The sequence below is a fragment of the Calidris pugnax genome, unplaced genomic scaffold (assembly GCF_001431845.1).
Source record: "Calidris pugnax isolate Ruff unplaced genomic scaffold, ASM143184v1 scaffold69, whole genome shotgun sequence".
Lineage (NCBI taxonomy): Eukaryota > Metazoa > Chordata > Aves > Charadriiformes > Scolopacidae > Calidris > Calidris pugnax.
This window is the reverse complement of record NW_015090859.1, coordinates 9,899,764-10,031,706: the sequence shown is the minus strand read 5'-3', so window position 1 is coordinate 10,031,706 and position 131,943 is coordinate 9,899,764. Positions and strand designations below refer to the sequence as shown.

Sequence of the window (131,943 nt, the reverse complement as noted above, 5' to 3'; positions counted from 1 at the left end):
GCGGGGAGCGGCGGCAGCGGTCCTAAGTTTTCCTTTTACTTCTGGAAGGGAGAGGAAAAGGGGCTTGCGTGGGGGGGTGGGAGGAGGGGGTACCGTGGCCGCCCCCGTGGCTTCTTCCCGAACCGCTTCCCATCCCCACCTCCCCTCCGTCCTCCCCGCTTCAGCGCCGCGGCCGGGAGATCGCTGTGGCCCGCGGGGAATAGCGCTGGGCAAGTTTTTTTTGGGAGGGGGAAAGGGAGGGGGGTGGTGTTGGTGGAAATTGCCACCCGCAAGGTGAGTGTGACAGGCGGGAAAAACTGTCAGAAATCGAATGGTTGTTTTTTTTTCTGCCTTCTGTGCAGCTTTGTGCCGAAACTCTCCGTTGTCCTTGTATGCACACATCACATATTTATCTATGTATGCACGTACACGCATTTTATTTTTATTTTTTTGATCTGTGAGAACATCGCCTATAGGCTTCTGCTTCCAGATGTTTTGTTTTCTGTCCCTCCTGGGCGTATTTGCATTTGGGCTGGGAGGGGAAGCAGCCCAGCAGTTCTGTTTGCTGGTTCTGTATTTGAACAGTAGCAGGGGAACAACTTGTGTGCCTTTAATTCAGCTGCAGAGGATATCCATGTGGGATTAATATACTTAAGCGATCATGTCACACTGACGTGTCTTGTTCAGACTTGCAGATTTTTTAAAGCAGTGTGGACTTGTAGGTAGTAGCGGAAGTGTAATTAATTTTAAACATGTGACTTGGCCTAGCGCTTATGATTTTTTAGCGTGGTATTCGTACCTTGGTAAATATGCATAGATTTAGCCATCTGTCCTCCCTTTTCCCTTCGTGTGTGCACATACCACGCTGCACCAGCAAAAAAAGGTAACTATGGTAGGCTTTGGGGCCAACTATGTATTTACGCTCTTCTGGGAAATGCTCTAAAGTTACTGTCAAGGACTGGTGGAAAGCTGTTTGCTTACAGTTTCTGAGCATGTTTTAAGAAAATTAAAAAAATGTTGCTTCAGCATCAGTGATGCCAATTTGTAACTTGTATTTGGCGTTGCTGCTGTTTGCATACATCCAGTACAGCTGATATTGCTGCTGGGAGGCATGTAGTTCTTCCTGCTATGGACAAGGCCCTTTTGTGTAGCCTGAACCTCGTATGCTTTTAAAGGGTGTATGTACCCCGGGTAGAGCCCTGCGGTTTCTCTCTCCTGTGATAAGGCGGTCCAGGGGGGTGCCAGTTGGTATTGCTCATTGTAGATTTTGGCAACAAAACTTCTGACACAGGCCGGAGCTCCGAGTTGGGGCACGTCGGTCTTTGGCGCTTGCCATAGTTGCTGACATATGCGACGGCTCATCTACATACATGCAAGTGAAATTTGGGTCAGCAGTTGGCCCACAGCAGTGGTTTGTGCTAGTGTAAGGGTCTGTCTGTCCACCTAAGGTAACTTGCAGGACGGTGGTGAGGCAGTAATGTTTTCCTATGGCCGAAGAGAAGGGCTGTTTTGTTGTGGTATCCCTTCTGGCATCACAGGAGTGGTACTTTTGCATTGTGCAGAGAGGTGGGTGGATGACATGATGTGTCACCTCAACATACTTTCCCTCTGAAACTTAGCTCCTTCATCGTTGAGGGCCCGCCCTCTGGAGAAGTGGCCTGGTTTTAGACATGAGCAGACCTGCCAAAATCTCAAATCTGGCATTGGTGGTAGGCTTGGGATTGTGATGCTGAAATCTTCATTTGAGCATCATTTTCTTAAGTTTGGCTTTTACAGAATAACAGTTGTCATAAAAAGATTAAAAATAAAGTCTACTTGCTGCTAACACTTGGTGGGTGAAATTTCCATCTCTTCTACTACAGCTGCTCTGTAGTTTGGTGGCACAGTCTTTAACATTGTAGTGTGCAGTACTAAATAGGCTACTGTTTCTACTAACCTAGGGATTCTTAAACTGCAGTATACCTACCATAGCAAAAGTGATATGTGAATCCTGCCACCAGTGGCTTGTGACTGCTGTTTTGGGAACCAGCTTCGTCTTGCTTTTTCTTGGGTTAAAAGCCCGGTTACAAGACACTGGAAAAAGTTCTATTAACAATTTATGGCAGGAAGAAGAAAAAGCGTATGAAATTGGTATTCCCATTGCTGCCTTAACGGTGTTAGATGTTTTTGCATCCTCTGGGTAGCTCTTGGAATCTCAGCAACACTGTAAGATTATTTTTCTCCTGAACACTGCCGAGTAAAATTATACAGCCTAATTTATTTAGCTTTGGCATGTTCTCACTGAAACTCGTGCCATGCTAGGTGAATGAACAGTCTGCTTGTTTATGTTACCTTTCCCCCCTCCTACACTTTTAATAGGCCCTCATAGGTCTTATTGAGGTTCTACTGGAAGGTTTCAGAATTTGGTCTAGCCTGCCAATAAAAACAGAAATAAAGAACTATGAACCATATTAAACCTGTTATCAAAGAAGGTATTTTCGTACTATCAGTTATCAGGGTAGAAATCTCACTTCAGATGGCTCCAGCCAGTCCTACAATCGCATTTACTGCTCCTCTATAAATTTTTTTCTGGCAGTTTATTGTTAGCTGTCTGGGGCTGAAGTACTCAGGACAGATGTGAACATGCTACCTTCATCTTTGCAGAATTACAAAGTAACCTAATTGGCCTCCAGATCTTACTGTATCTTTCTTCATGTCCTTCTATCATAATTCAGTCTCTTTCTGTCCACTTTACTGCTCTTTTCTAGATACCTCTTAACAGTCAAATCACTGCTGGATCACTTTCCCTGAGATGAGTTATTATTCATTTTCTCACAGGCATCCAAGAAATAAAATGCCTGATGGAATTTTCTCCCCCCTCCCCGCCCTTACCTTTCTTCACTATTCTCCCACGTTCATTTGCAACTTTACGTAAGTAGAGCTGGTTAGAAAGTGCTCATTAAAATGTCATTGAAGTGAAAGTCAGGAAGAGTGTTGATCAAAAATGCTTTTCAGTTTCAAGTCACTCATTTCTGGTGAATAAACCTTTAAAAAAAAAACAATCTCTTTCTTTTTTACTGCTGATATTTCCCCTGTGCTTTTTGCCGTCTTGATCATGGTGGTTGGGTTATTTGTGATAGCTGGGTTTGACACAACCAATTGGCTTATGGCTTCAGAGAAATGTAATACTGCAACACTCAGCTAACTTTGGAATAAAAATGTAGTCGGTATGGCTTAATCAACTGCTGGTGTGAAGACAGAGTAGACATCTTCAAAGAGTTTGAAGTGTTGAATAACTCAACAGCTTATCCTGATTCACAGCTGCACACCGACATTTTTGGCTCACGTTGGGTGACCGATGACAATTATGACTGTCAGGGACTACTCCTCTGTGGACCCCAAGGTAGCCCTTTTGCTGCCCAGGGCCGGGGCCTCAGAGAGCTGTAAGATTACGGGTAGGTGTTTGAGCACTGTGGGGCTGCAGCCTGGAAGATGGGAGGATGATGGTATGCAGCTGTATTTCTGGGGAAAGACATGGCATGTTCTGGAGTCATCAGATTTCCTGGACTGGAAGGCTTCATGACCTGCCTGCAGCGTACTGGAGAGACAGGTCACTCTTTGCCTAGATAGAGCTGAGACAGCAACACTGGCATTGAGTAATGTTTCAGTATGAAAGTATAATGTCAGTGTAAAGTCCAGAAATACTTCTGACCTATGACCAGTTGGGATCATGTATCTTAAAGCAACAAAACCAGGGTCTGTCCCTGGCTGCAAACTCTTGACGCTGTTTCCCTCTGCTTGCCACTGAATTCCAGGTTTAGGTTTGATTTTAGCTACTCCTCAATAGCAGATCATTTTCATGGTGCTGCAGCTCTTTGTGCTGAAGGATAACTAGGTCTGTTGTGTTCTCCACATTGAGAGACTTTGAGACTGTTTCACCTGGTGGTTTGACACTGATGTTAGAAAGTAGCGTAGAGGGAATTGAGCTTTGTAGTCTCTACAAGGGAAGGATTGAGTGAAGGGGGAGCAGCTTCCCATTGCTACTTGATTGCACTTGTGCTTGTTTGCTCCTAGTTTATCCAGGAAGACTGTTCATCATATTTTTGTGGACCCTTAGGAAGGTCCCTCGTTCCCTGGTGGGAGACAGATATTTCATGCCTGTTGGTATCAAAAAGGAGGTCTGGAAAGTTGAATTTTCAGTTCTCAGAGGGGACAAAAGAAAACACAACAAGGAACAGGGATGTCTAAATGTACTCGACTTGGATTGTATAAGTTGGCTGTTGGTGCATTCTTCTTAACTGAGAGCGCTTTCCAAGTGCACAAGGTTTTCATGACGTAGGTAATTTCCTTGCAATGATCTATGTCTATATGGACATTGCAAGCTCTGAGCATTTAAGACCTTAGCATAGGCTTTGATGCATTGATTATTTTGGCCTTTGTTTGCCATTGTCAAATCTGGAATTTCTGTTCTATGTGTGTATATGGTGAGATGTGAAAACATCAAGGTGCATTACTGAAGCAGTGGTTGTTAGGAGTTGACTGTATTTTTGATCATTGCTGGTGGTACCAGTCAGTAGTTCCCTGGGCCCTTGCCCTCTTGGCTGTCTGGTTTTGGAGTTTCTTGATCTTCTCTCTGCTGAGGCATTCCCTCATTCATGGGAAACTGGACATTGTTTCACTTGCTTGAATGAGGTGATGTTCTTCACAAAACAGCAGTCCTGTTGTGATATCCTTGATTTTCAGCTTCTTTGTCAAGGGTCAGGTCCAAAATATGACCAACTCAACAGATTGGAGCAGAGTTGACCTGTGAAGGTGCTGAAGGAATTACGAGGAAACTGTCTTTTCATTCAGAACATGGACAGATGAGTTTTGGGGACTTCAGCGTGTTTTGCCTTGTCAGTATATTTGTTGAAATTCTCAAAATGTGTCATTCTAGGACATTTTCCTTCCTCCCGTTAAAAGGCATTAACGTTAGCCTTGCTAAAGCCATTTGTTTATTGTAGTCTTTAAGTGAGTAAATGTTAGCTTTAGCTTTTCAGATTAGTGAAATCTAATAAAGATGCCTTACTGGGACACCTTAGATTTCATGTTTGCAGAAAAGGTGAACAAAATGCTTCCTGCCATCTGCTGGTGCCTGAGTCTTCGACTCAGTATCGGGGGGGTGGGGGGAAGGACGTAGGATTTAGATCTCATCTAGACGGCTTTGGGTGATGCAATGCATATCAGGAATTTCACTCTTGGGACTGTGTGTTGCCCGTTGGCAGTTCGAGGTAGGTCTTATGTTTCTCAATTCATTCACTTAATTTCATAATGCTTTATGCTCTTTGCTTCCTGTTTGTGGTGGAGTGTATTTCGCCGGCTACTTGCAGCTTTATAGAAGGTATCTGATTTCTCTGGTTCTTTTTCTTATTCATCCAACAACCCCTACTGGTTTGTACCATGGCAGATGAAGTGGGCTGTGCCATTCAGGTTGCTGGGTGCCACAGGAGAGGCAGGGACACCTTGTGATTCTTTCTGGAGATGCAAGCTGTTGAATCTTGGGAATGGTTAGAGCTGGATATACATGCTGTGGGGAGCAGTGGTGAGTGTGGACAGGAAGGGTGAGGGCGTAGTAGCCATAATGGTAAGATTAGGGCACATTCCAGCAGAAGGAGGTGTTGGTGGCTTCAGTCAGTCATTTTCTTGAAATAACCTGTCCTCATTGTTGTGAATTGGAGGAAGGGGGAAGAAAAATCAATACGCTTTCCGAGCTATAAAGAGGCCTCTTGACTAATAGTGTGGCAATAACTGGAGGCCAGAGCTGGGTGGAGCTCAGTACTCCTCCCTCATGAAGCAGCAGAGGATTTTGGTCATCTGAACTGTGGCGATGGCCCTAGAGCTGACAGGAGGATTATTACAGCATTGTTCTCGCTTTCTAGAAAGCTTACCTCATTGTTCTGTACAAATTTCAAAGATGATTGAAGCATTTTTCTTATGTGGTACCGGCAGTGTCAAACCTGCTAGAGCTGTCCCTGCTGCTGCCGAGTCCCTGGTGGCGTCTGCTGCTGGAAGCAAACTGGGAAAGGGAGATGTCAGTTTGTGTAGAACTGCACAGAAGGCTTTTTAGGATTGAGACGATGAGTTTTCTAAACGGGAGAAATGATTGAAACTGTTGTAGTTCCGCTTTGCTGACTTCAGCAGGGTTTTGTCAGTGGGTTCACAGTTATCTGTTGCTTTCTGGATAATAGAATGAAAAAAGGAGCAGAATGAATGGGATATCCTTAAAGGTTTTGGGTTTTTTTTTTTTTTTGAACTGCTAATACACTTCAAGTTACATTGTCTCAAAAAGAAATCTTTGAATATGGCCATAATTGGAAGCATCTGCATCAAATTTTGGGTTTTGAAGGACCTTTAAAGAACTCTTCTAGAAAGTAAGGACTGGTAACTTAGTTTTTGTTATTAGGTGGCTTAGTTGTAGATACCTTTGTAGAATGGAAGTGCATTCAATATGCAAAATATCTGAGAGGACCAAAATAGTAAGGTCTCAAATTCTGTAGACCTTTCTGTTCAGGATACAGAGCTTTTAACCTACCCCTTCTGTCAGCAGTTTAAAGAAGAGTGAAAAGAAGCGAATGCAAAGCATCTGAGTGATATTCCCCTATATATGCTGCCAATGGTAAAGGGAAGAGATAGAAGTCTTTTCAGTTCATCCATTGGCAACGGAACACATGGTCACTGCTTTTGTCAAAGGCAAAGTACTTCTAGCTCAGATGAAGTCCTGTTGCTGTGATTAGATCCAGTGAACAGCTACTCTTATGAGCAGGGGTCTAGGCTGAGGGAGCTGGGCTTCTTTAGTTGGAGGAAAAGGAGGCTAAGGGTCAATCTAGTAGCTGTTTACAGCTGCTGGAGGATGGTTATGAAGATACACTCTGCTTCATAGTGCCAAGTGGCAGCAAGGGGCAATGACAACAAGTTGTTGCTTTGGAGATTCAGGTTGGACGTTGGGAAAATGTTGTTACTAGGAGGGTGGTGTAGCACTGCAGCAGGTCATCCAGAGAAGCTCGTACCTGTCCTCAGAGCTATCCAGGACTCATCAAGGCAAAACCACAGCTGACCTGATTGGCTGTTGATGATAGTCTTGTTTTGAGTCAGAGGCTGGACTAAGTAACCTCCAGAGGTTTCTTCCAACCAAAGTTTCTCAGATTCTGGGCTCAGCTTCCCCCAAAATGAAGGATTTTCTAGACAGCTTTCAACTGAGATAACCAACTGCTGTGGGATACTTGGTGGTAAAGTTAATTTCATGTCTTCAATACAGCTTTTGTAGTTCATACAATACTGCTTCAGTGAGCAATACTGAGATCTGTATTGTTGGCCTAAGTATTTATAACTTGAGGACCTGCAGGTTATTTTTTCCAACAGGTTTCTTTTGGCCTTACCCAGCCCAGAGGGAAGGGGCAGAACTCTTTAATGGCAACCTTCTCCTGGCGGGCTCACTGAAGATGGCTTCAGGGGATGAGGTGGCATTGTGATCACCAAGAGGGCAGGTAGACTGCAGTGAAATTAGCCTTGCAATCATAGGTTTGTAAGACTATCCACCCCACAGCAAAAGATCTGTGTAATCTTTGTCTTGCCCTTTGGCTCTGCAGTCCCTCTTGCCTAGTAGGCAAAGGTAGCAGACAGGATGTCTTCTAATCTTGTTTTGGCTCTACTAATATGTATTAGTGCTAATATTTTGTTATTAGAGTTGGTAAGAGGGGGAATAGCCAAATGAATGGTTTTGTCAATTTCATAACACTTTTTTTTTTTTTTTTTTTTTTTGGGGGGGGGGGGGGGGGGGGGAAGGCTCTACTAATATGTATTAGTGCTAATATTTTGTTATTAGAGTTGGTAAGAGGGGGAATAGCCAAATGAATGGTTTTGTCAATTTCATAACACTTTTTTTTTTTTTTTTTTTTTGAGAGAGAGAGGGAGGGAGAGGAAAGTCAGAGAAAAATACAGAAGAGGTGAGGCACGCTGTGTTAGAAAGCTGGACGCTATCCGCTTACAGATTTCTCCCTACAAATAAACTCTCCCTTCTATCTTTGGACTTGTGATGAATGAAGTCCTGTGTGCATTTTGATTTTTGGGGCGCTCTTTCTGTAATCTACTTCATTTCTGAGGTGGCAGGATTAAATCTTGATGTGCGCTGCTTGAAACGTGCTGTTGTCAGAGATCAGGCTTTTGGATGCCATTTTGTCCCACACTTAATCCTTCAACCAGAGGACCTTGTTTCTTGTCCTTCATTCCTCTTACTTGTTTGCTTGTTTTTCCTGGGTGAGAACAATTTTTGTTTCTTCTCATGTATACAGCTACTTATTTCTTAGTTTCTGTTACATGACACTGGGGAAAAATGAAGGTTCGTGATATAGCATTATGTGGGAGAGTAATTGGGCAAAGATCCACATGTAGTGTTTAAAAACATTATACAAACAACCGCTTTTGAGGTGAAAATGGAAATTTGGTGGAAAAATCATGACTGAATGCATGTAACTCTACTGTGTGAACACAAACTCATAGACTTCACAAAACAGAGCTGTCTGCTAACCAAAAGACTAGTTGCTTGCCAGCAGTTCGCTTGGCATAGCTTTCTCCTACCTGTCATCCATACTTCACAGAAAGAAATAAAACCCTGTACTTACATACTCCAGGCCTTCCTTCCTTGCCAAAGTAATGCTTTGTTAATTATATGGAGTCCTCTGCTCTTACATGTACAGGTTATTAATTGCTGTAGAAGGCTAAGGGATTTCAATCTTACCGATTTTAAAAAACAAAAATTATCCAATTGGCTCTCATTTTCTGTGAAGTCTCCTGGAGCCGATTTTCTCTGCTTACAGTGGAGATTGCTTGCTGATTTTGCTGCATGCCCCTGAGCATCTACCCTACAGGCTCAGGATGTTAAATGGCAGCTTGTAGGGAAACGGGAGCTACCGTCACCTGTCAAATAGCAATGGGATGTTTTGCACCTGAACTGCAGTAGTGTGCAAAACCAATAGGATCATTTTAATGAATGTGAGCTGAGTTATTTTTATGCTAATTGAAGATGGAAAAATTCAAAATGTAGCTTAGTTTCAGTGGCATCTTTTTGCCTTTGTGTTTATCATGGAGTAATAAAATAGACCTTCTGGATTTAAAGGATAATTAGAGGCCTCATTACATCACTGGTCAGAAGAATTATTATTTGCAGCTTGAATTATGTGCAGGATCTGCGATACATTAGAGGCTGATAACTGAAGCTTCATAGAAAATTTAAAAAATAATCAGTTTACCTCATGTCATTATATGAAGTATTATTTTTGGTAATTTAGGAGTCTCACTCCTGCGTCTTCGCAGTCAGTTGGCTACTGTGGGAAGCCAGCAAATTCTTAGAATAAGAGGCAGAAGTTTTCTATATGCATTCTCCACCTATGCTCCCTGAAACACAAGAGGGACATATGACTTTGTGGATGAGGTTAGTAGGTTCTCTGACACAGTGATTTATCACATGGTTTCCTCCTGTTGTGGGTTTGAATAGGAGTTACTCCAAATTTGAGGCCAGAACAATAGCTGTGGAGGAAATTAGTCATGGAAGGATCTGAGGAGGAAGGAGCATGTTTTTATCAGCAGTGGAAGAACTTCCCAATACACAGGGGTCTTGCTAAAGATAATTTAGGCATTAGTGAGTAGTGGCGGTTTACACCTTTGCATTGTTTCCAACTGGGTATTAAAGGCTAAAGGGTACAATGCTTGCATTCTTCTTAATTTGACACATTTGGAAAGTATTCTTCATAACCACGTGGATTCAAAATACATTTTTTATGAAGACTTACGTATTTGGTGTTTATTTCAGCTGGAGTGAGAGACTTGGGAGACTTCCATCAGATAATTCCCTGGTTGTGGTGGATGCTATACAAAATAGGGGGGAATGAAGTCCGGTAGTAAAGAGAAGGATTTATCTTGAATTTTGATGTGTGGCTGGCTTAAATAGTGCTTGTGCTTTTACCCCATGATTCCTTGTGATGCATAAAACATCTGTGCTGAGTAGGGTTCAGCAGTTGAAGATAAAGGATTTCTGTTTTCTATGTAACGTTTTACATTCTGCTAGAAGAGTTGGGAAGATCTGTTCTGATATGTATTGAGGAAATGGTTTACATTTTTTGACGGGTACACGTACCTAAATATATGGCATCTAAAATGACACTAGGCCATTTTATATCTGGGATATCTGCACACGGCTGGCAGATATAAGCCAGGACATACCAGTAACCCAGTCTTCCCAGCAGTGTTCCCTGGAGGCCAACAGGAATTCCCTAGGGTGTCTAAGAAGGTAGTAGATGTCTGGGTTTGGAGGACTAAAATTTAAATGTTAATGTTTTAATATTCATGTGACTTGGTATTTCAGATCAGCAAATTGCAAATAGCTTTTTTTTTTTCAGCTGTCATGAAGAAAAATAGAATCACTTTGCTGGAAAAACTTTTGCATAAGTCTGCATTGTAAGAGCAAGGCAATATAGGTGGTTTGCCAATGTATTTTATCTAGCTTATGATCTTGTCAGTTTATATTACCTAGCTTACGTAGTAAGCAAGATATTGGCTGTTTTACCAACTGTCCCTTGCCCCAAAAATCCCCCCCTCCGAAACCAAAAGGAAAATCAAGAGGAGGGTCCCAGTCTAACTCCTCTTAGGTTAATTTGGTGTCAATCAGTTGTTCAGAGGAAGAAAGCATGAGTGAGTGCAAGGATTGATGTTCAGTCAGGGGAAAAAAAACCCTGGAACATGTTCAGCATAGCTTGGAGAACAAGCTTATGTAGCTTATATAGCAACATAGCTGGAACATGCTTATGGCAAGCTGAGGATTTACACCAAAGCTGTAACTGTACATTGTCAAAATACAGGTGTTCTTTAGCTATATGTTAGTGTCTTTAGTTATTCTATATGGATTTGAAAATGAAAAGTGCCATCCAGTGCATGTAACCTAAGTGTCTAAATATTTATGTTCCTAATAAAGCTTCCTCTGTAGTACAATTTCACCTCTTACATGTCTAACGTAGGACATGATAGAAGGAGCCTAAGGGTGACTGTCTCAGGTAGCCAATAGAGAAACACAGATGCTTTTAGGATATGAGAGAATCTCTTAGAATAGCTACTTTGGGATAGGATGAATCACAGCCCACAAATGCGTATTTCTCTTCAGTGACTATAAAGAGAGAGGGGGAGTAGAGTGACTCAGTGAGATGTGGTTGTTTATATTTGGTCAAATATATTTCAAGCTAAGTGCATCAGGCTACAATCCAGAGGCAGCTCAGCTCTCCATGGCACCTGGGGTACGTGTCTCAAAAGTTGAGCGACAAAGCCTGGTTGGAGCGTGCTGCAGCTCTCCTGTGGCTGGTGCCTTCCTCACCCTTCCCAACTGCAGCCACCCTGGGAAGGAACGGTGCACGTGTACTCAGTTTTCATCCTGATGGGGAGGTGGTGTCATCCCAAAATAAAGTCAGGATACAGACTGGGTGCGTGCCTGAACCCATGTGCTTGGATCTCACAATTTAGACATGGCTTAAATTCCATGTGCAACCAGGGGAAGGAGAGAAGGAGTTTGGAAGGCCTCCAGAAGCCACCTTAATTTTGGTAAGATTGAATCCTAACATGTAACTTGAATTTATGCTTGCTTCTGTGGTGTGTTTTCATTTCATATTTCTCTCAGCATATATGGTGATAATAGAATAGTATGTTTTCATGTCTGTGCACAATCAATCTCCAGTTTTCCTAGGTTAGGAAGGTGTTGGGGTGTCTGAGTGCTAGGAAGTTAGAACAATTTAAATCCTGTACTTAAAGTTCTTCCGATAAGCATATTTTTAAAACCAAAATTTGACCCAGCAGTGTCCTTTCAGAACAGCATAACTGCTTCCAGTTAGTGACTTGAATTTTGGCATTAATCATTATTTTTGTAGCTTATTAATTGTTTCTACCGTCACTTCAACCCCAACAGAGAGAGTGAGGTATTTTGCAAAGGTTGGCACCAGTGGTATTATGCATGAATAGGTCTAGGTGCCTAGTTTTAAAATCTTGGCACCTGCCTTGACTTTTCTTTATGCTGTCATTCATACCATAGCTACCAAGGCTGAATTTTGCTGGTAGTAGCAGTTATGGGATGTTACCAAGGGAAGAGTCTATTACTGACACAAGAAATAGTTTTGAAATTCTTCTTGCCATTGCTGAACTTGTCAAAATGTCACTGTTGCCCATAGGTCATCTATGCAAGGTGCAAAGTCATCTTTCTGCTGTACTGATTGTCACATGAGTTGCTTGGTGTCTTCAATGTTAGTGTTATATATACTCTATTCTTCTTGTAAAGCTCCCTTTAAATTGAGAAGTTTTGTTACTTCTGGGATTAGACCTAATTGCTATGATTTGAGAGTAAAGAAGGAAAAAAAACTGCATGGATTCTGTGTGTTCCAGTTCTCCTCTTTATGAGTTCCAAAATAATCCGCTTTTCTCCAAAAAAATATATCTGCACCCATCAGAAAATTTTATGTGATAGTCACCTTTAACAGCATTTTTCCCTTGATTCATTAATTATAGGAGCATGTCAAGCAGAGCAGATGGCATTTTCTGAGTTGGGAATTTACCTTTATTTGTTATTCTTTGTTGTGTTTGACATCCGAATTTCTCAGCTTCTCTAAGATGATGTCATTTTCCAATTAAATATATAATATGATTGTGTAAATTGGCCTGAAAATTGAAATCCTGGCCTTTTTCTTTGTAACTGGTGTGAAAAATGAATGGACACATGGGAACATCTCAATCTGAGATTAGTCACTTTGGAACTCCGCGCTCCTCAATGTACAGAGCAGATATATTTGTATTTTTTAAAATCTCTTTTTTCTTCAGTCCATGAATTCGTGCCATGTTTGCTGCACGCTACTCAAGCACCGTTTTTGAGAAAGGTCATACATTTTTCTTATGAGCTTTTTGAAGGGGCCTAGCAGAAAGGTTCACAAATATGACATGATTAATTTTCTCCACGCCCTATTGAGTTGAGGGGTTTCTGATATTTTGGCAAGGCAGGAACTAAAATGTAGTAACCATACTGTGATTCTTTGTAACCCGCACGAGGAGCTGGGTGGGTGCACGGTTGCTAGTTTTACGTTCGTGATTTGAGAGTCCTAGGGGTGATACCTTGGAGCACCTCTCAACCCTGTTTGACTGGGGTTGAAGCTCTGCAGTGGTTGAAGACTGGCCTATGAGCTGTGAAGTGATGGTGCTGAAATTGCCCCTGTACTCAGCACTGGTGAGGCCAGACCTCGAGTATTGTGTCCAGTTTTGGGCACCTCAATACAAGAGAGATCTCGAGGTGCTGGAGCGAGTGCAGAGGAGGGCAACGAAGCTGGTGAAGGGCCTGGAAGACAAATCATATGAAGAGCAGCTGAAGGAGCTGGGACTGTTTAGTATGAGGAAGAGGAGGCTGAGGGGAGACCTCATCACTCTCTACAACTACGTGAAAGGACACTGTAGAGAGGTTGGTGCTGGTCTCTTCTCACAGGTAATTAGTGACAGAACGAGAGGGAATGGCTTCAAGCTCCAACAGGGTAGGTTTAGATTGAACATTAGGAAAGAATTTTTCACCGAAAGAGTGATAGGGCATTGGAACAGGCTGCCCAGGGAGGGGGTGGAGTCACCATCCCTGGCTGTGTTTAAGGGCCGTTTAGATGCAGTGCTAAGGGACATGGTGTAGGGGAGGACTTTGTAGAGTAGGGTAGATGGTTGGACTCCATGATCCCAAGGGTCTCTTCCAACCTGAACGATTCTATGATTCTATGAAATAGGGTGCAGGCACTGCTGAATTCCTTACCTTTTGGGGAAGGGGGGGTATGTTAGTGACTTGCTTTGGGCTTGTGGGGGTTTTTTTTTGAGGTAACTCGCAAGTTTCCTCCCTCTTGAGAAGCAAACTAATGAACCACAAAAGCTCTTGGCCTGTGTTGCCTTATGAATGTGCATATGGTCCATGGGGAGGGTGGTGGGCTCCCGTTGGCTGGTGGTGCCTCTGCCTCTTACTCTCCCCAGCTCTTTGTCTGGCTTGGGCACCATCATCTTTCTTGTTGCAACCTTCTACTCAGTCAGAGTTTCTAGACTCTGGCTCTTGTGTCTCACCCTCCGTTTCCCTCTTCTGCCTGGTTTTGTGTCGCGTTTTGGTCCACCCAATGTTTCTCACACCCCCTCTGCAGTGCAGTCTCCTGCGCGTCCGTGGGGAACCAGCTGAAGGGTCACGAAAGCAACAGGCGAGGTTGTCTTCCTGCTGTCAGCTCCAATGTCTGGTCTCTGGCAGATGGGAGCAGCAGTTACAGGGGAAATCCTGCTAATCTCCTGTAACTTGAGCCCATTACATGCTCAGTCGCGCTGTGGGGCTGGTACCTTTCCAGCCACATATGGATGGACGGACGGACGGACGGCTGGAGGAGGCGGTGGACACTTACTGCAGAACGTTTTCTGAGGTTTGCACTCTAAGGATCTGGAGGGGGGGGAAACAAACCAAAAAAACATGGTGTCTGTCAGCTGAATTCTAGCAGGTTTCAAAGCTTTGTTAAATAAGAAAATATTTTTGTAAGTGTAGAAAGAAAAAAAACAGCGCCTCGATTTAACAAAAAAACAACCAACACAAAAAGCAAGGGACCAGCACCCTGCCAAATTTCAAGACTGCCCCAACGTGGGCAGGGGAGCCAGAGTTCCCCAGTTGGGTGAGTTACAAGGGTGGCAAAGCAACATGTTTTTGTCTAGGCTATCTCAGAAATGGGCAAACTGCGTTTTGGCAGAGAAGTAAATCCTGCAGCAGATGTCCAGCATGGAAAATTTTTAACACGGGCAGCTTGAGTTTGGCAAAGTCAAAAGAATGTGGAAAATACCGACGAGAAGCACCAGGCCACCTTAATAACAGATGGAGTTACCACCTCTGTCCCTGGAGTCTCCTGAGACCCACCAGAATTTGGGGGCTTTGGGGGGTTTGTTGTTTGTTTGTTTGTTGGTTTGCTTTGTTTTTTTAAATAGGGCAGAATAGAGCAGAGTGGAGGGGGGTGATTGAGCAGAGAGTGAGGGCTGGCTGGCAGAAGCCTCCTCGACAGGAGTGCATTTCAGCCATGCCAAGGAGGGCAGGGTTTTTGCAAATTGGGTGGGAGAAGCCAGAAGGAGGTTTTTAGCTTGTGGGATAGAGGAATAATGGATTTTTGGGAAGCTGCGTTTATAATATGCAAAACAGTCCATAGGAAACAATGGAGCCTTAGGACAGAGCTGCCAGTGAATGAGAGCTTTGTTTCCTCTGGTCTATTCATATTTCTAAACTTTTTGTGGCATTTTAAATAGATTTTACACATTTTTATGTCATGGCTTGAATCGCATGAACTGTTGTCTAAAGTAGTATTGCACTGCAATCTTTATCCCTTTCTGGATAAAGATTGACTTTCAGCTTAAGCTCCTTTTTGTGTTTTTCTTAATTGCAAGTCTTGTTCAATAATCCTTGGCTGCTTTGTTCTCTTGTTTTAAAACTTCAGCAAAAATTTGTGGGCAAACTGATTGACGGCAGCCTTGTGTACCCGGTGTAGCGAGCTGCCCACAGTTTGACTTGAAAATGGCAACTGGTATCAGAGCCCTTATGCCAGAACCTTGGTACAAATGAACATCAGTTGGGAGCTAATCCCAGGAACCACAGCTTGGATGCTGCTGATGTTATTTGTCTGCCAAGGATATTAAAACACCATCTATCGTATAGATCATCGAGAAGCATCCTGTACCTGCAGCCCCCTAAGAACTGGTCTCAAACATTCATAAAGACATGATGTGTGCATTGCTGTTAGATGCAAATGCCGCACAGTAAGATTATGCAGTATTAAAATGGGAATATTATTGCCCGAGTCGGGGTGTGTTTCAGCTGCGTGTTAAAATAAGGGGTGGATTGATTGGTTTATGGTGCACAGCTCACCTTTACAGCCAAAACAGCGTCGTTGCGGTTCTGCAATTCGGGAAAGGTCGTTTGTGCGAGGCTTTATGATTAGCAAAAGCTGTGAAAATTCTTGTTGCTGGGAACGGTGTAGCTGCCGTTGCGGTGGAGGGGAAAGAGGGGGGTGGTTTGTTTTTGCTGCATATGCTATTTCATGGAGGTATCCCTTTCCCTCGCCAGCAAAAACTCCTTCCCTGCGCGAGGGAAATTCCTGGTTGATAAGTATGGATGCATTGTTTTTACACATTAGAAGTGCTGTGTTGCCGTGTCAATCATCCCGTTAGGATCAGTTTAAGAGCAGTAGGGCTGACGAAGCCGGGCGTGATTGGCTGCCATATGCTGGGAGGGCTCTGGGAGAAGGAAGGGCTGCAGTCTTTCAGCAACAGAGTTTAGGCTGTGTCTTTGCTTCATCATCTGAGGAAAAATCCCCCAGACAAGGCACAGGGCTTTCCGAGTGCCAAAAAAAAAAAAAAAATTAAAAAAAAAATATATATACACACAGGCTGCTCATCCTCCTATGTGAAAATTACTTACCATGATGCGATGGGAAAGATATGGCTGTTTGTTTATATCGGATGTTCCTTTTCACGTTGGGAATGTGCTGAATAGACAGGGCTAAACAAGGTAGGAGGATCGTTGTCTTTTATTGAATGTTTAAAGAGTTTGCTGCAGTGTGCTGCATACTGTATGTGTTGCTTGGGGGGAGCCGGGGTGGAGGGAGGGGGGAAACAACGTTTCTCTGGTGAATTAATTCTGTTTGGGTGCAGTAGGTGGCTTTTATGGGAACTTGTTTTCAAAGGGAATTAATTTCCAACGTAAACAGCTCTCTTCGGAAATAGAACGGGGGTATACGCATATTAAAATATCGCAAGTAAAAAAAGAAATAGGTCAGTGTGTTTCAGAACTGCTGCTACCCTAATTGGATTTTTAGCTGGGTTGTTGTCTGGCAGTGCTGCCTGGCTTTAGGAAAGGAGGAGTCAACCTGGAAATCTGTGAAGTTTATAGCAGGTATGTTTGAAGATTTAGGTGAATTAGACTGCCTGATCTAAATAATTCCCTACAGGAGGCTTTAACTAAAGCCAAGACTCCCTCTTTTAGACAAGTAGGAGCCATACAACGAGATGACAGTATTTTACCCCGTTATAAAAGTATGGGTGTTTTTGGCTGCACCATGATTCCTTGTGCTCTTCGAGGCAAGCTGGGAGAGTTTTTCGTATTGTAGTTTAGCTGAGTGTTTCCCCTGCCCTTTCCAGGTCTTTGTCTCGGCAGCAAAACAGAACCTGTACACGAAAACAGGGAAAACAAGGTTAATAATACGTGCTGCAATTATCTGATCTTTATACATTTTTAATGAGAGAACACACAGCTAGCAGAATAATTTAATGAGCAGGCTGGCTTTTAGAGCAATGATTTCACTGTGCTGAGGCACATCAACTTTCTTGCTGAGGAGGAGCCTCAGGAAGGAATGGAGAAGATTTATGTTAAATGCTCTGGAGAGAAGGAAACAGGTTATTTAGGCAGAAGTCTGTAAAATCCTGGAATAACAGAAGAGTTATTATTATTTATTAGATTGTAAGCAAACTTTGCTGCCATAATGCGGGAGGGATCTGAGGACATGGCCTCATCCTGTGGCGTGCTGAAGCCCCTTCAGCTCTCTTAAACTGCCATATGTGTTGATGGGGCTTAGTACCTTTCAGGATCCCACCCAGTTAGCAACCCAAATTGGCATAATGTCTTCAGTGGCATTATAGCAGCATCGTATATAGGTGCAGTGTATAATATAGGGGTTTTTTAACCTTTTTTTCCCCCCAGGACTAATGATGAGACAGCATAAAAATGTTATCTTATTTTTCCTGTAATAGTTTATAAGTTGTTTATAAATGTTTGTATTCTATATAAATATTTGTATTCGAATAGGATGTGGGCAGAAAAACTAAGTGTATCAGCTGAGGAGGACTAAAGATACAATGTCTTAAAGAGGAAATTAGGTAAAAGAACCTTTCACTACCTAGAAAACCTTTCGATGGTGTAATTTTGGGGAAAGTTTTAAGATTATTCCACCACCCCGTATCCCCAGGAGCAAGTTATGCTAGTTTTAAAAGTATTGCATTAAATAGGCCCTTCTAGACAACTGTCCCTCCCTTTTTCCAAGGAGAAGTACAGGGCACGGGCTCAAAACTCCCGATGTCACCCCCCGGCTCTTCGCATCTGACTCTACCCAGAGGAGATTGATTCAAATTCCTTGTTCCCTGGCTAAATACTTGCTCAAGAGCTGCAGCTTGGTAGCTGGCACATCTTCAGTTTATGGACCGGTTATTTTTAAACGCTGCGCTCTTCTAAGTAAAATCAACCTCGTGTCTTCTGAGAATTTCAGACTCTGCTCACAAGTGAAACACATGTCAGGATATAGAGCATTATTATTAAAAATCCATGGGGTATGGATATGTATGTTTAAATATCTATCACTGTCAATGTTGAACTGTGGTGTTAAAAGTCAAAATAATCTTTTCCAAGCTATGAAATGTGAGCTAAATTTTTAGGTTTTTTGCAGATAAAATCATTTTCATGCAGAGCTCATGGAGAAAACTTTCCAGTCTCATGTTTTGAGACTGTCTCTTCCTTTCAGATAATTTAAGTGGATGTTTTTCATACTTTTGAGATTGGCAGTTAGGCATAAGGAGGATAATGCTATATATTACAAATTGAGAATTTGCATTCATCACTCAATCAAATAGTCTGTATCAAACTATTGACAGACAATCAAGCGACAAGGGGATTAAAAAAATTCTGTCCTGCTCAAGAAATACTTTATATAGACAGGTAGGTGTGCTTTGGCTTGGAGGGTAGAGGGGGCAGTAAACTCTGTATTTGCAGTTGTTATGTAAATAGTTGGTAATAAAAGCAGTTTGGACCAGATTCTGGTACCTCTTTTCATTTAGTAGTATCTTTTCCTCTTAATTGCTCTGTGGATTTCATCAGATCTATTAGTACAGTACTGTCTTACTGTGTGCAGCATGTCTGTTTTCAAGGAATAATTACTCTGTTTAGAATTAGTTTCTTCATTTTCCTAAGGTAGGGTTTACTAATTAGTTACTAGTCCTGAAATACAGTGTTGTGATTGCAGGATGCTTATAAAGAAAAATCAAGTTCTTCATTTGTAAGCATATATTTTGTAGAAATCTAAAATAATCACATGCTACAATGTAGGGTTTTTTGGTGGGTTTTTTTTGGGGGGGGAAAGAAAAGTAGCTCTTAATGGTATGTGGGATTTCAGGCACTCATGTCTGGTAACACATTTCTGCTGTGAATGAATGTTGTTCTCTGTTGCTCACAAGTATGTCAAGAATAATCTGTACTGTGCTTATTTGTAAAAAGCTCTGTAAAATGTTCATTTTTTATAGTACTGAGAGATGAGAAAAAGACTTAGTGTTCAAATGAAATTCTTCATTAATGATTTCACATATGGATTTAATTTCCTAAATCATTAGTTAGACACATTGCTAAGATTTAAATTTCACTCAATAGCCATTAGTGGTACCTGGTTTTCTAATGTTACAAGAAAATTCTGATTATGAGGACTTTTTTTTTTCCCTTTCATGAAAAAACCACATTTTTTTTTAAAGCCCTGTGATTCCCCACCCCCTTTCTTTGTGAATAAAAACACATGGCTGTTACAAAGTTGTGGCAAAAGAGCATAAAATCACTTGCTTTAGAATTTGTTGGTGTATATTTTCTTTTTAAAACCATTTTCCAACCCTTGATTGTAAAGCTAATTTGATATGTTTAATACGATGGACTATGGTTAACTAGTGTGAACCGGTGCTATGTAACTGGTCTGTAAACAGGCAGAAATTATAGCCTGAGGAAAATAAAACTCATTTCAAGAGGGTGTCAGTGCTGAAAACTAGTTCAAATAATAGTAGTATTAACTGCTTGACTAATTAAGCTAATCTTCTTATATGTTATTAGCAAATGCAGTGACAGTTGTTGGTTATTGATATATGGAGTCCAAAGTCTCCTTTTAAAAAACAAACTTTTTGGCTGTATTTGGGATGGAGGGTGCGTGAGGAGAAAGAAATCATGGGGCCCTTTTCTAGAAACTGCCAACTTCTTAATCTCCCCATTTTTTTTTAGTATTCTTTTTTAATAAGGCCATTAAAACACAGGGCTCTCCCTCTAACAGCACTGACGACGTGAAGTTCCTAGTATTTTGGGCACACTAAAGAATGAATATTTTGGGGCTGTGAAAATTGAAGCACATACCCAACAGGAGATTAAATGCAAAATCCTTATAACTCACAAGAAAAAATACCAGTTATGTAGGGGACTGCTTGTGCTGGTGATGATTATTAAAGCTGTTGAGAGCTGCCAGTGTGCAGCTTGCCACTTCTGCAGAAGACCTGTAGGATTCCTGGACCCTTAAGTCTGGCAAAGGACCAGGTGGGCTTGTGATACCTTCAACTTTGCAAGTTAGAAGTGCTCAGCTGGTAAATAAAAGAGATAAATGCACAGGTTTGTGCTCTTCCCTCCCCCCTTCCTTTTTATACCTAGGTGTATGCCCCCAAATGCATACACATATATGGAATATGCACACATCCATAAAATTATGGTTTTCTGTTTTTGTGATTTTTGCGATACAAACCCAATAGCTAATAAAGACAGTAGGAGGGATTTAGTGGTACAGTTGTTGCATAAAGAAGTGGATCAAGCAATTATAGCAGATGGTTCATATCAGAGTCTATTTTTTTTTTTGACAATTTTAGATCAATTTCTGAGTGGGTGATAAGCAGCGATTCAGGAGGGTCTGGGTGTCGCACATCGCTGAGCTCATAAACAGAGACAAGGTCGGTCTGGAGGTTTGTGTGCTGTAAAATCTTCTCTCCTGCAGAGAGTACAGCGCCTCTGACAATAGGCAGAATTAGAGAATACAGGTAAGGAAAAATAAAGAAATGTGTTCCTCTGTAGTTCTATGGAAGAAAGCTAGGATTTAGTTAGAAATACCTTTTTTTTTTTTTTTTTTTTTTCTGTTTGAATTTTGAAGGCAGCTTTTCAGTATGATTTTTGTGTGTGATTGCTTTTAAGAGACAGGCCTAGCAAATAATTTTTTAATTTTTTTTTTTTTAACCCTCTATCCTTCTCTCCAGGCTGAATACTTTTTTCCTCTGGGTTTCTGAGGATTTTTATAGTGATGTCTTTTTTTTTTTTTTTTCTCCCCAAATTCTCTGTTAGATATATATATTCCAGTTGTACCAAATAGCTCAGCACCCTGCCCTTCAGAACCTGTCATGATTTTGGTACTTCATAGTTATTAATGGGAGTGTTCCGAACTTATTCTAAAACTAACCTTAAATTGCAAAGTGGCAAGGTGAGGCTCGATGAGGCCCGGGGCAACCTGGTCTAGTTGGGGGTGTCCCTGCTGACTGTGGGGGTGTCGGACTAGATGACCTTTGGAGGTCCCTTCTGGCCTGGACCATTCTATGATTCGAAGACTTCTGTTTATTTTGGAGTGCTCAGAGGGCTGATTTTCAATGCTGGGTTTCAGCGTGTTGGGCTTACACCTTAACGCTCTCCTCCAGCAGCTTCTCTGTGGGAGACTCCCGACACTGAGGCGAGGGAAGCGGCTGCCTTGTAGGATATCAAAGCCTAGTTTTACTCCGTTTTTATGTTTTTTCGGGTACGTACTCCTTCCCACTTTTGGGATGGTCCCTTCTGGCCTGGACCATTCTATGATTCGAAGACTTCTGTTTATTTTGGAGTGCTCAGAGGGCTGATTTTCAATGCTGGGTTTCAGCGTGTTGGGCTTACACCTTAACGCTCTCCTCCAGCAGCTTCTCTGTGGGAGACTCCCGACACTGAGGCGAGGGAAGCGGCTGCCTTGTAGGATATCAAAGCCTAGTTTTACTCCGTTTTTATGTTTTTTCGGGTACGTACTCCTTCCCACTTTTGGGATGGTCAGATGGTCTGCAGTGCTGTTGCCAGCAGCTAGATGCATTATTTCAAGCCTACAGCTGCACTGGTTTGTCAGCAGACACCTCTGGTGGGACGGGCAGGACCATGGCTGGCAGGAGCCTACCTCTGCGCCCACTTAATGATTTGGGACTTCATCACTGCCTTGTGTTTCATTTATTTAAAAGGCTGTGATAACACCTACGGGATTTCCCCGACGGCTGTGTTCCTCTGTGGCGCAGCATCCCCAGCCACAGCCCCCGACTGCTTCGAGGAGACCCTCTCCCACCTCCATCTCCTCACCCTGCAGCCCAAAGGTGGTGGGGCCTGGGGCACCTCCTCGGGCTGGCGGGAGGCTGCTTCTGTGGAGGAGGAGGAGGAAGAGGAGGAGGAGGCTGGCGTGTGGGCTGCTGCTTCTGCCAGGGATTGCAGTGCTGCAGTCCTTATTGGCATGCTGAACGTGCGCCGGCAGCGCGCTGCTGTCCTGCAGCTCTAGCCCTTGCGCTTGAAAACTTTTCTCTTCACGTGTTTATTGCTTGTTGGATGTTTTTTTGTTGGTGGTGGTTGGTTTGTTGGTTGTTTTTTTGTATTTTTTGTTCTTTTTACAGCTCCTTTATGTATTTTATCCCCCCTTTGCTAATCATGGGACGTGTTTTAGGGCTGGATTGCTTAATCGCCATAATTTTAAGAGGGTGGGGAGAAGCCAAAAACACCCTAAGATTTTCTTTGCCACAGTGGGGAAGGCATGAAAGGCTTTGAAATTGGCTGCACTGCTGTGTTTATAAAGCCCGTGCTGCCCCCCCCCACCTTTTTTTTTTTTTTTTTTGGCGTTATATATGTCTATATTTCACCCCCTATGGAATAGCAGGTGCAAACAGGTTGGACAATCAGCATTAAACAGCCCCTCAAATATTTATGGCTTAGTTTCACCTCTGGTCCAATAGCATCAGATTGTTCAGTTGCTTGAGTATTTGTGCAGTAAGGCATCAATAGAAATGGGATATCTGTTCTCTTAACTTGTATCTTAAGAAGAGACAGTATCTGTAGACCACACACTTTCTTTCGTAACTTGGATAGCAAGAAGTCTGACTTTCACAGTACTCCTATAAATGCCAAAAGCGAACACATGTAATTAGCAGTTAAATTTTTTTTAGCAGTCTTTTGAATTTCCTTTGCAAAATGTTCTGAAATGCAAATGAATTGCACTTCATTATCATAGTGGAAGATTAAAGTAGATTTAACTTACTACATCTGTCATAACATTATTGGCCCCCCCCCCCCTTTTTTTTTTTTTTTTTCTTCTCTTAAAGACCTCATTTAATACTCACACTTTGTGCGATGAGGCCACTTTCAAAGGCTTTGGTATCCACAGTAGCAGCTCTTTGAAGTGGAAACGCCAGTGGGGGACCGGCCTGAGGCTTAATCTGTGGTGTAAAAGGTCCTAAGTGGTAAGAAGCCACAACAGGCACCTCCTGCTCTCTTCAAGGGGAGCAGCTGGAGAGCAGTACTTGGAACTCAACCCCTCTCCTGGACCTAGACTCACCAGTGGAGCTGGAAGTGGTTGGACACTTCCATAGGTCTTGAGGGATCCGGTCACCTTCCTCTTCCTCTCTCTGGTTTCCTGCTCTCTTTTCGTCCCAGTGTCTCTCCCCGGTCTCTTGAGGAGCAAGACACAACCACTGATGGCAAAGGAGTGAGACCTAAGAACAAACACATGTTTCTACAGGGTTTTTTTTTTGCTTTCCCAAGTTGGTACATCTCTCTTTTCGTCCCAGTGTCTCTCCCCGGTCTCTTGAGGAGCAAGACACAACCACTGATGGCAAAGGAGTGAGACCTAAGAACAAACACATGTTTCTACAGGGTTTTTTTTTTGCTTTCCCAAGTTGGTACATCATCCTTCTGGAGCACAGAGCATCCTTCTGGAGCACAGAGCATCCTTCTGGAGCACAGGCACAGTCACTCGTGTAATTTGCTGGCCCCTGTGGGCATGTGTCTGTCTGGTTAGGTCTGTAGCATTGTGGTGGCCCCAGGAGATAAAGTTGTACCTTCACGTCATTTGGTGGCCCCCGTCTCCCCTTTGGCATGAGGATGATGAGGGAGATTGTGCTTTTTGGTCGCCAGTGACTCATTTAAGTGCCTGAAGATAGGTAGAACAAGTCCGCCATATCTGAAATCCATGTGTTTGAAATAGGAGATGAAAGTGTTGAGTTTCTCATGGGAGGGCTTGAGGGTCAGCGTGTCCCTATGGATCAGTAGCCAGCCCTGGCTGCCGGACAAGGCTCTTGGTCAGGAGCTGCCATCCTGAGGCAGGGAAGGCAGAAGGCTAATCTGAGGACAGCAGTACGTGCCTTGACTGACGCATGACTAGCTGTTTGTCGCCCAGGAGTGAGAGGCTGTCTGAGGAGGACTCTCTTTCTCAACCATTGGATTTAGTAGCCATCGGTGATTCTGACACCTCTTTAAATAGTCTGATTTCTTAAGTTGAAAAGTTATTTTAAACTTGTTCCTTTTTTCGACCTTCAGTACATCACCTGCAATTCAACTTCACATTCTAGCTGTTTGCCGTATGCAAAGGTGACTGTTTTATGGCTACCCAACTGGTAATGCACCGAATGTCCCCTAGTCAGAATTTAGCGGCCCTCATCGTCAGTCTGTATGAATGTCATACTCTTTCTGTTGTCAAAAGCCTCACCGTTGCCTCTTCATATAGGTAAGCCTTCCCATAGTTCTGGTGCTGCTGTTGCTGTTCTCCCCCTCTTCTCTAGCTCTGCAGTTAATCTCTTTGAGGTGTGGGGAATCTGAACTTAATTTATCGCTCAGGAGTTACATTCCCCATCACTATGTGTAGTAGCGTAATTCTTTCCTGTTTTCCTTCGATATCGCCAGATGTTCTGCTTGCTTTATAGTCCATCAACTGCTGAGTATTTTGCTGAAGTTTTCACCAAATTGCCTGTAATGTCCACAAGATCTTTCCTCTGTAATAGCGTCTTGTTTGAACCTACCCTTGTGTGTGTACTGTTTATTACTTTTTGGTTTTTCCCCTCATCTGCATTATTTTGTCTATGTTAAATTCTTATGTCATTTTATCACCCAGTGTACTCATTATCCTGAGATCCTTTTGTAATTCTTCACAGTTGGCTTCAGGTATGACTTTGCAAAAATTTTATGTTAACTGCAAACTGTCTTTTATTGTTTATGGCTATGTTGCAAAGCAGAGGAGGACAACTCTGTTGGTAAACTTCATTATGAGCATTACAGTAGACTATTAGAAGTAAAATCATACTATTTAACCATGTAAGTTGGTTGGGTTTGGGGGCTTTTGTAGAATTTGTTGACCCTGAACTTCTGCTCTGACTTCAGTCTTCATGCCATCTGCAAATGCTTAGCGTTTTAGCTAGCCATTATAATTAAATTTCTTTTAACATCCGTAAGACTCATCACAATAACTAGGTTCCACAAAAATCATGAGCTTACAAAGGTGAGATGATTCATTTGGTTTTATTTTGCTTAATTTTGAGCTTTTAGGATTTGTATTTTCTCTCTACGGTTGTTCTTCTCTACGGTTGTCAGAATTGTACACTTTAATAAAATCTGACAGTTCCTTGTAAACATACCTGTGGCTCATAAGGCTTTATGAAATGCACTTGATGTTTTCAGACTTTGAGTGAAATTGGTGAGAGGCAGCTGTGCTGCAGTAGGATTGTGTAGTGGATCTTTAAACTTGAGGATTTTTGTGATAGGAATCAATATGGAGTGGTGTTGGGTTTGTTTTGGTTTTGTTTTTTTTTTTCCCCAAAGAGAAATGAAATTAAGACAGACTTAGTAATAATGGTCTGCTTTGTAAAGATGAACACCTGTATCTCAACCCTCTTGTCTTCCAGACACCAAAATGCTAGCAAACATTTTACTTAGGGGAAAGGTAAATATGATGGTTTTCATCTTTGGAGTGCTTCGTTGCAAGGTAAAAGTGTTTGCCTTGAAATAGGACTTTAGAAGCAGTGGGTGAGTGTCTGCTTTTCTGATTTAAAAATACGAAACTTTTTAAATTTTTGGGCCTGTATTGACTCTAGTGCTGCAGTTATGAAAATTAAATTGTGTTGTGCCTTGTGCATCAGCAGTATTATTCTTTAAATTTTTCCTGGTGGACCTTGCTTGTCTGGTGACTATTTGGTAATAATGAAGACACTAAAAAACTGGGACATTAAATTGTGGATTTCCATCTGACTTTGCAGAACCATAAGAAGTTTTTTAAAAAAATAAACCAACCAAAACAAATGAAGAAAACCCCAACCCTCTTAATATGTAAATTAAGTGAACTTTGTTTATAAGAAATCCTAAAAAGATAAAACTAGAATACCGCTGCATCTTTGTCTCTCCCTTTTCTGTCTTTCCAGAGTGTAATAGTGCTTTTTTTGGTAGTGGACAGGCAGTTCTGTTCAGTTGCTGTAAAGTGGTACCATGGTTACTACCATTTCAGATGATGGGCAGAAGGATGAACGTGGAGAAGGGCCTTTCAAGTAGATTTTCAAGATTTCTAGATTCCATGCATTGTAATAAAGTGGGTACCTCTGTGAAAGCCAAATATTACCAATGTGTACTTGCAGACCATGAAGTTGCAAAGGATTACTGGAGGGCATAATTTTGACTGAGAAAAAGTTGGTTAATTTGTCTGGTGGGTTTTTTTTATGCTCGGATTTGGTTTTCTCACCTGCTTTGTCCTGGAAATGTTGTATGGAATGGAAAGAAGTCCTATCAAGTGTCAGGGGCCAGTGTGTGTTCATAGGCTAGAGGTTAGAGGATATAAAATCTCTTATTTACAAGGTAAGCAAATATTACATTTGAATGAGGCACATTCAACAGAGAAGTCTGATGATGAATTTTTTTGCAGAGTTGTTTTTTGGAATAGAAATGTGTGTAACCATAACAGCAGTTCAATTTTTGTTTATAAACGGACAATTTTTTATCTCTGAATATTGTTGTTGATGTTGTTTGACCAAATCCAATATATTTTTGTGCTACTTTTTGACTTTGTAACACAGGAAATTTGATATTATCGTTCAAAAATAGTGCCATTTATTAAGGTGAGGTTTATGCAGGGTTAAAGGAAGTTTTTGAATTACAGTTTAATACGGAAGTTGTGCAAGGCAATAAGAACCATACGGTGCAAAACAAAATGTAGCTTTAAATACCCGTTGGGGACTAAGCTTCAAGTACAACAAATAAATTAAAGCTTTTAAAAGGACAAAACTGTCGAGACTTATTTTAACCAGTCCAAATTTTTCCACTGCAATGTGAGCAGAAAACTCTCTCTTGCCAACAGCCAGTTGCTTGTATTCAGTGTCAGGAGCGTATCCATTGCTTTGGAAGCGCTGGGGAGCACCAGGCTGTGCTTTGCAGTACTGCTGTCCCCAGCAGGAGGGAGAAAGGTAAGCAGAGATAGTAGAAGAAGATCTGGGAAAGTGCTCTGTCAAAACGTATCTGGGAAATGTATTCACTTTTTGCTGCAAAAATATTGCAATTCATTGTGTCAAAGGATGAAAGAACTCTTTCCGCTTTCCTATTGAAACACAATTTACAATGTATTCCTGAATAACTGTGTGCTTATTTAGGTTACGATAAAATGATTCAACCATATGAAAATAAAGTGTCAAGGTGGAATTGTTTCAGTATGGCTAAAATATTTTTACTTTTCCCCCTGGTATTTTCACCTATCAGTCTGAGGAGGCACTGAGATACAGAAGTTTCCTTCAGGAGACTTTTCAAGAAGACCTGATGAGAGTAGGAAAGACTTTTTCCTATTGCTCTCTTCCCATATTAAGCGGCCAAGTTAAAATAGAGAGGGATTGTCATTTAAATATTGAGAAAATTTTTTATTTCAGGCAGGGACATGCCTGGATCTGGGACATGGGAGTACTGGGCTAATGCTGCCTGACCAGTCAGTCTTGCTGTCCAAATCCATTCCCTTTTCAACTTTTAAGGTAACAGAAATGAAAAAGGAAGGCTCTGTACATTAAAGTTGCTTTTACAAACCCAAAACAGGTTTGAATTTTTTCCTTCCAGAAATCTGAATGTAGTTTATGTTCCCTTTTACTGTTGCAGACAACTGAACTATGCACATGGCAGGAAAATGAGTATGAACTTACCCGATGTCCTTACTGTAGGCTAATAAACTTTCTGAGTTTGTTCCTGTGCATTCTCTCTGTGCATTAAGTCCTCTGTTACTTATAAAAATAATGAGGAAAAAAAAAAGTTTATTTTCTAAAATGCAGCTGAGTTAAACAGTAACTTTCTTCAAGTGGCAACGGGTGGTGAGCTTTTTTGGACGGAGGGAGACGTGTTACACAAATTAAAACAACAGATCAATATGACCCATTTTTATTGGGTCAGTGCTTCTTAATCAGTGCTCAAGCAAAAAGGAAGGTCAGTCGCAGTACACCAAACCCCAAATTCGTCATCCTAGAGATCAGAAAAAAAAAAGTGTTTGCTCTGGTAGGCAATTTCTGCAGAAGACAGTTACTTTGCATTCCTTGCAGTTGTAACTCCGTTATTTGCCTCAGGATTAAATTGAAGTTTTCGATGTTTCCAGGAAAACAGAAATTTACCAGAACTTGCAAGTACTCTGAGAAAAGCTCTTCTTTGTTTCTCTGCCACCAGTTACAAAAACAATTTTAGAGGAAAAGCATTCTCTTTCTGAACTCATGATACCTATTTGACAATGGAATAGTGGTTCACTAAATGCAAATTTATTTCATTCCAGGGAGAATAAATTTCCATTATGCATTGTCAAAGACAATGCAGGTAGCCTCTGAAGTTTTAAATGTTGGGGGTGGGAGGGCGTGGAAAAATAAACGGTGTGAATTTTGAAAAGAAAGTCTTTTACTGTCATCTTCACAATGAGCTTGATAAGATATTTTCTTTATTTGCCTCGGAGCACTAAAGATAATCAGACGGAAAGCAGTCCCTCTGTTCAAAACACAAAAAGGCAACCTGCCTTCAGAAGAGACCAATAACCTGTTGAATACTACTGCTTTTTTTAATTCAGGGCTGTGCCAAAAAAACCCATTACTGGTCTTTGAAAAATGGCTTTTAGTGGAGGATTTCACCTTCTGTTATAGAAAACATTTGCTGGCTGGATGTTAGCATAAAAACATTATTAAAAAAAAAATAAAATGAAATTGCCTTTGAAGGTACTTGATAACAATCTGCTATTCCATAGGTGACTTTGAAGTTAGGTTCCTGTTCCCTCTCTTTAACTGCTGTAAAATACAAAGTATTCTGACATAGACGCTTAATCTGGCTTTGCAGTGTGTCCCCTGAGATACGTAAGAAGTAAAGCACTTGCATATGTTCCACTTCATGAGGATTTCTTTAGTTTTGGAAGTAAATAAAACTGTTGTTGTGTGTAACATGCATGCCTCTAATAAGAGAGAAAGGGGAATTGAATCCTTGCAATAAAGTGGACACTGATGAAGGCTTGCTTGGGCAATCTTCTGAGAAGTAAAGACACTATTGAGGTTTTTCCTTTTCCCTGGTGGAAGCGCTTTCCCATTGTGATGAGCTGCTGCTTCCAGAATGTGTTTAAGATGGTTGTGAAATGCTCCGGGTCTGGCAGAAAACAATCAGAATGCCTTTCCTGAACTCTTTTGGGCACACTCTCAGGTGTTCCTCCTTCTCCATTGGATCACTAAGAAAGCATTGCTTCTGGGAACAATCCTAAATGATGCAGCTCAGGGTGGAGAAGAAAGGGTCTTGGTGTTTCTTCCTCTTCTGGTAGGTTTGAAAAGTGCTTTTCTCAAACTTTACTTTCACTTGGAAGGGAAAGGTACATTCCCTCTTCTAGTTAACCCATTCAGGGGTAATAAAAAGCCAGTAACAACACAGGTTTACTTAAGGGGTTTTGAAATCAGTCTTCTTACTCCTCAGCTCCATTTGGTGTTTTCAGATTTTTGTAAATCTCCAAAGTCCTGAAGTGTCTCCTTCCATATCCATGCTCCTCTCCTGAGAGTCCAAGCTTTTGTCAACAGTTGTGAAAACCAGTCAGGCTCCCTTTCCGTATTCCGCTTTCTATGCACATGGTGATGTAAGACGCTTCTGACAGAGCAGCGTTCAAAAAGGGAGTAGGCAAACCCACAGGAGGAAAATCCAGTGAGACTTTTTCAATGAAAAGACATCTGTTACGGGTTGCTGGGAGAAGATTCATGGAAATTATCGCACTCTACTTGCCCTGGTTTTACACTCTTTTGTTGACACCTGGTATTGGCTGTGGTTGGAGACTGGATATTTGGCGAGATGGACTTTTCAGCTGACCTGCTAAAGTCATCCTTGGGTACTTCAGTATCCTGTTCTCAGGTGAAATGCAAATAGAGAGAACACAGAAATGCAGTAATTTTATCTCAGGATAGTGATGCTGCTTGGATTTTGTGCAGGGAATCTGTTCAGCAGAATGGGTTTAGAGCTTAAGAGGTGGTCGGAGTTAATAGCATTAGGTAGTGCTCTTGCTGCCCTTGCCTTGGGAGCTTTGCATGTGCCATGCAACTTCCCTGAGCTGGGTAATTTGTCAGAGTGTATTATTAATAACGCTATTGGCAGTCTTACACATGTTTTCAGCTTGCAAGTTCAACATACCTTAATTTACAGAGAGTCCTTGGTTTATTCAGACCTATCCTTGTTTTTCAGTGGAAAGGGATGCTGTTTGTCACATAAACAAATACCTCGGTAAGAGTTCTTCCTTCTGGGCTTAGTGTGAAACCGGAGTAGAGAAAATAGAAAATTGACAACAGCCTGAGCTCTTTTAAATGGTGCTCCTGTGTAACAGCATGTTATCGGTCCTTTGGCAGGTGAGAACAGTCATTTGCTCACGCGTTCCCTCCATGCCAGTCTATAAAAATTTCACAGTACATAAGCACACTTTTCTATAAATATTTTTACAGTCCTAAAAAAATAAATGCAATGTATGTCTGCAGCTGGGTGAGAGTAGAAGCTCCTATTGCGCTGGGGTACCCTTCCCTGGGGAACTGGGTTTGATTAATAGCTATTATGTGGTGCACTCTGCCAAAAGCAAAACATTTGTGACCACAAGAGGCCAAGTGATAACGTCATTGCTGCCGGGGATGATTAACACTGCTTGTGGAGGCACAGAGACCGAAATTGCTTTTGCCCTCTTGTCAAGGTGGGAGCAGAATTTTGTGTATGAAATTCATACACATAGAGGATGAAATCAGGTTTTCTTCGGACTCAGAAACAAGAAATGTTTAAGTTACAGACTGTGAGAGAAGGTACAGACCAAGAGAGGAGGAGAAGATTAAGTAAAGTGGGATGAATATCATTGTAAAAAAAAAAAAAATTGCTAGAAGAAGAAAAACTGTTTTCTGCAATTGCATTTTTGCTGAAGCATAATAAGCATTAGTTTTATCAGCATGACTTCGAAGCACTTTGATGTTAGAAAATGCTCTCGTGGGCTCCAGTCGTCTACAGACGTAAAGTTCAGCAGAAATATTTCATGGTCCATTAGCAAAGTAGTACAGTGGATGTCTGAAAAGGTCCCAGGCTGTGTCTGTTGTTTCGCAGTCAGGGGTACACTGTCCTCCTCACCTGCTTCCTCGGGGACAAAGGACATTGGCGTTATTATATTGTAAAGCCAGCTTCAAAGTGAACCGGCAGGTTTTAATAAGAAGCTCATTGCCCTACTGTAAATAGCGTGGGACATAACGAAAACGCCTGAGCCTGGCACATTAGTGATCTTGACAAAGGGAATATGGCTCATTTAGCAAAACGGATATTTGGAGGTCATGCTCGGTTTAAATAAAACAGACCAGTATTTTCTAACCTGTCCCTGGACTTCTCTTGTCTTAACTAAAATAATTAGGATTGACTCTGGGTAAGGCGTTCATCTGAGTTAAGAGTTGACAAGCGTTCATCTCTGGTTGTATAACAGGCAAAGAGAGATGTTGCAATAGTTATCTCCAAGTTAAGCAAATAAAATAAATAATGGTTCTTTTGTAAGTCAGGACACTTTTGACTTCAGCAGAGTTCAGGTCGAATTCATACAAGAAGCAAGATTAGAATTTTAGTATTTTTGGCTCCCAGCCACCTGGTCAAACTAGTGGGCTGCTTCTCTGATAGGGCAGTTCTGGCTTCTTCCTCATTTGAGCAATACTGGTTTGCTTGATGCCAAATGGAAGCTGCTTAACTTCTTAACAAAGTGGAAAAAACCCTCAAAATGATTAAAGAAATCTTTGCAAGTTTCACTTGAGATTTGTGGAAGAAAATGCATTCAGCACTTTCTAATGTAATTGAATGTTTTTTCTTAAGAATGTTACGGTGGCAGAAAGGTTTTCCATTCTGTTGTGCCATCAAAGAATGGATGATGTTTCATGGAAGTCTCTTATTTTCTCTTGTTTCTTGAATATACAGAATAGTATTTTTGTGACTTCACAACAATTCAGAAAAGAGCCAGAAGCCTGATTCTGGTTTTAATGCTGTAATTTTACTGAACTATGCAAAAGGCATTACTAAACTGTACCATACGTTGTCCAGTCTTACTAAATATCTAGTATTAGGTTACATATGAAAAATATGAATGTTACAAATTGGTTCAAGAGAAAAATATGAATCTGGCATAGTACTGGCCGATGAATGGTAGCTCCATGCTGTTGCATTGCTTTCTGGTCCTGTTTCCTCATCTGGTGGGCTGATGGGGTGAGAAAAGCCTATCCACCACAAAAAATCTCTTGCATGTTCTCTCTTTAAGAATGTAATTCGTTCAAATGTGATTAAAATCAAATCATGCCAACTGTCACGTCATGTGTCTGTAAAATTACCTTTTTTCTTTTTTTTAAAAAATACGTGTTAGCATCTTTTGACATAAGATCCTCTCCATGTTGGTTAGTGGGGGATTTTGCACAGTGAGGCTTAAATTAGTGTGTGATGACTGGATGACTGAGAGCCAGCCTTGCTTTCCAGGGACAGGGAGCACATCCTGTGGGATACAGCATCGTAGTTATAGGAGCTTGCAATGAGGAGTCAGGCCTGCTGCAGGTGGGATGCAGGGGAGAGAGCAGGACCCAGGCCACCATGTCCCACCACCACGTCCCACCACCACGCCTGCTCTGCTCTCCACTCCCTCAGGTGTGGGCATGGGCAGGTGGGCACATCTCAGTTGAGTTGGCCAACACGCGTGATGCAGGGGGCTTTGTGCTGCTGTGTTGGCTTTATTCTGCACCTGGGGAGGCAGATCATAAACGGATCCAGCTTTAGCCTGGGAGTAAGCTGCAGCCTTGCTTTCCTCAGCTGGGAGTCTGAGGGAGGGCAAGAGAAAACAGTGCGGGGGAGTGGAGGAAATGGCAGGGAGCTGGAATGGAAAGCGACGCTGGCGTGTGCTCGTGGGGTCATGGCCATCCTTTGGCGAGCAGCTTCTCTTCGGTTTGGAGGCCTTGAATGCTGTTTAAAGCACAAACAATGGGGGAATAAATACATTTGAAAGAATGTAACAGTGAGGTTTAGTTGAAAAACTGAAGCGAAGTTCCACCATCTTTTGGACTACAGCATATGTGCTAGTGTCTCCTTAACCGCTGTGTCCCGAGTGCTTTGGAAGTGGAGTCCACTCTGCAGCTGTAAAGAAGAGCTATGACTTAGCAATTTTTGGATACCTTTTCCTGGCCTTCAGGGTGAGGGTTCAGTAGTTGTCAGTTGTTGAATATCTGTAGTTCCATTGTGAGTGTTCAAGATACTTAACTTGATCTGGTGATGGAAGGCTGCCCAGGGAGGTGGTTGAGACACCATCCCTGGAGGTGTTCAAAGACGGGTTGATTTTGTGCTGGGAGATATGGTTTAGTGATGGTGTTGCTTTTTGTCTGTTGTGTGGGTGTTTATTTTTGTCAAAATTAGGTTGACAGTTGGACAAGATGATCTTTAAGGTCCCTTCCAACCTAGAAGGTTCTGTGATTCTGTATTAAACTTATATAGGGAATCTTTCCACTGGGTTTTGGCTATAAACATAGTGAACTGCAAAACAAATTTCCCTTGTAAACTCGGTCAGCCGCTGAAGGAGCTATAGCTTTTTGAAGGAACACAGTGCCTGTCAGTGATCTGAAGATGAATCTAGAGAGTGGAGCACGTTGATTAAACCTTGTGCTTGGATGTCATAGCATGTCCTGGGACAGCTGGGAATGGTTGCATTTTGTCCCACATTGCCTGTCCCAGGTAAAATCACTGACTTGAAACCACTAAGAACAGGATGAAGGGAGTGGCTAAACTGGGGGTATTATTTCTTATATATTAGTTTATCTGCTGGACAAATAGGAATGTCATGGGAATGTGAGTTAAGGAGATAAGTGGTTAAGAAGTTGCTGGTTCATGAACTAGTATTGTGGAGTGTGAAGCCGGTGATACTTACAGTTAACCGTGTCTAAGGGTAAAAGAAGCTGTTTTCTGCCGCTTACAAGTTTCAGCCAGAGCTTAAAATCTCAACCTGAAATTGCTTGTGCCTGGCGCCTACTGCAGGGTCACTGCTTTGCTTCTTTGCTAAAAGACTCCTGAAGCTAATTTAAGACTATGGATGTGATTTTCTGGAAATGAGCAACATGAGTTTGTGTACTTTGGGTCAAGGGCTTAAAATTGGGCAGTACCATTTCCCTGGGGTTAGAGATGTGACTTTGGTCCTCTTGAAAGTGTTCCCATGTTTGGCTAAGCTAACAGTCTCTCTCTGAAGAGTTGCAGTATATGCATGCTGGGTTTGAAAACTAAGTTCTCAAGATGTTCTTTTGGCATTCTTTTGTCCACCAGGTCAATTTTGGTAACTGTAGGTAAGTCCTGAAGGTGAGCTTTATCCCACCTGAATTTGGGCAGGAGATATCTGTCCTGATAGTTCGCCGATTTCTGTCCTGCTAGTGACCTAAAGGAGGTACACCCTGCTTCTGCAACATAGTGAGTCTTTAGAATTTATTTTTTTAAATTCCTTATTTTTAGAACATGCATTTGTAAATGATCAAACTTGTAAGGCTATGTATAGTTAGCAATTCTCTTCTGGCTTGCTGGGAAAGAAGAGTTTGTATACTTTAAACTGCAATCCCTCTTGGGTACACCTGAGGGTTTTCTAGCTTTCTCATTCTTGAGTTTCTGGTGTAGAGATATATAGATCATGTTGATAAACTTTGACAGTAGAAACAACACAGTGAGCCCCACTCTTGATATCTCTTATTGAAGATTTTAATGTAATGAATAATACAGAATGCTTAATTCTCTGAGTACAGTGAAAAACTGTTTTAGCACCTTTTGAGTTAACTTAGTGGTTCCACTGGAGCTCTGTGTTGGGATCATGTGGAGGACTCTGCTCCTTTACTGGAGTCATCATCTGCAGAGTTGACTTCTTGAAGATGAGGTCTTTGCTCGTTACTACATGTTATCTACTGAAGTATGAATGCAACATGTCCAGGAAGCCTCAGCTTCTTCATTAGACAGATACTAGGTAATCCATTGCCCCATAATCTGTCTCATAAGTAAAACTACTGTACCAAAGCAGCACGTATTTTGTATGTAGCAAGAGCTCCTGTTTTCCAGCTGAGAGATCCACCTGATTTGTAATCGGGCAGGACTTTGCGCTCACTTGCAACTCCTAAAGATGCTGGTTGCCTAGTGTTCCTCAGAATGAGAAACTTTTCTAGGGGCTCCTAGGGCCTGTGTGCTTTGCCTTGTTTAATAACTAAAAGGATATTTTTGTATCGGGAATTTTTTTTTATTTTGCTTACTTGGAAAAGGAGAAATGATTTTGTGGTTTAGAACAGAAAGATCTGCAGCCTAATGCAGGCTCTTTCGTGCAATTGGCAAAAGCCTCCTACTCCTCCATGCCTTGTTAGGATTTTGCAAAAGGGCAGTGATGCTTATCTGGAAAGAGGAGTCTAAAGCTAAATAGTTTTTACAAATACATGTCCATGAATTTCTTTCACTTAGCATATGAAAAACTGCATTTGTAAATGTGGATTCTGGATCAATTCCATTGATCCAAGTATGTGAGAGACTGAAAATAAACAACAGTAGTTGTAAAAAAAAAAAAACAAAAACAAACAAAATCAGTTCTTTTATACTTATTATGTTGAGTGTTTTCTTCAGCTTGAATAAGAACATTTTATATCTCGGTTGTTAATGTGGAAGTTTTGGTAGCTTGTTTAGCTGCAGTGGGGAGTGATGGCTTAAGCTGGAATCATTAAAAACAACAACAAAATATCTAAACAACACCCCCAAGCAAACTGAAAAGCAAACCTTTTGCCCGGGTAAGGGACCCCATTGGTGCTGAGGGCTCTAAGCTGGTGAGATCCCATTGGTTTTGGCAGGACAGCTAACTTTGCCTGATACGTTGGGACACAAATAGAAGTTAAGAAGCAGAGGAAAGAAGAGCAGAGTTCACACTTTCTGGAGCTCTCCATGTGGGTGGGTTTTGCAATATATAAGGTCAGGGTGAGCTGTGATGTTAGTAATAGCCTGTGCTTTCTGAGGAATTTTACTGAGACTTTTATAATACTATTATTTTATTTGTGTATTGTGTATTTATTTGCTGTTCCACAACCAGCCATTTCACTTTCCTACTTTCCATTCCCATTTTTTCATTCTCTTGAGCTCTTTCCTCACATCTTGAACTCTACTTTCCTTGGTTCCTCCCGTATGTTTTTTTTTCCCCCAGATTGTCTTTCCTCTCCCTTCTTGTATTGCTTCCCTCTTGCGTTCAGGCTTTCCTGGTGGCATCTCATCCATCACCCTCCTGGTGGAGGTGATGAGCAGAGGAGGTATGGCAGCTGCCTAGGATGCAAGTTGTGAACACACAAGCCCATGTAAGAGGTACAGGGATGAAGTGCTCCAAATTCTTCTATCCCCACCATGTTTGCTCCTGCCTTCTACTGAAGGCGTGACCTCCTTCAGAAAGGTCTCGGCTCTGCCTCTCCTAAGCCAGTGTCGACAGAAACTGCTGAAGCACTCAACACCTCTTGAGAAATCAGTGTTGTTATTTTTGACAAGGTGTGGATTTTTCAGATGAACTTTTCGTGCTTCCCTTTCTTTAGAAAATGGTTATATAGTAAGAAGATAGGAGGAATTAGGATGACGCTGTATTTCATTCCTCTTTTACCCTCTCCCCCCCAAATGGCTTTTTTGGCATTAATTCTTTCTGCAGTCTCATGAATCTCATATGTGATTCTGTTCTGCACATTTTTTTTTTAAAGTCATGGCTACTACCATCGCTGTGCGCTGTTTGCTTTCCCGCCATGTGCCAATGTCTGGTTTTCTTCAGTCTTAACACCTACTACTTGAGAAATGACTTTGTCATTTTTAGTAGTATGCAGCCCAGCAGAGTATTACTACTTGTGACTTTCAGCAGTGTGCAGTATAACATTTACCCTTTTCCCAAAATTTCCGTCTGTCTCCTACGTCTATTACTGAAAACCGTTACTGACATTTCTGAATTGGAATGGGTGGCTCTAGGGAGAATATTTCCTCTTTTACATTTAGCCTGCTAAATCGTCAACGAGCTATCAGCTCAACAAGCTCTTTTGGAGAGGCTCTCCTTCTCTTTCCCCCTCTCTTTCCTTTTCATCATTTATGAGTATTTTCTCACCTCTTTGTACGTTTTCGGTTTAACCTCGCTCCTCATTTGTGCTGTGGGACAACATTGATGAAATACTTAATTTGAGGAATATTTAGTTTATGTGCTGTACTATACTACAATTGTGTTGAATAATTTAAAAATTTACTAATTCTCTCACAACTCGTTATTCTTGATGACCAGGTAAAGCTAGCTAAGCACCATCCAGACCCATCTTACTGCAGGTTGGACTCGAAACTGAATTTTTGAGCAATTAACATTGCACTGCCTTTATTCAGGCTAGCAGTAGCAAATTTTGGTGTAGGTATTGGTCACGTAGTCAAACCCTTTCTGGTAGCGTTACTAAGTAATAGAAAAGTCTTTTGATGTGAGGACCTGGAAGTCAGAGCTGGGATCTGTTCCTGAAACTGCGTGTGAGTAATTCTTACTCACATTACTGACTTCAATTAAATCGGATGAATTCAAGCACAGAATGGTAATTATTCTGGCATGGGAAAGCTGACAGTGTTTTTAGAGCTATTTTTACTGATGCATTTTAAAACCTCACTTATTGCAGTCCTTCTCTCTTTCTTTATTCTTGCACAAAAATAATCCGTCAACTGTTTCTGGCTGGTATCTGCAAAGTGAAAGTTGTGTTCCTTTGAAGCTGAACAGACCGTGGTTTCGCCATCTGCATATAAAATATAGTCATTTATTAAAAAATATTTATAATAGCTAATCCTTTGATTTTCAGATCTGTTGATCTGTAAAATATCCCAGGTATTTTATAGTCTCCAAATAGCTTAAGTTCCATATTTAAGTCTTAAATTTTGATGCTGAACCATGTATTTTTAAAAGTACATGAAAGCCAAGTTAATCCAGGGAAAATTTAGATAAAGACTCCTTCATATTAAAATGAACTCATTAGAGGATGATGACTTAGTGGCGAGACCCTTCATGAAGCCGTTTTGATACAGCCTTGAGCTTAACAGGGAAACTAACTCTATTTCTAGATATGGAAGGGGTTTTTTTTCCCTGTAGTTTCAGAATGATGATTTTTTGTCTTGTTGGTTTGTTGTTTTTTTTCCCTTGAGAAACAGAGGGAGAGACAAAAAATCTGAACAGAATACTACCGGCCTCATTTCTGAGGAAGAACAAATAACAAGTAACAGCTTATAATGTAGTAACACAATCTAAAGGGCCAAACGATAAATTAATGGAAACGGGTTCTCGTATATTGTTTTGGAGACTAAGCACATTAGATTGAATTGTTTCACAACCAGCATGCCTAATTATTGTGTCTGCCACATTCATCTATTTAAATCATTCCCAACTTTTGGATTACTGCCTAGAATATGACTGCAATACATGTTTCAACTGGTTATTCCCTTGTCACGCGTAACTTCACGAAGGAGGCCGATTTTGTTGGGGAAGAAAGAAATCCGAGTGAGCATTGGCAGTATGTTTATAATACCTGATAAAAAAGGGATGGTAGGTTTCGTAATGTTGATTTGAATGAGTTGCATGTGAACTGATACTGTATTTGTTTTGTCAGGTCAGTGACTTAAAAAGTGCCTTTGCCAAGTCACTTTTATGAGCGAGGACTGCTGCGCCCGTGTTCTCAAAACCCCGTCTTTGCCAGCCAGACATTGCCTTCAGCTTACACCTGGCAGAAGATACCTCAGCTGTCTCCATTTGCCAATTAGTTGATGGGAAACTGAAAGCAAGAAAAAGAGGAAGAATAATTATTATTATTATTCCTGGGACATGAACAAATGACTGCATTGCTTTTCTTGTGTAATCAATACCAGCAAGCATCCATCAGAAAATTAACCTTCTATCAAGGAGTGCCATTACATTGAAGGACCTTGGCTTAAAACTGGTGCATCCGTGATACAATCAGCTGGCCCACAAGTTTTACAGACAGAAATGCGACTGAGTATGGTTTTTCCCAGCCAAAAATCTACAAGCGGGACTTAATGATTGATGAGTGACTGCTTGCTGATAAACTTTCACTGTTTATTCTGCTTTGTGTGCGTTGGACATCGTTAATCATCCCCCACTTATTTTTTTTTTTTTTAACTTTCTTTTCAACTGGAATTGAAATTATTTTTTTCTGGTTTTTTTTTGTTGTGTTTTTTTTCTTTCTTTTTTTTTTTTTTTTCCCCTCTCCCTTCCCTTTGTTATTAGTTTTGGACATTTCTTTGGCATAATTCATTTGACAGCAATTTACAAGTTCAAAATCATCTTTTCATCATGGCTTTGAATGTTGCTCCTGTAAGAGATACAAAATGGCTAACATTAGAAGTGTGCAGGCAATTTCAGAGGGGAACTTGTTCACGCTCTGATGAAGAATGCAAATTTGCACACCCCCCTAAAAGTTGCCAGGTTGAAAATGGAAGAGTAATTGCCTGCTTTGATTCCTTAAAGGTAAGAAAAAAATAAATTGCATGTGTAGTGAAAATGCGAAAACATTGTACTGAAAGTAAAATGTGAAATTATGAGTTATAACCAAACCAGGTTAATCAGAAAGTGACTTGTTCTTGGTAAGATGTATATTAATGCAAATGTTATTTCTCATAATTTTTATTTATTGAAGCTCTGAAAGGATTTCTTTCTAAGAATTTTCTTTTTCAGTGTCAATATGTTGTTTACAAAAATTGCATATGACTGTGGGATACAGGATTGCTTACAGCTGGTAGGACAATTGTATTCTGCTGAGTACATTTTATGAATTATTATTGTTTCACAGCAAATGCAAATACATGGTGGCACAGTACTAGGCCATTACCAAAGTCCTAATGAAACAAATCATATGGAAATGGTGCAGATTCTTTAATTTTTTTTAATCAACAGAAGTAAGAAAAGTCTATCCATAACTTCAATTTTGACACTGTAATGGGTTGTTTACCCTTGGTATTGGAGACTCTCAGATACATTTAATAGTATTGATAATTACATGTATGGATGTTTAGAACAGAGTGAAAAGATTCTCTCCTTTCCTTTGGAGGATATTTAGCAATTATGTTGTCAGGCCATCAACTTCTGACTTGCTAATGACATCAGGCACGCTTTAGAAAACTATTTTAAAAGTTCTGTGAAAATACTTTGTGTACTCCATAAAAGAAGTTTAATGACCCCGTGGGATTTGGGGAGTACACAGTGTTTTCTGTGATGATACATTTGTGTTCCCATGTCAACAGAAGGAAAAAGCTTATTTCATATAAATAATTAAAGGGGAAAATTGAGCATTTCAGATTTTATTTTGAAAGTTTTAGTTGTGGCTTGGTCTTTTGAGCATGGGAGAACGTCTTGGCTTGCTTTTTAAATTTAGCTCTGTGGATCAAAATTGTCGTTACTCACTAACTGCTCTCGTACTGTGAAAACATCAGTGTGAATAAGAAGAAAAATCAGGTGTTTAAAAATGTTCATTTATTTTCATTATACTTTTTTTTTAGTACAATGTAGGATACTGGGCTAGGCATCTTTCGTCTGGCTTTTCTTGTTTCTTCTCGTCCTTTGAAGATTTAGAAGAAAGTGACTCAGGGAAAATGTTTGTGAGGGAGTTACGTTCTATATATTCTGCAAGCCAGAGCAGGACCTTTGGAATCATCACAGTATGTCATCGAGTGCTATTAATGACCTTAATCCATGGATTACTGCACGATAAACTGTAACAGCTTCCTTGTAGAGGTTCTCATATATTGGTTGCTTGCCAATGGGATTTATTTTTATTTTTTTTTAAATCAGCAGGCTAGCATCTGCAGCAAATGGGCAGTAAGTAGCTTTTGGAAAAAATAAACAAGTCAGTAGAAGGTTTTTTTTAAATACAAGGTGTAACCATTATAAAGACTCGGGGCTGTGGCTGCGTCATGGTTTGGGCTGGGAGGCTGGAGGCAGGCAGAAGGGCTCAGTCACCCCCGGGGTGGTGGGTTTGTAGTGTGAGAGGTGCTGCCACCTCATCACCCCAGCCGAAGCGGTGGTGCTGCCCGAGGACATCTCCCTGGCAGTGCAGGGAGCTCGCAGCAGAGGTGCCAGCTATTCAAGCTGGAGACTTTTGTGCAGGGATGGTTATCGCCGGCAAATTGAAACTGGAATCGCAGCCTAAGCTAATAATACTGTGAAGAGAAATCCTGAGGGAATTGCTGTGGATAACTTCCTGACAACCAGCATCATTGCTCAGTGGAGAGGAGTCTAAAACCATGTTAAAAATGTAGTCGAAGCAAGCAGGCATGTTTTGCCCTAGTGCGGCAGGGCATCTGCTCCGAGGAGCCAGCTTGCTCCAGTCAAGATCTGGTGGCTGAAGAGGTGATGCTCTGTCCCACCACCCGACATCACCTGCTTCCCAGCCAGCAGAAGAGAGCCTGCTCCTGGGCCTCCCGTCTTGCATTTTCTAGTTGGATTAAATTGCCGGTAAAGATGGAATTATACCAAGAAAGCAAATTGTGGCCTGAAGCAGCACAGGTGGAGGTACGGGTTTCTTCCTGCCCACCCTGCTGCGGGCAGAGGGAGATTCAAGAAGAGGTTATTCAGCCTGGAGAAGAGGAGGCTGAGGGGAGACCTTATTGCTCTCTACAACTACCTGAAAGGAGGGTGTAGAGATATAGGGGTTGGTCTCTTTTCTCAAGTCACAGGCGACAGGACTAGAGGAAATGGCCTCAAGTTGCACCAGGGTAGGTTCAGGCTGGATATTAGGAAAAATTTTTTCACTGAAAGGGTTATCAGACATTGGAATGGGCTGCCCAGGGAGGTGGTTGAGGCACCATCCCTGGAGGTGTTCAAAAGACAGGTTGATGAAGTGCTGGGAAGTGCTCCTTGTTTGTTGTGTGGGTGTCTATTTTTGTCAGTTAGGTTGACAGTTGGACAAGATGATCTTTAAGGTCCCTTCCAACCTAGAAGATTCTGTGATTCTGTGATTCTGTGAAGGGGATGATAACGTCTTCAATCGCCGTGGCTCCTTGTGGCTGACCGTGGGTCGGAGCTGCACATTTCATCGTGCTGCCTGTCCCCTCCCTGCACAAAAAAATTTCAGGGATCGTCGCGAGGGCATGGCCCTTGGCTGTAGCAACTGCTATCCTCGCAGCCATTATCTCCCTTATTCAGAAGAATGTTTGTAGATCGCCTCATGTACGGCAAGAATGTGCCTGGTTGGTTCAGTTTGCTTATACTGCCAGCTGAGGGTCTTACGTCGTTAGTCACATAAATCTATTTGACGCGTAGCTTTCGGAAATAGGGGTATTAATCATACAGTTTCAGAATAAGGGTTTGGCACTCAACAAGCAGAATAGCGTTTCATGTAAATAAACAAACAGAAGAGTCTAGAATTATAGATAAAATCATAATTTAATTAAAAAAAACAAGAGCTGTTTTCCTTGCTGAACACTGAGCCACGCTTTAATGCAGGCAATTATTTAGAGTTTATTTACATAATATCTAGAGCTTTGGAGACTTAGCGATTTAACTATCTTGGTTTGGTGTGCCTGCTGTAAAAATAAATTATAGCGAGTACGTTGAGTCTCTTTGAATAAACATCTTCCTACCCAGAGAAGACAGAGGATTTTTTTTAGTCTCAGATTGAGGTATGTGTTACATTTAGGTGGTGCCTGGTAGTTACAGCTGCTCTCTAAGAAGTCAGTCAAACACAAGATACAGCACTGAAAACAGGCTCTGCTTTACCCAGTGATTCATCAGAAGAGCCCCTGTTTGGGGAAGGGGCATGTGCTCTCCTGTGTGCCATCTTCTTTCCAGATTTCCAGGGCAGAGGAGGGAGCGTGGTGTCAGTATCTGCCAGGTGGGTCAGACTGCCAAAGCACCACTATGGAACTACTGGAGAGAGGCCAGCAAAGGACCACAAAGATCACGAAGGGACCGGAGCATCTCTCTGATGAGGAGAGGCTGAGAGCTGGGGCTGTTCAGCCCAGAGAAGAGAAGGCTTAGGGGGATCTCATCAGTGTATATAAATACCTGAAGGGAGGGTGCAAAGAGGACAGAGCCAGGCTCTGCTCAGTGGTGCCCATGGACAGGACCAGAGGCAGTGGGCACACACTGAAACACAAGAGGTTCTCTCTGAACATCAGGAAACACTTCTTCACAGTGAGGGTGACCAAGCATTGGCACAGGCTGCCCAGGGAGGTTGTGGATTCTCAATCTGTGGAATATTCAAAAGCTGTTTGGGCATGGTCCTTGGGCAGTTGACTCTAGGTGGCCCTGCTTGAGCAGGGGATTGGACCAGATGACCTCCAGAGGTCCCTTCAAACCTCAACCATCCTGCGATTGTTTTACCAGAAGCATCATCACGCTGACTTGCCTGTAGCCTCAGGGTTGCTCTAAGCTAGCAAAAGCTGCTGCTGGGACTGAAAGGAAATAATCCCAGCCAGAGACACCTGCCTCCATGCTCTGCCACATCCTCCTTTGTGCTCCCACTGCTGTCTTTGTGGTTGTGTGGTGCACCAGGTTCGGAAATTAATTGTGGTTAAATGTAAGTTGCTGTGGTTGCTGCTGACACGAGGGAGGGGGGCTGTGTGGCACCAGCAGAGTGCTGGGTCACTTCTGCCGGTGATAGTGCTGTGGGCTTAGGCCTGGCTTCTTCACTAACACGATTGCATCAAAACCCAAATCTTTCTGTATAAAAGAAGTATATTTGTAGGTCTGTTGGTTCCAAGTAAATGTAAACAGAATTTAACAGACCCTGTTTGCTTTTAATTCCAAAGGGATATTTGGCTCTGAATCCCCTGTCCTTGCAATACTTGACTTTAAACCCAGCAAAAGTTGCAACAGCAACCCGTTGGACTGATTACAGTTTAGAGGATCCAGAATGCTCCCTGTTGAAGACTGTCTGGGCTCTGAATATCCTTCATCTGTGAGATGCTCCAGGCTAGACAGAAATAGCTGAAGACTAATGAGCCTGGTTCAGATTCAGGCCAGAAACTTGCTGATTTCAAGCCAGGTTCTGCTGCATGGGCTTCTGACATGCGGCTCGGCATTTGGTTCTCGCTCTTTGATGAAGGACAGAGCCTGGTCTGTTCTGACCAGGGCGTTTTGGGGGAGTTAGGAGGGTGGAGATGGATCATTCCTGTGCACCTGATAGATAGTGGATGCAGCAGTCAGCCACCTCCAGCCATGGGTCATCTTCCAGCAAAAGCCCCCCGTGACTTGGCTAACTGGTGTGTACCAGGCCAGTGACCTCGGTGAGCTTAATGTGAGAATGAAAGCATCTCCGAGCTGATCTGGTTGACTGCCTGAGGTGAACGAAGAGGTACTTCCCTGGCAAGGCCCAGAGCCACACCAGTGGGCAGGAAGATGGAGGGTGCTGAGGAAGCACTGCCAGAGTCGGAGCCTCGTCTGCTGCCTTAAACCCTCCTGAAGCTTTTTTGGAGCCTTTACAGGGTCCTCTTTGGATGATGCAGTGTTTTTGCAGTGGGAAGGGTCTGGTAAGAGGCCTGCCTAAAGTGGAAAGTTTGAATTTCAGGAGGTGCTCTGTTTATATTTTTATACTTCTCACTGGGTTCAAGTAACTTAATTTATATGTCCAGGTTCTTCACTTATAATACTTAATATATCACATTTAGATCCCTCCAAGTTGGACACTATAAGCAAACCTGTTTTCAAGGCTTTCTTGACCTGCTAGTAGTAAAGAACAAATCCTTTCAAAGGAGTACTAATATATCATGTAATGTCTGGGTATAAGAACATGCAACACTTTGCTGTATTTGAGCTGAATTTATAAGAAAAGAAAAAAACCACCAACATTATAATGAATGGTGATGTCTAAGAGGGGGGGAAGGCAAAAGCTGGGCAGATAGGAAAATATGGTCATGTGTGTTTTAGTGGGAATTGACTCTCTTGTTCACAGGCAAGTCTGGGTTTAAATTCTGGTCTTATTTTTCTTAACTCAGATTTATACCCTCTCTGCAGGTCAGCTACTGGAAGGATATGTTATCTAAGCTAATACAGATAACAGAGGAAATATCTTGAAGATACTGTCATTGCAAGTTTTATGGTAGTAACAGGAAAATGAAAGCTTCTTTAGGGCTACAGATGGCTTTTTCTGTATTTTTTATCTATTTACTAGTGTCTAAACACTTCTAACTGTTCTGTGTATTGAGCCAGCAGACTAGCGTGAACTGTTCATTTGCATTTTCCTGAAAGCCTTTTAAGAATATGCCTATCTGGTCTCATTTGGCACCACAGAATAAAAGGTAATTGAAAGCTGCACACAGAGACCTGTTTACCAAGTTAAAAGGGGTCCAGGAAAAAAAGAAATTTTAGGAACATCCACTTTGTTGAAATATCTGGAACTGAAAAGAATATGTTTAAGATGGACTCAGCTTTATTTAGAAAAAGGAAAAAAAAAACTCTTTGTAAAAGTAAGTAGACTATTTGTAAGAGAGTGAGCTCAGAGTTGGGATGCAGTAGGTAGTCATTTGCCTTCCTGCGATTCTTTGGTGGGTCTTTAATTTTTTTACAAATGTCAAGGTCTCATGATTCTCTCACATTTTGAAGTAGGTGATACCTGCTCTCACTTGGCAAGGGAGGCAGCCTGGACAGGCTGTAGATGAGCCCTATACACAGACGGGGTTAACTAGTTTTGTCTATACTAGAAAGCATTTAAATGGGTGTTTATAATGTCCTAGCCAGCTGAATTTCTGCCCGTCACCCAGTTATGTGGTGTGACACTGTTCAAAGACAAGGTGAGTTCAAGGGCTGTTCCTGCAGCTGGTGGGGAAGAATGACTGAAACAGGCAAACTCATTTCTCCTGGGTGACAGAATGGCATATTCCTTCTGGGCCCATGAATTTTGCCTGCTGTGCTGCACAGTGACCTAATTTCAGCGGGATGGGGGAGTTGGCTGCCCCTTTTGGTAGTTGTGGGCTCTGGAGACGTGGAAGTTGCAGGCTGAAACTTTCCAGGTGGGCGATGCAGAATCCAGAGCTCCCTCTTCCTGTGGTGGAGCAAGTTCGGTCATTATCTCTTCTTTTTCCACCTACCTCTGTTTTTCCTTTTAAAAATTCCAATAAATTACAGGTAGTCTGAGAACAGAGTTGCTGCAAAGTGTCCAGAGGAGGGCCAGAAAGATGATCAGAGGGCTGGAGCACCTCTCCTATGAGGACAGTGTGAGAGACTTGGTGTTGTTCAGCCTGGAGAAGTGAAGGCTCCAGGGAGACCTTAGAGCAGCTTTTCAGGACCTAAAGGGGACCTATGGGAGAGATGGGGAGGGACTCTTCATCAGGGAGTGTGGTGATGGGACGAGGGGTAGAAGTTTTAAACTGAAAGAGGGGAGACATAGACTAGATCCTAGGAAGAAATTTTTCACTCTGAGGGTGGAGTGGTGAGACTCTGGAACAGGTTGCCCAGAGAAGGTGTGAATGCCCCATCCCTGGAGGTGTTCAAGGCCAGGCTGGATGGGGCTTTGAGCAACCTGGTCTAGTGGGAGGTGTCCCTGCCCATGGCAGGGGGGTTGGAACTAGATGATTTTCGACCCAAACCATTCTATGAGAGTGTGGGCATGAAGAGAAAGTGTCAGTCAAGGGCAGTTTTAGATGACTGCGAATTAACTCTGCAGGCAGAATAGTAGTGGCCACCCTGGGTCAGACCAAAGCTCCATTTAGCCCAGTGACCCAGTAATGGCCAGTAGTAGATATTTAGAAAGTGGTGTGCAAACATGCAATGGCTTCCTGGAGTACTCTCCTAGCTCCTGGCGATGTACTACTCAGGGACAGTGAGAGCCAGGCATGATACAGGTTTACTTAATAGATACCAGTGAGTATCTGATTCCCTGGATTTGTCCCACTGCTTTTTGAACCCTGTACATCTTCAGCAGTCCCAGTGTGCCTCAGCAAGGACTTCCACAACTTCATTACGCACGCTGTGGAAAACAACTTCTGTTGTTCATTTCAACTCCTCATCTTGTGGATACCCCCAGTTTTTGTATTGGAAAAGCAGAAGAGAATTTTTCCTTTGAATTCTCCTAAATCTAGTGGTTTTCCCTGGACTTCTCTGTGGAAGAGACATTTTTCTCCTCAGTGAGTTCAAAGTAAATCTCATGAGAGGACTCATTGTATTAAATCTGCTCCCATGAAAATATTGTCCCAGGACCCGTATGCCTCCTGAAGTCCCTGATTTTCCAGGCTATGGGAATTTTGTGGGTCAGAATAAAGTGCTAGGGGTCAGATGTTGCATGAAATTATGCCACCCTGTTTAGCATCTCGGGAATTTCACCCTATACCGAACCTCTGCAGCTGTGAGCTGCTGCTAAAAAGAGATGGTTGCATCCAGTCCTGTGTCCTATCACACCTCGTTCCCCGTTTTTTATTTCTGTTCAAGTGATCATGCAGTCATGCAACTTGTTTGAGCTGATCCAAAGGAAAGGGAAGAACTGCATTAAATGTAAGATGAAATTATGAATTTACGCAGCAAAAGCTCCCCCCCCCCCCCCCCCCCGCCTTATTGCTGAATTTAAGGACTCTTAGTATTCTCTGCGTTGTCAATCACCCATTTTTTTTTTTTTTTTTTCTGGAAGCCTCATTTTTTATTTTCCAGTTGTCTCCTGGAGCCCTCCCAGGATGCACAAGTTCCTTTAATGCTTCTTTTTCCTCTTTGCCTCCTTCCAGCCTGCTCACTTTGCTGTCTCCATGCCAGCTCTTCTGCCTTAGCTAAAGATGGGGTTAAAAACCAACGGGCTGAACTGCTGGGCAGACGCCCTTAAAAAAAAATATTCCCTGAGCTTGGCTTAAATTGGTCAAGCCAAACTGAAATGAAGCCCTTAACTGTTGTGTTAAACAGTGTTTGGCTTTTTAAAAAAATAAATTTAAAAACAAAAAAAAAAAAAAAAAAAGCCGGGGCGGGTTCTTCATTGTGTGGCCCTTGCTCTCTTGGAAAGTCTCTGTGGGCACAAGTCAAAAATAGATTTCTTTTTTTGACCCGCAAATTAAAAAAAATTTAAAAAAAAAAAAAAAAAAAAAAAGAAAAGCCGTGGCGCGTGGGCTGGGCTGTACGCCGGGATTTGTCCTTCTTCCAAGAGGGCCATTTCTCCTCTGTCTGGGAGCGAAGTCCGGAGGCGCAGCTCAGCCCCGCCACCCGTGGCATCTAACCCGTGGGTGGGTGCCAGGCGGGCTGCCAGGGCCGGGCCGAGGGCTGGCCCCCGCAGCAGAGGGCCACTAGCCATCAGGTCAACTCGGCGGAGCAGGCCCTGGCCTGCCACCGCTGTCTCTGCCCGCAGACTTGAAACTCTGAAAAGCAGAGAAGTTGAACCGGGTGAAGTTCCTCGTGTAGGCTGTCAGGAAAAGCCGGGTGTCTCCTCCAGGCCCTGTTTTGTTTCCTTGTTTGTCTCTCTCAGCGGCAGCACCAAGAGCACAAAGCTGTGGCTGGTGTTCCCTGTCACCAGCTGACTTGTCAGATTTTAAACCTGCACACCTTGTTATTTAACTTGGTAAGAGAGCCTGGTTGAACACCTGATCACTGAGCTACCCAGACCCTCCTTCCTTCTGAAGACATGGGAAGCCCCTCTTCCCCCTCATTCCTCTCAGCCTGGAGAAAAGGAGGCTGAGGGGAGACCTAATTGCTGTCTACATCTCCCTGAAAGGAGGCTGTAGAGAGGCGGGGGTCCGTCACTTCTCCCAAGTCACAGGTGGCAGGACTAGAGGAAATGGCCTCAAGTTGCGCCAGGGGAGGTTCAGGTTGGATATTAGGAAAAAATTTTACACTGAAAGGGTTATCCAGCATTGGAATGGGCTGCCCAGGGAAGAGGTTGAGGCACCACCCTTGGAGGTGTTCAAAAGACGGGTTGACATGGTGCTGGGAAACATGGTTCAGTGATGGTTTTTTTGTCAGAGTTGGGTTGATGGTTGGACTAGATGATCTTGAAGGTCCCTTCCAACCTGTACGATTCTATGATTCCCAGTCGCGCGGTTCCGTGGCAAAGCCTTGTGGTGATCTCTTTTCTCTCTAACAAGTGGGAGACCTGTTGCAGCAGCTTGTGCCTCCCTTGGCCCGTTACCACTGCCTGATGTGAGCGAGTGGGTGTTTACCGGCAGCTTTCACTCTCATTTTCGGTGTGGTAGAACTTGCTGAGCAGGTCGCCCGGCCCCTGGCCTGGGGAGGAGGATGAGCACTAGGAGCAGAAACGGTTGAAAGAAAAAAGCATTTAAAGAACAGTAGCTGAAGGACTTGATAAAATACATCTTTTTGTTCACTGAATTGTGCTGTCCTAAGGGGCTCCCATTAATCTTTCAGTAATTCCCAGGCAGTGGTCTCGCTGGGTTGAGTTAACTCCTGGAGTTTGCTGCTTGCAGAGGCTTGGGAAGGGCGTTCCCACGTAGTCTTGCCGTACCCCTTCATCTCAGATGCAGTTGCCGCTTGGTTATCAGTCTAAGTCTGATTACACGAAGAAGAGCAGCTAGGCAGACTGGTTAGAGCTGCAGGAAACCTTGTGTGGAAGGGTACGGTGTTTGGCAGATGCTCTCCAGATTTTCGGACACTCGGGGGTCCTTCATATACCTAGCGATTCACAGGGTAGTTTTTGTTGCTGCACCAACCCTGCTACACCAACCGTGCTCCCCCTAAGCTTTATAATAACCAGTCTGTGGGTGTAGTGAAGGCAAAATTCAATCAGAGTCTCTGACTCATCCCATCACTAGGATTTTGAACACAAGAGCAATTGCTTGCTGCCCACTCCTCCCCCACGCTCCCCATTAACTCAGGTCACTGTTCCCACAGGCTTGCTCTCTCCAGGTCCCCCCACCTACTCCTTTATTTTTCTGGCAGGTGGTTCCTCTTTCATTCCAGGCTCTTTTTTCCCCTTGGCCCTGTGTGTGTAGCTTTCTCTCAGCTCAGGCGTCAGCTGTTCTTCCCAAGCTGTTATACTTTGACTGCATCATCAATACAAGACAGGATTGTGTTCAGATGCAGGAGCTTCCTGATGTAAAAGCCTAGCGGAGACAAGGCCCATGTTGCTACTAGTCCAGGTCATCCCCAGCACTGGAAAGATATTGTAAATCTAAAAAACCAAACACAACAAGAATTGGGGAGTTTATTTGCAAGCCTGTTTGACAACTATACTCCTCTCCAAAGTCATATGTCCTCCTATGAAGACTGTCACCTTGTTTTTGAGGAGGTGGATTGTATTGGAAATCCATTGAAAAAAAAAGGGAAGCTGCTGTGGTTTTATAGATGTTGGAACATATCACTGAAAGCCTGCTGTGAGGTACCTGTCTCACAATTGAAACTCAAGATGAAATTGTAAGTGTCTCTTTTCTTCCACATTGATGTGTTTCTAGTGGCTGTGGGCATGCTGTGCCACCCAGAATTAGATTCCTGCAAGGTCTCAACCACAACAAATAAGAAATTAATAATGAGGAACAGAAATTGGCTTCTCCTCTGCTTAGTCCATGAGCTGTATGGTAAGGTGTTGTAGACAACTCCCCAAAAGTCAGATAGCCCCAATGCCTGCAGAGACAAATCATTGAGCGGTAAAAAGAAAGAAGTAGACAATCAGTGGAAAACTGCATGAAAACGTATGAGGGCACATATGCCATAGCAGCTGTGGTGCAACACCCTCATGTGCACTTGATAGCCCAAGTGGCCAATGGGGCCATCCGGCTCCCTACGGGCACCTGTAGCCCTGCAGGCTCATGTGCGACATGGCACTGTGTGGTGCCATGCTCCTGACTGAAAGACAACTTGGTGCAGTCACCACAGTGTAGACATAGCCTTTTTTTCATGAGGTGTTGCAAGTTCTCAGCCCTTGTTTCCTCCTGGGTTTGTTTGGCTCAATCGAGAGGGGATCCACGGGGCAACTGCATGGATGGCCTGGGCTAGCAGCCCATCAGATGTGCTGCTGCCACCTCACCTGCGTGTGCCACAGGCAAGACATCTTTTAAACTTCATAAAAACCTGATTTATTTACTTTTGTTTGAAATTCAGTTGGGGCCATGAGCACTCCATAGTGAAGCTATACCTCTGGCTGAAGGGGTTCATGTTCCATCTTACACGTTGTCAGGAGAGGAGCTTACCGAGTGTCAGTCTGGTGGCACCTGTGAAGATAACGCAGTGGCTGCAAGAAAAGCTCAGTTGTAATTGGGAAGCTAACAGAGCTGCTTTGACCTTCTCTGTTGGTTCACAGAGAGCCAAAAAATAAAACCCCATTTGTTCGATGCTAGACTAAGCCCCAGTGGCTGTTGTCAAGCGGTCCCCCAGTCCCCACACCTAGCCACATGAAAAAAACTCCACACAAGCCAACTTTTCCAGCTAGATGTAGCATATGAAAGTCAAGAAATATATAATGCCTTTTTATCTAAGATCACTTTCTAGATTAGGCCATCACTTTAACATGTATTCATTTGATGTGGGTAGGATCTGAGCCTTTGGGCTTGATTCAGCTGCCCAGAGGCATCTGATACTATTTGAGGTGCCCTAGAGTGCTCTTGATGGCTTTCCAGTGACATGTCAGAGATGCGTGTCGTATCTGCTGGCACCATGCAGAGGTCCAGGATTTCCCAGGATGCTCCAAATGGTCCTGCTGACTTCTCTATGGCAACAGAGTGAAGCCCTTCTCAGGAGGCAGCGTTAGCTGGAGACTCTGACGTCAACTGCTCCGGGTAAAAAGGTGGGTGATGCGTTTGCCCCATTGATGACCTGGCTGAGAGGAGAGCTGGGGCATAGGCCAAACCCAGAAGAAACTCTCTCGGTAGCAGAAAAATGCCCTCGTGGAGACCAAAAAGGGGATGAACGTTTTCAGCGTGTACTTTATAGTTCACCCTGACTAATTCTAACAGCCAAAGTGAACTTACTGATTTGAAATAGGTGTGACCCATGTCACTGGGCTCATCTTTTGCTATCTGTGACAAGAAAGAAAGTCTTTCTAGGCACAAGGGTGTTATGACAGTGAACTCGGTCTATTTAAAAATAAAAAGATAGGCAATCTTTTGTAAATTTAAATTGAAGATCAACCATAACTATCTCTTCATGAATATTTTAAAGCTAGAAATTCATGAGAATATGGCCTATGCATTTGAAAAACCATAAAAGTTAAAACAAAGAAACCCAGTTCCCCTGAAATAAAATTCTCTGTTACTTCACTCATAAATGTGAACATACATTAAGTGCTATCAAATATGCATGTAGTTGGTTTCTGATACAAAATGGGGAAAAGTATTTGCTTTTCAAAGAGTATCTTAATGGCAAAATTTTCCTAAGTTAGTGGATAGTAATGAATGTCATGGAAACCCAGGCTGTTCCCCAAACAGGTGTTGCCTTACCCATATGCTTCATAGCACTGGTCATACAATAAATGTCAGCGTTAATAGAACTGGAGGCATGGGGTTTGTGTGTGCAGAGGTGGAGGTGTGTGGATACAGCTGCAGAGGTACCTGCACCTGTGAGCATCTGTAAATTACGGTGTTGGTATGAAGGCGATTTTCTGCTTCATGCTGAACACATTGATGCCATTGAGATTCCAGTCTGTGCCAGTCCTTAGTATAAATCAATACAAATATTAATTTGCTGTGAAGCTCATTACTTCAGTAAGAGTTGTGTTAGCTGATTAGTATGCATGAACCGGTTTGCGTTCGAAGTGCAGGAAAAGTCTATGGTTCTCTTTCTCTAATTGAACCTTCTGGCTATAATTGTTTTTAGCCTGGATTCTTGCAGAAATGAGGGTTATGCAGGCAGGCTGCCGTTCTTTCCCTCCGCCCCCATTAACTTGTGAACCCACTGGCCATTTTCAGCCGAATTTGACAAAGAGATCATAGTCTCAAGGATAATTAAGTTCCTACAAGTTTTGTAAAAACAGGCAGCCAAATCGTCGGGTAGAGGAAGAGAGAGAGACCCATAAGCCCTCTCAAACGAAAGAAGAGGTTCTCAGAGAGCAAGAGGAGATCTTTAAAACTCAGTTAACCACAAGGAAGCCAGCTTTGGGGATTTGGAATCAAATATTTAAAACCCCCACCTTCACTTGTGCCAGTGCTTGCGGCACTACCCGTTCAATGATGCTCCTGGTCTTTGTGCTGAGGAGCAGCTGTTGCAGAGGAGCGCTTGCAGTCATTCCCTCTTACCTTTAGCCTCTGCTTGCTTGTTAAGAGCAATTTTCATGATATTTCCCCTTTTTGACCTTTTCAAATAGCAGATTTATCTTACTGAGTCGTTGGTGCTTACCTTTGCTTCTTTTTCTTCAAGGAGAAGGAAATTTCCATTAGGAATGCAGGTTTAGGTCCTATTTTAGACGAGCATGCAAGGCAGTGAAAGGATCCCAGATGATAGGTGGGGAAGGTCAGCAGTGACACCCCTCACTGAAGCCAGTTACCATATAGAAAGCACCACAGAAATTGTAAAAGGCAGTAAGAGAGGGAAAGAGGTGGTGTAACTCTAGAATATGTGGTTGGAGCGCATCTGGAAGGAGGGAGTTTGCAGCTACCGGCTCTGCCGCTAGGCTTCTTGAGCCTTTTTTTCTTTAGATAGCCACTTCATGAAAAAGAAAAAAGAAAAAATGTCCTGGAAGCAGAGGTGACTATGTTTTATGTAAGAACCATATGCCGTTTTGTCCTGAGCTCATAGCATCTCATTTCCTTTCCAGGGCAGCAGCCCACAAGGTTCTACCTGTATCCCAGTGCAGGAGTGAAGCTGGTCTTTGGCATTACTCAAGGCTGGCCTAAGAGATGTTTGCTCTGTCTTTCTTCCCCCAGACATGACATTTTTGCAGCATAATTAAGTCCTCCACTGTTCCATGCGTACATGATCTTTTAAACAAGTACTACTATTAAAAAAAAAACCACAACCAAACTAGATTTAGCCAGCTTTCCCTAAAGCACGGATGATACTACAAGCAGGTTTTCCTTTATCAGATATTTCAGCATGCCAGCTGTTACAATGTATGTAATGTGTTTAATGAGCAAGGGTGTTTATTATTAGGTAATTGAATAAGGCTGTTCTTTCTAATTAGTTATTTGCCTTTCAGTCCTGAACGTTGCAAAATGATCCGCTGTGATCTGTGTCAATTGTATCTTGGTGTGCTTTGATTTGCTATAAATCAGCTGTGCTTTGCAGCAATGCACATGAGAACCAGGGCTCTGAAAGTAGCCGGCGAGTTTTTTATGTGAAATGAGAAAAAGCTATCATCGGCTAATTAAGTAGCAAGTGAAGGTCAAACAATTCCTAACGTATCCGTTTACATTGGCCAAATTCTCCTAAGTGGGTCTGCTTATTGATAGAGGTGTAGAAACATCAAATGGAGAAAGTAGTGCCATAAGTTAATAAATGTATAGCTTCCTTAGACGCCATAGAGAAATGATGGCAAATTGATTTTTTTTGGTTCAGTTCAACAGAAGTTAATTAACTGATATACCCAACAGGTTTTGTTGATCGCTTGTGATCTGAGAGGGCTTTATTGCTTGAAAAAAGGTGTGAGTGGAGCAGCCCAAAGGAGGAAGGTGGCACTGCTTGTGGTCGCTGCAGGTGCCAGGAGGAGACCACAGAGAGGACAACCTAGTTTGGGAAACACTGTGCTGGTTTTTTCAGTGAGACTCGTAAGAATAAGGCAAGTGCCTAGAAAGGGGAAAGCTGCTGGCAGACCTGTGTGCCGCTGTTGCATGTAACGTGAAGGAACCTTCTCCCAAAAACTCATTTTATTCTGGTAACTGGGATAAAAAATAGCAGGTATAGAGAGTACAGGAGTGACAACGTTGCTACGAGGGTGTTCAGATGGTATCGCATGGTCCTGGGCTTGGCTCTTTAATTCAGGCTGCCTTGCAGAACGGCGTTGTCATGCAGAATAAAAACTTGCTGTGCAACTCTAGACAAAGAAAAATGAAAAAAAGACCTTATTTGATCTGAAAGGGGGGGCTGAAACTTTCTGATATGGCATCTGCAGGTTCATTATTAACACTTATTAGTTTTATTATTTATTTATTTTTTTACTTTGCATTTCTCATGTCCATATTGTGTGCAGTTAAGACTCCAGTTTAAATAGATAACCATAATTTATCAGTATAAATACAGTAACTTTAACATGCTTTCTTTTCCCCAAAGCATGTGGAGGGGACATGCTTAAATTTTACTAATTACAGTTTCCTAAATGTGGTATTTTTTTCTGTTTTCTTTATAAGGCTGCATTTGTCTGGCAATACAGTACAGACCTCTGTTAAAAATCTGTGCAAAATTTACAGTACTTGTAAATTTTTCCTTAGTCATATGTCTGCCATGGGTGTGGCTTTCTCTTATACCAATCTTAAAATTAGTGAGTGGTAAATCAGAAGATATTAATCTTTATATGTATATTTAGGAATGCTTCTGCTTGAAAAATACTTGTATCTGTCTGTTTTGAGCTGAAATATTGTCTTCAGTCTACAAGTCGTAGTAACCACTCATGTCATATAGTGTATCTCTGTTGGATGACAGATAGATAACCTTGAATATTGGAAGATGTTTATTTAAATGGTGGCTTTTGACATGATGTGCTGTGTTATTTGAAGCAAGTTGTTTAACATCTTTGTGTCTTTCTTTTCCCTTGTGAAAGGGATGTAACTCTGGTTGGTTTTTTTTTTTAACTTGTACTGTGTTTTTCTTTCAGAAGTAGGAGAAGTTAATAAGCTGTTCAAGGTTAGTAGGGAGAGATAATACTTTCTATTAGACCTGCTGGGAAAAAACCTGACAAACTTTTATGGTCACAAGCCCTTCTTTGGGTCATATTTCTAGGTAATTATAGTGTCTTGAAAACACAGAGCGTTCCTGTCAATATTCACTCATCCAAAAAAATACCCTTTTAAAATATATGGGAGAGGTTGCATCTGTAAAGCAACTTATTATTCACCTAGGAGTCCTTGAATGCATAGATCACCTATATGTGATCACATAGATCCCATAGATAGATAGGGAATATTTAGCATGTGCTATGCACTAGAGTTGGTGGATCCAAAGCGCATTGGACATAGAGTCACTTTTGAAGTGCAATGGCAATTTGCCCATGGGTTCCTGATGCCCCAAAACCTGGTAGATTAGGGTGAAGCAGTAGAATTAAGTGCACTATAGACTGCTTCTGCAGCTCAGAGATTTCTACCCAAAATTATGGAGGGGCCTTTGTTTACCTCTAACAGCTTGGTTGTTGAAGTCTAAGTTGGAATCCAATGCCCAGGGGAAAACCAGGTCATTAATTTGGATGTATCTAATGTCATGTTTCTCCCTTTTGAGCTGTTGGCCCAGGTGTTTAAATTTGGGCTCCCCAAAGTGGAGGCAGGTTACAGGAGAAGCCCCTTAAGCGAGGGACATCTAGTTGCACCCAAAGCCTGGCACTACACTGGAGGCTTTGCAGAGAGTTGGTTAAAAATGCTAACATCTGCTGCTGCAGTGAGTGAGACTTCATTTCCAGGTCTTTTAAAAATAAGCTATCCCAGAAATTCTCAAAAAAATCAAGCACACAGTATTTTTTTTTCATGCTAAAGTGTCTGCTGAACCTTGATGTAATCTTCTCTGTTAACTTCTGAGTGGGAAAGTGTGCTCTTTTGTTGAGGTTTTCTCTAGTCAACAAAACTGACCCTTGAAAGTTATATGGTAACATCTAAATGTACTCTCCTTGCCTTTTTAAATTTTCACCTGTAATACTTGTCTTCGGTGTGAAATTGGAGGCTCAAAAATCCAGTGAGGTTGATTGTCTCTTTATTTTTTAATACATATCGTGTATATATGATAAATATTTTATATATACGTGATATCAATTTTTTATTTATATATATATACTTCACCTCGCCTGCTGCTCAGCAAAGGTTTTCCCTCAAGCATCTCGCTGCAGTGTTCTACGTTCGGTGCCTCGCTGAGGCAGGGGGGAACCTGAGCCCACTCGGGTACTTTGCTTATTAGTGCTCTATTGAGCAAGGACTTCTTGAATTCCTGATCCCATTCCCTGTACATTAGCAGAGACCGATTTTATAAATGACGGGTTAGAAGGACAGCTTTGAGGGAGTTGTGGAAGTCAGAGATTTCTGTACTGTTTTTTATCATGGGCCTCCTTGCCTCCTTTTATCATCACCTTCTTGCTAAATTTATTTACTAATCTTCATGCTAAACACAGGTCGATTTTTTTTGAGGTTTTTTTTTTCTGCTTCCCTCAGAAGATTTTGCTATATCTTCACTTCTCATGTGCATTCTTCTCGTTTCCAGCGTGGATTTATTCACTGCCAGTTTACCTCCATTCAGCTGAATGCCGCTGTTATTCTGCAGCTGAAGCAATGGCATTCCCTCTGCCGCCCCGACTTCTCCTGGGACATTCACTGGAAAGAGGCATACCCCCTCCTCAGCCTTGAGTTTTATTCAGCCAAAAAACCCCACCCTGCTCTATTTCTCTGCTTGTAAGACAGGCTTTCCTTTCCTTGAGTCACCTTGGCAGCCCTCACCCGTGCCTGCTCCAGGCCGAATCCATCTTATTTGGATGTGCTGGAAGCACATCCAGCATTGTAAGTAGAGATTCAACACAAGAGAAGCAGCCTTGCCACAGAAGCTTTCTGCCTTTCCTAGACAGTCCTTGTTTGATACATCCTAGGGGCTGTGATTGCCTTTTCCACGGTTTGTCACACTGGTGTCTCCACCGTAAGTCGGTGGTTGATCATAGCATCCATGATGTTCTCCCCTGGTGTGGCCAGCTCCATCCCCAGATTGCAGCCAAATACCTTCGTGTCTGTGTCTGAACTGATGTGCGGGGTTCACATCGCTGGCTAGAAATACTTTGTTCTTTCATATTGTTCTCATTCTCTGGATTTCAAGGTCATCATCTTCTGTCATATCCCAATTCTTCTCTCTTCCCATTGCCAACTGAGCCTGAGTCATCGACACGTTTCATTAGCTTATCTGGAGCTTCTGAAAAACACAGATCTGGTGTCCCGGAGATACAAAGCTTAAATTTTAATCAAAGCAGTTGGATTCTGCATCTGTGACTTTATAGCCCCTCCAGCTGATGTCCCCATGGATGACTTCTCCTGGGACTGATCCCATGTCAAACTAAGCCAGTTATAAACCTCCATTTGTTTTCATGGGGCACTTCACTGTCCCCAAATTTTCTGTACCTTTCTAAGTGCAGCCTTTTTCCAGAATGGTCCTTTAATGGTTGTTCCCTTACCTGGGCAACTAAGTGGAACGGGCTTTCCCTCTGTCTGAGGTACATGCTTTTTGAAGCTATATTTATAAATCCATTAATTAAAATACTTTGGGAGCTTTCAACTGTGATATCAGGACATGAAGACCTACCTGTAGGTTTTCGTGAGGACTCTTTTGCAAGAGAAAAGCCATTGAAACTCAATAGTCAAGGGTTCTTAAAAATTATTTAGCCAGTGATGTGCATCAATATGTGCTTATACTGTTTCTGCTAATAGTAAGTGAGATTCTGTTTTTTTCTTGCTCCTGTGAGCTGCTTTTTTTTTTTTTTTTTTTTAAAGAAAAGGAAATCTGTAAGATTTATCTTCCCCTCAGTTCTCTTTTTATTTTGAAAGGAATGTTTCATGCTCTTGCAGAGGGTGTGTGTGTTGGACTCTTTGTTTTCTTTTGCTTTTTTTCCTCCTTCTGTCAAAATTCCATCTCTGTTTTCCATCAAGGATATGTGAAAAATATTTTCAATATATATCATTAAATGGTTTCCTTGTTCTTATACTACTCCCTAGGCATCTGCTGCTGACTGCTTTTGGAAACAGGATACTGGGCTGGATGGACCTTGGCCTAACACAGTACAGCTGCTTTTATTTTCTTAAATGCTGAATCATTTGTCAGAAAAAAAGTGATTTTTATTTATTTACTTGTATGCAGCTGCAGTGGCTCTTGAGAAGCAGAGGCTGCGGTTTGCTCTTGAGAGTACGAAGACAAATTCAGAGGTGTACAACAGCTCATCTAAGTAATTACAGAAGTGTTCCTAATTGTAACCTTCTGCCGAGCACAGAGGCAGTGTGTGTTGTAATAGAATGTGCAACTTGCAGAAAGTCTGAATATTTGAGGAGGAGAAGAGCAGAGACCCCCAACAGCAGGGAAAGAGGGGAGCTACCCTACCCCGGCTTGCACTCTGGAGGGGAGAAAAGGGATGTCAGAGGGGAACAGAGGATAGATTTCTACCCAAGACATGGTAGCTGTGGCTGCTGCTTGGGAAGGGGAATAGGAGAGAACTGGGGACTTTTCCAAATTCCATAATAATTTATCATGACTCCATTAAATAGTCAGTTTAGCAAAACTTTAAGAGCCCATAACTACAACCTTTCACATATTCTTTTTGAAACTTCTATGTTTTAACATTAATTTTAATCCTTAAATGTTTTTTATATTTTTTTCCTTTTAATATGTGGAATAATAAAAAGTTACTGTGTTTGTTTTTTGGGTGGTTTTTTTTTTGAGAAGCAGGCACGAAAATAGGAGCTCTATTGCCTTACAGTATTAATTTATTTTGTATTCTGAATTCATGTACCATGGAAGACAGTAACAAGTTTGTGATACGCTGCAGGGAGCACAGACTTGGCTGCGAATCATAGAAATACTGTTATTAATGACACTGGGCTAATAAAGATAGTCTTCCAATGGCAGCCTTGGAGTGATGTCTTTCAAGATTCCCGGGCATTAATCTTGCCTGTTTACGTGGTCATATGTACACTTTCCTGGTTTTGTGGGATTAGAATTTGTATTCACAGAATTTTTAACCAAATTCTACATTTAATCACCAAATTTAGACTTTTACTTTACTGTACTTTTACCGATTTAGTCATCAGAATTATTTTAGAATTATGTGCACTGTCATCTGATTTAATTATTTTCCCCAAGGTTAGTGCTTTTCACGTACTGTTTTCTTTTCTAATTTTATCATCTGATGCATTCACCTTCTACCTGTACGTTCTTTTTTATATTTTTAAAAGGAGCTAGAAATTTTGAAAACGCTGGCCCTTATTTTTATGTTATAAATTGTCCAAGCATTTGCAGATACTGGGCTTTGTTGACTTGTTGCTCAGGAGTTAGTTAAAGTTGGCTGAATATCTGTCCTAAATACCTCCTGGCTGCAGTACTTAGAACAGCCGTTTTCACTTCTCTGGTGATGGTGAACTAGCCAACAGGCAATATATTTTTATCTGACTCCACTGTCCTTGAAGCACTTTCATTTTAAGGAATGCCAATGTGTATTTTTATTTTAGGTTAAAAAAAAAAAATAATTTAAACTTCTGGAATGTGAATTTATTTTTTCTAACTAAAGAGACGTAGAAATATTAGTGTTAGCCCCTAATCTACTCATGAACATGAGCAAAAGAAAAGACCGGATGCAGTTTGTTTTGTATATAAGTTACCTTTCCAAACGGAAGATGATGCTTATCTGAAGACTGTTAAATATGTGCTTATGTATAGCTAATTATTTGAACACACAAGCTCAGGCTGGCCCACCTCATGCTTTGTGGGATCTGCCGGTGCTAAGGTGGTGGAGGGGGTTGGGTTGGATAGGGTTCTTTGCTGTCTTTTCTGCTGGGCCCTCAGAGATGGTCATTGGCTTGTAGACAGCACCAGCAACCACACACCTCCCAGAGCAACTACCATTCCAAAAATCCCTCTGTCCGTGTCGGAAGAGGCAATGAGAACTGGGGGCACTGAATGTTCCTGTGGAGTATGGTGGTGTGTCTGACAGCTGAGGGACTCCACCAATCTCCGTAGACAGCTCGCCGCTTATATCCATGATCCATGGTGTCTGTTTGGGCCATGGACAGCCACAGATAATGTCACAAAATGTCTTTCTTTCTCATTCCCAGACCAGTGATTGCTCAATTAGGCATAGTCCCCTAAAGCATTAGGGAGTTTGTGGGGGGTTTTTTAGGGTGTTGGAGAGCAGCGGTAGCCATCGCGTTTCCACCATAGCAGGATTGTCATCATCCTCCTAGCTGCTGTCAGAGCTGAAAAATAGTTCGTTGGGCATCTAGGGTCTAGTGTGTGTGTGTGTGTGAGTTTGTTTTTAGTAGCAAGCATAAAAGGTAGATATAAAGCATTAGAATCATGTTTTGGAGGTCTTCGTAGGTTATCAGCTCTTTGTGTGTCTGCAAGAAGTACATGATAAATTGGCAGACAGCTGTTTGATGATACATCCTTTGTTGTCTGGTACTCAGCTTAACTTTTTCCAACTGGGATTGGATGTATCTGAAATTGTTTAGCTTTACTCTGAGAGACCGTCAGTTCCTCATTAATTCTAGTACTCCGTGAGTGGTTAACAACTCTATGTAAGGCTTTGTTTTTCCAAAGAGACATATTTAATTACCTAGTGATTGGCCTTTATGTTGGCCTTTATGTTGGGATTTTGGTTAAATGCTGAGAAAAGTCCTTTGTATCAGACTTGCTGGTGTTTTTGCATTGTTTCTCTGTAGTCTCCAAACTGGTAATTCCACTTGTTAAACTGGGCTGGCTTTTGCAATCTCCTTTGTTGTGGGATTCTCCTTTGCTTCCCCCAGTACATTCCAGAAATTGTTTGCTTGCAGGCAACTCTATTTATAAGCTTGTTTCATTTCTGTTTGATGTTTGAAAAGGTTTTTCGTAGCTCTTACCTTTTCTTTGGTTTTGCTATGCTAATCAAATGTTCCTTAACTAGTTAAAACTGAACACTTTATTTGTTAAATACTACCAGCCAGGGGGATCCTTCAGGCATGCATCCCCATTCTTTGTTGTCTCTCTATTTCATTGTTCTCAGGATTATAGCATGGGAAAACTAATAAAGAGTGGTCTACAGTATGGTGGGTGGCTGCACATATGATGAACCTTCTATTGAAGCCTCGATACCTTTAAAATTCACTGTGCTGCTTCTTCTCAAAGCAGAGTTGACATTTAAAGCTAATTTGGCATTCTCTATTTGCTGAAACTTTGAGACTGGGACTACCATTGCTGAGAAGTACTCAGATAAATACTTGCTGATGAAACACTGGGCTTTCAGTGTGGGATGGTGAAATCTACTGCAGGAGACAATTTTCTTTAAAAATGTTAACTGCACTGCTGTAGTCTTAATGTCGATGTAAAATTCATTAAAAGATGTTTTCCCCATTGGCAGTTTCTTCATTTCTTCTGAAGTTACTTGCCAAGGAAGATTGAGATTATTTACTATATTCCACATGATCTGCCGTAGGAAGGGAAGATGCTTCTAATCACTCTGCTTTTAAGGTATCTAAAAATCTACGAAACCAAATGAAACTGAATAATTGTAAAGTTAATAACAACGTGCTTGGAGTGCTTTCATGTTTGACCATGCAATCTCCAAAGCAATCTCTCCATCAGAGGCCATATCTTGAGAGGGATAGAGATGCCCTTATAAAAACCTCACTTTCTGCATGTAGTTGGTCTGCCTATGTATAGTCTGCATATCCTATAATGCATGGCTTGTCTACAGGTGAGGGGAGATGAGTGCAGTCCGTCCAGCCTCCTGCATCTTTTATCTTTGTGCTTGAGATCTCTTTGACAGTGCCCAGGGTCAGAGCTTTGTCCTCATATGAAGATGCTGCATCTGGCTCACAGGTCTTCCCAAAGGATCCCTGATGAGTTTTAGGTTTCCAAACTGGGTTTGTGGATACCCTGATACTTGCCCCTACAGAGCAGCTTATGTGGCCCCACGACTGGCCTGAAGATGTGAAAACATCTTTGAAAGTAGATGTTCCTTTTTTTGCTTTCGTTGTTTTATTTATTTACTAAGTAGTGAAACATAGGAATTTAATAGCCTGAAGAGCGGTGTTTTGTAGGTTGCCTTGTGAATGAGTGGTAGGAGATAAATGACAACTTGCATCAGGAGCTGTGTCTTTTGGGCATGATTTTACATTACATTTGACAAAGAAAGCCTGACTCTAGTCTTTGTCTTGCTAACATGGCAAAATAACTCTTAGTGCTACATACGCCAACCTTCATGTGGTCACTGTTGGTTGAGAGAGTCCTCGCTCTGCTCGGCTGGAAACCCGTGATGAATATTGCTAGGTACTACAGGCTGGTTAAAATGTTTTAAAAATAGGTTAGTGTTAAATTCGTAGAATTGTCTAAATTTCTCCCCGCCCTCTCTCTGTCCAGACACAGACATTGAATCCCCAATGATTAAACAAGGGAGTTGGTTAAATCCTGTCTGGATGCTGGTTAGTGATCTCATATTTTGACTATTTCTCCTGATGAATGATACTCATCCATCACAATTTTTCTTCACTAAAAAGCAGCAGGATGGGAGAAAACACTGATTTAGCCATTTAAATACTTCTTTTCCAGACTGTCTGCAATTACGAAGGCTTTTTTGAAAAATCTGAATCAAGACTGTTTCAATTATGATGAACATCTCATACCATACTACATTTTAACCTGAATGTCCTCCAGATTGAGTGTGATGTGCCACAGCAATTGTAATCACTTTATGATGTGCATATCAGACAAATAAAAATAGAAAATAGAAACAAATACTTCATGGTTCCTGGCTGTGAAAGAGCCAGTCTTGTGAAAAGCATGAGATCATTATGCATTTTTTTTCTTCCATGAAACTTTGTTTTGGTTTGTGGAGTTTTAGTTTAATATGTTCTTTAGCCTTGTGACTTTTATACAGAACATTTAAACCAAAGTCCCGCATCCTACAAAGTTCTGGGATGAATGATTCTCCTGGGAATGATGAAGACACGGCTCAGCTGTGCTGCCAGGCCAGTTGGTGAGCCAGATACCTTCTCAAAATCTGTGTTCGGTTTCGAGAACTTGGTGGTTGTGGTCTTCTCCTCCTTCCTGCTCCAGAGAGGAAAGTTCTCAGTGCTTCTGCTCTCTCCGTTCCTGCTTGGGAACAGAGAGGGAGAAGGTCTGCCCACCGCAGGTGGTGTAATCTTCACCTAGAGTTTCTCGCTTGGTTGTTGTTGCCACTATGGCATAAAAACCAGGGATGGAAGCCTTGGCTGTGTCCTTGGCTTCTGACTGCATCCTGCCTCTTCCTCCTTGGCTCCCAAACAAAGGGAAGCGTTTGACAAAAAGATGTTTGATGGGAATGTCCGTCTTGTGACTGCTGTTCAGATAAGGCGCAGGCAGTGAAAACACTTTAACCACAAAGAAAAGTCATAAATTATGTGGTCCTTTGGTTCCTGTTTGGAGAACAGTATTTCAGAGCCTGTGTTAGTTTCTCCTGAGAAACAGATGAGAGTGGTGCCAAACCTGTGAAGGCTTCCAGGACACAGACACTGAAAGCAGTCAGTTTGACAGCGTTTCCGGGGAACCTGCCTGTCTCCTCTAGAAAATTTAAGAGGAAGGCAGAACAAGTCACAAAGGTGGTTCCTTTATCCAAGTGGGTTTGCACATTTAATAGTAGACCTCGTAATAGCCTCCCAATACGTGATGAACTTTTTTGTGTCATGTTCAAAATGCTGAAGAAAACAAATCAGAGAGTAAGTTCTTGTTCAAGTCAAATGGTCATGACTTTTCTTCTTTCTGCATAGATCGTTAGGGCTTTGCTGTGACACTGGAAAGACTTGCTACATTAGTACACAATCCTTTTCAATGCAATATAAAATATAAAAAAGAGTTTACCTTGAAATTATGTTTATGTGCTTACAGGCATTATATTCTCCAGAACGCCATTTGGTAGCTCTTTATTCTGTCTGTGGAGTGCATCAGCTGCGATGTGTAGCTCTTTATTCTGTCTGTGGAGTCCATCAGCTGTGACGTGGAATGACTACTTGCATTAAAATATTTCTGGACAAATAATCCAGCAGACTTCGTTTCTGACACGCTAATGAATGTTTTTTTTACTGTCATTGTGTTTAAATACTTTTGTTTCTCCATAAGTGCTTGGAGTTTCTGTGTTCATTAGCTTCTGGTTGGGCGTGTTGATGAGGCACACATGAGTGTTTTATTACCAAGAGTGTGCCATCATCATCACCTGGATTTAATCTTGCCCACCACTTTCCAAATAATATTCTCCTTTTCTGTGGTTTGTAAGTCTCTCCAAATGCAATTATCTGGGCTGAAACATATGAGTGACTGACTCACAGTGTTTATTTAAAGTTTCGGTGAAACAATTCAACCGTTTTTGAGAAACAGCTGAGACGTAAATACCTTGTTTTGCCTTCTTAAGTGTTTCTTAAAACCGGTTCAATAATAAACTTGATTTCTCATTGTTTACAGCTGAACCTCAAGATCTAGCAGCAGAAGGTTTACTCTGATATCAGTAATTTGCCTTATGCTATTTTTGTGAAATTTCGCCCAAATTTGGTCATTTTGTAAGTGTGAAAACTCGCCATCTATGCACGCCTAGCAGAGCCCGTGGGTGGGCTGGTGTGCAGATCAGACAGGCTCTGTACGGCACCCTGCATTTGCTCCATCTGGTGTCAGGTGCTGGGTTCCTGGGAGCAAGGAAGGGGCGATGCCAAAGCTGAGGAAAGGCAGAGGAAGAGGAGAGCTGGGACGAGGTGGGAGTTTGCCCGGGTGAACTGGGTGAGAGTCAGGAATTGAGGAAGATGTATTGGAGGTGCTGTGTTAGTGTGTAGTCTCTTCTATCCTTGTATTTTCCTCTGCCTTGGTGGGTGAACATCACAGAGGGCTTTCTGGAGAGGGGATGGCACATGGAGTGGGTCCGGTCTCCATCCAAAGGGTGCTGGTGCAGCAGTGGCAGAGATGAGAGGAGATGGCTTTCTGGTCAGATGTTCAGTGCTCCTCCTGGAGACCAACGAGTGAGTCCCCAAAACTGGCATCTTCACCGCTAGCCCTTGGGTGGTTGGACTCCTAAAACTCAAGAGTAGTAGGAGGCCACTGGAGCACCTGCGTGTGCCACGTGGGATGCAACGGGAAAGTGGAAGGAGGGCAGAGATCTGCAGCCAAAAACGTAACCATATTTTGTCTCAATTTATTCTGTGTAGAGTGGGAGTAACGCTGTTTAGCATTAGAGAACACCAAGAAATCCATTAATGATTTTAACGGAGCCGTTCCTAATGTGATCCTATAGAGCCAGCCCTATGGATAGGCCCAAGAGGAGGTGAATATCTTGCATTCAGGCCAGGAGAGAGATGAATGTGTGTTAGAGTATTACTGCCCACTGAATATCAGGGTTAAAAGAAACACCCTTCGACTGCCTATTCGCTGTCTGGGAAAGGTGGCTGTGTAAAATAGTAGATTCAGTTGTGTAATTGGGGTTGGGATCACCACATCAACTCATGGCACTGATGAAGACAAGTACCAAGACCATCAGAATATACTGACAATGTCATTGTAGTGTAATAAATGATAGGGAGTCCAGCGTGTGCGTTCCCCTGAAAGTCACGGATATATGCCTTGGAAAACCCAGAGGCAGTATTTTAATTTGAGATTAACCTAGAATTTTATTTAGTTGGAGCTGAAGCTGTCTTAAGGAAGAGAATAATTATCTGCTGCTGCACCAGAGTATTGAGAAGGTATAAGCACTCTCAAGACCACAATCGCATATTCTAGTACTTAGATGAATATAGCATTCAAGGAAGGTAATAAGACATCCTAATGTGTCTTATCTTTTCTCATAACCGTGATATAGCTGCCTAATTCTGTAAGCTACCATTTGAGATAAATGTAACTGCTTTGTACTTCTTGCTATTTTTGCTGGATCTTCTGGAAGCTTCCTAATACTGGGTGGAGGGGGACAGAGAGCTCTTCGGCAAAAACAAAAAGGATTTTTTGGTTACTGGGCTGGGAGGGCTTCAGTCTTCCCTCTTGCTTGAATTTCTGGACCCTTCTCCCCCCTATTTTTTTTTTTTCCAAGCTGATCTAGTTTGATTCTCTGGGTATTTCTCACTGATAAATCTCATGTCCTGCTGCTTTGGGGCAGGGGTCTCACTGCCCCTTCTGCTACTGGTGCTGGTTTTCCTGTTCCCCGAAGAGGGAAATCCGAGGTCTGTCGGACTGCAAGAGAAGATGGAAACTTAAACATACCACTGATGTTAGGAAACCAATTCCCAGAAGAGGAGGAGCATGGACTGGGTAGAGAAAAGGCTAGGAAAGGTGCCTGCTTACCTTTTGCTTTTCAGGTTCGGCACACTTGGTTGCTCTTTGTGGGTGGTCCCATAGTGATATGGTGTCTTCATTTGTTTGCCACTTCTTATGTGGTTATAGATAGTACGGGGGATTTTACGTGTGATTCTTCTTTGGAAATGCAGATGTATTTTCATTTTTAGGATTTTTTTTTTTCTTTCATTTGTGCTTTTTAATGCAGTTCCAAAACACCGAGAAGTTTCCTTCTGTTTTCAGCAGCTTTCCAGTGAGTTGGGAGCTGGTGTCAGACTCCAGCCCCTGCGGACCCGTCCCGGGAGCGAAGACGATGATTTATTAATAACGCAGCTGTAGTTCCAGCGCTGCCGCTGAAACTGGGGAGACATTCCTCCTCTGCAGAAGGACAAGACGTGTACTTTTCACCTCTGCCATTACATAAGGTGTCCTTGGCAATTTGTGTATTTGACCTGGCCCTTGCTTTTTTCTTTTGTTTGTAAAGCAATTGGTCAAGAAAGTGTGAAATCCCCAGCAGGGAAGAGGCCCAGCAAGCACCAGCTGGACTGGGAGCCCCAGCACATTGTTCGGTGAACACACAGGTGCAGGGTGGCCCAGATGGGATGAAGGTGTCCCCACGAGCAGCAGCAGAGGGACTTGCCAATGGCAGATCTGGTCGCCCCCATATCAGTTCCTGGCTGGTGGGCATGCAGCTCAAGAGCTGGTGTCTGTGACATGCTGGTGGCCAAGGTGGTCATTTGCTCCCGGTATATTAGGTCTGCTTTCTCTGTAGTACACCAGTGGGGTCCCTTCACATGTAAGGGACTTGCTACATCATGCTGATGATCTTTTCCATATGGTGGGACTCTTCCAAATAATGGGCCTTTTCCAAATCGCTTTTGATTCACTGCAACTCTCAAATGAAGCATCTTCTCAAGGCTCCCTTGGGCAGGTGACTTGTAGGAGGCTGCCGTGGTTGGTTTCACAGTGGTATCCTCCCATTTCCTTCTGATCAAGTCAGCCAGGCTCTTCACTGCCAAGGCAAGTCTCCTGTTCCTTTTTAATGCCATATAACTGACTTTATGGCTTTTCTGAGGCATGTTAAGGTTCCTGCTGTGTTGTTGAGGGAACCATTGTCAGCTAACAGCCTATTGCCTGGTCCTTGCTGGGCTGCTCACCATCCGGGCTCATGGGCATCCCAGCAGCAAGAACCTGTCCTCGCTATTTGCTCTTTCTTTTCTAACCTGGTTACGGTGGAGGACATGCAGTATGGAAGTTGGAGGGTGTAGTCCATGTGCTGAGATGTGGTAGCTTTCCTTCATAGGCCACCATGAGAGAAATAAGGTGTCTCAGGGCTTGACTGTCAGTTCTGGAGTTATCTTTGCCTACCTTTTCACTGCAAAGGGGTGTTTCCAAGCCAAGGGAGTTTAATCTCAGTCCTGTTTGTATGAGCAAGCTTATGTTTTAGTCAGCATACGTTTGCTTAAGGGCTTTTATGGGAATTGTAAAGGTGGTGAGGATAGAGGTATGACAGCAAGTGGTGCCGTGCCATGCCCATCTTCTTGCTTGGTCTTCTGCTGTTCTTCTGCTGCATCATTGTTTTTTCTTGCCAGCTGACCTGCAGTCAAACAACTTACCTTCCTCTACTGTCATTACTTCTGGAATGACTATTTTTGTCTGCTCTTGAGATATTGAGAAAAGTTAAAGAAAATTGCCTCTTTCCGAGCTCTTACCTTCTTTTTCAGTTAAGTCAAGTTAAACTTAATGGTGGAGTATGTTGTTTACCAGCAAAAAAAATCTGTGTCACCTTGAGTTACCCTGTGGTCCCACCTGCAATTTACACAGCTCTCTTCTCTCTTCCACGAAAACCGTCAATCCTTGTGATGAGCGGGTGCGTTGAAGTTGCCCAGCCCTCAGTTAACTGTGTGTAATGCTGTATCGGGAGACTCCATAAAAGTTTTAGACCTCTTTTCCCAAATGCAGGAATCTGTGAACACGCTGACTTCTCCGAACGGGCAGAGTTGGAGGGCTTAAATCACTGCTCTGCTACTGCAACCCATCTTGAGGCTGCATCTCGTCCTTCTGTGGGAGGAGCTCTATGTTTGTTAGAGCCCTGCACAAGGCGACTTAGCATCCTGTGAAGAGTCTTACTGCCCATGTAATAGACATCAGACATTTGAGGAATTCTAAGTAAACAAGGTCACGCTTCCCTCTTTATGTTCGTTCCATAGAGGTCTTCTCCTATACTACGCTTTGGCTGCCTCTCGTTCCGTGACAGTTGCTGGTGTGCATTAGAGTGAAGATTTGTTTCAAGGGTTGTCCACAGTTGCTTGTGATGCTCTGATTGATGCTGATAGCCAAACTTGAAGCTAACATAAAAATAACTGGTTTAGATTTTGAGTGCCAGTGAGGGGGAAAAATGGGAAAAGAAGAGGAGCTACATAATTGGGGAAGGAATAATCTTTATTTCCCTATTATTCTCAAATTATTTTCAAGGCAGTAAACAAAGAAATAAAATAAATTGGTATTAGTGTAAACTGTTGTTTCTTTGTCTGAATTTTCTTTGTCTTATTTGTTAGAGTAATTCTTGAGGATGTTTGTCAAATTACTTACAATTTCATAAATGTCTTTTTTTTTTTTTTTTTTTAGGGCTTGCAATACCTGCTTGAGTTCTTTCTCTTTTGAACAATTTAATATCGAGTACACTTCCCTTGATGTTGCAAGGCAAATTATTAAACCATTCTCTATAGCCATCCTTCTCAACATTTGTTTGAAAGAGCATCTTGAGAGACTCGGAGCTCTTTGTGCATTGCAAATGTGCTCTTCAGTAGAACATTTTGTCTTTTTCCATCTAAATAAATATCTCCTATTAAGTCTTTAGTGTTAAGACTCTGACATCATTTAGACATTCCATTATTTTGTAAGACTTCCATTTTTCTTCAGTATTTTTCTGTTTTTTCTGTCAGTTACAGGCAGTTCTTGTTCTCTAACTTCATGAATAAAGAGATCATTTTTATTTTACTGGCTTTCAGTTTCTTACAAATAATTGAAATCATTAGAAGAGCAGCTAATGGGTCTTCTTAGCTTGTTGGAAACTGAATCAAGCTGAAGTCACCTGAGAATTTTTTCCCTTCTTTTCCTTTTCTACTTTAAAGTAAGAAAGTGAATTAGTCTTCTATTTTTTCTTGAAACGGAAGTGTGTAGGTGCGTATAAATCTGTATGCACACTCACTAACTTGGTGGGCGAACTTGCAAGGTGGCTTTAGAAATACAGAATTAACTTATCAGTGAAGTTGCTAAGTTGTTGTTGTTTGTGGGTTTTGTTTGTTGTTTTTTGTTGGTTTTTGGGGTTTTTTTTTTCCTAGGAAAACAGATCCACCGGGTGAAATATTTCAAGTGTAATGTAAGAATTGCTTGTGGTTTTTTGAAATACATTTTTTCTTTTAGGTCTTTGTGCTGGTAAGATGCATGGCAACAAGTGAAGTTTGAGGCATTTGAAATCTCCATAAAAAGCTTAATATTTCTGTTATTAGTACAGTGTGGTCCTTTTTGAAACTATTTTTCTTTTTTTCAGATAGTTCAAGTCTGTTTCATTTTCAGGATAAAGGGATCTTACTCTGATCTCCGTTTCGTTCTATAAAATTAGATACAATTCTGCTTAGGATTATGCTTTTCATAAGCATGCATATTTGCAAGTCAACATACTCGAGATATGAAATTATGCAAAATTCAAAAAAGGTTTGAAGCTTTTTTGTATACCTAAAGGAAAAAAAAAAGCTAAGTTACATTTTTTTTTTTTAAATCTATGACTAGTCATTCTTAAGGCTTAACTAAATCCCTTAAGTCCTTGCACATATGCTTAACTGTATGGGTATGTGTAGTCTCACAGATTGTGTCAGATGGGCCATATTCACAGCAAGCGAAAAGGGGGTACTTTTAATGGAGGTGTGGTATCTTTTTTTTTCCCTTTTTTTTACTTTCTGAGAGGAGTTAGGAAGCAGATAGATCTGCATAGGAAAACTGAAATCACGCATTGTGATGCTAGACAGAAAATACTTTTTAACTTGAGCCAAACTGAAGTCTAGTGGTTTTCCTTCAGTGTTGAAAGCGCTGTTGGTGGTTGAGTTCTCATGTACTAAAATACATAGGAAAATGCATATATGCAAGTCCTGTAGAACTAGAGAAATCATCCCTCTCTGCATAGGAATACATAGTCAGTGTTTCCTTTAGATATTTTTTTTTCCTTTTTGGTATTTCTGCATTTGAAAAATAACGCTTGAACTGGATGTTTTGGGTGGTAGAGTTAGCATGGCTGTCTAGGGACAGGAGCAGAAGCTTAAGCATCTCAAAATATCCTGCCCTCCTATTGAGTGGGTCTATTTTTAGCCCCAGGGAGCTGGGGATTGTCGGAATTAAGAAGTTCCTGATTCATGCAATGGTGAAATTGTTAAATTCATTGGGTGAATTGCCACACACGTTCCCAACCAGAATTTGCTGAGGGGCTGCCGAGGAGGAATCCCAAAGGAGAAGAAACAGTTTCTGCTCTTGTCAGAAACTCTTCCAGAGGCATATTTACGGCTTAGGTACCTCCACGGCTGCTGACACTGCGGTCTCTGTGGCTATTCTTGCTGTGTGCTGCCACTGCCCCGGACAGTGGCCTGTGCTAGCCCTTGCTCTGCCAAGGTTTGAACAGTATGTAATACCTTCAGGTATCTAATATCAATATCAAGCAGGGGATGTCTAGGTAACCAGCATACCCATGCCTGCAATTTTATTAAAATGTGATCTCATCTTTGAAAGCATTTGCAAGTTTGCTGAAGCTGCAGGATTCAGAAAATTGTGTATTTTTTTTTCCAGTAGGAGAGGTGGCTGTGGCATCAGGTGATTATTAATTATTTTTTTTTTTTTTTTTTTTTTGTGTGTGTCTTTTCTAACTCCAGCAATTATTTGGATCTCAGAGTGTCTAGCTGGAAACGAGACGATCTTTTTGCCCTTGTAGAACCAGTTGCTCAGTTGCCTTTTAAATCCATTCATGTCTTGGAAATCGTATACTTTTTCTTTTTTTTTTTTCCCATAAGACTGCATATTTAATCCTGGGAGATCATACAATTTCATCTGCATTTGTTAGGCTTTAGCTTGTTTTCTTAAGGAGGCAGGGTTTTGCATAATTGCACCATCCATATTTTTGCCAGCATCATCCTCGCACCCTAATAACTTTTGATCACCCCGGCCAATTTCAAGCGAAGTTGCTAGAAGCAGACATCTCCGAGACGTATCGCCAAGTCGTTACTGGTTATGCAAAAAATCAGTGTCTGGGTAGAAGAGAGAGGTCCAAAAAGCCTACCCCGTTAAGGAAAAGGCTAGAGCACGCACTGAGCCGCTCCCCAGCCACGTGCACATTTTGGCTGGCCCTTCAGGACATGCACGGCTGGAGCAAGTTATATTTATCCCATGAGTTGTTTCCTGGTCTATAGTTAGGAGAGGTGGGAGGGTGTTCTGGAGGAGGAGGAAGGTGGGGTACGGGAAGAAGCTGGGAGTTTGGAGAGAAGAGAGGTGGGTAGGGGGAGCTGGAAATACCCTGGGAAGAGAGGTGAAGAACCAAGGGACAGAAGGCTGCAAGGAAGCAGACCTCCCTGTTTCTGCTCTTCATCAGATAACCTGTCTTTTAAAGATGATGGGGTGTCCCAGGCTAGATGCTAGACTATGCTGGGAGGTGGAGGAGGCAGGCTCTGTTATTTCCCACTAATGGTGTGAATAAATTGCCTCAATTAACTCTGGATTTGTATGCTCAGCTTCAAGCTGGACTTTCCCCATTTCAGCTACTTAAGAAAAATATAAATTACTTGATTGGTTTGATGATGGATAACGCTGCCTCTTTGATAGGATGACAGGTAGCCGTGACTGCTGCCTTCCCAAAATATGAGGTAAAGCATAGAGGGCATCTTAATTTAAAAAAACCTAACGTATCCTTCAGGTTTCAAACCTGAGACAGGCACACTAACAGAAGACAACACGACAGTATTGCATGGTGATGCTCCTCCTGTAAGAGCAGACTTCAAAGATGAGGAGGTTGTCCAAAGGTGTAGCCTAGTGCCTTACAGCTGTGCATGGTGGGAGGACATGAGGTGGCTGGCGTAAGCCAAAACTAGACGGGTTCAGACTGAATATAAGGAAAATCATCTTCATCGTGAGGACAGCCAAGCAATAGACCAGATTGCTCAGAAATATGCATGCTTCATCCGTGGAGGTTTCCAAGACCTGACTGCAAAGGTGTAGCCTAGTGCCTTACAGCTGTGCATGGTGGGAGGACATGAGGTGGCTGGCGTAAGCCAAAACTAGATGGGTTCAGACTGAATATAAGGAAAATCATCTTCATCGTGAGGACAGCCAAGCAATAGACCAGATTGCTCAGAAATGTGCATGCTTCATCCGTGGAGGTTTCTAAAACCTGACTGGAGTAACCTGGTCTGACCCCAGAGCTGACCCTGCTCTAAGCAGTTTGGACTGGGGACCTGTCAAGGTCCCTTCCAACCTTAATTAGCCTCTTCTTTTGCCAAAAAAACCCCCACCACATTGTGTTGCAAAAAAAGAGAAATATTACAGTGTTTTGGGATTGACTGTATAAATTGGAGCTGTTACATTTACTAGTGGAGCTTTTATGAAAAACATGCTAAGAATATGCATTGACCCCTGTCTTAAAACCAGAATTCAGCACCTGAGTGAAATGGTTGTGGATGTATTAGCTGATTCTCAGCTTAAGAGATAAAAAAAACCCCATTGTTTTGCCTTTTTTTTTTTTTTTAAATTCAAACATCTTATTTTTATGAAAGATAAAGATAATTTTAGGAAGTAAAAACTAACTCATTATTATGCATAGTTGATTCTCGGCTTAAGAGAGAAAAAAAACCACATTGTTTTGCCTTTTTTTTTTTAATTCAAACATCTTATTTTTATGAAAGATAAAGGTAATTTTAGTAAGTAAAAACTAACTCATTATTATGCATAAGCAATTCCCAGCGTGAGCCTGGATGAATTATTATTATTATTGTTACTATTAGAGCAATAATGAAATACTGAAGAAAGCTGGGAATTTATAAGATGCTCAAGACGGAGATGTGGCCGTACAACTCGTAGACAGGAAATGAGTTCTTAGTATTTTAATATGCAAAGTGACAGGGTGTTACTTTTGCACTCGCCTCATTCTGCTTATTTTAAAATTATAATTCTTAGTACATACCTGGATTCTTAATATATTCCAGTCCGTGGGCTGTCTTGTGCTGCTGATTTTAGGCAAACTACCTGTTGTTCTTAATAGGGAAATCTATTGGTTAAAAAAAAAAAAAAAACAACCCAAAAACAAACAAACAAAAAAACCCTAACTCAGTGGTGTGACATGGCTTGTTAAGGAATGTGGGTTTGATATTAAGCCAGTTGGGTAGCAGTTCCCAAGAGCATTGCCCCCATCTATTGGTAAAAAAAAAAAAAAAACCCAACCCAAAAAAAACCAAGCAAAAAAACCCCAACTCAGTAGTGGGACATGGCTTGTTAAGGAATGTGGTTTTGATATTAAGCCAGTTGGGTAGCAGTTCCCAAGAGCATTGCCCCTACAGAAGCAGAACATCTTGTTGCTGTTGCTGGGTGATGGGCACTGGAGTCCTTTGAGTTCCCAGCTCCTTGGTCCACCCTTTCCCTCTCTCACTTCTTTACTGGAACGAAACCTGTGGCACACCCCTAACGCGAGCCACAGCATGTTCCCAGTCTGGATAATTAGCGGTAGAAAAGTAGTTTTTCTGCTAAAACTTTCCATTACCCACCTGAAATAGTGGCCCTGCGCGTTAGGCTTGGCTAGTTGTAGAGGACAAAGGCAGAGAAATGAAAGGTCAGAGGTAGGTATCATCCCCCATGCAGGCTGAGGGGAGTAACAGAGTGCTGGGAATCTAATATGATGTCTGTTCATCATTGCTATCCATTGCAGATAAAGAGACAGCTCATGGAAAGTGATTATTTTTTTTTAGGTGAACTTCCGTGGGAAGTGCACAACAGCTTATGATGTGCTTGTTGATAACCTTCGCTTCACGGGTGACAGGAGTTTCTAGGGACCAAGTTTCAAACCAGTCTGTCTGCGCCCTCAGTTTCAGGACTCTGACTCATGTGTGGGAGCAGGTTAAAAGTTGTATGAAGCAATTATTTTCCCTGCTGCCTGCCTCATCCTGCTGACAAGAGTTTGTGCCTCCATGTGCCAGGAGGACTGAATGTCTGTGGAGCAGCTCCTGAACTGCTGTGATTTTAAAATGAACCAAGCCTTGCTCCAGAGGCTTGATACTGATGCATCCTAAAGTTAAAACACTCTATTTTGTCTCGGTGTTTGTTCTGAGGTGGCCTGCTAGCACAGCAGTTTTTTGCAAGAATCCAAAGCAAACTCTTACTGTAGATGTTGACCCAACCAACACATTGAACACCCTTGCATGTTGCATACATGTGCCTGTTCTGCTGTTTGGTTGACATGTGCAGTCATCTCAGTTGGACTTCATATCTGACTTTTTAATAAAGACAAAAAATCCTGGGTCCCATTTGACTGAGATGACACGACAAGGTTGAATTTTTGTTCTTGCAATGATCCCCACTGGGAAGCAGCCGAAACTTATCAAGAGTTCACAGGAACACGGAGCATTTGTTAAAAGAGGAATAACAAGTTGCTTATAGGCCTTTTTCCCTCCAACCATTGTAGGTCCAGAAATTGAAGGCTGGCTTTAGAATTTCGTTAATTTTGGTAGCTAGGACTGGATTAATCTGCTCACTATTTTCAGTGCTCATTCCACCATGGTTTATTTTGGGTCATTTAATTTCAACAAGGCTTGATCTGTTTACGGCGCTTTCTATAGTAGCATGACGGGGCCACACAGCTCTTTTATAGTACGTTCATTACTAACCAGGAGCTCAAAAAAACTAGTAAATGAGGCACGCAGACATGAATAAGTTTAGAGAGGACAGTACATTTTTGTACGGTTGGATTATTTTGGAAAGTTTTCTGGAATAACCAATCTTTTGTGCGCTGTGGGTTGCTTTGCAGAGCTTGAATTGATGGTATACAGTAGCCGTGTGCTTTCAGGGGTAAGAGTGGAGGGCTGGCTGAAGGCACTCTTCAGGCTTCAGGTATTTCAAAAGCCACTGTGGTTGAGAGTTGCTCTCAGTCCTTGTTTGAGGAGCACTTTTGTTTCCAGAGGTGGATATTTCCCACAGGTAGAGTAGTTTGATTTGATTTCGCTGTTTTGATTTTCAGATTTGCTGTATGAACCGTTCATGCTCAAAATAGATTAAAGTTAAGTAGATCTCAGTTAAAAATGTCTTAATCATTTGGCCTCCTCCGCCAACACAAAAGCGCAAGCTCATTGCCTGCGCTGAGCAAGCTCCAATTTAATGTTATGAAGGTGATGACCTTGTTCCCCCCCTGCATGGAAGAGCCAGCCTTCTTCCGTGTCCGTCAAATGGTGGCTATTTCTGGTTCTGCTCATGCCAGCTGACAACAGCTGGAACAGCTGTTCCTTTTGTGTACTTCATTAAGCCAGACAGCGTTAGTAACTGGCACAATAGAAGTCAGAAGGAAGGCATGATGCCCTGAAAATGGCTGCATCTGTACTAGCAGGTTAAAACAGCACCAAAAAGTGATCCTGAGTGCTGAGACCAGTTTTGGTTTTTGTTTTGTTTTTTTTTTTCTTAAGTTTTTAGCTTTGCTCAGCTGCTTTGGCCTCTGCCGTTTGGCATACTCCCAGACAGTGGCCAGGCACAGTTCGGGAAAGGGCTGATCTCAATAATTTAATAGCGTGGAAATAGCTGTTTGTGTTCCCGTCAGCCTCGGTGCAGGAGAACCTTCCTGGAGGTGTTTAACTCACTCCTGTGTAGGTAGTTATTACATCCTGCTGGCAGGTTGGAGGCAGAATCAGTAGCATTCTGGCATCTGAGTAGCAAGTATAACATTAACACTGTTGTCCTGGGATATTGGAAGTTTGTTTTTTTTTTTCTTAAGTTTTTAGCTTTGCTCAGCTGCTTTGGCCTCTGCCGTTTGGCATACTCCCAGACAGTGGCCAGGCACAGGTCGGGAAAGGGCTGATCTCAATAATTTAATAGCGTGGAAATAGCTGTTTGTGTTCCCGTCAGCCTCGGTGCAGGAGAACCTTCCTGGAGGTGTTTAACTCACTCCTGTGTAGGTAGTTATTACATCCTGCTAGCAGATTGGAGGCAGAATCAGTAGTGTTTCGGCGTCTGAGTAGCAAGTGTAACATTAACACTGTTGTCCTGGGATATTAGAAGCGTACTGAAGGGTTTGTAGCAGTGTGTGTGCGCGTAGGAATACACAGAGTCAGGGTACGTGTGTACTGTGGGATGTTCTCACGTAGAGATCTTAAGGTTTTCTTGGCTATAAGAGGATATTCCTGCTTGGCTACGTATTGCAAAGACCTTACACCAGCGAATGGGAAGTTTAAAAGCACTTTTTAAGAATGTCTCGATTTGGAAATTTAGCTTCTACGAGTTGAGTGTGTCAGAATAAGTCTTATGAGGAGAGGCTGAGGGAGCTGGGGTTATTCAGCCTGGAGAAGAGGAGGCTGAGGGGAGACCTTATTGCTCTCTACAACTACCTGAACAGAGGGTGTAGAGAGATGGGGGTCGGTCTCTTCTCTCAAGTCACAGGCGACAGGACAAGAGGAAACAGCCTCAAGTTGCGCCAGGGGAGGTTCAGGCTGGATATTAGGAAAAATTTTTTCTCTGAAAGGGTTATCAGACATTGGAATGGGCTGCCCAGGGAGGTGGTTGAGGCACCATCCCTGGAGGTGTTCAAAAGACGGGTTGATGTAGTGCTGGGAGGTATGGTTTAGTGATGATGCTCCTTGTTTGTTGTGTGGGTGTCTATTTTTTGTCAGTTAGGTTGACGGTTGGACAAGATGATCTTTAAGGTCCCTTCCAACCTAGAAGATTCTGTGATTCTGTGACTCTGTGACTAATGCTCTAGATCCTTGTAACAGCTCTTAAAATTTTGTGACTGTGAGCCATGTCATCGAGGAGCTGCTGATCCCAGCAGGTCCCGCACTACCACTGCATAACCTGCTGGTGCACCCAAGATTTCCCCTTCTGGGTGAAAATCACCCAGATTTTCAGCGCTTCTTACGCTGCTCTGCCTACCTTTTGGTCAGCATGCCCTGCTTGTAGAGGAGTGCGCCATGTCCATCTCCTCCAACACAAGCCACCTCAGAGGAGACTGCCCACCCATATTTTTATTGTCTCTTACTGTCTCATAACTGTCTAAAAATTCCTGCTTTCAGGTTGATGGGGAGTTCTCCTTTTGCTGTGTACCTTCAAATTTAGCTCCATCCACTGCTTCTAAATTTAGGCTGTGAAAGCACCAGCTTGACTTCTGTTCCTTTATACTTGAATGGAAATAGTTCAAAGTTGTGCTGATGTAATAAAAGCAGGAGGGCAGAAGGCAGTGAACTGGAATAAGGGTGAACATATGAGAGAATGCAAGCAGAGAGTGGCCACTTTAGATCCTTATCGCCAGGAACATGCAATTATTTTTTAATATAACGTGCTTAAAAGCTGCATTTCTCTTAAAGGAGATTTAAATTTGTTACTAATAATGTAATGTCATTTATAAAATCATTTATTTTATGGTAACACCAGATACTCTAGCCAAGTTACTGTGAGAGGCAGTTCAGGCGGTCTAGATAATACTCAGAGTGATAATTGTATAGCAGTGATCTGTACTTAACAATAAAAATGTTGTTTCAAAGTATTTCTCTCTCTTCTTTTTTTTTTTTTTTTTATGGCTAATAGCCTTAATGATCAATCAGAGGTTGTAGGCTGAGGCAGAGTTCAAGGCCATCAGCTCCTCCTAGCCTGCTACATAGTTCCCAGGAAACACCCTGTATTTCACTAGTTCTTGCTTAGTTTATGGTGTGATATTTTGCTTGAAGGCATTAAACTATCATCAAAAACAGCAGACCAATTAGCGTGACTTCTTTTTCCAGGGTCGTTGTACAAGGGAGAACTGCAAATACCTTCATCCACCAACACATTTAAAGACTCAACTGGAAATCAATGGCAGGAACAACTTAATCCAACAAAAAACTGCAGCAGCAATGCTCGCCCAGCAAATGCAGTTCATGTTTCCAGGGACACCGCTACAGCCAGTGGTAAGTATATTTCTCTGATGGTGTTATTGGTAAGTAAAGTTGAAGGAGAAAACTATGTTGACCTGCAAAAGTTCTCTAAACTAGTAGCAATAAAAATAGCCCCCATCTGTGGACTTAAGGAATTACTGAGGTGCTAGAGATATGCTCATTTATATTTGCATTTGAACATATAATGGAGTGTTGCTGTAGATTTGAAATATTTTATAATCCCAGAATAATTTGCCTTTTTTTTTTCCTTTCTTTTGTTTTGTCCTGGTCCCACCCTGTCCTGGCCCCACCCCATCCCCCTGCTTCATTCAGTTCATGCCAGGTTTTGTCTAGTTTGCAAGATTTTTACCTATAATCATTCTGGAGGTGAAAATTTGTATAATAATAGTAATTTGCTAGTAAGCTATTTAAGTTGGAATGCAAAGTTCCCCTCTCAAGAGTCTATGGCTTTGAGTGCTTTAAATAGTATTTAATCCCAGTACCAGGAAAAAAGGTTAATGTCATTCTGGGTAGCTTTTTCTTATTCTCTTGAAATCTGAAGTGTCCCAGAGGAACACAGAGAATTGCTGGTGCATGTACTTTACAAACTCAGCATTTTATCTTAAGATAACGTGTATGGTGCCTGGGACACTTCAAATCCAGAAGGTGACATAAAACTAGAGTCTTGCACGCATGAGCAGCATCTTTGGATATACATTAAAATGATCAGTTGCTCTGGGCTGCCTTTGCAGTTGAGCTCCTCGTTGTACCAGACTTCCAAAGCATGGTTAGGCAAGTAATCAGAATTAAACTTTTCACACATGGCTGCTAATGATGTTTTCTCAAGCTGAATGCCTTGTAGAAGACATCCTACTGGAGTGGGATTTCTTTCTCTAACTTGAGGCATCTGGAGTGTTGGCATCAGTTTCTGTGCTGGGCTTCCTGGGTCCATTTATACTTTATCAAAAGAAATAGGCACTTCTAATTACCATTTTCTTGGCTTGTTTCAGATGTCTGCATTCAGATTAGATTGTTTTTTTAAGTGCCTTTGTCTTTCCAAGGGCTATCCCAGGAGCCAAGTGTAAGCATCTCAGGAAGCTATCTGTATTTGGTCACAGGATGCTCACCCCAGATGCCTTTTTCAAATGTGCTTTTACACTTGAAGCATCTACTATAAGGTGGGAAGGCATGAAAAAAATTGGGTGTCAGGTGTCCCTGAATTTCTGGTACACATTCATCAAAATGTATCTTGGTATATTGGCATAATGTATTTTGATATTTCCTTGTTTTTACTGCTTGGGTTTTCATCAGGAAAAGTTTTCATGAAGTAATAGATTCTACCTCTTAGTATCATGAGAAGAATTGAAGTGACAAAATGATACTTTTTTTCTACTCACCCATTTCATCATTTGAACTTTACAATTTCATTGACGTAATGCCTTCTGTGCTGATTGCTGTGATAAAAGCGTCGGGTTTTATTTCTCTGTCTCGCATAAATTGCCAGATTAAGATGACTCAGCCTTGACCAAATGGATAAAAAGTGAAAGAAAATTCCATAGAAGTCATTTGACATGTGGATTTATTCTTAAAATGATATCTGATACAAAGCTGTTATTTATATTTTACATAACGCATATTGTCCCCAACATAGTTGAACCTTTGTTTCATATAAGTGTTCATTATTATGTTCTAAAGAATTTAGCTAGCACTTGACTTATAAACTGGGTTGTTTGATATCAAGCAGTTTTGATCTCTCATAAAAACAGTGCTTTATTCACTTTTAACTCTCTGGGGCAGGTCGATACCATTTCCGTACAGTTGGGTATCCGGGCCAATCTGCGGCTCAAAGCATCTTCTTGAGACTAATTCACATTCATTTATGATTTAGTAATTGGTTTCAAAGACACCAAAAAAGAACACGCAACCAAAAAACTCCCCCCCAAACAGAAATAAACCTTCTATCTCCTATGCTTTCTCTTACATATTTTCTACATACTGTACGTGGCTCCAACAGAGGCCGTGAAGGCCACCTTGATGAGAAAGACACTCCTCCTTCATTAAGTGTTTTTAAGTCTTTCCTTAGTGTCCTGCTGTTGTGTGGTTCATTTCTAGCTGCCGGCTTATTTGGGAATTTAATTTCTGACAAAGCTAATCTGAGATGTGTCCTGTTTTTCTGCATAGTTTTTCCTCATTTATAATTATAGCTTCACTCTCTGGGGTAAACGTCAGCTCTGCAGAACTAAAGCACTTCCCAGGTCTGACCATGGTGTTGTTCTGCCTCCACCCCCCATGGAACTGGTGGTAACAAACCCACCATTTTGCTGTGGTGGGGCTGCCTTTTAGCATCACACAAGCGCTCTTTCTTCTGGTCATGACTTCACTGACTCATTGCAGGAAGGCATGAAACAGATTTTTTAGACCCATATCATTCCTTCCAATCAAATTTTTTTTGTAAGATGAACTCTAGCTAAGCCTGAATAATCCCTTTCTAAATATTGTGTCCAGCTGAGATTATAGTATTTATTCTGCTTGCCACTGGTGACAGCTGAACACACAAACATTCGCAAAGGTGAGGTTTTTCCATGTGTGAGCCATAGTAAGTAACATATAATTGCCGGAGGTGGCAAAATACAGCATGCAAAGAGATGGAAGTTGCATGCCAAAGAGCTCATTATGTATATTTTTATTAGAAATATGGCTTTAATATAGTTAATAACGCTTCACCCGTGAAATCTGGTACTTTGAAAAATAGCGTGTTTTCCCGAGGAAAGCAGGTATTGAGAAAAAGCAACAAGTCTATGTTATTCCTACTTTGAGATGTGTAAACAAGCCTGCAATGGAAGCTGGACCTCCATAGAGATTCAGGTTCAAAGTACGACTTCCTTTGCTTCGGCAGCCTCTTTTCCAATAGTAGAGCTACAAAGTGCGGTTTTTAGCGTGCCGCTGGAATGTGTTCCGTGATTAAAAGAAGAGAGTGTGCTGTGTGTTTTCCCAGCTGTTTGACATTTTTTTGATTAAGAAAACCGAACCGGCGCCAGTAAGAACACGCGAAAAAGACAACTAATAAGCCCTTGATTAAGGGGTTGGGTTTTTTTTCATCTCGGTCTGTGTTTTCATTTTGCAGCCCACATTTCCAGTGGGTCCCACAATAGGAACGAACACGGCTATTAGCTTTGCTCCTTACCTAACGCCAGTAACACCGGGAGTTGGCTTAGTCCCGACTGAGATCCTGCCCACGCCGCCTGTCATTGTTCCTGGAAGTCCACCGGTTTCAGTCCCCGGTTCAACTGCTACCCAGAAACTCCTCAGGACTGATAAGCTGGAGGTACTGTAGACACCGCCGTGACTAGAAATACAACCCTCTGTTAGGATGTGGGATAGATCCTGGAGGAAAAAAAAAACAACAATTGTGTTGTTTTAGAAATGGTGGTTAAATTTAGTTGCTACAAAGAAAGACTTTGTAAGCAGGCAGGATTTCTACACTTGCAGCCAGAGGTAATTAAGTGCTCTTACTTTTAAGGTAGTGCGTTTGCTCAAATTTAATACACAGACATCAACATGAATTTTCAACTTCCGTAACGTTCTTCTCCTCCAAAATACCTCAACTCTACATGCCTTTAGAGGTGCGCTGTGATGAAATATCTAACAAGCGCATTTTTATTGCAGCATTAATTCCATCCCGATTTTCAGGCATTGATATCAGGAAAATTTCCTACCCTTGTGCATTGATTAGGGGATTTGTATAGGCTTTCAGCCTTGAGCTACAAGTGGAGATGTGGACTGTTACCCACCCTGGAGCAGGTTGAAGGGGTTGAGCCCCCAGCTATGTGCAGAGCCTGCCTGGTGTTGATGGATCTCTGCATGGCGGGGCTCCGTGGAATCTGTGATCCAAGTCCACGAGAAGGCCAAATGGCTCTTCCAGAACTGCATGTCCTTTCCCAAAAGCTTAAGCAATAGTGTCTGGAGCACGTTTCTTAGGAAAATCAGCATGTTCACTCTGCCTGGTTTTGAAAATTACTTTTAAGGAGGTTCCCCATTTTGTTTGTGGACTCCATAAAAAACGCAGTGCAGCTGATGGAGCTTTTCCCTGTGTCCCAGCAAGAGGAACTCCTTCCTTACCAGCGGAGCTGCAGGAATATAAAGAGTAGTCAGAAAGGAACTGAGTATTTTGGGTTTCCTGGCTAGTTTGGCGGGGGCAGTTACTTCAGTAAGTATCCTTCCCAGATGTTTTCTAGACAGAAAAAATGGAAGGGCATTTAGGGATGCTACGTGTTGCATGTCAAGTTCACTTAGCCGCTGTAGAGCTGCCAGAGGAGCCAAGCACCTAAAGGTGAAATAGATGCATTTCCCTCTCCCAGAAGAAAACAAAGGGTTTATTTGACTGAATTCTCTGACAAACTAACCGGGGAAGGGGGCAGGTCTGTGTCTTTTGGGGGCGCAGGGGACTCTCCCTGCCCTTTCGGGGTGCGCCGTGCTCCTCCCCTGCAACGGGTGTTGTTTTGCACGTAGGTGTGCAGGGAGTTCCAGCGGGGAAACTGTGCGCGTGGAGAGACTGATTGCCGCTTTGCCCACCCGGCAGACAGCACAATGATTGACACAAACGACAACACCGTAACCGTGTGTATGGATTACATAAAAGGGCGTTGCATGAGGGAGAAATGCAAGTATTTTCACCCTCCTGCACATTTGCAGGCCAAAATCAAAGCGGCGCAACACCAAGCCAACCAGGCTGCGGTGGCAGCCCAGGCAGCTGCGGCAGCTGCGACTGTGATGGTAAGTGCTGGCATATATGGCTGCCTTTTTATTGACAGAAGCTCTTTGATGCCTATTTTGCTTCGATTTAATGCTGTTTGCTTATACTTTTTTTTCTCTTTTGCCTCTTTTTAATATTTTTTTTTGGTAAAATGTAAGAATTTAAAAAATTATTACTATTGCTTGATGGGAGGAAGCACTTTTTTTCTTTATGCCCTTATTTTAATGCTGTATTTCTATCCAAGACAGTGAAGCAAATGACACTCTATACCACTTCTGTTCTCTGCCTTGTTTATATGTTAAATTTGGCCCTAGTATTTTCAAACAGAAACAAAACTGATAAGCTTCGATGTCCCCTGGAAAACAGGGGCACATATGCTGTTTTAGCTCTTTGGTGGCAGATATACGTGTGGAAATTTGGAAGAAAAGGAAGAAAAGCAAAGAGAGAGTTTTTGCCTCAGAGGTGGGTAATAGAAAAGAAACCTATACTGGGATTCAGCTTGCCCCACCTTAGATGTCAGACAGATATCCAGGCCTACCCTGGACACCTTGGTCTCACTTGGTCTCACTTTATAGGTGGTAGAGAAAAACCAGCACATTCATCTGATCTACCGCTAGTGCCTGTCTGGGGATGAGAAAAAAATGCCCTCTGTAGACACACATCTATCCCTGCTGACTAAAAAGTGTTGACTATGTCTTTTTGGACTTTGGTTAGATGAATCTCACACCTCGAGATTTTTTCTTGCCTCTCTCATGGTCGTGGGCAAAGTTACTTGAATTTCTCTATGATAAAATTTATCTACTAGAAAAAAAAGAATTTAAAAGTAGTGAACTAAAATGGGAATCATTAAGCAAAAGCACAGTAGCTATAGTCAGAAGAAAAGAGATGGAGGGCTTTCTATTTTCAGATATTTTAAGCTCTTACTGAAAACTGTTCAGACATGTCAGCCCATCCATTTACCAGTATTGGACCTCTCTTACGGTTGCTACCAGGAAAGCTGATAAATTTAAATAGAGTGGTATTGATAAAGTTAAATAAATCACATGCAGGATCTGACTCGGGAGACAAAATTATTGGCAGCAAATCAAAGAATCATTGTCCTCATTGCTGGCAGTGGACAAATAATTAAGCAGATGTGGTTTGTGGACTTGTGGGCAGTGCGTACAATAGTTATAGACAATACAGTTATTCTCTGGGTAAAAAGCCTACCAGAAACACAATACAGTACAGTATATAACTACCCCAAGCTATTGTATTTAGCAAATTAGCAAAGACCAGACATTTTGAGGGACAAAGGGTAAGTTATGCAAGAAAGTAAATCTCCAAGCAGAATAACATTTCTTAAGTTTTAATATTCTTTCTTTTGTAGTATCTACAGTCTGTTTCAAGCTGGGTGATTTTTAGTTAAACTTTCCTGTATTTGCAGAAATTGAATGCCATCTGGAAATTAAAGCAAAGGAGGTCGGTTTTTTAAATTCTAATTAGCTTCAGTTGTGCAATATTTATTGTCCATTTAGAGAATGTAATATTTGTAGGCAACATACTAAAGAAGAGAGGAAAGAGATGAGGGGATACTTTTTTTGTGCTTCAGTAACAGTTAGATATATATCCTGTGATTTTAAATAAGCCATAATTGGAATTGCATTAGCCTCAAAGAAAGATGAAGCATCTTTGGAAACACAGAACTGAAATGTTAACATTCTAGTGTCATGGGAGAAGAAGGCAGGGGCCTGTAATTCAGGGTAACTTCTTGCAGAAAAATTTGTACAAAATATTTGTACAAAATATACAAAATATTTTAGTGGCATACTTACTCTACCAACCAAAAAAGATTCTTTACAATCCAGATATTTTTTTGTTTAGTATAGATTTGAAACATTCAGACAGAGTGAAAGAAAAATCACTGGAATGGCAATAAGAACAAAAAAGTGGTAAAAATGCCTGCAATGCTACCTGGGAACAACCAAGAATACTCAGTTGGATCTAGAGAGCAAATTAAGGCAGAAATATAGATGCTTACCTATAGGGTTCATTTGCAGGTTGCTCCCAGGTTGAAATTGTGTCCAAGAAGTTTTCCTTCCTGTTTGGGAAGCTGGCTGCATTGCTCTGGTTCAGAGAGTGTTCTTCTAGGTGAACATTGTGGATAAGGTTACAGCACTGTAGGCAAAGCTTATAGAATCATAGAATAGTTTGGGTGGAAGGGACCTTTAAAGGTCATCTAGTCCAACCCTCCTGCAATGAGCAGGGGCATCTTCAACTAGGTCAGGTTGCTCAGAACCCCATCCAACCTGACCTTGAACGTTTCCAGGGATGGGGTTTTGAACAACCTGGACTAGTGGGGGGTGTCTCTGCTCATGGCAGGGGCGTTGGAACTCAATGATCTTTAAGGTCCCTTCCAACCCAAACTATTCTATGATTCTATGGGACATCTGCCACCTCTCTGGGCAATCTGTTCCAGTGTTTCACCACCCTCACTGTAAAATTTTCTTCCTGATGTCTAGTCTAAAATTACCCTCTTTTAGTTTAAAACAGTTATTCCTTATCCTATAGCAGCAGGGCCTGCTAAAAGGTTTGTCCCCGTCTTTCTTGTAAACCCCCTTTAAGCTTGTAAGACCATTGAAGGTCAATGAATTCTGCAGCCTGGGACCTTGCAGAAAATGCCCTGTGTGTATTCCTCTACACTGAAGTGTAGGAATTTTTACTCAGGTATCCTAGGTGACCTATCATCTGATGTAAAAAGGAAAGGGAAAGACACTTTGAAAGAGGCTGTAGATCATGTACAGCTTAAATGTGAAATGCATTAGAAGGCAGCATCATCTATCATTGTACTCAATGAGCTCTAAGTATTCATGTGGTGCACCAGAGAGTATAAAAAGTCACTGAAGAATGTACAGTCTAAATTAAACCGTAAACTCATAGTTGATGTTGGAAGGGACCTCTGGAGATCATCTGGTCCAACCCCACTGCTCAAACAGGGTGAGCTAGAGCAGATTGCCCAGGACATGCCTACTTGGCTTTTGAAAGTTTCCAAGGTTGGAGATTTCACAACTTTTCTTGACACCCTGCTCCATGGTTAAATAATGCATACAGTAAAAACTAAGGAAAAAAAAAGGCAACCCAAAACGTACATTTAAATGGAATTTCTTGTATTTGAATTTGTTCCCGTTGCATCTTGTCCTGTCACAGGGCACCACTGAGAAGAGTCTGGCTCCATCTTTACTCCTCCATCAGGTCTGAATATACACTGATAAGATTCCCCAGAATCTTCTCTAGACTGAACTGTCCCAGTTCTTTCAGCCTTTCCTCGTATGAGAAGTGCTCCAGTGCCTTAATCATCTTTGGAGCCCTTTATGGGACTATTTTCTGGTATGTCCATGTCTTTCTTGTACTGGGGCGCCCAGACCTGGACATAGCATTCTATGTGCAGCCTCACCAGTGCTGAGTAGAGGGGAGGGATCACCTCCCTAGACCTGCTGGTGATGCCCTTCCTAATGAAGCCCAGGATGCTGTTGGCTGCCTTTGCTGTGCTGTGAGGGCACACTGCTAGCTCATGTTTGACTTGATGTACACCAAAACCATGAGGGCCTTTTCTGCTAAGCTGCTTTCCAGCTGGGTGGCCCCCAGCATGTACTGCTGCCTGGGGTTGTTCCTACCTTTGTTGAACTTAGTGAGACTCCTCTGTGCCCACTTCTCCAGACTTTCCAGATCCCTCGGAGTTGCAGCCCATCTGTCTTGTGTGTCAGTCTCCCAGTTTTACACCACTAGTGAGTGGTCTCCAGCTAGACTTCATGTAGCTGAACACAACCCTTTGAGCCTAGCAGTTGAGCCAATTTTCAGTCCACCTCAGTGTTTCCTATTTAGCCCATACTGAATAAGTTTGTCCATGAGGACTAAATGGGAGACAGTGTTGAAAATCTTTCTGAACTCAAGAGAAACAACATCCGTGGCTCTTCCTCACCCACCAAGCCAGTCTCATCTTTGAAGGCTGTAAGAGTGGTTAAGCACAATATCCCCTTCATAGATATATGCTGACTACTCCCCATCACCTTCTTGGCTTTCATGTGTTTGGAGATGGTTTTCAGGAGGATTTGCTTGCTCACTTTCCAAGCGACTGAGGTGAGGTTGACCAACCTGCCGTTCCTCAGACCTTCCTGCCTATTTTGAAAACAGGAGTGTCATTTACTTTCTTACAGTCATTGGAAACTTCCCCCAGTCGCAGTGACCTTTCAAGGCTAATTAGTAGAGGCCTTGCAGTGAAATTGGCCAGCTCCTTCAGCACCAGTCGTTGTATCTTGTCAGGTATGACAAGATGGATTTCTGTACATCCAGTTTGTTTAAATGTTCCCTAGCTTGATCCTGCTCCTCCGAGGGTAAATTTTCTTCACTTCAGATTTTCCCACTGGTCTCTCCCTGGCCTGAAGGCCAGTCTCACCAGTAAAGACTGAGGTGGAGAAGATGTTCAATACCTCGGCCTTCTCCATGTCCTGCATTGCCAGGACGCCTGCACCATTCAGCAGTAGGCCCACATTTTCCCTAGTCTTCCTTTTGTTGCTGATATACTTGGAGAAACCCTTCTTGTTGTCTTTCACATAACTTGCCAGATTCAACTGCAGGTCTTTGGCTCTCCTAACCCATCCCTGCATGCTCAGGTTGTGTTGCTATTCCTCCTCCCATCCATCCCTGCTTCCATCTCTTGTGTGCTTCCCTTCTTGCGTTAGAGTTAGTCAAGAGCTCCTTAAACATCCACACAGGCCTCTGCTGTGTGGATCTTGCTCTTATTCCAGGAGACATTATAGCGTACCAATCTGACACATGACAGGCAAGTACTATGCCTGAGTATGTTTGATCATTTTTATTTCTATCTTTATTTCCTTTCCGTAGCCTTTTCCTCCCCAGTCTGTAGTTATTGATTTGTTTGGTTGTTATGTAGGAGATCAAACATTGAGCAGGAGATAAACTGATGGAACAGAAAGAGGTAAAGGAGGTTTTGCTGTCAGGACAAAATGAAGGAAAAGATGAAGACAGGAGAGAAAAATGGACAGGTGGTTTGAAAGCCTGAAAAAAGAGAGAGTCTACATGGAAACAAGGTTGTTGGGTAGGTGCAGAAACAGATCATGTTAAAGCCTTCAGGCTGGGAAAACTGAGACTGAATTTGCTGTGAAACATGAGGGGAAAGCCAGCAAAAAGCTTCAAAACAGGGGGGTGAGGTTAAGAGGAGCATGGAGATGAAGTAGGGAAAGGCAATCATTAACACAGAGATAATAAGTTAACAAGTGAGATCAGATAAAATTTGCATTTGGATAATAAAGGTAATTAACTGAAACGCTTTACTCTTAATGATGTTGATTTGAATTTGTGGACTTCATCATGGCATGACACTGAATTCAGTCATAATACTTCACTTCCCATCCCTGGTGGGTGCAGAGTGGGTCTGGGGCTGTGCCCCGTGCAGACGGACTGATGTCTCCCCGCGGGGGTGCCCATGGGGGGTACCACAGGTCGCCTGCACAGCACCCTGCTTAGACACAAGAAGGCTCTCCAGGTCCTCACTTTGCAGCAGGTGTTTCTTTTAATGCCCGAATCTTGGACCCAGGCAGGTGAGCAGATCCTGTAGATCAGGGTGTGTAATCCAGAAATAAGCTGAAGGAGGGGGCATTGGGAAGCCTCATGCAACACAGGTGCAACAGAGCCAGGAACAAGGAACAGGCGAAGTGAGGGCTATCTTGCAAAATACCCTCTTGGCACTAGCTAATCTTGTGACCATAAGCTGTTTGTAGGCATTTTGTGCCTGGTCCTCTTTTTATTTTTCTTCCACTTTTGTTCCCTATTTCCACATACTGATGTCAAGATAGACATAATCTGCATATCCCAAAAAAGAGCTAAATACCAGCCTGTGTTTAAAAAACAAAAGTAAAAATTCTAATTTCTAAGTAAATCTTCCTTTCCTTTCTAAAGGTTTATAAGAACTATTTACACTATAAAACTAGAATGTAATATTTTGTATGAGAAGACTTTTTTACAGAATGCCATCATATCAGCCATAGGTTTGATCTTATTATGGAAGTATACACAAATGTATATGCCTCTGTACTATGCTTAAATATTTTATTTAAAAAAAATTAATAATGCTGGACTAGTATCATAACTCGTACGTTGATGTTCGCTTATGAACTGAGAGCAGTATTTTTACTCCCTGCTCCTGAAGCTAGTACTGAAGGTTGTAGCAAAATTTAGAAAATATGTTTTAAATTCTGAAAGACTTTTTCCCCTCTCAATGTAACGTGGTAAGTTACGAGGAAAAAAAAAATAAATCTACAAAAATGGCTCAGCTGTAAGGGAAAAAAAAAAAAAGGAATTAATGATAAGTTAGTGTAAATAGACATATTACTTACCCTGCTTTGTATTGGAAAAGGAGAACCTTTCCCATTCAGAACCCCAAATCTATTGAGTGACACATTTCTCTTAATTAAAAGACCCTGACCTTGCAAGCACTGATATTAGTAGCATTGGTAATGCATTACAACTTTCACTAGTGCTTTGTATTTGAAAATGTAGCCATCCAAATTGATTTTTCCGCTTTAAAATGTGACTTAACTAACTTATCAGGAATTCTTATAGGCGTATCCTTAAAACTTTCTGCATCTCTGTGAAGTGTTTATACGATGCTTAATAGTGTCTGCAAGCTGCTGTTTTACTCAACTTTCCTGAATTTCAAACATCTATATTTTACTCTCTTATATGCTTTTAACTAAGGTATAGTAGATGCATTTTTGCTTCGGTACTAATTCGAAATGTAATATCCATTTCTTTAGAAGACATTTTTGTTGTTGTGCATGCCTAGTGTTTTTGTATGTTGTATATTGCATTCAGAATATTTTTTTCCTTCTCACCTATCCACAAATGCAATGCCGTTCCCATGATGCACCTCTGCTTGCTGTTTACCTGTATGTTAATTCGCTTGAATCCCATTGGCCCACTGCCATCATGTGCTCGCTGCCTGTTATTAAAAGACTCAGTCGACTGCCAAAGCAATGAAGCGACCTCTCGAAGCAACTGTAGACCTGGTACTTTGACCTTTCACCCAAATTGATGCATGTAGCTTTTTTTTTTTTGTTCTGGGTTTTTTGGTTTTTTGGTTTTGTTTTGTTTCGTTTTTTCAGATGAAGCAACTAATGAAATTTGTATCCGCTTTACTTTTGAACATCAACCGGAAATGATTTCACATACTCGTTAATTTACCAGAAACTCGATTTATCCATCTCATTCTCATACGTAATAAACGCAGACGATTTAGTTTGGTTCCTAACATGGTTTCATTTTTTTAAATATCCTCTCATGAAAAGTCGAATTGAGATAAAACTGCTTCTGTAATTGAAAACGCTTAACGTAATCCATTAATCTGTGTAATAATAGGAAACGATATTTAAATTTAAAAAAGAAAATACTTGGCAATGAAACACAAGTGGTTTTTTCTCCCTATAATATTTGAAAACCTATTTAAAGGCAATGCCATTTTCGTTGCTTTAAAGGCCTTTCTTTTCAGTAGTTGTGCTGCTACAGTTTTAGGTTAATAGTACCATGCTTTTGCTATCAATAACAAAATTTCACTCATTTTACATTGCTGTGCTTTGAGTTAATATGCATGGCGAGGCATCTTTAGCCGCTTTAAAAAAACAATAAGTTTTTTTATTTATATTTATGTATTTGTTACGGACAACGTCTTCAAAATGGCGCCATCGTAACTAACTTTCTCATTTACAGGCCTTTCCTCCTGGTGTTCTTCACCCTTTACCAAAGAGACAAGCACTTGAAAAAAGCAATGGTGCCAGTGCCGTTTTCAATCCCAGTGTCTTGCACTATCAACAGGCTCTTGCCAATGCTCAGTTGCAGCAACACGCAGCGTTTATCCCGACAGGTATGTTGTACCCACGTTGAGCCAGTTTTGTGTTCCTCAGGTGGCACCTCCGCGTCAGGCAGTTGCACTTTAACGGAAGGTTTTATTTATTATGCTCCCTGCCCTGCTCGTGGTAAGAGTCCGCGCAGGTATTTACGTGGTATTTTAATTCCTCTTGCAAAGTACGAGAAATCAAGCAGAATTTTCCACATGCCGCCAGGCTGCTTTTCACATTCATAGCCTCCTGCATCATTGGCCGCAGTTTGCCCCTTTTTTTTCCTACTTAAACTGGCTGGATTTTGACTTGGATCAGCCAGCTCTCTCCTAGGAGACGAGAGGGTAAAGTTCCTCCACCAAAAATGCTGGGAAAAGCATCAATCTCCAGAGATGCCATGGGAAGTGTCCTGTGCCCCAGGCATATCCTCCTGCTCCTCGGGGGGCTGTTTTGCAGCTGTGGGGGATTGCCTCAGCCACGTACGAGCAGGGTGTTTTGCAGCTGTGGGGGATTGCCTCAGCCACATATGAGCAGGGTGAGAATCATGGACTGGTTCGGGTTGGAAGGGACCTTAAAGATCATTGAGTTCCAACCCCCCTGCCACGGGCAGGGACACCTCCCACTAGAGCAGGTTGCTCAGAACCCACGTCCAGCCTGGCCTTGAACACTGCCAGGGATGGGGCAGCCACAGCTGGAGAAGGGGAGCACCAGCCATAACCTTCCAGTCAAGAAGCTGCGTGGAAGCACCAGCAAAACGCATCGCTCCCCACAGCTGCACTAAGGGGCTCTGAGGCATCAGACGTGATTTGGTGGGTTTTCATTTCGGAACACCACCAGAACTTTTCCTAGCATTTGCAGCTAATTGCTGGGCTTGTAGTTCTTCACAGGGGGCGATCTGAAGATGAGTTGAGTGTAATTTGCCTTACAGTGCTCAGAACTCTGTAAAAATTAGAGCATTCAGAGACGGCTTGAACTGCACCGTGGCTGGTGGCAGGGCTTCTCTTTAACACTGCAAAAGACAGAGCGCTAGGTGCTCATGGAAACTATAACAACACGACCCTCTAAATTATATCAGCCACCCTCGCTCCAAACTTCCCAAAGATAAATATCCCACCTAATGAATTCTGTGATTTCATTTGTAATTAACAAATTACATATCTCAGTATCGGAATGTTATCGAGCGTGAACTTCCAGAATCGTTCAACACTACGTGTTTGCAAATGCGCTTGACATTTCAGCGATGTTATTTTAGTTTATGGAAGTAATGTCGGTTCAACAAGGAATGAAACGCAACACACGATCATTTCCCCATCTATCAGCATTCCCATATGCTTTTAAAGATAAAAACAAACACAGATGGCTTTCACTTGATGGAATTTTGCTATAAGGCCTGAGTAACAACCTTGGAGCCTGCCCCTGTATTTATAATAGTAAGTTTTAGCATGCTGTATTTTTAGCACGTTGGTGCACCAGAATATCTGTGGCAGAAAACATACAGTCATTTATGGGAGTGTTTGAAAAAAATAAATAAATTGTGAGACTGCCTATTCGGACATGAATGGAAGGCTGCCCTGTGTTTACAAACATACAGAAATTTCCACAAATTTATTTTACATTATAACCCTGAGAATTTGCAGCATGATATGTATTATACTTTCTCTTAAGCACTCTCCTTTCAGGGCTTATTGCTATTATTTGCAATTGCCAAGGATTTTAAATTAACTATAGAAAATACAGTAGTTTAAAGCTTTTTCAGTGAAATAGCATTTGGATATTTTCCAGACTTCTGGAGTGCTCATGCTTCCTTAAGTAGTAGCTCATTCTTTGTGCTTTTTATTGTCCATCCCTCTTTCCAACTAATGGTTATAATTATGGTTCTATCTTACAAATTTCTGATGGTAGGAAGGGTGATCTTGGAGCCAAACCTCAAAGGCCAGGTTGTTGGCAAGCCCCAAAACAAGTCCACGAAAAAAGAAGAAACAGAGGAATAACGTAGCAGATGGAGCCCAAGCCCAGAGTAGAAAACTTTTCTCACGGTGTTGGACCTTCTCCTCTTGGTGAACACTGTCAGCACCTAGAAAGGATGTTAGAGAGAGAAGTGGGGTTTGGGAGGAGGTTAGGAGAGGAGAGCCCCCTCTATATGAGTGGGTGTCATGAGCTTTTCATTCAAGATGCTACGTCTGATATTCCCACGTTTCCTGGGAAGGTTGGAGTTGGTGGGTGTAAGGACTGTCATGCCACCCAGGTCTAAGGAGCAACGCATGACACTAGCTGTTGGGTTTTAAATGGTTATGTGGTATTTTCTGAACTGGTATAATTTTCAAATGTGTTCCTTGTGTGTGTGTGTGTGTCTGTTAAGTTAAATTTTAAGACAAGTTTTGCTGCTGGAATATATATAAAACTTAATTGTTTTATATAACTTCTCTGCTTTCTTAACCACTTGCTCCCCTAATAAAAAGTGTGGGGCTTGACTTAGCATGGCTTACCTCCAAAGTTCTGCACCTTGTTTGTTTTACATCAGTTTGATTGCTTTGTCACCTTCTCCTTATTGTTTGGTGAATGATCTTAAAATCAACAGATCTTTTCTCTCTTCCCATTGCTGTTTGTTAGTGTTTCTGTAGCCTCCAGAGGAGGAACTTTGTGTATTCTCCGGGGACTGTTCTTGGGTAAGGTCATTCATAGTTACCCTGCCGCTGCGATGGTCCCATCAGGGGCTGCAGTAGTAATTAAGCAGGAATAGGGGAACCATATTTGACTTTTTATCAAATATGCCTGTATGTGGGACTAGTCTCCTTACTTACTCGCCTTCACCAGCTTGCTATATGCACTGTACTGAAAATACACTGTTCTTTTTTGGGGGGTTGGGGTGTTTTTTTGTTTTTCATTTGTTTTTCCCAGAAAGGTTAAAGGTGGACTAGGCACCAAAACTAAATGGCGTGGCAGGCAAGCAGTCCGTCCAGAGCATCTCTGAGGTGCGATGGGAGCCTCTTGCTGGAACTTTGAGGTGTTTAGCTGGGGGAATTGTCACAGGGGTGTTTTCTTTGGCCAGAAGCACCTCTCCACCTCAGGAGTTGTGTTAAGAAAGTACATTAAATTTGGCAAAGCCCCGGTGGAACATTATCGACTAATTCCATTTTGATTTCTTTCTCTGCTGCACATCAAAAAGTCGGTGAATGTTGATCTGCCTGGATTATGCAATGAGTTCTAAAATTCCCAAATAATGTGATATTTAACCAAAGACACGAGATATTGAACCAAAGATGTTTCTATAAACAAAAAACCTGTTGCTGCAAAAGTGCCAAGTGAAAGGATAGAAGTACTAAACAAAAAAGTTTATGAAGTATCTTGTGTATATACAGAAACAGACCCAAAGTCACACAGTATACTCAGGTGGGAGTTTAGTAAGAACTTAATCGCCTTTTTTGTGTTAAAGCAAAACTATGAATGACCTTACAGTTTTCATTTAACTAACTTACTTCTCTGTGGTTATGCTTGAATCTCACTTTGAATGTTAACTCTAAACAGCTAACCTGTTTCTTCCCTTTATCCACTTTTTTCACCTATCATTGCATGACACGCAGGGTCAGTTTTGTGCATGACACCCGCTACCAGTATTGGTAGGTTCCAAATTTCTTTATTGATCTCTTTTTATACTGTATATGATGTATATTCACTTGTTTCAAAAATCCTAGGCAAGATTTAGCCTCTGACTAGAATTAAAGGTTCGCTTGTCCTTCTTTCTGGTTGACTTTGCAGAGTGTTTTAGATTTGTAGATGAAAGCTGCAGTTTAGATGTGATATCACCTGCTATAACAACTACACTGCAAAAGCATAATACCATGAATTCCAGTCTGCTTTTCAGTTTTCAAAGTTTTATTTCTCTTTATATTTTATATTGTCTAGTACTATAAAACCATAAAATACTGGAAAAAGCCAGCAAATTTCATCAGTGTTTTAAAGTTTCATAGTGGTGTGCCTATTTCTCCTTTTTGCTGTGTGTTAGAAAGTTTTATCAGCGTTTCCCAGAAATGCCTCCTTTGATCCACAGAGGTTCTGTTGAAACCCGTGATCTGAATCTCGCTCCTCCTTTAAATATGTTTGCAGCTTGGAATTAACATTTTGGGCATGCAAAATAGAAGTCCAATGCAACAGCCTCTAAGACAGAAAAGTAATCTCTCTTCTATTCTATAGCCCTATCCCAGTGATATTATTTTTTTGTGGGGCTATTTAGATAAGCAGTTATAATATCAAGCCTTTAAAACATCAAGTTAATAATTCTCCCATGAAGATGCTGATTAAAATTCATTCTTCAAATGAGCAAAAGCAGTGACTTTCACTAAATTGACCTGGCTTTTTTAGATCAAACAAAGCAGTATTTAAATCAGGAAAATTATTATCATCCTTCTCCTGATTTTTGCCTCAAAGCAGATGGTAATTTAACTCTGATAAAATCTAACAGTTAAGCAGTGCTAGTAGAAAAAATGCGTAAATTGGATTATAAAGGAAGACAGCGAGTATCTGGCTAACTTCAAAATGAAGAGACATGGAAATAATTCATTTTCAGTTGTGTTTAAAAATTAACATAAATATTTATCAGTTTCCTTCCTAGTACAAACCACTGTTATTTATTTTTTTTTAGTAGAATTTTATTTTGGAGTGCTGTATATCAGCACTGAGGGAAAACAAATTGCCCATGTAACAATTCTCAGGTAACGGGGCTGTTCTGGTAGAGACCTTGTTTGCACAAGTAATGCTCTTCTTAGAGATAACGCCTCCGTTTATCAATGGTCCTTGCTCTTTTTTTTTTTTTATTTTTTTTTCTGGGAATCGCCGATTGTGTTGACAACCTTCCTTTAATTGTACTTGTAATAAGCTATTTTCCCTTTTTTTTTATTTCTCCGCCACGCTTTCTCGCTTTGCACTGTGATTGCATGCCATCTGCCGGTTTAACCCATGACGATGGCTTGCCGCTCTTGATATTCACCATGCCAAAAATACCACTTCTCTTACCATAATGCTGCACCCTCCTGTTCATTGCTTCCATGGTTCCCCTCCTGAAAGTACCCATGATGCACAACGCTACGGCCGCCACTGTCTCTGCAGCAACAACTCCTGCAACAAGTGTTCCCTTCGCCGCAACAGCCACAGCAAATCAGGTTTGCTCCTTTTAAAGCTTTCTTTCACAAGATCCCGAACTCTAAATGAGTGCTGAGATTTTTGTTTTAATTTATTTTTGTTAACAAAAAAAATTCTCCCGGAGAATTTTTTTTTTTTTCTTCTGTGTTTACCCCATCAAATTTTACTTTTATTTTAAAGTCGTTTATAGCAAGTGTTTGTGGGACAGGTTGCACTTATTTAGAGTTAACATTTGTTGCAAATAATGATGTAGCTGTGTTTTGTGTTGCGATGTTTGTACCTAATTACTGTGTAATTAACCCAGCTGGAGTTAGAATCACCGTAGTACTGGACTACTTACAAAAGTCAGTTATTAACTCCTAAGTTTAAAAGGAAGATCATCACAGGTTTCAAACCTTCAGGTGTGTTAATGTAGCATTCTCCATGCAGCGTGTGGAAGTGACTAATCTGTAAGCATGGAAACTGTCTAAAATCACAAGCCGGACAAGGCAGCTGAAAAAAAAAATAAAATGAGAGAAACAAAATTGAATGTTTTCTGTAAACACTGGTGATTAAAACAGCACTCAAGATATTTATGACTGTGCCTGCTTCATGTTTGAAAGCATATCTTTCACCTGGGAATTATATTTCCCTAAGGAAGGACGTTTTTACAGACAACCCCCAGGGTTATGGCAGAGGCAGGCTAGGGAAGGTGATACTTGCTCCTTTTCTTCTGCAGTTTGTTATGTTAATGGCAGTTTTCACTTTGGGAGGGTTTCCCTCTTCTCCTGTAGGACCTGATTCCCCAGGAAGACATATCTATTGCAGCTGAAAGTGTGTAGCTTTGACTCCTCCATTGGGGCTGTAGAGATTCCCACCCCGATGTGGCCAGCATCCGCTCGGAGAGGGGTTTCCACAGCAGTTGGGTCACTCTGACTTTTCTGTTGCTTTGGGACCATCCTCGGGCACTTCCACCGGAGACCTGTTTTCCTCTCAGCTTTTGAGAGGTCAAACTGAGGAGGAAGCAAGCAGATTTGCTCACCAACTGAAAGCAAAGGGGCTGTATGTCCCCATCACCTGTCCTTGTGCTGCTCCTGGCCAGACCGACAAGCTGCTGCAGACCGAGTAGAAACACTTGCCCTCCACCCCATTCATTCCCCTCCACCTGTCAAGCAATTACAAAAAATACAGTGAAAATATTTTGCTTAATAATGTTACACAAGCAGATTTATTTTTTTTTTTTACTGTTGGTCCCAAAACTATTTAAGTATCCCATGGAAAAACAGAAGTATCCGCAAGAGTTTATTTATAATAATTCAGGAAAAATATACTACCTCTGAAATACACCCTGCTTTCTTAAAGAAACACAAACCATTCCATTTTCTTTATTATTTTTTTTTTAAAAGGCTTCTTTGCCAGCATTGTGGTGTTTGTGCTGCCAGCATTTTAATCAAAAGAGGGTTGTTGTTTTGTGTGTTCTTTTCTGAGAACTAGCTCGTTTTAATGAAAAACTGCTTGGGACAAGGAGGAAAGTGCAGCGGGCGAATGGTGCATTCCGCTGTCTTTCCCAGCACAGCGTCTGCAGGCAGAAAAATGTCTGGCGGTATCCAGTGGGGTTTTGTGATCCCAGAGTGGTGACAGAGGGACCTCAAAGGTGCCAAGGGGCTGTGAGAAAACGGGGTGGTTTGGGGAGGGGGTCGGCTGGGGACCCTCTGCAGCGCAGGAGTGCGGCTGGGGCAGCTCTGCCCCCCACTCTTCTGAGCATCAGAGGAGCCGACTGTGGCTGAAGTAGAATAAATACATGTACACCTACAAAAGGAGTCTTTTTTTTTTAAGCAGTAATTTATTTATTTTTTTTTCAGTTAATGGGAATAGTTTCACAGGAGTAACCAGTGCCACTGGGGAGACATAGGTGTGCCTTAATGCACTTTCTCATCTAGCAGGTTAGCGGGCAGAGCCCCTCCTTTCCCAGTGCAGATTTTGTTTGCATCGGAGGATTAGAGCCTTTTAAATTTAACATGAGGTGTAGAAAGTGTCTGCATTTATTTAGTTGCATATATTTGTGTGTGTGTATGTATACATAAAACTCCACGCTGAAATTAAAGGATGGTTTAACAGGGGGGGGATGGGTTTCCACTTGTTTAACTTCAGCCGTTTGGAAGTTTGGCATCCGGTTCATCTGCTTTTCTAGGAGTCCGTGTTAGGGAAAGGTGAATTGCCCTGGAGGGTCCCACCTCTTTCTCTTGCCTGCGGAAGGAGCGTGGGTGCTGCGTAACTGAAGCTCTGCACCACCACACATGGAGGAGATGAGTCCCACCCCAGCAGCTTTTCTCGTTGGCTTCTGTAGCGTGGGCCAGCGCTTTCGTTTTTCTTCTGGCTTCTGTCTTTGTTTTAGTCATTGCAAATCTATAAAAGCTACTGTAAAAAAAAAAACAAAAAACAGTGTATTTTGAAGTAGGGAAAGTAGTAATAGTTACCTCTTCTTTATAAGAGGCAAATCTCCAAGTTTGCTCTTTATTTACAATCTCCTAAGAGTCAGAGACTAAGCTACAACACTGGGAAAGGCCCTATAGTAATTCTGTGTTCCTAACTCTCAGTATTTGTCTGGCCCAAGAAACACAGAAGGAGCAGGAAATTAACTTGGGTTAAGACTTTGTTCATGGTCATAACATCCTTTGTTTGTGTCCTCTTGTATGGATTTAAGCTCCTCTGTGTATTTCAGAAAAGGACTTTTTTTATTCCCATCTAGTTAAAATTTCCTTTCTTGCTCTGTGCCGTGCTGCTTTACATATCTGTGGGATACGATGTCCTCTTCCCAGTGTTTCTCCTTCACTCTTTTAATCAACCTGCAGCCTTCAGCCCATCCCATTTCAGCTCCCACAGCTTCTCCTCACAATGCCAGGCGTGAAAAGAAAGTCATAGCAGGTCTTAATCATTGAGCTCAATATCATTTGGCTTAGTATTCTGGCCAGGGGAGAGATTGCTGGGCTTTTTTGGGTTGAGTATGATGATCCAGGTGTCCTTGAAGCACCAGCAGAAGGAAAAGTCAACATCCCAAAAGTTACGGAGTCTGAGCTGACGGCTAAAAAAAACCAACAACTCTGTTGAGTCCGGTAAATTATTTAGTATGTGCTGTCAGCGTGTATTTTGAAAAAAGATGAACTGTGCCTCACGTCTTCTCTCTGTGCTTGCTTTCTGAAAATAACATGAGTAACAGCTCAAAATGTGCCTGCGTTGACACAGGCACCGTTCGTCATGCTTTGCCAGCAACTCTTGGCATTGTGTGTTCAATGTATGGCACAAGGCACGTGAGAAGATTATGTAGGGTTAAAGGCTATACCATAGTACATCCATACAGGGTGATACCAGTTAAGAATATATGGAAAATCAGAAGTCTCTTGCTTTTCCTGACTTAATGGAAGTTAGGTTTTAAAACCCAAATAATTTTCTTGCACATGGACTTCAGAGCGGAGGAGAATCGCTTTGGCTCAGTGCAATGAAAACAGGATGGAGCAAAAGTGCTTTAGCAAACCCTGTTTTACAAATCCTGATTAAAAGCTGACTCACTCAGTCCCAGAGCTGGTGGTGTTGCTCTTCGCTGCGTGTGGACATCTTGTGAGGGGGTGTCCCTGCTTATTCTAGCTGCCAGGCTGTGGTGAGAGGGGATGGAGGAAGGGACTTCAGCTTGGGATTTCCAGTGGAGGGCAGGTGGACTTCCAAAGGTGCGTGAGGAGTCTGGGAGCATGACCCATCAGAGGTGAGAGGTCCTTCCCCTTTTCCTTATTCCTCTTTCACAACTGCTCCAGCCATTCCCACCAAAGTGGGGCTGGAAGCTGCAACTGCCTAACCTCGCTTCAGGGTTAGATCCTTAATGAACTTATTGGGAATGCTGATGAGGTTTTCCTGGAGGATGGAACTAGCAAAGTTCCAAAAAGTGTGAAACGACCGTGGGAAGCAGTGTTGGGGCGTGTGTACAGAGAGTTTGGTCCTGGCTCCCTCTAGTGCATGCGTGTGGGCAGAGGTATGTAAAATACCTTATTTAAAATATTAATACAGTATTTGTGTGTAAATATATACTTCAGAGATCTCTAACACCGATTTTAATTATTGCCTCTGTAGGTAGTGGACTAGCAGTACTCAGGCAAGCAAGGAAACTATTAACCTGCTCAGCTTTGCTCACAGGTAGCCGTAAGATTTCACAGATGACAATCTATCCTAGCATTATTTGAAAGAGGTGTTATTCTGAATTCCGGGACTGAGTTTCAATTTTGAATAATGCCACCACCTGTTTTGGGAAGCTTTAAATTTCTAAGTAGAAACCCTTGCTATTGCTTCATTTATGTATATGCATGGGTGAGTCCTACCAGGATTAAAAAGTTAGGACTCAGCCTGAAATTAAGACACCTAAGTGTTGGTGTCTGAGTGCAGGTGTCTACGTGCAAGCTAGAAGTTTAAGTGCCCATTGTAGACTGTGAAGGTTATCAGCAGAGTCAGGTGAAGCCTGAAGAATAGTCTGGCTCACCCTTCAAAAGTCATGCAGGGCTTGGTTCAGTTGCCTAAACATGTGTCTGCTGATGTTTATGATTGTCCTAAGATAACCTTGGGTGTCTAGGTTATCCAAGACATTTTGGCAAGCTTGGCAAATGCAATTCAAGACCTACAGACAAATCTGCAGGCTTCTGAACTGGCAGATGGACAACAGGCCAAGAGACCTTAGCCCAAATGGTACTAAAAACCTGTTGAGCAAATGACCTGAGCCTGCAGTGGCTGATCACGTGAAGTGATCTCCAGGCTCCGTTGGCTTATTGACTAGACTGTATCACCCCGTTGACTGGGACAGGAGGTTAGACACCAGCATTTCTGTGTATTAAGCTGTGTCCTCAAGCTCCGTGGATGCTTCCTTAGTTCTTTGTCATTACAGGGCAATTACCAAATTCCAAATTAGAGAGAAGAGTCTTGCTCACATCAGTACAGAACAGTACACGGCTTTATCTTCTGTAGCGATGAAAATGGGCCAAAAACTGGCAGTATAAAAATAGCATTACAGAGGATGCTGCCTAAAGATGTTATTTAGTGACAACATTATTCTACTGGTTTTGTGCCCTTTAACCAAGAAGGAAAAATTAAAAGGCAGATCCATTAGAAAAATGAAATACTCATAGGCCATGTCTGAAAAGAAATGTAAGATCAACAGGCTGTCTCATGCTAAGGCTTGTGATTATCTAGCACAGCTGCTTTAAATCATGCATCAGCGTTCACACTAAATTAGGTGGCAATTATGCAGATATTAATTATGAAATCATTCAGTAGCCTTCGGTTTTGTCAAATTCTGTAAAAATACAATGAAGCAGAAATAAAAATAGTTATGTTACATTCAAGTGCCACAAACAAAAGGACAATTAAAATATTTGCCCCAGAATTCAAAAAGTAGTTAAGATTGTGTAAAATACAAACACGCCAAATGTTTAGTGGGGATTTGAGACAGTGTATGTGGCAGCTCCTTCAGGAGGGAGGGGACCTGGGATGAGCAGCAACAGAGCACCTCTCCTTGCCGAGGTCCTCACAAAGGCAGCCGCCACTCCCAGAGGAGGCAGATCCTTCTTAGAAAAAAATGTTGTGTGGCACCTACTTGAGCTAATTTCTCCTTCTGCAGAAGTGCCAGTTGCTCCATCTTCCAAATATTCCCTGGTGTCCCCAAAAAGGGCTTCCTCTCCAACCCCAGGAAGCCTTCTTGGCAGGGCAGAGGGCTGTCCTCAGCACTGCTGACAAGGGTTTCTCTGTCTTAAGTTCCCTTTCCTCCTTGTAGAAACCTGCTGGACTCATAAACGGGGAGAAGAATAGCAATATACTCAGAAAATGAGTTGAAAAATCTGGAAGGTAGTAGGAAACCGCCTTTTTTTGTTGGTTGAAAGCAAGCTTTTGAGAAGGAAGGTGGGAAGGGGAAACACATTATTTACATCTTTAGTGCCCATATACAACAACGTTACAAATATGAGCCTATGCAAAATTATCGTTACTTATTTGAAAAGCTTTAATTGCAGTTTCTAAGGGAATGGGAGAACAGGTCGGAAGGCAATTCTGCTGTGAATAACAGCCATCTAAACATTTTTTGTCCTTTTTTTAACTGAAAGCTTTGGTGTCAAAGTTCCATAAAGTCCCAAGTGAAATGCTCCTCTGTTCTAATAGCAGAAAGGACGATTTGAATCTGACATGAAAAAGTCCGAAAGAGGAGATGGAGGAACAGGTTCCTTTCTCAGACACGTTGTCAGAGGGGGTGCTTGCAGGGAGCCAGTCCAGTGTTGGGCATCTTGCAAGCCCACGTATGGTGCCATGCTGCTCCACTTGGCATCTGGGATGCAGGACTGGACATCTTGCCTTGTACCTGCAGCAGGCTGTAAAAATGAACCTAAGCAATCCTCGATGGTGAAGAGGCATTTCTTCAGAGAAGGTATTTGAATAGCAATGGCTTGTCACGGTAGGAAAGGCAAACTTAAACAGCTTGCTGCCTCTTTCATACTAGACTCCCAAGAATCACAAGCCTCAATGCAACCAAGTTATCTTGTCTGAAGACACTGAGTCACAACGTATGTAGCTGTAACTTTCAGAATTAACAATTTGCAGACTCAAGAATTGAGAGTTTCCAATCCTAGAGCCCACAGCAACTGTCAAGCCATGCAAGAAAAGACCCTTTTAAATTGCCTTGAAACAACTGACATTAAAAAATAACTGGCAAAACTTCATTTTCTTACACTGTAAGGCAGCAAATAAGCAAAGGCAAAAGATTAGCCTGGAGAATTCAAAGGAACTCTATTTTAAGTCTCATGCAAACTTTAACCAAGTCTTTTTTAACTTTTTTTTTTTGTCTTTTAAGGTAGAGTGTTGTTTCTGTGTAGATGATGATGGTTTCTGGCTGGCCTGAATACATAGTTTTAGATGACATGCTCATATACAAGAAGGCACTGGGAAGAGATGGAAAAATCTCCGTTTTGTTTTGTTTTTAGAAATTCCCCCTTCACACGCTCCCGCCCTGGTAGAGGACTGAAACCTGACTTCCTCAGAAAGCCTGCTAGATGGCAGTATCACATAACATGAGCAGCAAGCAAAGGCAAACACTATTTCTTTTATATAACAAAAAATCAAGACATATTTCCCATTCCTGTTACAGACTGGTTTAGCTTTTGTATCGTTGCAATTAAAATAATGTATTTACGTTTGATATGATAACTTCCTTTTGTGCTCTTCCTTTGAATTACTCAACAAATTATACTTTAACAGGTTGAGTAAAAGTCTTGAGCCATATAATTATTATTTAAACACAGGAAAAAAAATCTGAGGTCAACTCATTTTGTAGGCATTTAAGGGAAAATGAGTTTGTTTCGTTGTGCTTGGCATGTATGCACGGCTCATGTGCGTCTGGTTTTTTCCATCATAAAATTTTAATAACACAGTGCAGAGCAGAGCTCCAGATGTACTTCTTTGGGATTCTGCTCTATGAAATAATTGCATCTGGACATCTCTAGCTGCTCCAACCATTTTCCCTTGAATTAACGAATGTCATATTTTTATCTCAGTGTATGATTTATTGCCTATCAGAAATGCCATTCTTTGGCTTTGAGCATGCAGGAGGCTGCCCACACGCAGTGGAAACATCTATTTATTTATTTGTTAGTTTCTTGTACCTGTCGTGACTTTCAGCTTGAGACAGATATTAGTTAGCTTTGACTGACTTCATTTTTGGTGCAATATTATCTTTTAAATCTAAATTATAGAAACGTTGAGATTGGAAAAGACTTTTAAGATCATCAAGCCTAACTGTTAACTTAGAACTGCCAAGTCCACCCCTAAACCATGTCGGTCAGCACCACATCTACATGTCTTTTAAATACCTCCAGGGATGGTGACTCAACCACTTCCTTGGGCAGCCTGATGGAATGCTTGACAAGCCCTCCAGTGAAGAAATGTTTCCTAATATCCAATCTGAACCTCCCCTGGTGCTACTTGAGGCCATTTCCTCTTGTCCTATCGCCTGTGACTTGGGAGAAGAGACCGACCCCCACCTCTCCACAACCTCCTTTCAGGTAGTTGTAGAGAGTGAGAAGGTCTCCCCTCAGCCTTCTCCAGGCTGAACGCCCCCAGCTCCCTCAGCCTCTCCTCATAAGACTTGTTCTCCAGACCCCCCACCAGCTTTGTTGCCCTTCTCTGTACATACTCCAGCACCTCAATGTCTTTCTTGTAGAGAGGAGCCCAAAACTGGACACAGTACTCAAGGAGTGGCCTCACCAGTGCCGAGTACAGAGGGAGACACGTAATAGTGTAATAATACGATATTAATATATAATAGTATAATAATATGTATGTCTGTTTATGTGAGAGTATTCAGATACGAAGAAAATTAAGGAAGCGGTAAGCAGTCAAAAGTCAGGAACGTTAAGATTTCCTCAGATTAGTTTTAAATATAGAGAGTTTCATAAATCTAACACAAGTGTTATAAACATGGTGTCTGATGAGTAACCTTGATGCACATAAATTTGGTACCTTTCTCTGTTTAAGTTCTGGATGTTGCTGTGGACCATCCCTTGCTTGGAAGGGAGTCTCAACTGGAGTACCAGGTTTTGGGAGGTTTTGGGAGGTGGGGGGGAGGGGTGTTCAGAGCAGTGGTTACTGATGGGGAACTTGGAGAAGTGCTAGCCCTGCTCTGTGTGCGGTGGCTGTGTTCACCTACAGGGATGCCACGCGTGTAGTGACAGTCTGAGTTTGCATGATTTGGGCATGCGTGATGGGTAGGAGGAAAATATAAAGCTGCTTTTGTTGGGGAGGCAGGGGGAAGCTGGGTTAAGGACACCTAAGAAAATGGAAGTTTGGAGAAATAACACCCCTGCAACAGGAATATGGGCACTTTTACAGGTAACGCACAGCCTTTCACTCCTTTGTGCTCTCAGTTTCTCTGCGTAAGCCTGTTCTGGCAGTTTCTAAGATTCAAGAGGAGAAGGAAAATTACTTGAAAGTAGGAAGCGAAAAACACACATGATTGCAGTAGCTCACACCTGCTGAAAGGTAAAATTGAGTGGCTATTCAAAACAGTCACTGTACAGGAACTCCTAAAATATTACCGCAGTGGTTTTCTCATTTCTATGTAGTCTGTCTGCTGCCTGTGTGATTACGTAAAAATAGATTTTGGTAGAATAGATTAGAGTATGTTATGATCAATTTATAGTACTGCATTATTTATTACTTTAAAGAAGAATAAGTAAAGGCAGATTGCTTTCATTTTTAAAACAACTAGTCCTGTTGCTTTGGAGTGAGTAAATACCTATTAAGTTGAACTTAAATATTATACATTATTACTTGGGTAAATACCTATTGAAGCTCATAAGAATGCTAAGGAGTTGGCAGCACAAGTGGCTTTGGACTCTCTTTCAGGACCTTGTGAATATTAAACGAGAAGAATGATGCTGTTGAACCCTTGAGCCCTTTGGGATCCCATAGTTGCCTTGATCTTTTCTTTAGATCATCGTGAAGAGCTGGATTTAGACAACGTCTTTGTCAGCTTCATGACACCCTGATGGCCAGCAGCTTGTGCCTGATGGAATGAAAACATGCTAGCAGCTGTGTCCACTTCAGCATGGACATCTGACACTTAGCCATTTCCAGAGGCATAACATCAACATATGGGACAGGCATAATTGTCCCATGTGAACTGGAGCAGAAGTGGGGATGCTCAAATTAAGGGAAGAAAAGAGAGGATGGAGCAGGGTACCAGAATTACCATAGGAGGGGGTGGGCTGTGAGAAAGCCAAGCAAATAGGACCTCCACCCCTCAGGAAACACCTGATGCCCCTGATATTAGTCACTGTATGGGCAGGCAACCAAGGAGATCATCTGTGGCATAGACATCTCACCCTTTATATACAAATCGGGGGTCACCTTATTGATGAGCGAAGTAGACAAATATATTGGGGATACATTGAATTAATGGAGAATCAGCAAAATAAAAATCTTCCTTCACTCCTGAATTGAAGGGAGTTCCACAGTTAGTGAGAAAAATGAAGCAGATATACATGAAATCATAATATGGTGGAAATGAGAATGGGGTTTCTGGCCATCAAGAGAGGAGGAATAGCAAAGGAAAGAAGCCAGCGATGCAAGGTGGAGCTCAGTATGTTTATGAAAAGGGATGAAGTGATTGGCAGTGATAGCAGGGGTAACAAATTGCTTTCAGCAGGTCGCTCCAGCCCTATTAGTAGTTCCTTTAGGTTCTGGCTGGGGGGGATACATTTATTCATGGGGTTTTTTTTTTTCTTTTCAGTGTTTGCAGGTGACATCTCTGTAGAAGGATGCTAGTTTGACACTAGTTTTAGAGGAGTACAAACTGGTGACTGTGAATTTTGAAAGTGGAAGGGGACAAATGAGTGAGGCAGGCCTGAGGTTAGATGGGTATGTGCAAATGTTACTTGGTCGAGAGAAGGAAGGGAGGCTCTTGGGGCAGTGACAAGGCTTGTGATGTAGTGCAGGCAGTAGGCCAGGTAGAGGCTTCCAACGGGGGATTGCAGCTAGTGCCAGGACCAGGAAAAGGTGCAGGACAACAGCAAAGGTGGGAGAGGTGAGGTGTGAGTACCCCACCGCCTTTCCACCCTGAGTGTTGGGAGCAAGAAGGCTTGGTTTTCATGCAAGCGAGAGTTGGAGCTTGCTCAGCTGTTATCCAGTTGAGGACAGGGGCAAATCCCATCCCTGGGGGGAGTGTCAGTGGGAATCTTGGGGTGGGAGGTTGGGTAGCTCGGGTTGGTGCTCCGTGGAGGGGCTGCTGCTGAAGCCATGGAGAAACAGTCACTGAGAGACTACCAGTCCTCATGCAGTCCTCTAGCTATTATCTGCTGCTACTGTTTCACATGGGTACCAGTGATGCGGCTGGGAGCAGCCTGAAGACTATCAAGAAAGGCTATAGAGCCCTGGGGGTGGCAGTCAGGGACTCGGGTGCAGGTAGTTTTTTCATCAGTCCTCCCAGACAAAGGGAAGGGGGTTGATAGGGCCAATCGAATCTGGCAAATCAGTAAATGGCAACAGGGCTGGTGCCACAGCCAGGGGTTTGGCTGCTTAGACCATGGGACTCGCTTTGAGAAACCTGGTCTGGTGGGGTCCACCTGTCAGACAAGGGAAGAGCATCTTTGGTGGGAGGCTTGCAAAGCCTGTGAAGAGGGCTTTAAGCTAGAGTTGCTGGGGAAGGGGAACTGCAATCCATCCCACTCCTACCAGTATGGTGCCAGTACCAGTAACAGATGCCCAAAGCCTGGAGAAGGGTTGCAAGTCAGCAGGAGAGCACCTGGAGTGTAGCACAAAGGAAAACCAGACACACCAGCCAGTAAGTTAGCTTCATCGGGGGCCCGACTTAAATGACTCTATGCAAATGATTCTATGAAACAGGAGGTGAAAAAGTTCATCTGTAATGTTATGTAAAAATTAAGTAAGACCAAGGGAGAGCACCTGGAGTGTAGCACAAAGGAAAACCAGACACACCAGCCAGTAAGTTAGCTTCATCGGGGGCCCGACTTAAATGACTCTATGCAAATGATTCTATGAAACAGGAGGTGAAAAAGTGCATCTGTAATGTTATGTAAAAATTAAGTAAGACCAAGCATAACTGATAAGATAGTGATTACTCTCAGTAAATGTCTGAATATTTACTCATCCTTTTCTACTTTTGATTAAAAAAAAAAGGACTGATTTCTTTTCAAGACAAAGAACAAGGTGCACGTAAATGTCTGAATATTTACTCATCCTTTTCCACTTTTGATTAAAAAAAAAAAGGACTGATTTATTTTCAAAACAAAGAACAAGGTGCATGCCACAAAAGAGCATTCTAAGAGAAAATGAAAAATAAAGAAATGGAGGCATTTCCCAAAGGCATGGAGAAATATAAATAGTCTTGAGTTTCATGTCAAAGGGAAGAAATACTTGGTGTTAGTTTTATTTTTAGAAAGCGGGAGAAGTTATGAGACAGCCTGATATGAGTTGGCTGTCTGAAAATATCTGTCGTTTTTAATGTATACCCTAGATATATATGACCAGTCTGCTACTCGTGTGAAAAACGTGAAAATTGAAAATGTCAGCGTGGTAGGATTCATCTGCCCTGACGCAGGTGTCTTAAATACCTGTGTGTGAACTGTTTGCCATAGACTCTTAAATTCAGTGGAGGGGAAAAAAGTGTCATGAGTTGGTAATCTGCCTCAGGCTAAAAAAAGTTGCCTGAGGTAGGCTAGGAAGATATAAAACAGGATGGCCAGCTGAGGCATACATGTCTGAAATCATCTGAGATGAATCTTGTCTACAAGAAACTGCTGTTACTACATTGCTCTTAAAATGAAAGGCTGAGCATTCTAAAATATTTTCTATGTATGAGTTTGTTCTTGGAGGGGTAAGTCCTTCACAATGTGGAGGTCAAATACGATTTTAATGCCCCCTTAAAATGTATTAACGCCTATAGAGTAAGTGTAATTTGGAGAAATAATTTCAAAACTTCTGAAAGAGAAACATCTCAGAAGTAGATGCAAAGTCATGTTTTCCAGCTGATCCATTGTGACAGGTCTTTAGTTGAACAAGAGTTCATGTCCATGGAATTCATGTAGAATGGTAAGTTTTCTGTAGTCATCGTTGTATAACAAATCTGGGACTAGAAACAGAATTTAACACAGAATAAAGAAGCTTTGCGAGTTTTAGTTTCAAAATAGAAAATCTCAAGCCAAATGGTCTTCTTGAAATTCGTAGTACCCAGTCGTGATTCTAGGTACTTTGGTCAATTCTATGGACCATATCAAGGAAAGCAGTGTGCATAGTAACCTGGGTGTCAGAAAAGAGTCCACAAAGGTGAAATTTCCACCTCAATTTAAGAGAATCTCAATTTTACTTCTGAAGTCTTGAGACACTAGCCAGTTGCAGCTGCCTTTGCTGGGTCTCAGGAGATCCCAAGTTGACGTCGATTTGTCTGCTGCATACCATGGGTTGGTAGTTCAGAGAGAAGCTGAAACCATTGGCAGTAGTGTCTCTCTTAGTTGTCATTCCTATGGATGACACTGCAGAACTGTATCATCCTTAGGAACAGCCCTGGCTGAATTTAGGGTTGCACTTAATCACCACTGTGGTCGTTCAGAGGTCCTGAAGGTAAAGGTCTAAAAGAGCCTTACTCTGATAGAAAAGAGAGAAAGTCTTGGCATTTGGGAGCTGAAAATGCCACCTCTAAAGAGCTGGAAAATTTGGAAGAGCAAATGCTTCTTGACAGAAAGTAGTTTGCAGAAATTTAGGTTCACTCTGTGTATTTGCAATTTCAGTGGGGTCTCATAACTAACATTGGCACAAATTTAGTGATTTTAGTCTAAAGGGTAGCCAGCTTTCTGGCATTTCAAACAGGGTTCCAAGCAATAAGGCAATGAAGAGGGTACCCTGTGTCTGTGAATGCCTCCAAAAATGCCCTTTGCTGTTGTTACATCTTCTGTGCATTACTACCCCAGACTGTAAGAGCCAACCCATTCTGCTTATGCTAGAAATGGTGTTCTTATTAGATCTCTTACTGCAGCAGCAGAAGGTATGTTTTCTGGCACGTCTGTATCCACACCTGTGGATCTTACCCATGCAGAGCATGAGAAAATGCTTTCCCATGCTTGACCTGTAGACCCTTGTACATGGGACAATGCACACGCATTGTGTAGTCTTATTTTTCTGTTTTTTAAGCTTGTATGTCCTGTGGTAAAAGTGTCAATACGTTGTGTCACGTTGCTGGGAAGCATAATGATAAAGTATCACTGCAAATATGGTAAGTCGTATTTATGGACATTTGAGATGTAATTTTTCAAAGAGTAGTGAACAGGAAGGTCGTTGGACCTATGAGCGAGTAACGAGGGAGTGCAGGCTCTGCAATAGGTGTTTGCAGGGATGTTCCTTCGTGGGTATGTTCTGTACAGCTTGCGAGTAACGAGGGAGTGCAGGCTCTGCAATAGGTGTTTGCAGGGATGTTGCTTCGTGGGTATGTTCTGTACAGCTCCTTTGTCAGCATGCTAGGTTGGAGCAATTAGCAGCGATGCAGACTTAAGATAGCCTCTGTCTTCCATCACAGCTTATTACTTCGTTTGTAGATTAAACAGAAGAGGTTCGCGGTGTGTTTTCCATGTAAAGTAGCTTAGCATTCTATGTTTCTCTGTCAGACACAGTGGGGAAAAAAAAAACAACCACAAAACAGTTGCAGAAGCTGATACATGTGTATGTAGCTATGGCAGAGTTGTGATATCTTTTGAGAAATAGGGTGTGAACATATAATTAAAGACTACGGGATACGTTTTACACTTTGTGGCTAAAGTTAAAAAAAAAATATAAAAATGTAGCTCCTCAGTTCTGCTTCTCTGCACTGGAGAAGCTTGTTCTGAAGGAGAAGCTTGAGGTTTTTGGTTTGGGTTTTTTTTTTTTTTCCTAGGAGGACTCCTACGTGTACTAGAAATAGCCGGGGTGCAACATGCCCTAGTTCCATCCCCTGCACGAGTGGTGGGGCGGCGAGGATGATGTGGTGGGAGCAAGCTGGCTCCCCAGGCACTGGCAGGGGGAGAAGCACGTTGGGGAGAGCTCCAGCTGCTCCTCCTGCACCCTCAGCCATGTAAACAGGACGTGCTCAGCACAAAAGGAAAGTGTTAAACATTGTCTTCGCCGTTTCCTGAGTTTGGAGAGGAGGGGAGGAATGGCAGGAATAGGGACCGGGTGGTGGAAGCCCTTACCTGGGCTCTGAGATGAGGCCCTCTGCCTTCTCTGTCACACATTTTGGGGGAGAATCAGTCTTGTGGGGCTGTTTGCCCTTTCAGGGTATAAGGGGCAGTGATTTGTTTCCCTGTAGAGACAAAGGGAGGAAAAAAGCCATAGGAAAATGCAAGTTTATCCCCTCAAAAGTTGGCAGACAACGTAGGCAGCTGCCGTATCTGAAATTCTCTTTGTTTTTTTTAACACTGAGCAGGTTTTGGGTTGTGTCCCAATAAACCAGACCTTAGGATCCTTTAAATACACTTGCGTGATTATGGCTAACCCAGTATAGCTCCAGCTGCTTTATTAATTACATTGACATGTTGGGGTTGTAACAGGCTAAAAATACCAGTGCTGATAATCTTGGTCGCTTCTGATTTTCAGCACAGCTATGTTCTTTGTACATACATACTGTCAAATCACCCTGCTGTAGGTGGACCAGGGCTATGGCAGGCAGGGCTTGATTCTTTCAGCAAAGCTATTTCTCTGTTATTTCAATAGGAAACAGAAGATAGGCGATAAGCTAACAAACTCACAATGGGTGGAAGTTCATTAAAAATATATGTCCTTGTTGTATGTACGATGTATTTAGGCGCTAAGCCCTTCGGAGCAGCAGGTGTTTGCACAGCATTCATTACAACGGGGCCAGAAAACCACCAGATTTTTCGGTGCTGGTGGTAATCAAAGGTGACTTTGTGGCATGCCGGCCAGGCCAGTTGGGTGGGGTGAGGGACCTGGTGGTTGTGCACGGAGAGCAAGGCAGTTGTGGTTGTGAGGTGTCTTAAAATGTTAAAATATGACCGGGCAGGGGACTAGAACAAACACCTTCCAGGCAGAGGCGAGCGTGTTTCTTTTTGGCAGTCTGTATGTCAGAGGTAGTATGTTGCTCAGGATATTTTCAAAACACCGTTTTTATTTTTTTATTTTTTTTTCCTCCCCTTGCCGGGCAGGGGACTAGAACAAACACCTTCCAGGCAGAGGCGAGCGTGTTTCTTTTTGGCAGTCTGTATGTCAGAGGTAGTATGTTGCTCAGGATATTTTCAAAACACCGTTTTTATTTTTTTATTTTTTTTTCCTCCCCTTGTAAAATAAATATTGCATTAAGCAGCGGTCTAGCTTGGAAATACACAAGTAGGTCGAAGTGCTGTTAAGACTGTCTTGCCTCCCACCTCCAAACACAGCTTAAAAATATGTTGAGTGCCAAATGCGACAGGAAGAGCAGATGATGCGATGATGCGCTCCCGTCCCTCCACTCGTGCAGAGGAGTCTGGGACATGGACGAGCCATCGCTGTGGCAAAACCATCCCACCCCTGGCTCTTGACATGACTTTCCCCAGCAGCAGGTGGTGGAAACCTCGACCGTGTTCCGATGCTGTGAGCAGGTCGAGCCGGTTGCCGGGCACCGTGTGTGTTTGGCCTTCACAGTGTTGGAAGCGGGAGAGTTTGCATAGAATCATAGGATGGTTTGGGTTGGAAGGGACCTCAAAGATCATGGAGTTCCAAGCCCCCTGCCATGGGCAGGGACACCTCCCACTAGAGCAGGTTGCTCAAAGCCCCATCCAGCCTGGCCTTGAACACTTCCAGGGATGGGGCATCCACAACTTCTCTGGGCAACCTGTTCCAGTGTCTCACCACCCTCACAGTAAAGAATTTCTTCCTGAGATCTAATCTGAATCTTTTTTCTTCCAATTTAAAACCGTTTCCCTCATTACACCTCCTGGCAAAGAGTCCCTCCCCAGCTCTCCTATAGGCTCCCTTCAGGTATTGAAAGGCCGCTATAAGGTCTCCCCGGAGCCTTCTCTTCTCCAGGCAAACCTCTCTCTGCAAAATGGTTGCTTCACCCTCAGTTTGAGACCTTGGGGAGGTAAAGCAGCACGGTCAGTGACTCGCTAGGCACACAGAGGTAGTGTCACCGTCATCCCCCTGGATCCCCTGGCGTAAGGAAGCGTGAAAAACCTCTCAAGTTTTGCTGACCTGCAGATGATTTATTTTTTAATTTTTTTAGGAAATAAGCAGCTGCAAAAAGGGCATTGAAAACACACTTTAGCTCCTTGAAAACACCCAGCCCAGTACATTTTTTCGCTTGCTAGTGGTGAGGGGCCCTGCCTCCACCGTTTCCCTTGGTCATTCCTGACTTTGTGGGAGCTGGGTGGGAGCTGGAGAACCACACCAGGCACCAACGCACTTGTGAGCCTCCTCGGGAGGCCAGGGCTGCTTTCCCCTCCACTGGCAGTGGGGGCGTTGGGGGTGTGCACCCCACTGATGGCCAGGCCCTTTTGGGGCTTCACCACGGTCTCCAGTATTTTGGTACCTCAAATTCCACCCGCCTCTGCGTGTCCTCACTCACTCAAGTGAGGAATGGGCATGCGGGAAGAGGATGACCAGGTTTGTGAAGTGCAAAGACCTCTCAGGCAGCGTGAGGGTAGAGGATGCTGTCCCATGAGGGATGCTGTCCTGTATGGGATGTTGTCCTATACAGGATGCTGTCCCATGAGGGATGCTGTCCCATATGGGATGTTGTCCTATACAGGATGCTGTCCCATGAGGGATGGCTGTCCCCTAGGGGATGTTGTCCTATACAAGATGCTGTCCCATGAGGGATGCTGTCCCATATGGGATGTTGTCCTATACAGGATGCTGTCCCATGAGGGATGCTGTCCCCTACGGGATGTTGTCCCGTGAGGAATGCTGTCCCATAAGTGATGCTGTCCCGTACGGGATGTTGTCCTATACAGGATGCTGTCCCATAAGGGATGCTGTCCCGTACGGGATGTTGTCCTATACAGGATGCTGTCCCATAAGGGATGCTGTCCCATACGGGATGTTGTCCTATACAGGATGCTGTCCCATAAGGGATGCTGTCCCATACGGGATGTTGTCCTCTACGAGCTATACCCGAGCTTAGTCAGTCCAGTGCCATCCGTCGGGGCGAAATGCTCTCCCCGTGTCACCTTAAAAGGGCGATCACGCTTTCCTTTCTCTTAACAGATAATCCTGAAATAGCCGGCAGGAGCGGAACGGAGTGTCACGAAGCCTCCCTGCGGACGGCCAAGCACGGCTACTGTACATACTACCCCGTCTCCTCCTCTCTAGAGTTGCCACAAACTGCATGCTAAAAGTCAAGAATTTGTTCTTACGGACAAATCACAAACTCGAAAAAAGCTAGTGCTGCTATGTCATATATGAATATTAAATATGGTATGCTTACTATACTCCAACCTAAAATAGTTAACTACCTGATACCAGCTGTGATGTTTCAAGACATAAAGGGTAACATTTAGTTTTAAAGATTTTTCTAAGCATAGTTTAATTCTTGCAAATATTGTCTTTTTTCCATAACTATACCCAATGGAAATGGTCCAGTTAAATGGGCCTCGTGAGATTCAGTTGTCTCTGAATCTTTCGAGCTCAGCAATAATTAAGTTGTATTGGCTAAGAACTTATCCCAGTTGCAGGTTTAATTTTCACTCGAACTATGATTGGGGTTTTCCTTCTCGGTTAAAATAAAAAAAAAAAAATAAAAAAAAATCTTGGTTTTGCTCCCCTAGGGAGTTGATTCCAAGACAGAGGAAGTGAAACGCAGCCCAGTGTCCTGCACGCCACCCTGCCAATCTGAATATTTTTAGCCAGAAGTCCAAAGGAAAGCACAAATTCTTTAGATGCACATGGTTGGTGTTTGACTTGTATGGAGAAGTTGCATTTGAATCATAGCAGAGTAGCAGAAGAAAATTTAAAAGTTTTGCACAGTTGTACCCCCCCTCAATCCCCAAAAAGAACAAAGTCTTGAGAATATTATTTTACGAGTATATTTATAATGTTTTTAAAAGAGACTTTGCAGAAGTGCCTAAATTTTGTCACATCAGACTTGATGAAAGTGAGCCTGATGCCAACAGTCAAATCTCACCGGAAGCGAATAATCTTTCAAACTCATAGTCAGGTTACCAAAAAGATCCAAGCTGTTAAGAAGTAACTTCTAAAACTGTAAAATCAAACACACACACACACACACACAAAAAAGACCAAACTAACAAAAGAAAAGGCGAAAAAGAAGGTGGTAGATGAAGAGCTTTGTATGATATTCTAATTTAATTAAAATTCAGTTGAGTCACTGAAACTTCAGGGGTGACTTTAATCTAGACTATTAACTGAACACTAAGAATGTAGAATGAGATTCAGTTTAATAAATCGTTACTGTACTTGCATTTTTTTTAATTGGATTATACGATTGTAACCAGATTAGAGTGGAGAAAAAAATAGTTCTTTTAATTGTTTTTCTTTAAAAACATATTTTATGTCACAAAAGTATGAAGATATCTTTAATACAATTATATACATATTATATATACATACATACATATATATGGATGAAGCAGATTTTAATGTTGTTTACTTTTTTAAATACTTTGTTGATTTACAAGGTAATTATATATGTATAATTAAAATTTCATTTGTTTGATTTGAGATTTGTTTCAAGCACTATTGTACCAAATATTTCATATTTCACATTTTATATGTTGCACATGTATCACATAAATGACATAGTTTTTAAATTATTGTTTAAAAAAACAAGACAGCTGTTATAAGTGGATATTATGTATAATTGTTTGCAGCATAAGTTTTCTATGTGGACATTATTAGTGATTGCAGTATTTTAACTTAACCTCTTCAGATTGATTGTAAACTATTTTAAACTTCGGCAGCACTGCCTGTTCTGGACGACTGAAGGCACTAACCATATAATTATTTGTCTAGGAAATTATTTTCCGGGCTAAATCTTGTTTGTCCAATGTCTAATTACTATCTATTTATATATAAAGCTGGAGATTTGATCATCCGAAAGAAAAAAATAATCACGATTCGATTGTAAAATTAACATAGTGCTTGTAACGTTGCGTTAGTTTTAATTTGTGGAAAAATAATGTATCTTAACTTGTTACTTTAGCAGTTAAGGTATCACCATTATATACTATTAAAACACTAATATTTGTAGACTTTCTCAGTCATTATAACTAGGTAGTTGACACTGCAACTTGCCTATATCTGTCAAAGTTGTTTTTATTTTTTTATAATAGTTAATTTAGGCATTTGGGTAGCTTATTGTACAATACTAAATGGTAAATTATCCATGTTGTTTAAATATTTTATGTAGATAACTCTTCAAGACATTGTTTTGTGTGAACTTTTTATGTTTCGAAATAACTGTTATTCTATGTTTTTTACAATTAATCCAATACTACTATTTTTTGCCCATGGATGACGAAGCTTCAGATACATCAGGTCTTTCATCCAGATAAACTGACAGACAAAAAGAGAAAATGTATTTTTAATAAGAGATCCACTTTCCGACTTTATGACTTTGTAATATTCCTGAAAACTATACAAGTACAAACCTATGCTAACAGTAAGGAGGCAATTACAGAGATGTGCAAATACGTGTACAACAGATTCTGCATTTTATTTATTTATAAAGTAATTTTATAGACTATTTCAAAATTTGGGAAGATCTAAAACTATTTTTCTGTATAAATATTATTTGCCAAAACTTTGTTTATATTTTAAAAGAAAAAAAAAAAAGTCTAATGAAAATGATTAAATTTTAAATGCTTTGTTTAATTAAAAAAAATAAAAAATCCAACAAATAAACCCCCCTAAAAGAACCATGAGATGGGCCAACACAGAGACAGTGAATACTGTAGCTGGGACACGGTTTCAAGTGACTTGAGGTGTCTCAGTGTTTATTTTTTTCAAAGGATCCAGCACCTCACCAAAATACCTTTTTGTTTGCCTCTCTCATCCAGCATAATCGATGACGCCTACGATGAATATCTCGGTAACAGTTAAAAGAAACCCCTCCATTCACTCTTTTTCAGCATATAACTACTAGTGGTCTGTTAAATAGCCATTCTACTTCTGTTGTGACGTTAAATTCATTCACCCAATGTACAACCACTGAAATAAAAAGAAGCATTTTAAAATGAGAGCCGAGTCGGGGCCATCCTTTCTTGCCGCGCGGCTCCGGGAAGAGGGGCCTTGGGGGAACAAAAAGAGTCTCAAAAGGAAGTGGAGGAGTCTCTTTTAAAAGTCTGTAATTATTTTATTTTATTTTATTTTATTTTTAATTTTATTTTTTCCTTAATTGCATGTTCAAGTACAAATCCTTAAGTGCAATGCCCAGGTTCAGGACCCACGCAGATGCTCTAGGAGGAAGCACGTACTCTTCTCCTGCTGGGGACAGCGTGCCAAGGATGCCCCGCTGCACATCTTTAGCCCCAGATTAGTCATTCTGTGCCCTTTCTGCCTGCCCGTGCTGCTGGGGTGCAGGCAGGCAGTGGTTATCTCAGCAGTGTGGCTGGCAGATGCCTGACTGATGGGGGCTTTTTTGGCCAGCGCATCCTCTGCATCCTCTTTTCTTGTCTACATCTCGGAGAGTATTGCACCGACAAATAATCCCTGTTATCTACGAGTTCCTCCAGGAAGAGCAGCCCCACAGAGGTGTTGTGTGCCCAAGGGCAGAGCTCACACGGCAAGTTAGTGACAGAGGAAGGATTAAAACCTCTAGCTTGAAGCTCCGTGGTTTCTTCGCACCATCTTCTCTGATCTTTTTTTTTTTTTTTCTTTTTTTAAAGAAAGGAAATACAGTTCCTGCAGAATCAAGAAGAGTTTATGTCGTAAAATCACACACATTGCATCAGCACTGGGGCAGGTTTGGAAGGAGCCCCAGGTCAGAAGTATTGTGTCCAGTTCTGGGCACCTCAATACAAGAGAGATATCGAGGTGCTGGAGCGAGTGCAGAGGAGGGCAACGAAGCTGGTGAAGGGAGTGGAAGGCAAATCATATGAAGAGCGGCTGAAGGAGCTGGGACTGTTTAGTTTGAGGAAGAGGAGGCTGAGGGGAGACCTCATCACTCTCTACAACTACTTGAAAGGACACTGTAGAGAGGTTGGGGCTGGTCTCTTCTCACAGGTAATTAACAATAGAACGAGAGGGAACAGCTTCAAGCTCCAACAGGGGAGGTTTAGATTGAACATTAGGAAAGAATTTTTCACAGAGAGAGTGGTCGGGCATTGGAACAGGCTGCCCAGGGAGGTGGTGGAGGCACCATCCCTGGATGTGTTTAAGGGATGTTTAGATGCGGTACTGAGGGATATGGTGTAGGGGAGAACTTTGTAGAGTAGGGTAGATGGTTGGACTCGATGATCCCAAGAGTCTCTTCCAACCTGAATGATTCTATGATTCTATGGAGTGATGTGGAAAACCACCGGGCTACCCAGTGGATTTGGATAGATATATCTATCTATATTGGCTTGGTAGACAAGCATATCAAGCCAGAAGCCCACTGAGAACAAGCGTGTGGGATGGAGAAGGAAACGTGGGGATGACCTGCAGGGACAGAGGAGGAGGACCTCAGAGGGACCATCAGAGGGCTGCAAGGGCATTGTAGAGCAGAAGCAGCAAACAAGTCATACTCAACTCCTAATGATTCAGGAGCAGAAACCCTGTCGTCACACTTTCTTATGTTAAACCCCACCCTGGGCAGTTGCCAGCTGCCAGGAAGGGTCAGGACATGTCAGTTTTCTCGTCTGAAAGCTGCTTTGTTTCTTGTCAACTTTGGCACATTTTTGGCAGTGGAGAAGCACTCATGGGAGCCCTGAGCTTTCAGGATTTGCACCGAACTGGCGATCTTTGTCCACCTTTGTGTGCGGGGTGTACTCCCATCAGATAATGTCAGTGCTTCCAAAAAGAAGCAAGATACCTCTAGTGAAGAGGCTTTGGACACCTTTGGTATTCTCCTCGTGTCCTAGTTTGAGTGACACAGGATTAATTTCTCTTCCAGTAATTGTATTTTTTAGTAGACTTTCTTCTAAAGCTGGAGAAAACTGCATTTGTAGAAGACTCCAGTGTCTGAATTTGTGAAAATATTTACTTCATAGCCAGCTACAGTATGTGGGTTTCAAGGTCTCAGTGTTTTTGAGCCTTGCCAGGTGCAGGGATGAGGAGGAGCACTTGACCCAAGCTGCCAACAGAAACTCCTTGCTGAGGAGTTTCTCCTCTTCTGTGATGGCTGTGATCCTGAGAACTTCTGAGCCCTTCCCTTCCTCCCGAAGCCGCAGGGCTGGCAGTGTCTGGCACTGGCTGTCCTGCTGGGAGCGCACAGGCTCCTGCTGACAGCACTGGCTGAGTATAGTCCCTGTGCATTTTATATTGGTATTGTGATCAATACTGTTTTTTTAGTGTTATTAATTTTAATTATTTAGTCTTATTCTATTAAATCTGTTTGTATTTCAACCCTCAGGGTTCCTTAGCTTTTCCCAGTTGGCCTTCCTGGGTGAGGAGGGGTCATTGGGTGATAGAATAATTATCTAAATGACAAATTTTTGTGGATTCCTCAAATCATAACATCCCGCCATGCACCACCTCACAGACAGGCGGTGGCCACACGGTGGCCACAGCTTTGGTGCCAAAGGCTGCTCCCATGCAGGGAACCATCCCTTGCCCCAGGCCAAGCTCTGCAGCAGCATCGTGTTGCCCAACATCAGCCTTCTCTGGAGCAAACCAGCCAGGTCCACACTCAACAGTCTTTGGCTGCGTATCTCCTCTGGCCCCACACGGTGTAGCCATGACCATAAGGCATAATTATTATTTTCAGTATGTTTTGCTTGGGTTTCAGTTCAAAGGTCTGAAGTATTCTGAGGGCTGGGTGGTGGTTTTTTTTGCAGCCCACTGGAATTAATAGCATGAAACAAAAGGGGATGTGACATTTGAGGGGTCGGAGCCTGCTGGGGTGGCTTTGCATGGTTGTATACAGCTAAAGAAGCCAAAACCAGTTCAGCCTTGTCCGCGCTGCGTTTTGGGAGTGTCAGTTGAGCAAGTTACTGAAACAGCAGCTGGGTTTTGTCTCAGGAAGAGTTGCTTCGCTCCAGAAGAGAGCCCAGGAACAACCCAACATCTCTGTACTGTGGGTGCTGGTGGAAAAAAAGGACTCGTGGGCAAGGCTGCTTGACAGTGTGGGCATTGAGTCTTCTGCTGGTGGCATTTATTCCATGAACTCATGGGACCCCAAAAAAATGCCTCGCCTGGAATGGCTGAAAACATTCCTTGGCATCTGATCACATGCATACCATGCTCTTTGTGCCTGCAATCGTATCCCTAGCCAAGCTTTTTGTTGAGTAACCTTCTTCCTTTTTAATGTCATGTAATTGAGAGTTCTGGAGGTTTTTTTGCATGGGTCAATATGTTTTTATTCGGGGGATGGGGTGGGGTGAGGGCAGCACCATCCCAGCTGTTGCATTCAAGCAGTTCCTATTGCTGGCGTGTAATATATTTGAGCAAGTAGTGATAGGTATAGAATATATAGTTAGGCTATCTGTGAACACAAGAATTATTGAAATAGCCTAAAAAATTCTTATTCTGCTAATTCTGCAATTATAGAAACCATTGAAATTGTAGAAAATAAATCGCATATCGTTTTATGAAAACACCTTCTGCCATGGGAGGGAATAAACACTCAGAAATGTGAAAGGAAGGTATTGGCGTGAGCTGCTTATGCAATGTTGTGTTGCAGTTGCATTATTTCCACCAAAGCTTCTTCCCGAGTGAGGAAAATACACTCAGCTTTATGGTTTAGGAAAATCACTACAGGAAAGACGCCCTGCTCCTCTCATCTTCAAAGGGCTGGATTGGGATACTACTTTTAAGGAAAACAAATTCTGGTGAGTGTCCTCTTTACTTCTACTTGTCATAAAGCACTCAAGGTGTAGCCTGCATGTTAGGTGGTTCCTCAGAGGGTGACAGGACCAAACAGATGCCAGGATGTGGTGGTGATGAGGGTGACCACAATGGTGTGAGGTTCACCTTGCAGGAACAGCCCCCAGGGATGGTCACGCAGCTGGCGTGCCTACGCTAAACCTGAGCTGAACCACGGAGAGAGCTGTGTTTACATTTGCTGTGAATGCCTCCTCCTTTTCACGGAGGGGCAGAGGGAGGAAATGCTTTTATTTCCTCGTTTTATGGTTATAGCCACCACGCTGAATGCCAGGGGAGCACATTCAGAGACGTTAAAGTTGGTGGCTGACAGTTGACAGCTCAGGACTGCGAGCAAGCAGGATTTTCACACTTGAGAAGCTGTTAGGGTGGGATGCATCTTTCTCTCTGGAGCTGTCAAGTATCATTTCAGATACTGCAGGGTACCCACTTGGACTAAAGCTGTCGCTACTGAGGAGCACAGGTCTGGATGGGTATCTTAGCTCAAGCCTGCCATCTCCATGCGGGTGGCTGAGGTGCTCCACCACACCTCAGATGAGTTCAGTCGATAAACCCCACCCGTTTCCACAAGGACCTGTCAATCGTAACAGTTTTGATAGATTTTAAAACACCACGATGCACAAGAAATCGCAAGATCATGAGATTGGCTTAAATGGTCTGATAGTTAAACCCCCTGTTCTTCTCTGTAGGTATTTGGAGTACATTCAGCTTGCATGTTTAAGCTTTTTCTCTCCTACCATGATGCCTAGAAATGTTTTTCATGTCATCTAACATGCCGATGTGCTCATGGAGGTAAAGTTAAAGAGCAGCTCATAAAATTCTTGAGAAACTAGTGAAAATTGTCAACAAGGACTTTACAAAGTTGGTGAATTCAAGATGTTCTTATCTCTTACCATGACGTAGGGAGAAATGAAGAAATATGGTAACCGTTTGGCGTGTAATACCATTTCTTCAGGCTTAATCTTCACATGGGCTTTATTCAATTATTATTATGCCAATGGAGGCGTGATGTTAGCAATATAACTTAGTCTCAATGCGATTGCAATGGGATGGATTGTCCCTGTATGCAAATAAATCATTCTGCTTAAATGTTTCATGTGGAGTGTTTGGACTCCACTCTACCCAATGCAGTTACGTTGCTTTGACTTCTACTTCTGTGAGGCTTGATAACGAGCTGTCCTTTGACAGGCATTTGGTAGAACCCACACTGTTTTTCAGTTTTCAGGTAAGTGGTGAAAGGCAAGAGTCCTGTTTTGTGTCCTTCCTCAAGCCAAATGTGCTCACAAGAAAAGCTACATCATCAAGTATGAGTACACAAGGACTGATGTGGAAAAATAGTGGTTAGCCTTGATCAGACGTCAGTGGGCTTTCTGACTGCAGGATGTGATAGAAAGCATTTTCCTTTTCTATTGACCTTAAAAGTGGTTACTTTATACCCATTCTAGAGGAAATAAATGAGGTTGAACTCTTCTAATAGAGAATCCATGCCTTCCTGCATGAGCATTAACTTTCTGATCCAGACCAATTGGTGGAGAAGTCCCTGGGCTGATGGCACTGCCCATTCCTCAGCTGTTGTCTCAGAGTCCATGGTAAGTGCTTATGGGCAGCAGCAGAAGCACGCTGGCAATTCCTCTTGTGACCTGTGGACTTCTCTTTTCATTTCCTTCTAATGGGATGATGGGAGAAGCTGAACTTCTTCATGTCCAATTTTATTTGGAGTTGCAGGTAAGTGTGGGGGTTTTTAGTTTGTGTTTTTCTCCCCGACTTGTTAGACTGATCACACATCCTTCCTAGCATTTAAGGGCCAGGCTACTTATATTTTCAAGTTTTTTTCAGTTATCTTTAAATATACATTTCAGTTGTGCTCATTTGATATCTAGATCAGTTACTCTTCACAGAACTTACTCTGCAGCAAGGTACTTCAGATATTCTGCTTTATGAAGTCATTTTTAACAACATACCGATCTTCCTAGAAGTTATGCTAAGACACATGGAGGACAGGGAGGAGATTTGAGACAGCCAGCATGGCTTCACCAAGGGCAAGTCTTGCCTGGCCAAACTAGTGGCCTTCTATGATGGAATTACTACATGAGTGGATAAGGGGAGAGCTACAGATATCATCCATCTGGACTTCTGTAAAGCCTTTGACACAGTCCCCCACAACATCCTTTTGTCTAAATTGGAGAGACGTGGATTTGATGGGTAGACTGTTTGGTGGATAAGGAACTGTCTGGATGGTCACATCCAGACCAGAGGGTAGTGGTCAATGACTCTGTGTCTAGATGGAGACTGGTGAGAAGGATGCCATCCAGAGAGATCTGGACAAGCTCTAAAAGTGGGCCCATGTGAACATCATGAAGTTCAACAAGGCCAAGTGCAAGGTCCTGCACCTGGGTCAGGGTAGCTCCTTGTATCAATACGATGAAGAGATTGAGAGCAGCCAGCCAAGAAGGACTTGGAGGTACTGGTGGATGAAAAGCTGGACATGAGCCAGCAATGTGTGCTCACAGCCAAGAAAGCCAACCATATCCTGGGCTGCATCAGAAGAAGCATGGCCAGCAGGCTGAAGGAGGTGATTCTCCCCCTCTACTCTGCTCTGGTGAGACCCCACCTGGAGCACTCTGTCCAGCTCTGGAGCACTGTGTCCAGCTCTGGAGCCTCAGTACAGGAAAGACATGGACCTGTTGGAGCAGGCCCAGAGGAGGGCCACAGAAATGATCAGAGGGCTGGAGCATCTCTCCTATGAGGACAGGCTGAGAAAGTTGGGGTTGTTCAGCCTGGAGAAGAGAAGGCTCCGGCAAGACCTTATTGTGGTTTTTCAGTACTTACAGGGGGCTTATAAGAAAGATGGGGACAGACTTTAGCAGGGCCTGTCACGATAGGACAAGGGGTAATGGTTTTAAACTGAAAGAGGGGAGATTCATACTACATATAAGGAAGAAATTTTTAACAATGAGGGTGGTGAAACACTGGAACAGGTTGCCCAGAGAGGTGGTAGATGCCCCATCTCTGGAAATATTCAAGGCCAGGTTGGACGGAGCTCTGAGAAAGCTGATCTAGTTTAAGACGTCCCTGCTTATTGTCCGGGGGTGTGTGTGTGGGGGTGTGGGTGTGTACACGTGGACTAGAAGACCTTTAAATGTCCCTTCCAACCCAAACTATTCTATGATTCTATAAATCTATACAGAGAGCTTATAAGGCATATGAGGCTGAATTACATCAAATTTTCAGACAACTCCGCACTTCCTTACTTGCAACAACTCTATTTCCCAGATGTAGCACAGAATTTACATGGATTGCTTAAACAGTGGCAGTAGTTTTCTTCTGAGCACCCTTTTCTGTACACAGGCAGAACAGAAGTATGTTTTTACCGCACAAAATTAAGGCCTTTTGCATTCAGCCCCAGACCTCCTGTATGAGCAAATGGAGAGAGAGTGACCAAGGCTTTGCCAGAGGGCAACAGCATTCAACTTCTGGGCAGGATTGCCTTTTCTGGAGCCTGCCCAGCCCAGCTGCTTATGGAGATGTCTAGGGTGACCCCCTCCTAAGTTGAGCTCGGGCACACGACGCAGTGGTGTGCATCCCCGTTCCTGCACCCAGCGCACCAGATCTTTGCTCTGGCTTTCACCTGAACTTCTCTTCTGGGCACCCCTTCACCACAGGAACACCACGTCGCCTGCCAGCTTCTGCGCCTTTCTGTTGGTCTGAGGGTGGTTGTGCTTTTTAAAGCCTCTTGTTCCTCTTTTCTTCCTTTTATTCTAGAAATGACATAGGCTTTTTTGCTGTCATGTGGTTGAGGAGCACGTTTCAGTCCTTGCACCATCGCAGCGCTTTAACGGGTCATTTAGGCCCATTAGTTGCAATGAATTTATTTGTCTTGCCAGCACAGATTGAGCATGCTGCCTGAGAGGTGAGGAGATGATTTGTAAGTGACCTGCTCTGCAGTAATCAAATGCCTTTCCCCACCACTACACATGCACATTAATACAAATCCTCTACTGCTTAGAGAAACTTCAGGGGAAAATATCCTCTTGCTACTTAGGAGAAGCATTGGCTGATCCGTTTTAATTTGTGTGTGGACACTTTTATCTTCACCCACTTGATTCTGCTGGCCTTCCTTAGAAGACCTTTGGATCCAAGTTAAGAGCCACACTGCTCTTGGCCACACGGAGAAGTTCCTTGCAAGCTTACAAAAGCCTGTGCTGAGAGTCATTTCCAGTGGGACTGACCAGCCAGCCTTCATTTTCATAACCAAAGCAGGAAAGCACAACGGGCTGAGCCTTGAAAGCATCATTTAATTGTGGATTTGCTTTGCGTGGAGGGTAGAGTGGTCAAAACCTTCCTGGAGACGATCCAACTTTCACACAGGCTGTGCCTCGCCTGCTCCATCCAACGTTTGAAGGTCAGGGAGAAGATGGAGAGGGCAGGCTGCAATCCAGACCCACTGCAAACAAATCTCGCTTCTCCAGCAGAAGCAGCTCTCTGCTTACTGTTATTTGGCCAGAGAAATTTGCCAGTTTTTTCATGGTGAATGCTGTTCACGGGAAAGGTTTTGATGAGAGCTCACGGGTTTGGTGGAAACCCAACGGAAAGCAGAAGATGTAGAGCAGTGAGGGGACATTGAACAGTGAGAAACCAGTATGGTTTCCCCTTGTAAAGGAATCCAAGCACAGCATAATTCTCTCATTTGCCTCTTACCTCTGTCTGTATCAGATCCTCACTCCAAGAGGTGTTCACCACTTCTTGCTGGAATGGACTTTTTTTTTTGCATGGATCTGTCATTTGTGAGTTGATGTCCTTTCTTGTTTGTTTCTTCTCCCTTCATTTTAATTTTAGCCATAACCGCAGATGATCCTCTGTGATACAAGCCCAGCCTTCAGGCTTTGGTGAATGCAGCAGATACATTCCTCTTCAGGAGTAATTATCAGAGGAACTGCTTTCAAATCCAAGTTTCCTGTGCAATATAATTACTCCTATGTAAATAAAGGGCTCCGGCAGCGCTACTCAGCAGCACCTCTCTATACAAAGCAGGGGTTGTTTCCTCTTGACACAGCTTTCTTTCTGTTCCTCTCAGAAAATGACTCTGTTACAATCAAACGTTAAGTCTGTCAAAGTGCCTAAAATCAATGATCATTTTATGTTCAATTGAATCCTTACTTTTTAAAAATATCACAATGAAACTGCTCTATTTTACTTCCCTTTATTGTTACTATTATTACCCCATGAATACTGCGGAGAGAAACAGCTGCCTCTCCTTTATTTTTTAGCTTCTTTCTAAGACATGGCCGGATGTGGCTTCACGCTCCAGGAGTTCACGCACTTGAGCCAATTTGCAATAAAACTGATGAAGAAAATGGCCCCGATAAGATGTGGCATTTGTAGAACTTGGATTTAGCCTGCTCAGCAATAGAGACATGTCCCAACGTGAATTTTATGTAGACATATGTGCAGCATCGTGCGATCAGGAGCTCCCTGTAACAGGGCCGATGTCCATCGAACCAGCTGGAGCTCCTGGTGAGGCTCCTGGGCTTCGCTGGGATTAGAAAATTATTCCTGGAGCTGGATGCGCAGTTGAAAGGAGCAAATTTGGGCTGGGCTACTTGAGCAGGGTATTAGGATAGGCTGGGATGTGGATATATGGAAACCACCCATATGCTCAGAAGCTGTGGGTAGATGCTCTGCAGTGAAAGGCACCCTGGCTGTTGGAAGTGGAAGCAAGCATCTCATCCTTTTAAGCGTAATGATTTTTTTTTTAAGATCCCAAGGTGTCTGTCTGGCACATGGATAACTAGGTTGGCCGTGAACAAGCCATAGGCAGCCTCCTCAGCTGCCTGAGTAAAAGAGAGCAGCTTTTTCCACCAGTCAGATTACTGGATTTACGGTCCTACAGCCTCCTGACAGAGCTGGAGGCAAGGGGCTGGTCCAGAGGAGAGGACTCTTCTCACAGGAAATTAACGACAGAACAAAAGGGAACGGCTTCAAGCTCCAACAGGGTAGGTTTAGACTGAACATTAGGAAGGAATTTTTCACAGAGAGAGTGGTTGGGCATTGGAACAGGCTGCCCAGGGAGGTGGTTGAGTCGCCATCCCTGGATGTGTTTAAGGGACGTTTAGATGGGGTACTGAGGGATATGGTGTAGGGGAGGACTTTGTAGAGTAGGGTAGATGGTTGGACTCAATTATCCCAAGGGTCTCTTCCAACCTGTACGATTCTATGACTCAGGCTGGGGGAATGTGTCTTCATCCTGAACAGTCCGGCACATCCCCATGGCAGAATCCTAATGGCCTCACCAGCTACCCTGTTTCTGCACATGCAGAATAATATCACCCTTCAAAATAAAGCCCAAAGTTCCCTAACCTTTGGCACCAGCAATAGCAGGACCCCACTGAGGAGCCATTAAGTAGGAAGAAGGAAAGTCGGTGGCCTCTGCAGTAAGTTCTACTGGCTTCTCCTTGTCGGGATTTCTTCTGCCAGATCTCTGGTGGTTGCCAGCACTGGCTGTTCTGGAGCCACCCCCTTCTGCCGTGTTTCCTTCTTGAATCAGAGCAGATGCAAAGACAGAAATGTAGAAACGTCTATTTGTACCACGCTTGGAAAATGCACTTGTGGGGGACCCAGAGTAGCAAGTGGGTTCTACAGGGCCCGTTCAGCCAGCTGGGTTATGAGGGAGTCTCCTCAGCTGCAGTCCCTTAAGGAGCCTGAGGCTATTTTTAAACCAGTAAAATTGAGAAGGTTGGGGGCCTAGGAGGTTGATTAGCTCCCACAGGGCACCCACAGGCCTTGGAGGCAGCTGAGGTGAGACGAGGCTTACTTGCAACGGGCCTGCCCTGAACTTCCTTAGCCATTGATGGCATCTGCTCTGCTACTGTCACTGCCAGCCAGGGTGCTGCTGAAGCTCCTGCTCCTTCAGAAGACAGATCTGGCTGGATTTCTCTGCCTTAGGCCCTCAATCCTGCAATCACCTTGCTAACTTAATGCTAGTGACGCAGGCTCATGTCTTCTGCTGTTCACCCAGCTCCAGCCAAGCTCCTCAGCCTTTCCTGGCATCACTCCACACGGCTTCCCTGCGTGGGCACAAGACATGGGGCTTGGATCACTGTGTCTTTCCTGTGTTAGGAAAAGCCCAAGACCCTTTTAGAGCATTTTGTACCCGCCTAGGAGCTAACTTTGCATTTGTTTTGGTGAAATGAAAATAGCTGGAGGTTTATGATGATAGCAGCCTGCAGCTACGCCTGCTGGTACAGCAAACCTCCTCCTGCGCCTGCCGTGGGGAGGAATTGCTCTGTGCTCTGCTGCCAGGAGCATCCCTGGCACCTCACAGACTGCTGCCTTTTTCCTCTGGATAAAGCTCAGATTGGCACCCTTTGCCAATCCTCAGTTCCCAATCTACCCCTCACTACCTCTTTTATCTCAGGGGAAAAATAAAATAATTTTTTAAATCCCATTCCTCAGGCATTTATTTCTTAACAATTTAGTTTGACCACTCCTGTCCCTGAGGGTCCGTCTGCAGATGGGCACCATCGCATGGGTAGAGCTGGTAGGTCACCTACTATTTAATTTGTTTCTCCCTCAGAGGAACGAAGCATCTGTGTGGGTGCAAGGGGGGGGTGCTCCAGCACTGCAAGAGCAGCATCTTGCCCCTTTGGTTTTAGCCTCTGGAGGACATGAACGTTGTTGCTGTCGTTTCTCTTTTCTCTACCAACTTCCCACTCCAGTGGCAAGTGAGGGGCCCAGAGGAACGAAGATTTCTTGCCCTGTCAGAAGTTCCCCAGGAGAAGGGTTTGCCCTTCACTTTGCACTAGAAAGCTCTGTACCTGCCTCTTTGGGCTTCAAAAATAGTGCATTTTTTAGCACAGCAGTGAGCAAACAGCTTCTCTCTTCATCAATTTCCTCACCTGCAGGATGAAAATGGCAACACCCTGGTGGGGGAGAAGCACAGAGCTTCTGAGGACCCCCTTCTCCCCTCTGCTGCTTCACGCAATACTGCTTAAATCAAGGAGTGATAGATAAGCATGGAGCCAGGACTGGACCAAAAGCAATATTTATTTCAACCCTGGCAGGTTGAAAGCTCTGGTATTTATACAGTGGTCCCACAAATCCCAGAGGTTATCTCTTCGGGTTGCAAAAACCAATGCGGCTGTGAGACAGCAGCTGAGACTCCAGATGAAGGTTTTCAAGGCCATGGAAAATACTGCAGTTAAGACTGTTCCTGCTCTTTAATTTCCTTTACGTGTTGTTAAATACATGTTTCTTCCTCTAATCAAATGGCTCTGCGTAACAATATATCAGCATGAGAGACAATCCACTTCTTAGGCACTAGCTAAAATACAGAATCACAGAATCACAGAATCTTCTAGGTTGGAAGGGACCTTAAAGATCATCTTGTCCAACCGTCAACCTAACTGACAAAAACAGACACCCACACAACAAACAAGGAGCATCATCACTAAACCATACCTCAACCATACCAACATAAAGGAAACAAAACTAGTGCAAAGAGAGTTGTAAATAGTCCGTTTAACCAAAATACGCTGCTTTCTCTTTTCTTTGTAAATAGGGTTTTTTTTCATAGAATCATAGAATCATAGAATTGTCTAGGTTTGGGACCTTTCAGATCATCGAGGGTCTTTCAGATCATCTAAGGGTTTTGTGTGTGTGTCTTAACTATATTACCATCATTTTTATCTGGACAGCTATCTAATTTAGAACATGAGAAAGTATTATTTCCTGCTCAAAGAGGCAAGAATTTACCACTCAAAAAAATTTCTTGATCATGTCCAGGTTTAAATAAAACTCTGCGGGGTTTGAGCCCGTGTAAACACACACGGAGGGAGAGAATACACTTACATACACACACACAGAGGTACTTAGATAATACGTGCAAATTGAATCATCACTTTTAAAAATACAACACTGATTTCTTTCAAAACTTTGCCTGTAATTTCACTGAATTTCACTGCATTTTTTTAGAGTTGGAAGGGACCATAGAGATCATCTAGTCCAACTCCCCTGCTGAAGCAGGATTGCCTAGAGCTTGTCAGAGCATGTTACTCAGGACTGCATCCAGGCGGGTCTTGAAAATCTCCAAAGAAGGGGACTCCACAACCTCCCTGGGCAGCCTGTTCCAGGGCTTTGGCACCCTTACCATGAAGAAGTTTCTCCTCATATTTGAGTGGAGCCTCTTATGTTCCGACTTGTGCCCGTTGCCCCTCGTCCTCTCACTGGGAACCACTGAAAAGAGTCTGGCTCCCTCCTCCTTCAACCCACCTGTTGCCTGTAGTAGGCGTGGCGACCTGGTTCAGGAATGGCACGGCGACCACTACCCCCAGGTCGCTCGGTCCATCGACACGCAGACACCAATGTGGTGGACAGCAAATGGCGTTTATTGATAAGTGACACTGCCTTATATGGCAATGGTTTACAGCGTCACCTCCGTCTGCTTTCATCACGGACTAAACGCTATTGGGAGAGGGGCCTTATCTTTCCGTACAGCGCGAGATCTTCCGGTCACCATACCCTAACTACCACACCCACCCTTGAGATACTTGTCAGCATTAATAAGGTCTCCCCTCAGCCTTCTCTTCTTCAGACTAAAGAACCCCAGCTCTCTCAGTCTTTCCTCATAAGGGAGATGCTCCAATCCTTGAATCATCTTTGTTGCCCTTCGCTGGACTCTTTCCAGTAGTTCCCTGTCCCTCCTGAACTGGGGAGCCCAGAACTGGACGCAATATTCCAGTTGTGGCCTTACCAGTGCAGAGTAGAGGGGGAGAATGACTTCCCTTGACCTGCTGGCCACACTCTTCCCTATACAGCCCAGGATTCTGTTGGCCTTCCTGGCCACAAGAGCACACTGCTTGCTCATTGTCATTTTGCTGTCCACCAGGACCCCTAGACCTTTCTCTTCAGAAGTTGTCTCCAGCAGGTCCACCCCTAACCTGTACTGGTGCCTGACATTTTTCTTGCCCAGGTGCAGGACCCTACACTTTTCCCTGTTGAACTTCATGAGGTTCTTCCTTGCCCAGCCCTCCAGCCTGTCCAAGTCTCGCTGGATGGCAGCACAGCCCTCCAGGGTGTCAGCCACCCCTCCCAGTTTGGTATCATCAGTGAACTTGCTGAGGATACACTCTGTCCCCTCA

At 42.5% G+C, this 131,943-nt stretch overlaps 1 protein-coding gene across 10 annotated transcripts; it reads left to right on the top strand.

The window, feature by feature from the left end:
• The first annotated feature begins 11,560 nt into the window (after nucleotides 1-11,560).
• On the top strand, nucleotides 11,561-118,023 carry MBNL2 (muscleblind-like splicing regulator 2). Of its 10 annotated transcripts, XM_014944132.1 has the most exons (10): nucleotides 16,384-16,561; nucleotides 39,007-39,881; nucleotides 79,388-79,552; nucleotides 82,644-82,844; nucleotides 84,029-84,292; nucleotides 91,283-91,336; nucleotides 92,034-92,187; nucleotides 95,743-95,778; nucleotides 97,223-97,317; nucleotides 115,034-118,023. In XM_014944132.1, the coding sequence occupies exons 2-10, from the start codon at nucleotides 39,708-39,710 to the stop codon at nucleotides 115,046-115,048; spliced, it is 1,158 nt and encodes a 385-aa protein (XP_014799618.1). In that variant the 5' UTR covers nucleotides 16,384-16,561; nucleotides 39,007-39,707; the 3' UTR covers nucleotides 115,049-118,023. The 10 variants fall into 10 exon arrangements, with proteins under 10 accessions (XP_014799616.1, XP_014799617.1, XP_014799615.1 ...); XM_014944130.1 differs by lacking the exons at nucleotides 16,384-16,561; nucleotides 97,223-97,317 and adding an exon at nucleotides 11,561-11,577; XM_014944131.1 differs by lacking the exon at nucleotides 97,223-97,317 and having other exon boundaries at nucleotides 16,383-16,561; nucleotides 39,012-39,881.
• Nucleotides 118,024-131,943: the final 13,920 nt, after the last annotated feature.

Excerpts from the sequence above, each read along its gene's own strand:
- MBNL2 (XM_014944130.1), top strand. The coding sequence starts at position 39,708 with ATGGCTTTGAATGTTGCTCCTGTAAGAGATACAAAATGGCTAACATTA. Across the intron at positions 79,553-82,643 it reads GGACACCGCTACAGCCAGTG|CCCACATTTCCAGTGGGTCC; the intron begins GTAAGTATATTT and ends TTCATTTTGCAG. Across the intron at positions 91,337-92,033 it reads TCGAAGCAACTGTAGACCTG|GCCTTTCCTCCTGGTGTTCT; the intron begins GTACTTTGACCT and ends TCTCATTTACAG.